At 47.3% G+C, this 130,789-nt stretch overlaps 5 protein-coding genes across 15 annotated transcripts; 1 reads left to right on the top strand and 4 right to left on the bottom strand.

Moving 5' to 3' along the window:
* Nucleotides 1-17,354: 17,354 nt before the first annotated feature.
* On the bottom strand, nt 17,355-27,983 carry LOC102560956 (acyl-coenzyme A thioesterase 1). Of its 3 annotated transcripts, XM_059722937.1 has the most exons (4): nt 27,428-27,983; nt 22,684-22,886; nt 21,675-21,816; nt 17,355-17,831 (listed from the first exon to the last, which is right to left on the bottom strand). In XM_059722937.1, exons 1-4 carry the CDS (start codon nt 27,960-27,962, stop codon nt 17,764-17,766), a joined length of 948 nt encoding a protein of 315 aa, XP_059578920.1. In that variant the 5' UTR covers nt 27,963-27,983; the 3' UTR covers nt 17,355-17,763. The 3 variants fall into 3 exon arrangements, with proteins under 3 accessions (XP_059578920.1, XP_059578921.1, XP_019352067.2); XM_059722938.1 differs by lacking the exon at nt 21,675-21,816; XM_019496522.2 differs by lacking the exon at nt 17,355-17,831 and having other exon boundaries at nt 17,862-21,816.
* A 2,781-nt stretch (nt 27,984-30,764) lies between these two features.
* Nucleotides 30,765-40,641, bottom strand: LOC132243306 (acyl-coenzyme A thioesterase 1-like). 2 transcript variants are annotated; one of them, XM_059722936.1, is made up of 3 exons: nt 40,578-40,641; nt 37,808-38,010; nt 30,765-34,511 (listed from the first exon to the last, which is right to left on the bottom strand). In XM_059722936.1, the coding sequence occupies exons 2-3, from the start codon at nt 37,868-37,870 to the stop codon at nt 33,909-33,911; spliced, it is 666 nt and encodes a 221-aa protein (XP_059578919.1). In that variant the 5' UTR covers nt 37,871-38,010; nt 40,578-40,641; the 3' UTR covers nt 30,765-33,908. The 2 variants fall into 2 exon arrangements, with proteins under 2 accessions (XP_059578919.1, XP_059578918.1); XM_059722935.1 differs by lacking the exon at nt 40,578-40,641 and adding an exon at nt 39,374-39,944.
* Nucleotides 40,642-58,722: 18,081 nt separating this feature from the next.
* LOC102561188 (acyl-coenzyme A thioesterase 1) lies at nt 58,723-66,483 on the bottom strand. Of its 4 annotated transcripts, XR_009460173.1 has the most exons (4): nt 65,992-66,483; nt 61,494-61,696; nt 59,866-60,087; nt 59,448-59,511 (listed from the first exon to the last, which is right to left on the bottom strand). XR_009460173.1 is itself a non-coding variant. In XM_006272568.4 (3 exons), the coding sequence occupies exons 1-3, from the start codon at nt 66,452-66,454 to the stop codon at nt 58,909-58,911; spliced, it is 1,269 nt and encodes a 422-aa protein (XP_006272630.2). In that variant the 5' UTR covers nt 66,455-66,483; the 3' UTR covers nt 58,723-58,908. The 4 variants fall into 4 exon arrangements, 3 of the variants coding, with proteins under 3 accessions (XP_006272630.2, XP_059578917.1, XP_059578916.1); XM_006272568.4 differs by lacking the exon at nt 59,866-60,087 and having other exon boundaries at nt 58,723-59,511; XM_059722934.1 differs by having other exon boundaries at nt 59,327-60,891.
* A 275-nt stretch (nt 66,484-66,758) lies between these two features.
* Nucleotides 66,759-124,569, top strand: HEATR4 (HEAT repeat containing 4). 5 transcript variants are annotated; one of them, XM_019496519.2, is made up of 17 exons: nt 66,759-66,936; nt 71,328-72,270; nt 75,969-76,156; nt 78,258-78,398; nt 79,655-79,855; nt 83,510-83,653; nt 85,045-85,233; nt 89,330-89,490; nt 90,881-90,985; nt 93,872-93,990; nt 100,323-100,503; nt 101,597-101,666; nt 103,505-103,694; nt 106,159-106,237; nt 109,885-110,056; nt 112,400-112,472; nt 119,978-124,569. In XM_019496519.2, exons 1-17 carry the CDS (start codon nt 66,930-66,932, stop codon nt 120,123-120,125), a joined length of 3,111 nt encoding a protein of 1,036 aa, XP_019352064.1. In that variant the 5' UTR covers nt 66,759-66,929; the 3' UTR covers nt 120,126-124,569. The 5 variants fall into 5 exon arrangements, with proteins under 5 accessions (XP_019352064.1, XP_059578914.1, XP_059578913.1 ...); XM_059722931.1 differs by lacking the exon at nt 66,759-66,936 and adding an exon at nt 68,161-70,206; XM_059722930.1 differs by lacking the exon at nt 66,759-66,936 and having other exon boundaries at nt 70,777-72,270; nt 112,403-112,472.
* RIOX1 (ribosomal oxygenase 1) lies at nt 112,489-114,273 on the bottom strand. The gene has a single exon (XM_006272563.3). It carries the CDS (start codon nt 114,235-114,237, stop codon nt 112,540-112,542), a length of 1,698 nt encoding a protein of 565 aa, XP_006272625.1. The 5' UTR covers nt 114,238-114,273; the 3' UTR covers nt 112,489-112,539.
* Nucleotides 124,570-130,789: the final 6,220 nt, after the last annotated feature.

Below are 130,789 nucleotides of genomic sequence, written 5' to 3'. Positions count from 1 at the left end.
GAAAGCTCTGGCTGGGGAGTGGGGATGCCAGGACAAATGATCCCCATGGTTCCCCCCACAGCCGACTGCCCAGAGGGGGGGGGGTGTTCCCTTGCGGCGGATTGCACCAGCTGGAAGTGCCAGCAGCACGATCAGCTGCGGGGGGACCCCCACCTCCTAGTTGCTGAATGGCCACTGGGGGGGTAAGTGCCCCCCCCCCAGACTCAGGAGACACCAGTTGCCCATGGCTACCATAATAAACAAAGATTTATTTTTTCATGTAACAGCTGCTGCTGGATTTTCAGCAGGGCTAAGGATCCTTGCAAAGGCAGAGTGGGAAAGTTGAGAAAGTTGTTTTGCAAGAGCATATATGCATGTTTGTGACTGGCTCCTGAGGCAGGAGAGGGGAGGGAACTCAGGGGGGGTATAACTCAGCCAGGCACAGAGAAGGGAAGGAGCCCCAGGCCCACAGAGCTCAGGAAGGAGCCATCCTGCAGCCTGTGTGTGAAGTACACCTGGCCTTAGTGAAGGGGAAAAGGCAACCTGGTATCTTTTTTCCCTCTGTGAGGCAGAGGGACCTGTGTGTGGTAAGATACCACAGACAGCTGGAGCAGAGGAAAGCTTCTCCTCCCCATACAGGCTCTAGCAGAGAGCAGGACTTTCTGAAGCAGCAGCACCAGCCATGGTTATTGTGTTGTGGGTGTGAAGGAGAGCTGATGTTTGTTAACCCTGTGTGCTCCTTCTGAAATTCATTGGAGTCTTAAGGTTTAAGCTGGGGAGTTGTACTGAGGATGTCTTTGATTCAATTTGTATAGAGTGTTTTAGTTCATTGATACCTGCCTTTGAAAGTTAGATTATTGGTGTCCTGTTCTGCTATTAACCTCATTCCTATGTTGACTGTTTTGTACTCCAATGTGTGGGGAAACCACAAGAAAGCACTCCACGGAGAGGTGGCTCCAGCTTTAGGGACTGGGAGGTTGACTGAGACTGTTTGACACCCCAGGACCCTGAATTTGGACGTGGCTGCTGTTGCAAGGAAAACTAAATTCAGTCATGTCAAGTTGACCAAACTCCCAGAAGCTTTTTTGAGATGATTCAGAATTGGTATTGATTGTGGCCTGAAGCTAACCCCAGTAAAATGCTGACTGCACATTTAGTACAGAACAATAGGACTATACAGTGGTGACCATTAGGACTAATTAAACGTAAGAACAGGAAACATAACAGGAAAATATACCAAGCGTGTAAGGATATGCTATTGTCTAACTTAGAATCTACCAGTTAAAATATTATAATCTCCTTAGCTAGCATTAATGACGATGATGTCACTAAAGGGTTAAATAGCCTAAGCAAGTGAAGTCAGTGTTCACTGTTCATTGTATGGATTTCTAAGGGAAGATCAAGTCTTTGGATGGGAGCAGCACAACCCAGGAAGCTTTCCCAGGGCGGCTGGCTGTAGGAAGTAACTCCTGCATAACAGCTCTAGACATACTGTGAAGCAGTGAAGAGTCACATTAATGTGCTCAGTCTTTGGTAACTGTCTGCTTATATTCTGGCAGTCCCAGGAAAGTTGACTCCTTGTATTCTGGCAACCCCAGCTGATTAATTGCTTTGTGCATAATAGATGTTTTGTAGTCAATAAAGCTTCTTACTGTTTGTCGGATGAGTGCCAGTGGTTAATCACAGAGTTCTCCTTGCCCACAAAGAAGTAGGGCTCAAATGAGTTTCAGCCCAACAGCCGCAGGTAGCACCACAGCTAGGGTTACGTTCAGATAAGCATAAAAATACTATGTGCTCTGTTCGCATACAACTGAATTCTTTCCTTAGGGTACTGGTTCTCAACCAGGGGTCTGTCACTGCTGCTGCTGCAGTCAGGTGAAAATGCATCTGCAGAGCCAGATTGGGAAGTGGCTGTGGCTGGGATGCCCACTGTTCCCTACACCCCCTTCTGGGTGGACCCCAAAAGCTCCCCCCAGAAACAGACATGAGATAGTTCCAGCTGCTCTGGATGCCTCCATTTATGGGAGATGTCATGTGAGATTGGACCAGGAAGGGCTGTGATGAGAACAGACGCTCCTGTGACAGTTGCTTCATGATCTGGCTCTGCAGGCACAGTTTGATTTGGCTGCAGCAATGGCAATGTTTGTGTTGTGGCACCCCTGAAAGGATCTCATGGCACCTCAGGATGCTGTAGCACCTGAGCTGAGAACCACTGCTGTGTGGTCTCAGTTGAGAACCGGGCTCAGGAGAGGAGTGTGCGCGCCTAGGGGCACTGAGTTCTATTATCCTAAACTTTACTTCATCTTTTCCAACCTTTTTCTATCCCACATCTGGCTTAAGCCTGACAATAGCTACTTCTCCCAGTCCCCTTATATGGCACTCCTCAAAGCAGAGCAGGTAATGCATGTGGCAGCACCTGCCCCTCACTTCCTCTTGGCCTCTCTGGCAGTGTGGGACCCAGCACAGCAGAGAGCATCACACCAATGATCCCACTGGGAATAGTGGGGGATGCTTCCTCCTGGGACTGTGCAGGGCAGCTCTTCTTGCTGGACTAAACCCTGGCTGGAGCTCCAGGGGTGAGCAGGGCATGGGTGGGGCGTGTGGCCAGTCTGGCTCATGGTGAGAGGACATTATCTCTCCAAGTCAGGCAGCAATACCCAGGCTTCAGCTGGAGAGCTCTTCCCTCAGCTCCAGTGGGAGTAGAGAGGGGACAAGCAGGGGACAGGATCCATGCAAGCTCCTCACTTTACCAGCACTGCCGTGAGGGGCAGGGTACTTCAGTAAGACTCACAGGGAAATGAGGAAGCCCTTGGTAAACCTGTCTGACTGCCTTGCTGAGTCAGCATAATGCTGAGCAGTCTTCCCTCGCCTGTCCCTGGACGGAGAGGCAGGCAAGGGTATCTTGCCCTTGCCTGGTCCCCCAGAAAGAGCAAAGGAGCTTCAGGTGAGCCCTCCTGGGAGTTTCTCCTAGTGTGAATGGAGAATCCCACAACCTCCAGGGGTGAACGTTCTGATGGGGTCTTTTGTAAATGCCCTTCTGAGTGAATCCACGTGCCAGGAGACCAGCAGTGTGCACTGCCCTGGTGGCATGGTAGGGAGCCAGGGCACCTCTTCTACTGGGCAGTGTTGCCCTCCCTCAGGCCAGACAGACCTGACCCTGGCCTGTGGTAGGGCAAGGGCCCTCCACTGTGCTGTTGTTCCTGAGAGGCCATCTGTAACATGTAGCCAGACCTGGCTGCTTTGGTGGGGTGAAGGTAAGAGGCAGGTGTGCTGGAGAGCCAGGCCCAAGCCAGGGTGCCTGAGCCAGGGCTGTGCGGTCCTACCAGCCCCTCAGTTTGCACTCCCAAGGAGATGGACCCTGCTGTGCTGACCAGCTCACACAACCCTGTGCCCCCAGCTCTGTGCCCTGCGCAGGCTCAGCAATGGAGAGGAGAACTGTCCTGCCACCAGGCGTGGGCCCTGAGGCCTGCCCTGCTCCTTGGCTGGCAGCTGCAGGTCCCATGACTGCCATGTGGCAGAATCTCCCCACCCCCCACCACAAGGCAACACTTGCCCAGTTCATGTCTCCCTGCAAGCTCGGCCCAGCTTATCCCAGTTTCCAGCTAACATGGAGCCTGCAGCTTCTGCCATCGCTGGCTCCTCCCAGGCTCAGCAGCTTGGCTGTCTCCTCCATGCTTTGCCATGGCAGCAAGCATTGCATATGGAGGCAGGTGGAAAAGAGCCATTTGGCACTATAGAGCTGTGAGAAGAGCCAGGCAAAGGGAGCCCTAGGGCCTCGGGCTGGCTCCCCAGTGGGGAGCAGGGGCAGCATCATAGCTTAGCTTCTTGCTGAGTGAACAGCGGAAATCAGTGCTTCCTTTCTGGCAGGATGCGCTCCAGGCCTAGTGGAATGAGGAGGCCATGGACTGCGAGTGGTGCCAGAAGGAAGAGGCGGCCATGTGGAAGAAGACCTGGCTGGAGCAGGCCACCCGGAAGTACAGCCTGACTGTGTGGAGCCAAGAGGATTATGTCAAGGTTGAGCAGAGCCTCAGGCAGTATGAGGTCTGCTCGGTGTCCCCCTCTGCAGAACTTCTTTTCACATTTTGAACCTTTGACCCCCATGTCACTCCTTTCTTGCTTTTGCTTTTGCTTTTGTTGTTTGGCCCTACAATGGGGCTATTAGTTAGCTATGTGGGCCTTAAGGCCCACGTTAATATGGAGAATATAGATAGGCAGGTAGCATGCGCTAGCAGTGCTGTGGGGGTCGTTCTACCTCCACTATCCATGCTTCAGCAGCTGTAGGGGATTGTGCTGCTCTTAGGCTGCTCTGCCCTGCAGTAGAGGTAGCACAGGGCAGGCCCATCGCACAGGCCACAGGGCCAAAGCTAGATGCTCACTCAGACCATGCTCAGGCCTTGGCTTCTGCTGGGACCCTGCCCCAAGAAGGACCCTTGCCAACCCATCTGGAGCATCAGGCTTGCCCTCTGCAGCTCTGGATGAACTTGAGGAGCATGAGCTGCTGTGAAGATGACTGGGCTTGATCAGATGTGTCTGCGGGAGAAGAGGCGTAGCAGCCCCTGGCAGGAAGGTTGTCGCCCTGCAAGCCTGCAGTCAGGGAGGACAGTCATTGCCTGTGCATGCGGCTGGGCTGGCACCTGTCAGCAGCCCTTGCATCTTCCTGAGAGTGCAGTAGGATCAGACTGAGGAGGAGCAGAAGCAGCCAGAGGAGAGGGTAGCCCAGCAGCTGAGGCACACAAATGAGGTGTAGCACCAGGCACACGAATGCCAGGTGCACGAGGTGCAGCACACATGCATAATCAAGTAACCATTTTCAAGAAGGGCAAGTGGTTGGAGGAGGAGGCTCACCAGCATAGTGAGTGCATCACCAAGCTCAAGAGGATGGAAGAGCTCAGGTGAGGGAGTGGGACCACATGGGTACTTGGAGTGTGCTGTCTCTCCCTTCCCTGCTCCTTCACCAGGTCCTGTGGCAGGCTGAGGCCCTGAGACTTGCAGAGTGGTGCTGGAGTAGGGCAGTGGGCTGGAGAGGGCAGAGCAACTGGAGCAGGGTTGTCTAGGCCAGTGATGGGAGCTGGTTAGAAGGGCTGGAGCTGTTCACTTTACTGTGTGCTGCCCTGAGCTTCCCTTCCTGCCCCTGCGCACTTCCCAGCTCACTGGGGGCTGGGTTTCCATGTGAGAGCAAAGCTGGAAGCCGAGTCCCTCCAGCTGGGCTCAGCCATTGCTTTCAGGCCATGCAAGCATCCCAGAGTGCAGGGTGTGTGTATGCAGATTTGCTGAGCAGGTGTGTGTGGGGGAACTCCTGCTGCCTGGAAGGGTTGTATGCACTTGTCCATGTCCCAGCCCCCAGGGGTCATGTCAAGGCCTAGGCCTGAGCATAGCTGCTGCCCCACAGTTCCCTGTGTCCCCCTGGCCAGGGCCTCTGGCTATAGCGCTGCAGCTCTGGCCAAGAGGAGATAGACCCTAGTGAGGGGCTGGGCACTGGCTGGATGGGCCCATGGACCAGACTTTCATGCTGCATGCAGCACGCAGTCCAGTCCAAGACCCACGGCAGTAGCGTGACAGGGCTCTGGGCCAAAGCCTCAACATCCCAGGCCTAGAGCTGTGCAGAGTCCCAGAGTTCTGGTGCCAGGCTGGAAACCCAGAGCCCTTGTGTTCCAGCCCACGCCAGGTTCAATGACTGAACCATTAGTGATACAGTTAATAAGCATGTAATTAAATTAGGACATATCCACTCTTGTTTTTGATTGGCAAAAATAACTCCTCCAAAACGACGCCAGTAAGGGTTGGGTGAACAGGCATGTAACAGGGCAAGGGCAGTCCTGTTCCTTTGATGGGACAAAGTTGCAAGGGCTGGGGAGAGTGGGGTCAGGGACAGGGCAAGAATAATTACTTAGTAGACACAGTTGGGAAGGGGAGGGCACCGGGTGAATGTTGATTGAGTAGGAGCCAGCAGCTAGTATTTAAGTCCATGGCAGGGGGGTTCTTTTGCCCCCTGGAGCACCCTTGAGGAGATTCAGTGGGGATGCCAGGAGCGGCAAACCCAGCGCTGGAACAGATTGCTGATAAGACCGGCTGACCGGGTAAAGGTAACCACGGCAACCAGCAAAGCAAGGAGGTGAGGGAGAGAGGAGAGACTTACTGGACAGGTCAGACCTTCTCCGGCCAAGAGAAGGTCCCGCTGGTACCTGTGAGATAGAGAAAAGAGAGCGAGACTGGAGTCGAGCTGACTGACTCAGGGGAGTGGGCTGCATGGTTTCGGAGGGCGAAAGGAAGAGAACAGCTGGGGTTCTCCACAACCTGCAGGGAATTCACTAATAAACCTTTCTTTTATCCCACTTCTGGGGTGATTTACTACACCCTCTCTCGCTGGGGAATTAATTTCTTATTCTTCCATCATTCCAAAGCGTGGCAGGCGAGCCCAAGGGAGAGGGATTGAATTATTCACCCCCACACGACCACAAAGCACAACAGTTGATCAAAGTGTTGTTTGTCAACTGTAACTGTCCACAGTTACACAACTGCTGACTTGTTAGTATCAGAACAGAACAAATCCCTCTGGGGAGGCTGTGGGGATGAACAGGTCCAAATCCTCAGGGCGATCTGGTAGGTGATGTGAACAGCTCGTTCCCCCCTGAACCCCCTCCCAAGACTGAAAGAGCAGAGTTCTCCCAAAGGGAGTCATGATACCGGTTGCTCTTTCCAGGACCCAGGGCTGCTTCTCTGTGAAGCAAAAGCAGGAGCTCCAGTGCTGGGCCCCAGGACAGCAGAGAGTTGCAAGAGCCCTTTCTGCTTCTCTGTGGCCTGCTGGGGAGTTGCTCATCGGGGGAGACTGCGCCCCAGACCAGCTTCTGCTAAACCAGGGGTGTCCAACCTTTTCGAATGTGGGGCTGGATCATGAACTTTTTATCACCCAGTGGGCCAGCAGGAGCGGGCACTCACGTGGCCTGTCCAGTCGCAGGGGTCAAGGGGTGCTGCCTGACCCTGCCGTGTCCTCCCTGCCACCTGGGTGGCCTCGAGGATGCTCCCACACCTGCACACCTGGGCTCAGTAGCCAGGGGGACATGTGGGGACTCTACAGGGGGGTGTGGGATGTGCAGGGACACCCCCCTGCTCCCTCTCCCCTGGGGCAGCCCGAGCCCAAGCAGCAGGGGTCCCTCCGTCCCTGGGGCCCGCAACTCACCACCCCCAGTATGATATCTGTGGGCGCAGGGGGATGTGGGGAGGTGGGGGTGGCGCTGGCTTCCCACCTCGACAGCCACAGCAGCAGCAGCATCTCCCGCAGGCCCGGCCGCAGCATGCCTCTGAGCCAGCATCCGCGTCCCCTGTGCCTGCCCCCCCGCTGCACTGCGACCTGCTCCAGCCCACGCAGCCAGCAGGGACCCGCACAGGGTGGGGCCAGCATGCAAATGAGGAAGGGAGGGGCGGGGCTAGGAACGGAAACCCTGCAATGTGGGAGAGGGGAGGAACTGGCATGCAAATGAGGAAGGGAGGGGTGGGGCAAGGAAGGGACACCATGAAATGAGGGGGGAGGGGAGGAGCCACACTGCGTCAGTATTGTCAAGCTGACACCATGCGCGTGGGAACCTTGTCCCTTCCCCAAACCTTCAGCAGCCTTTAGGAAGCTGCTGAGGGGATGGGGGAGGGACAAGGGGTGGGAACGAAAGTAAACAGCATTTACTTTCATTTCCTGTCGCAGCACCGCGGGCCACAGAAAATGCTGGGAGGGCCACATGGTGGCCCACGGGCCGTATGTTGGACAAGCCTGTGCTAAACATTAGGGCTGTGCGAAGCTTTGGTCCCTGATTCTATTTGGCAGAAATTCATCCTGATTCAGCGCCTGAATCTCTGAATCTGAGTCAAATCAGAGGACCCTTTAATCTCTCTGAATTGAACTGGAACTCTCCGAATCAATTCAGAGAGATTCGCAAAGATTCGGCAATTCAGACATAGACACAGCTTTAAATGTTTTTTCTACATACCTCTAGGTAGCAGGCAGCTCATGAATGCTGCAATGCTGGGGCTCATGGAGTGTCCCACAGGAGCGCAGGGGGCTCCCCAGCGCGCTCAGCAGCAGACCTGGAAGTGGACCGGAAGCACTTCCAGTCCATTTCCAGGTCTGCCAGGAAGTATGCGGGGGGGGTACCCCCTGTGCCCCCCCCCCGGCTCAGTGACTGGTGCCTCCTGGGTCTGGGGGGGCACCTGGGGTCCCCCTGTGGCCCATCACTGAGCCGGGGGGCTGCGGGGGGGGGGCAGTGCGCTCCCCGCAGGATCCGGAAGTGGACTGGAACAACTTCTGGTCCACTTTCGGGTTTGCCGCTGAGCACGTGGAGGGCCCCCCCCGCGCTTCTGTGGGACACTCCATGCACCCCAGCATCACAGCAATCACGAGCTGCACTGGTACCTTGAGGTTATGTAGAAAAAACATTTAAAGCAGTGTCTGTGTCCAAATCAGCATCAAATCTTCAGATTCAGATTCGGCTGAATCAAATCGGGGACAGCGATATGAATCAATTCATCGAATCACTGTCCCTGATTCAGGCTGAGTCCAAATCGAATAGGGCCCACTTTGCACACCCCTACTAAACACCTGCTGTCTTTTTGTACATCTCCCCCAGGTGGAGGCAAACAACAGCAGAGGAAACCTTCCTTGGAGTCTACCTCACAGCTGACCCGGGGTGACCCGGAGGGTGGGCAGGGTCTGGATCCTTCCACAACAGGGTTGGGCAAAATGTGGCCTGGGGGCTGGATGCGGCCCGCCAGGCCATTCTATCCGGCCTGCGGGGCCCCTAAAAAAATTAGAAAATTAATATTGATCTGCCCTGGGCTGCCTGTCATGTGGCCCTCGATGGCTTGCTGAAACTCAGTAAGCAGCCCTCTGCCCAAAATAATTGCCTGCCCCTGTTCCATGGGAAGGTGTGTGCAGAGGCCAGGAGCCCAGGGGCAGGAACCAGGTGAGTGGCTGTGAGATGGATCTATTGCCACAAAGTGTCTGATCTGGGATCAAGAGGCTGCTGGGAGGCTGTACTGTGTGTTTTCTAAATGGGGAAACTGAGGCAGGGGCTGTGGGAAGGATTTCCCCAGGGCCACTCAGGGAGTAAATGGCAGAGCCAGGGATAGAGCCTGGGAGCTTCCCCCTAGTTCTGTGCTTGGCCTTGTACCAGTAGGTACCCTCCTATGGGGTGGAGTGGAGTGGTTGTCCTGGGTGGGTGCTGCTGTGTGTGTGTGAAGCTGTTTGTTTGTCTTCTGTGTTTTGTACATGTGTAAGGTTGGGAGTGTGGCCTGCATTTGTGCCCTCAGTCTGAGCGTGAGTGCATGTATGTGCCTCGCGGTGTATATGCACTGGTGCAAATTGAGTACACATGCATGTGTTGGTGGTGAGTTGCCTGTGAGCCTGTGGTGGTGGCCAATGTGTGTGTGCACATGCATGTTCATTAAGGACAGGCCTGCATGTGTTTGCGTCAGGGGTGATATAGTACAGCTAATGCATCTCTGGGGCAGTGTCCCAGGGGGCTTCTGTCTGCTCTTTGCCCTTACACCTCCTTTACTCTCTCCTCCATCCCACAAAAGTTCCAGTTGGGCAGGGAGCTGGTCTTCATCCTGCAGGTACAGGGAGCTGCCCTTCCAAACTCAGAAATGGGCCAGGAGAGCTAGGGTGCTCGCGCAATCCCAGCCTGCCTGGCACCCGGACCATGATGCCAAGGTGCCTGGTGAAGAGGTGCTGGGGGGGAGGGACATGACATGGAGCATCATGAGCAGCACTGGGTGACTATGTGGGCAAGCAACCAAAGTTTCTCTAGGCCCCTGCGGAGAGCGGCTGGAGCTTCCTATTTTGTCAGGTGACTACTGTTGCTGGGAATGGAGGGGTGGATCCTGCGGCTTAACGCTGAGCTGTGAATCCACCACACTCTCCCTGCCTCAGGCAAACAGGCCAGGGGGACAGGTGTAGGGTTTGGGATAGCTCAACTCAGGCTGTTAGAAACGTTTGGGGTAGCTCAGCTTGGGCTGTTAGCAGGGTTTGGGGTGGCTGGCCAGTCCTAGGCAACAGCTCGTGAATGGCAGGTGCCCACAACAGCAGCTGCTCTGCACCCTGACACATTCCTGGGTCCAGGTTGTGACCTAGCAGGTCTGGTCTGGTCAGGCCCCTCAATTGCTGAGCCGGGCCAAGCTGGATGGGCTTCCCCTCTTCATGCTGTTGTCCCACAGCAGCTGACCTGAGACATACATGAAAAGCTGAAGGACAGAGGGAGAGGAGCCAGAGGAATATGGATTTTAGTGCAGCGCAGCATGTGGGTTCTGTTAATAGACCTTCTGGGTTTGGCTAAATCCACGTATCACCTTTTGCTGGGGAAGCTCGGGACCCTTTCTAGAATATCCCTGCCCTTCACACTCCCCATGGACACTGTCCTGCCAGGCCCCTGCTCTTCCTTTCTTAATCATTTGTTTTGCTCACTGTTCAGCGTTTGTTCGTAGTAACAGAGGAAGCTAAGGGGGAACCCCACATGGGAGCTACCTCCAGGATGGCATTGCAGTCTGCCACCAAGCATCACTGGGAAGAGGACTTGTGCTGTGCGAAGACCTACAGCAGGTTCAGGCTAAGACCTGTTCCCCACTTGATTTTTAAAAGAGCTGAAGTCCTGGGAGAATCTCTGGGCAAACTTCCCCAGCTGGATCTTGGTGAGGCCTGTACCCACTAGATCCTAGAAGACGGGAAATCCATCAGCCTGCCCAACATCTAAAAGAGCTGGATGGTATCAGCAACAGGGAGAAGAGCACCCATCCCCAGCTGTGACAAGGAGCAGTGCCAGGAGCAGCCCAAGTGGAGCAGAGCCCCTGAGCTGTAGTAAGGAATGGCAGTAGCAAGAGCTGAGCAGTGTCCTCTGTCAGACTTCCCAGTTACACTAAGCAGAGAGGAGAGGGGAAAGGTTGTAGCCAGCAGCCCCCTTGTCTCCACTAGCTACCAAGTGCTTCCTGCATGGATCTAGGAGAGAAATCTTGTCCTGTTGACTGTGATACCTGTGGCCACAAATACATGAAACACTGATGGTGCATTAGCTCATTACTACTGTGCAGCAGTGTCCCACGGCAGGAAGCGTGACATGATGCTGCTGTGCAGTATGAACGAGCTATCACACAGTCAGTGTCACAAAAACGCCATTTGGCGATGCTATTGAACAGTAACTCTGCTATTGCACAGTACTGACTGCACAGTCAATGTCTTGTATAGATGTGGCCTATGAATACTTAGTTTGAGCAGGCTACAGACCATTAAGGTCTTCCCCAAGATCGCTTCGGAGTTCCATCTTTACGAGACCCTCTTACAGTTTGCTATGGCTTGTGAGTGGGAAGCATGTTCACATGGGAACCCCCAGGCAGCATTTGTTTTCCCAGATGGGGGCTTGAGCCAAGATGAAGATGTGTGTCAAACATCTACATTCAAGCTTGGCCTGTGCTGCTGCCATACAGTGCCTGGTGGAAGGGTTACACTGTAAACCAAATTGTTCTCCCTACTTAGCTGTTTTCTGAAAGGGTACTCCATTTGCAGCAGCAAACAAGATGCCCTTTGGCTATATCACCAAGCCAGAAGGAAGCCATTTAAATGGGCCAGACATGCTATATATTTTTTTCCCAACCAGCTTGCAGGCCTGGTCTCGTAACAATCTTTTGATCAAGAGGGACTGAGCAGGAGGCCTCATCCAGCTGGCTGAGGGAAGAACAGCATCATTTCCTTCCTGTGAGGAGTTAGGCTTTTCTGCACTGGGCAAAAGGGCTGATCTGGCATCTCAAAGTAGCACTGCCCCACCACAAGCCATTCTCCAGCTGCCTCCTTGCAGATGGTCAGAGAGAGGGAAAATAAAGTGGTTTCTGATGGGAAGGGAAGAGGGACTGGGCAAGGGCATGTTCTGCCCCACAGTAGAATATGGGGCTCCCTGGAGAAGCTTTGTGTCTATCAGGAAGACTCTTTGGAACAAGCTGTGCCTAACAAAGTGACCCACACAACATGGCCATTGTCATCCTCCTCTGACCATCTTATCTCCCCACAGAATCCTTCAACTTGTTCTTGCTGAGTCACATTGACTAGTACAAAAGAAACTTCTCCAGGTGTTGGCCTTGCTGGAGCACTGGTCAATATATATTCTGCTCTCACAAAGTCTTTGCTGAAGCATTGACCAGAGTAGGCCTGACTATCAAACCTGACCGATGCATGAACTCCTTCCAGAGCCACTGGCTTCCCTGAGAAATTCTGTGTGCAGGTGGAGCCTTTGCAAAGCTAGCCCTGAGGCTCTGAAGGTCTCCACATATTGCCCAGGCTACCTCAGACTTCCAGGGAGTCACATATGGCCCACTACTCCCCCGGCCTAGATTGTCTATTTTGTTAGTTCAGAGTGTTTATGAAGATACCTATTTTTGAAGCTGGCTGTGCCCATCACTGTCACTCGTGCAAGCCAGCCTTTTTACTACAATAACAAACCACTACATACTCACACACACACCAGCTGCTTCTCAGTGACAAATAAGCTGCTAACTGGCTTCACCATCTTTTAAACTCCTTATGTTCTAAGTCAGGTTAGCTTAGAATGAATCTACACTTTCTGGAGCTGCTGTGTGGGTCCAGTGTACTTGTGTTGTTTCTTTTCCCAGCAGGTATTCAGAACAGGATGCAAATTTCTCTGGCTGAGAGAGCAATCACTAACATTTCTCCTCAACCTGCTTCAGTTCCTGGGACACTGGACAGATTAGTTACCCCTCTGCCATCAAAAGCCAGGGCTCACCCAGCTCTGCTCAGTCAGTGTTTGCAAAAGGACTGTCCAGGATGGTCAACCAGCCCCTGCCTTATTCACAGAGACTTTCTTCACAACACTCCCCTCTGGGCCCAGCTGCTGCACACTTTCAAAACAGGCTGCTAGCATAGAGTTTACCCCCTTGCTCCAACAGGGCCACCAACTACCACCATTCCCTTCCCCAGCATGCTCAAAAAGATCTTGCTGGCCCTCCCCAAGCTGAAGGCATTAAAAAAAACCCCATACAGTGCAAGGGGGTTACACTGCAAATTCAGGTCTTTCCATGCTGGAGTGATCCTAATAGGTTCCTGCATCTTGCACTCAGGACAAGCAGGTCCTTCCCAGCAGTTTAGTCCAATGGGAAAGCAGCTTATTCCCTGCAGGTGGATCCAACCTAGGAAATAATGTGCTCAGCAAAACCTGAACTTACTGCAGGGGAGAGAGGAGAGGGCACTTTGTATCTAGGATGGGGGAGCTGCTCCGCCAATAGGTCTGGGTGTGGAAAGGATCCTTTGCCCCTTCCTTGCCCTGCAGTCACCCAGTGCCTCTGCCTCAGGCAGATCATTGCTGGTGCCCTCTAGAAGGGAAAGCCCCCATCCTATTCCCCACCCTTTGAGCCAGCCAATCCTTATGCCCCCACCTTTTCCCAAGAAACAGTGAGGAGAAAAAAGCAAGAAAAACGATGTTTTGTATGGGAGAGCCCTTATAGCAAGGCCCTCCTGCCCTGAGATATGTGTTACTGGCAGGTGTTTATACCTCTTACAGGGACAGGTGACAGCACTTAATCATGTGCCAGTGGTATTGACTCTGGTGATATCATTAACAGTCTGCTGTATATTTCCTTTTAAATATTAAAGATTTTTATTCCATATAAATATACAATACAACAAAATCCTGCTGCCTTGTGGGTACTCCTTGGTTGGAGGTAGGCAAAGGAACGTCATCTGGAGAAAAATGTACCCTTGCTGAGGTGTTTGGCAGTCAGCAGCAGCTCTATCTGTTGCTCTCTGGCAGAAGCTACAACCATGGAGGCACTGAACATCTGGACTCAGTCTGGCCTTTGGACTCTGTCTCAATGGTCTGAAGTGGGGGTGGTAGGTCTAGGGCAGCCTCCACTTCTCCATCCTCTTGCCTAGATGTATGTGCCGATGGTCTTGTTGTGATGGTTGTATAGACCTCTTGTGTATAAACCACGATCAAGAGGATCAACGGTTGCCAGGACAGTACAATACCAGATATACAAACTGGTGCAGCCCTGCCTAACTGCCATTTTTGCCCTCACAGAGAGGCTTCCATGTTGTTTAACATTTACTTCTTATTCCTGCTTCAACAAGCGTTCTGTTAGTTTGAGAGGGCGTCTGTCTCAGCACTAGATGTGATGGAGGACTGTTTAACATTGCAAGGCTCAGAGCTACTTGAAGGTGAAGGAGATCATCAGAAGGGACCTGTTGTTTTCAGATGATGCAGTCCTTGTGGCTTACAGTGTTGATGCCCTGCAACATCTCATTACCAAGTTCTCTGACTCATGCAAATACTTTGACCTAGCAATAAGCATGAAGAAGACTGCTATCATGCACCATGGCTCTTCATAACCTGTTCCAGATGTCACCCTAGATGGTACTTGACTGGATGTTGTTGACCAATTTTTCTACCTTGGCTCGACTGTTCCCAGCAATGTAGATCTTGATGCTGAGCTTGCTAGTAGAATCGGCAAGCAGCCAAGAACTGCTTGGGCTTTTAGGGTTAGGGTTAGGGTTAGGATATTAATAAGAGCCAATAGCATCACTGCTAACAGGAGAGCTCAGGAGGTCTCATGGCCCGCCCCTAGTTCAGCACAGGGAGCACTCCCACCTCCACCACCCATGGCCTCAGGCCGCCTGTCCCCCAAGCGCTCAGCCGGGAGCACCTGACTCTCAGGGCCCTGCACTGCTCCCCCTGTCCTGTGCCCAGGGGCAGGACCCCACAGCACAGTCCTCCTCCACTCTGGTAGGAGAGGGGAGCAAAACCGCTGCCCCAGCAGTAGCACTTCAGGATGCTGCTGCTGCCCTTGGCCTGCTCCTGCTCTGTCCAGCACTGCAGGGTGGCCAGTTTCTGTTCAGGGCAGAAACAGGCCGTGTCAGCCTAGGGAGTCCAGCTGGGCTCAGAGACAGACAGACCCAGCTTTGCAGATGGACAGGCAAAGCTGGGGGGTAGGCTTCCCTCAAATGTCCAGCAGGGATTAGGGGTAGTGGGGTCAGCTGACTTTCAGGTGGGGCCAGTTCGGGTAGGTGGCCGTGTTTAACACTTGAGTGTTCACCAGCTTGATGGAGGTTGCTGTGCCGGCTCGGGTCCTTCTGCATGAACATTATGCTGTGCCGCAGGCCCAGGGTGCCCATGTAGCTCACCTGTTGGTGGCGGTAGGTCAGGAACTGCAGGGAAGAGCTGCTGCCCTCAGTGACAGTGGGAAGGGACACCCAGGGACTGGATGCAGCCCCCCTGGGGGACGTAGCCCTGGAGCAGACGAACTAGGCCTGTGGAGCACAGGCTGCTGGGAGATGCTGGGGGCTTGGCCCCTTAGCCAAGTACAGCACCTGCTGGCCTCTCACACTGATCTGCACGGGTGCTGCCAGGGCTGGCAGAGGGACAGACCACTGCCATACTGGGCAGGACAAATGAACCCAGGAAGCCTATGTGAGTCATGACAGGAGCCTGCTGGTGCCCCAGGTGCAAACCTCTGCCCTGCCCTGGTCAGGAGGTTCCCAGCCCCATGACCTCTGGCAGTGCTCAGCTGGTGCCCAGTGTGGTGGTAGGCCCTGCCCATAGCACACGGGAACAGCAGGTGTTCCAGGCCCTGCCCAGGTTGGATAGGCTCAGATCTGCATTTGGCTGGGACGGGGCTTAGAGCCATGTGCCAAAGCAGATCCCCTTCAGCCTGTCAGCCCAATCCAGCTTCACCGGTCAGTCAGACCTGCTTCCTCACTTTGAGGCTGGCAAGAGGCTTTCCACAAAGGACCTACCTGTCATGAGACACAGGAACAGGAACAGGAGCTGGACTTTGGTCACCTGGCCATGATCCCACAGCCTCTCTTGGGACAGCCGGGGTCTGAGCCAGAGCTGGGCAGGGCAAGTGGAGATGGCTCACCCCAGGAAAGGCAGCTCTCAAGTGCTGAGCTGGGCATTCCTCCCAGGCATCAGATGCCTGTGGGATGAGGGGGGTGGTGGTGAGAGAGTGGCCCCCAGCCATGAGCAAGGGCCAAGACTCTGCCCCCCCCCCCCCCCCCAGTAATTAGGCACTGGCTCAGCCTCAGTGTAGGGCCTCCCTCCCCTGCTCGCATTATGCCTACCTCGTGGCACTGGATGGGATGGGGTGGGAAGGAGGGCACAGAGAAGTTGGGGGCCAGGGCACCTCTGTATATTGATTTTCAGTGGCCACTGGTGGAGGCCACAATGCACCATCCTGCAGCCCAGGTGAGCCCCAATGCCAGGGTGAGGGGTCAGCCTGTCTTTCGTGCCCACAGGCCCCCACCTGCACCAGGGCTTAGCACCTTGCACTAAGCCTTGCGGGGTGGGAGCTGTAGCTGTGTGCCCCCTTGCCCTGGAAGCAGGGGCTGTAGCTGGCTTGGGGCTCCATGGGACTCTTCCTTGTTGCTGGTGCAGGGCCTGATGGGACACAGCACGGCTCTGGCTGGGATCTGTGGGGTGAGGCGGGACCAGGATGACAGCACTATGAGGGGCTCACCATTGCATTCACTGGTAAGGCCTGGAGGCGCTGGGTTGTGGGCAGGGTGCTGCTCTGGTCTCGTGGCTGCCCTCTCTCCTCACGAAGGCCCAGGGCGCTGTGCTTGTACATGAACAGCACAAAGCCAGCCTAACAGTGGCCACAGCCCAGTGTAGTTGCCTGCTGGCTAGTCCCCCTGACAATCACACAGTAAGACACGCTGGTGCTGCTGGAGCCCTGAGTGCATCCACTCACCCCACGCAGGAACCCAGGCCCCTGTGGCCAGGGGGGTGCAGGGCTTGGCCAGACCCAAGGCTGTGTGGGCTACAACACAAATTCTACTGATCTGAGCTTCATGGTCACTCCCTTGTCTGCCTGGATTTTCAGGCAGCTGAAGATGCTCTCCCAAGGAAAAGCCCCAGAGGGCAGAGCCCCAGCCCTATGCCATGATATTCAAAGCACTTGAGAACTGTTTTCTAACACAGGGATACAGTACCTAAATCTGCAAGTACAGAGGTATCCCCAGAAATATCAGCCATTGCCCACTGCAACATTGATGGAGAAAATGCAAAAACTAGGGAACTTCACTTGGATCACACCCTCATCCTCTGATATTGTAGAAAGCAATTAGATTTGTATAAGGAGGGAGGAGCTGGAGAGCAGGAGACAGTCCATAACTGAAAACTGCTGATGTAGTGTTACCTGAATCTGAAGATACAGGAGAACAAACTTGCTCTAAGAATCCCTGTTCATCTTACAAGTTTCAGGATACTAATTACTATTTCCTTGCTGACTAGTTTAGCAGTATGTTTGTTACAGGACTGTGGGCAGAGTATCTACAATTTCTTCCTCCCCCAAACTTTTGTTTTCAGTAAGAAATTCATATCACACTTAAGCAATGCTATTTTTTACTTCAAAATTTTATTTAAATCAATCTTTGAAAATATCACAGTCTAAGATTTAAAAAAATTGCAAATAATAAACAACATTGTTCACACAGATCAACTCAACCTCAACCCAAAACACAAACACAGCTTTTGCTACTAGTTTGCTCCCAGAAGGAGGTACATTCAATAATGTGGATTATTTATTATTGGCTGCATAGGATTGGCTGATAATGACATCTTGGGATCGATCCCGCTCCCTTTGAAGTCAACAGGAGCAGGTTAGGGTAGTCTTCTCAGCCCAGTGCAAAGGCTGCAGCATAACCATTCCATTAAAAGAGTGGCTTTTTGGAACAATGTTTGTGTTCTAGGATTAACTTTGCTGTCATTACATGCAAAATTAATGATTTAATTAATAATTAAATTATTATTTAGTGAGAGTTCTGCTTGAAATTCTGTGGGAGTTTGCTTGAGTAAGGACTGCAGAATCAGAGCCTAAAAATAAAAAAGGCATCAAATATGTCGTCAGTCAGACACTCTTTGTTGTAAGGCATATATTAAATGCATCAAAGTGGTATTCCCCATGTAGGGAATGGACATACAATTTGCAGAGGAAAAATACATTTTAGATTTTGAGTTTCGTTGTAAATTTATAAATTTCTAGCGCAAAAGCCAGGTCTACATGCTGCAGACAATTTTGCCTGTGTTCTTTGGCCACTGTTCGCCTTTTCTTTGTGAGGTGTATTTACATAATCAAATTAAGGTATTAAGTGCTTTTTAGTTTTCTTCTTCCCAAATCCCTTTGTCGAACCTGAATAATAATACTTTTTAAAACAAATGAACTATTTGGAAAGGAAAACTAAAGTAGAACGTTTCAGCCAGAAATTCTAATGCAGTAGTAATCATTTAATAAAATAAAGTGCTTTACTAAACATTTGCTGTATATTTTTCTGAAATACTTAAAATGCATTTAGAGAAATTAACCCTGTGAACAGTGAGGGTTCTTAAACCACCGGCTTTGTATTACAGTTGTTGACACTGGCTTCTTTAACATCCAGTGAACAAGAATAAATGCATAATAAACTTTACTTGAAAATAGGAAGATAAATAATTCCTCATTTAGGAAATGATTTGCTTGTTAACCCAGCTGTTTGGTTAGACATGTTCCTGCTTAATTGTCGCAGCATGTTTGGGAGTATACTGGGCTCTACAAGCCTGCGCTGGGAAGCTGCAGTCTTGGCTGATAATAGATTTGTAAGAGGACACAATGGAGATGCAGTATGCAAGTACTCGGACCACCAGGCTGGCAAGAAGCACTCCACAACCACTCTAGCAGACTGCAGGCAGGTACATACAAGACAGACAGTTGGGGAGCACAAGGAAATGGAACCTGGGGACAAACCCACCACTGATGTGCTCATCAGTGCTGGCTACAGGCCTGTGTTTCTGTCACAGAGCTCTGCCTGCTAGGCCCATTTGACCTCAACCAACAGGGAGAGAGCAACTGAGGATGGCTGTAAAAATGCTACAGGTGGTGTGAGCACGACTGAGTTTGTGCCAAGTCTATGGAGTGTTACGGAATGCAGAGTGAAGTTAATGAGCACCACACACAAAAAGCAGAAAGGAGGAAGGAGGGCCCCCACGATGCTAAACAGAAGTCAAGGTCACAAGCTGAAGCTCCATTTTCTCCTGGACAGCCTGAAAATAGGGACCCCGAAAGGGGAATTTTGTCTTGCAGTGGTGCTAAGGAATTAGATCTCTAGCACAGCCATCCTTGTACTCCCTCTCCTCCCCACCCCCCACCCCAAAAAGAGAAAGAATTTAAAGCAGAAACTGTAGTTCTTTTCCATCAAAATAATAGAAAGAAGAGGCCTCAGGCCAGCATACCTCTGAATGCAATGACAATAACCTGGCAGCTATAGGCCTAATTACTTTAATCCAGGGGATGACAATTATTTGGGCTGAAGGGCCACTTAAGGAGTTTTGATGAACTGTCATGGGCCAGGTCAGCACCTCTCCCGCTTCCAACAGCTCACAAAAATTCCCTAAGTGGCTATTCTCTGCCCTCAGCCAGGTGGCTGAGATGAGGCCATGGGTAGGAAGGGAGTGGAATCTGGGACCAGGATGGGCAGGCAGGCCTAGGTCCTGGATCTTGGGGCAGTGACAGCATGGGGCTGGGGGCCAGGGAAGAGCTGTGATCCACACCCTGTACACCCTTGCCTGTGGAACTGGTGCCTGTTGCTCTGCCCCAGGCCCTAGCTCCACACTATCACCACCCTGTAATCCTGCCTCATGATCCCGGCTCCACCTGCCCATCCTGGATGCCTCTCCTTGCCTGCCTGCAGCACCATCCCATCTGCCCAGCTGCACGGTCTGCCTGAATGGGTCCCACCCCCAGCACTGGGTGTAGGGCAGATGGAGCGGGGTGCCCAGGCAGCGGGGCTGGAAGGAGCTGCTGCCACTGGGGTTGCCAGGAAGTGAGTTTGGCTGCTGTGCTGCCCCAGCCCTACTGCATGCCCAGGGCTGGCAGGACTGGCCACACACACCACGGCTCTACAGGATTGAGAGACCCACCACAGGCCAGATGAAATCCCTTGGTGAGCCAGTTCTGGCCCGAGGGCCATATTTTGCCTATCCCTGCTCTATCTCTTCATAACTATGAAAATTAACCCAGGAATCTTTTATTTTTGGTTAGTTAAGTCTTCAACTTGGTTGATACTATTTGGTGACAGCCTTTTAAAAAGTTACAGCTCAACTGGCAGCTGTAGGCCAGGCCTCCCAACCTGTTCACCTGCTCCTCAGCTGCTTTCCCAGCACTGACTGTTAGCGCCAGCTATTAAGTGTCCAATGGCCACTGACTGTTATGATCCATCAGTGGTAAATTCTAAAAGAACAGGATTTCTCAGCTCCGTAATTGAACTACAGGTGTTTCTAGTGTAAGATAGGCAATTAGAAGATTGAAGAGGGAAAGAGAAATATTAATGCATATAATAAAAACACATTCAACTGGGCTATCTAGAGCTATCACATTCACTTGCCAAGTAAAATCTATTAGCCTGATATGCTAAGGCACCTTAGATCCAGACAAATCCCTCCTGAAAATACCAGACAGGGCTGCAAGTGCCCTCTACACCCCTTCTCCTTGTCCAGCACAGAAGGTATTGCTTTGTCTTTACAACTGGGAGTGTAAAGAGCTATTGGAAGTGCTTCTTGAAAGTCAATGTCCAACACTGAGGTATTGCACAAACATAACACCGGGGCTGCACCCCTAGTAAAACTGATAGAAGAAACCTTTCCAAAGTAGGCAGAGCAAAGAGTCACAATTATAAAAAGGAGTGCTCTATGGAGATGCATGTAGAGGAAGACATCTGGGAAGAGAGCTAGATTTCAATCTCAAGGTGGAAGGCAAAATAGCCAGTTTGCAAGTTCAAGTTGTTTTCTAGAGTTCTGATCCAAGCTCATTGTCCTGAGCTGCCATCATTCTTCTAGGTGCAGACTAATGTGCTTGACTGCCATCCTTTGCAGGTCCAACCAAGCTACTGGGCTCTGTGGCTCTTAAATGCTGCAAGGCAGACTTCTATTGCTCACTTTGGATAGTAATTCTAGTCTACGTTGAACTTGGTATCAGAAATATTTTACAAACCTACAGCCTAGTTTGCCAGTGTTTCAATTCTCCCTTGTATTCCTAGTTACGGCTCCTTTGACAGCTCCCTCCAACCACCAAAAGAGACGACTCTACTTATTAGCATTTATTCATGTCACTGAGTTATAATTTGGCTAAGCTGTCCATAGGGAATCTTTCAATCTTTCCTTCCAAGCTAGTCCCTCCTGTCCTCTAAGTCACTTCGGAGGCTCAATACTCAGCATCCTGTGATTTGGCAGCAGCTTCCAGGTTCTGAAGTACTTATCCCAAATGCAAGCGCAGGAACTTCTGAATCTTCCACCAGGAGTCTTCCTGAGCATAAGCGTGTGCTCTGCTCTCCCCACCACCAAGAACAGGCACCCTGAGAACACGATCTATGGCTACCAGGCAAAATGGGGTTGAGGGGGGATCGATTTGGTGGCCTGCTCCTGGATAACTCAAGAGTGTAAAGTTGTCTTTCCCATGATGGCGTAGGCGCTCAATTGCCAGTTCAGCATATAACGAGCTCTTCCAGTTACGGTCAGCCTCTCCGACCACCAAGAGGAAATGACCCTCTGCTTTTTCTATGGGGATGCAGCAATGGGAATTGGCTGGATCCCTTGGGTCATCCAGTGCTTCAAAGATGTCAAACACACCATTCTCAGAAACAATGACCTTGCTCATGTCAAAGCGCAGTGCGGGCAGTGTCTTCTCACCATAATGAAGGTCAGTGACTGTGTGGAAGCTACAGCCAGAGATACAGACAGCAGCTACCACCTCTGGCAGGTAGGTGATCATGGAGAATGCCAATTCTGCCCCTTTCCCTGTTCCAATCACTCCGATTCCTGGCCCTTTCACCTTTAGACAAGGAGTACAGAGATGAAAGGAAAAAGGGTATGTATTAATAAGACTTGCCTTAAATTTCTTGGGAGTGTTTTCTTTCAAACATACTAGACAAATTGCCAATATCTGTTGGAAAGCTAGTCTGGACCCACGACCATGGGTCATGATATCCCATTTGTTCTGTGTTTTATTTTTCAAGAGAGTAAAAAATGTACCACCTCCAATCAAAAAGGTGCCACAGGCTCTTGTATTCCAAGCATTTAAAGTCCAGCCACTCAGACCCAACCCATGTAGCTACTGCATATTTTAATGCAAACTGCCTCTTTCAGAATAAACAGAGGGAAATTTAAATATATTCCACTTGTTCAAGACCTACATAAGAAGGCTGCCCCAGCAGAAACACCTCTTTAAACTGATAGGGATTATTTAGTCCTGAACTCCCTTTTACTTGCAGGAACAGTCCTGGACACACACTGGAAGGGATCTCTTGATTTCACTCTGCTGCTACTGAGACAATTATGTCATATAATTCCTTTTATAAACTAATGCAGGTCCATCAAAAAAAAGGAGTTGGGTTTTTTGTCTACACTACCCCCCTTGAAGGCTTTTCCAGAACCTTACTACTTTAATGGTCAGAAACCTTTTGATGTCCAAATTAAGCTTATTCATTCTCAGAAGTCACTCAGTCCTATGCTTTCCTTCACTATTGGGACTCAAAGCATCACTAGTAGATGGCTAACAGAAGCAGCCATTTCCTGGACTGCCAAGGCAATTTGAGTATTGTCTCTTCTTCCACCTAAACTGCCTTTATATGGCAATCCTTTTTTCCACTGTTCACAGCCAAAAGAATTGATCTACATGCATTTTTCTTATTACACTCACCTTTGGGTGATGCTGCAGAAATCTAACTGCCTCCTCAAAGTATTGAAAGTTCAAATCTTTCATGACCCTGGGCAGATCTTCAAAGTCAAAATATGGCAGGGAAAGAGCAGCAAAGCCACGATTAGCTAGAAGACTAGCTCGGTACTCAGTCAACCCCCCTTCATCACCAAACATATCGATCACTCCTGGAAAGGGTCCATCCCCTACAAAAAAGATAACAAATGTTATCAAGCCAGAATCCTAGAGAAATGCAAACTATAGTGGACATAGTAAGTTTTCTATCATTGTTAATAATTATTCTTTTCAAGGTAGAATATTGCTAGTGACAGCAGTATATTTTCCCTCTATAGCTATATGGAGTACCTGCACAAACTAAGAACAGACCTCATCTACTGCTAAAACAAAGAAAACCTCAACCTACTTTTCAAATCCTTTGATCTGCCATTTTAAGGAAGCAGGTCATACTCTAAACCAACTCTCCTCAACCTTATGGCTTGCAGGAAATATGTAGCCACTGAGACATTCCAATATTGCTCTTAGCCACAGGAAATTCTGCTTTCCGTGGATGTTTCTTTGGGTTCACAGGGACAGCTGCGTATGATATTGCCAGAGTCTATTTTTTTGCTCAGTATGGTTGCCCATGGGACAGTCAAAGCAATGTCATTTCAGAGTGGCATATATTTATTTTCCAGTGATGTTGCCAACACAGTAGATAGATATCCGCCTAGAAGGCTTAAGGACACTTCCTTCCTTCCTGTTTTGTGTCCTGGTGACAAGGTATTTAGCAGATTTTGCAGATTTGTGAAGAACACTGAAACAACCATATCTGTGCTTCTCAGAGATTTAATCTTGCAAGTTTGCTGATGGGCCATCAGATGTCACTGTTGATCCGCTCAAACCCCCGATCATTCCAACTATCCAGAGGCAAGGATTTTTTTGGCAATATCTTTTATTGGACCAAATGTATAGTTGGCAGAGTCATCAGACAAGCTTTCAGACACAAAACTGCCTCTCTTCGGGTCTGGGAAAGAAGCAGACACAGCTTGAGCTAAATAACAGACAGAAAATAGCATGTGTATAATTCCACATTTAAATGAAAACCCTTTGCCTAAAGGAATGGAGAAGGGCTGTAAAGTAGTAGCAAATATAGTGCAAAACAAAATGGCAGTTAGTTAACCTAACTAGTGGAAGAGCAAAAGGCCATTCAAGAGGGAAAAGGGAATGGCCTCTCCAATATTTCTTGGACCATCAGGGCTATATCATCATTCCAGCCCAGCTCAACTATCCGAACATTTGGGGGAAAGAGCATTCCAGGCTTTTTGGGTAAAGGCATATTAACTTTAGCAAGAGTTTAATACTGATTCTGATGGAAGAAAAGGCCTCTTGGCTTGTGATTTTGGAAACAGAAGCTTTGAACAAGATGTTTCAGACTGTGGAACAGGGAAGCCCCATTGCTTGAGAATATTTTTAATTAAGCAGAGCACTGGAAATACACTGAAAGAGAGTGAACTAGCTGCGTTAATTGCTTTTCTTAATTTTTTATTTCTAGAATTCCAATAAATTGCAATGTTTCTCAGTTCTCAAGTTAAAGTTTGCAATTCCATTGGGGAATAGGAGGGGAGCAAAAACATTAAGCCTGAATACATTTTCTATTATAAAATATCATGATTAAGTTTCATACTTTACTTAAACAAAAAATACAAGGCTTAAAAAAAATACTCAGTTACTTATCACTGCTGAAACCAAAAACATTCAGGCAAGTGAAGGTGCTCAAATCATTGGCGTCTATAGAATTTAATATTTAGCTAAAAAAAAATAAAAAAAAAATTTAAAGTTCTTATGAAGATAACCTTCCAAATCTGCAGTCAAACCTGCCTCAATCTGTAGAGACAGGCACAGGCCAGCATCTCTCCTGTAATACACAGCATTGAATGAAATTGACTTGATGGTTTTACTGCTATTGTGAACTCAACAAGTGGGTGGGAAAGACAAGAATTACATAAGCTTCACCCTGCTATGGCTTGAGAAGTCCAATGGCTCCAGTATACATGCTCCAAACAAGAAACACCTCTTATAGTACATATTTGGAATCATACTTCAGTCATTCCATTTTTATTTTGAGCAGTTTGCATTTCAGATTCTTGGCTTGATGTACAGACTCTTCATTTTCTTGCTGAAACCAGGAAATCTACGATGGAAACGTTGAAATTGAACAGTCCCCTAAGAAAATTACCATTGCTTATCCACCCTCTGGACTTCCCAGTAGGCTTGTAGCAGACTGGTTTGCAGAGGCTTGCCCCAGGCTGCACACCTCAGGCTGTAGCCCTCTCCTGGCTGGCAGGGACTACAGCCCAGCTGCAGCAATACTAGACCAAGAATTCTCTCAGGGTCTGACAGAAGACCCAGGGCTGTAAGGATGGAGGCAACAATCCTGAGACCAGGACAGGAAATGAGAGAGAGAGAGGAAGAGAAGAGAAAAAAGGTTGCACTGTGGTGCTAAGGGAGCAGCGCAAAGCTGACAGCATCTTCTCAAGGTCTGGAAAGAGACCCCAGGACAGTGAGTCACCCCTTTATGAACTGTGAAAACCTGTTTGAGCTAAACAAAACTCCCTGAACCTGCTATAAGGCTCTCTGAAGGATCATTTTTACTCTACACTGCAGACCTACAGATGCCACCAAGCTGGGTAGAAAATCCAAGTATGTCTTTGAGGGTGGAATTTCACTTTGGGCAAAATAGCATGATTTCTAAGTTGAAGAAATGGTGCTGACTTAGACCTTGATGGACTTTGAATCTGGCCTTCTCTTAGTCTCTCCATCTACTTTGGACTTTGCATCAGTAGCTCAGTTAACAGAAGATATTGATTCAAGTCCCAGTTCAGCAAACTGGGACATGAATTTAACTCCTGCTGACATCAGTGGGAATAAAATAAGTTTAAGTGTTCTGCTGAATCAGGACCTTACATTATACATTAACATAAAATACAGAGAGCACCCACTCAAAACAAATCTCATTGCATGAGACTTGTAGAAGTTTACCTTGTAGCTTGAATGCGGAATTGGGTTTTAAGTAAAGTAACTTTGCAATAGAATAACTTGCCATACTGGTATCTCACAAGAGGCAAAGGCACAAGAACCCAAGGCTCCATTACTTCAAGTTTTGCACTTAAAAGGGGAAAAGCCTCCTACTCAAATTCTGGTTTTGTCAAGAATGGGGGTATACACGTACTTGCTAGTCTGCTTGCTTATGCATTCTGCTGGGGAGTGGGGATATCTTTTGAGACTGAAAATACTAGAATCAATGGATGATTTGTCACCAGCTTTCAAGGTAGAACTAAGAGTGTTTTCTTCATGCTGTAAGATATTGACAAGACTTCCTATAATTTAATCTGCACTTCTGCTTTTGGGAGCTCCAGCTGATTGTCCTCCAAGTTATGGGGAATTCTAGACACAGAGAGGGGTCAGCTGATCTATAATCATCACTTGTTCTGTTGTACATGATTAATCATCCTCTGCTTCCAGCTGTCTTATTACAAGCATCTAAGATGCACAGTATCATTACTTACGTTACATGCCGGTGATTGGTGGTTTTGTGTGTTATGTTTTTTTCTATGCATTTAATTACTGTTCTATTTGTGCCTACTTGCATTCTCTCCTCTGTGTATTTTCCTGTTTTCTGCATGCAGGAATCCCCCGTGGCTGTGTTCCTATTTATTAATTATACTCTGTATTGTTTATGTGCCTTCTATTTCTTAAAATTAGTGTTGCTCAATCCCCTGGCCCACAGGCTACATCTGGCTCACAGAGCCATGTCATCTTGCCTGCAGGTCTCCTCATGGGTTTGGAAACCTGATGGTAGGGAAGCAGTAGCAACCAAAAACTGCTGCGGCTCTCCAGCCATCAAATTTCCAAGCCCCATTTGTCCGGATCAGCTCCAGCTGGGCCACCCCTATGCAAAAAGATTGGCCCTGCTACTGTGCAGCTGGATCAAGCCAGGGCCCAATGAAGCCATGAGGGAATGGGTCTTGCAGCAGTGCAGGATCAGGCCCCAGCCAGGCCAACACCCTGTACCAGACTGGATCCAGTCTGCAGATGGACCTGGTAGAGTGCACCAGGCCCATAGCCAAAAAAGCCAGACACCAGTTTGCAATTGTTCTTTTTGATCAAGCATGACCACTTTGGAGCCGGTCCAGAGCTCCCTGCTTCGCAGTCGCAAGCTGTGACCTAGTGACTCCCCTCCCCTTTAAAAACACAGTCAGACAAACCCATGCTGGGGCTCACTGGTGACCAGCTAATCACTTACTGTGCACTCCCACAGCTCCCCTCGGACCAAAGCGGGGCACTCTCAACCTTTCACATAAGCCGGCCAGGCACTGACTGCCATGGCTTCCCTGGACCAAGGTAGGGCCTCGTGCCTTGTATTGTGTCAGGACTGACAGTCATTTTACAAAGAGGTTAGACTATGGATTTGCATAGGATGGGTTGGAGCAGGGTGGTCCTGCCTCAGGCAGAGGGGCTGTCAGGAGTCCCTTGCAGCCAGGAAACGGTGGCTCTGCGCTTTCACTTCTCTCCTGACTCCAGGAGACAAAACAAGGGAGTGACAGTCTCGGGGGGACTAGCAGGAGCAAGGAGGAGGATCCCTCGGTGAGGTCCCTGGTGTCTCCTCTGAGCTCACCCAGCTACGCCCCTCTCAGCACCCCGGGGTGGCTGTGCCCCCGCCCCCCACCTCCGCGCCCCCGGCCCTCACCGGCGGGCAGGAAGAGGCTGCCGCGGACGCGGCCCTCCTTGAGGCGGACCCTGCGCACGCCGGGCGCCGTGAAGCAGCGCTCGAGGCGGGCGCGGGCGAGCAGGGGCCCGGGCAGGGCGCCGGCCGGGCTGTGGCCGTCGTGCAGCAGCAGGTCGACGCAGAGCGGGCGCAGGCCGCGCGGCACGAGTCGCCGGTAGGGCGGCTCCAGCGCGGCCGGCGCTAGGCTCCAGAAGAGCCCCATGGGCTCCAGGCCGCGGAAATCGCCGCCCAGCGCCGCAGCCCGCGCCAGCTCCAGCCGCCCGCCCGCGTCCGCCTCGTAGTGGGCGCACGACGCGAAGAGGCTGCCGCCCAGCTCCGCCGTCGCCAGCGCCCGCAGCGTCACCGCCTGCCGCGGACTCAGCCCCAGCGCCCGCGTCTCCACCGCCTCGTCCGCCAGCCCCGCCGCAGGGTGCACCGCCAGCGTGGCTGCCCCGCGCCAGCCCCGCGACACGGCCCGCGCCGCCGCCGCCGCGCTGCACAGCCCGCCCGCCGCCATGGCCGCACCAGGCAGCCTCTGCCGAGCGCCCAGTGAGGTGGCGGCCCGGCCCCGCCCCGCCCCGCCCCGGCCAGGCAGCCTCAATCGAGCGCGGGCGGGCCGAGGGCAGCGTCGCCTGCCTGGTGTATCGTAATGGCTGTATCGGTGCCATCGCTTCAACCCTCTGCCACGCGCAAGCAAGAAATAATAGTAAAATTGCTCAAAAAGTACGATCATTTTTGAGGCAGCCAGTGTACGACCCGAGCCCCTCTCGGGGACTCTGAGCTGACTTTTGTGGGTGCTGCTCGCCTCAAAGAAAGCTTCAACTTCGGTGACCCGGTTCGCACTCGCTGCAGTGAGCAAAGCAACAGAAATAAGACGTGTTTGCATGTGTTTCAGCAAATATAATGCTGAGCTCCCAGTACGATTGCTTCATATTTAGGTCCTGGCAGGGCTGGCCGAGAGAGGGGGGAGGGTGCTGCGGTGCCGCTCCCAGCCCACCTCCCTCACTCCTGGCAGCGGCGAGGAGGGCGCACCGCAGTGCAACACAGTGGCCCCTTCACAACACGACACAACAGTCCTCCAGCAGCTGCAGGGGAGGGGAGTCGGAGCAGGGGGTAGCTGGTGTCTAGGAAAGACCAGTCCTCCCCCTGAGCCTGGTGCCCAGTGCGGATGCCAGGGGAGCAGATTTCAGGTGGGGATAGGGTCTCCCGTGAGGGTAGTGTCACCCTGGACTATGCACTGCCTAGGGGTAGGCTCAACCGGTTGCTCCCTGTCAGGTGAGGGGGTTAGATCCTTAGCACCCTCTGATGGCAGCAAGCCACTGTGTCCCCAGGCTTTGTGGCCCTTGCAAGTGAAAGTGCGACAAGGCCCTTTATTGGCCTGCTGAGAGCTTGCCCAGCACCCAGGCAAGGCCAGGATGGGAGACAAAAGCAGCAAAGGTGGAGCTGGATGTAGGCCAAGTGTGCTTTCCCCTCCCCTCCTGCCCACCAGCCTCAGCCCTGGCATCTAACTTGGGGGAAGACCCAGATGAAAGGTGTTTCAAAAGCAAATGCTGAAAGATGGGTAAGCAGGATCCAGGAGCGACACCCTGAGAGAATCTCAGACTGGGTACTCCTGGCCTTGGGGAGGTTGAACAGAGCATAAATTAATAAAGCCAACTGAAATCAATCCTGGGGTCCCTGATTTATTCATCATTCAGAACAAGAACCCAATCTCCAAAGCCCCCCAGGAATGATCTGTCCACTAGCTTGATATATAAGAGAGGCACAGCCTTCTCTTCCATTTTGAAAGTAGGGCACCTCCCACTGCATTGCATAGTGACGCTCATCCATTAAGTGTGCTCCAAGACCACCTACTGGATTGAGTCCCTGCAGAAACTAGGCAAAGGAACATAGTTTCTGACAAGGCTTAGGTGTGAGAGGCTCCAAGCTGCTCAGCCTCCTCAAGACTGAGATGCTTTGGTGAAGAAGCACAACTTAGACACCTGGGAAAGTTTAAAGGCCAAAACCAAAGGGGACCTATACAGCTGAGGTGCCCCCAGATTTAGGTGGTGGCTGGACATGAATTTTCAGCGTGCACATTTAGATTTGGCTCTTAAATTTCTCTCTTTTTCTTTTTCTTTTTTTTTGGATCTAGCTTTATAGACCCTGTGGTTAGAGCCCCAACTTCTAGCCTCACATGATGAAAATAAATCTCAGCAATTAAACAAAATGTTTTTAACCTTCACTTGTGCAGAGAACTCGAAAGCATGAACAGAAGGTACCCAACACCAGGGCATGTAGATGACCTGAAACTACTTCTACAGAAGGTATGAACTGTTTCCCTCATCTCCTCTTGAGATGTGCTGCCAGTTCAAGGAAGAATGGAGCTACAGCACAGGAACAGGACAGTGACATGGAAACTATTTGCAACGTATCTGGGACCCCTTACTGTTTTAATTCACCCCTTCCTCCTCACTGGCTCCCTGGACCTTCCTTTATATACTCAACATGTCACATGCTGTTACATGTAACATACTACAAGTTAAGCCCTCCAGATTTTCTGTTCCTCCCTGCAAGTCAATACTGTTGCCAAATAGAATGGAAAACGATATTCAAGACACTGGCGATCATCTGTCTTAAAAGATCAGTCTTATCTAATTCAGTGTGTCCCACTGTTCTTTCTTCAGCTTAAATGTTGCAGCTGACAGACCTTTGCCTGGTGATTAATGACAAGAATAGCAATGAGAACCTCAACAAACCAACTTATCCATGTGTAATCTTCACACGTTCCATGTAGTCCAGTCCCCAATTAACAAAGAAGTAAGAGCAAAGACCAGCTAGTCACCTCTGACAGTTTTTCCTGATTTTCATTTGGATCTTGAAGTGACAGTGTGCCTTTGTCCTTTAGTCTGCCTTTGTCCTTTTCTCCTCACTCCTCTACAATTGCCAAATCTGGCTGCTTCTTCCTTCACTTTTCCACTATCAGGGTGCCAGCAGTGGAGGCACTGAGGGACAGGACAGTCTCTCTCCTGTCAGTTTTGGCTTCTAACACCCCAGTAGTTCTCACTATCTAGGAGAAGCAAATGCAGGAAAAATCCTGCTCAGGCCCTGCAAGTCTCAGAGGGAACAAAGTTAACTGTAGTGCAACTAGGGGTAGGCTAGCAGGCCACCAATCCTAGGCACCAAATAAGAGCAGGTACAAGAATGGCAGCCCCGGGGCACAAATCCTTCCTAGGTAAGTCTCTGACAGCTAACTGTATGCATCCTGACAGGACATGTGCATGCTTGTTGCACATGGAATATCTGAAGACAAAAGCTGCCAGCCCAATAAACACACAAGTTGTGTTTTTAGAAGCTTATAATGTTTATTATTTAACTCACATACAGTAGTCTGAAGTTGGTGTGACATTACTTAGAAATGGATCGTATTCTACCAGGAAAGGAGGCAAAAAAAATCCCCGAGTCAAGTCCCTAGGGGTCCAGCAGTAACCCCACACCCAGGAACAGCTCTTTACTCTTCCCAGGGTGGAAGAATTGGCACTTCAAGCAACAGCTCACAGCCCTTTGGTAATGGTAATGCCTGATAGCCCAGAGCTGTTTGGTAGTGGTGAAAGATATGGGGAGGAAGAAAATATTCCTCAGTGGCTGCCTCACAGTAACAGACCAAAGCCTTCCATTGTTTATTCCCTTGGCCAAGTCCTACAATCATCTGTGCTCACACAGGACTGCGAAATACTGAGAATCACAGGAATTTTTTCATCCAATTTTATCTTGCAAGACCAAGACGCCTCTTGTAGTGGATTTCTCTCCTTGGTCACTCAGGAAACTGAAACATATTGTATAGCCTAGATCAGATAACTAACTCAAGTACATTATTTATAGTCAAGCAGAAGGTAAGACAGGATACCACTCTAGGCTGCCTATACACATGCTTGGGGGTGGAAGGTGGGGCATTTTAATTTGAGCAGTTTCCAGAGAGTCGCTCTAATTAAAATTCCACAGCATCACATGTATTAATCCCTTGTATATTTAAAAATGAATGCAGGATGCTTTAACTAAAGTGCACTCAATAAGCTTTAGTTAAAGCACCGCAACAGCCATTTTTAAACCTATGGGAGCTTATATGTGATGCTAGAGCGTTCTAATTAGAATACAGAGCAGACCCGATTAATCGTAATGCAATTAATTCAAATGCATGTGTTGGAGCACATGCATAGGCACCCTTAGAGACTAACTGGTTCAGACAGGCATGATCTTCATAGGCAACAATCTACTTCATCAGATGCTAGCCAAATCATAGCACCTGACTAAGATGCCTTTGAAAGCTCATGCCTCTCTGAACCAGTTAGTCTCTAAGATGCCACCCTGCTCTACCTTCTGCCTGACTTGTGACTAACATGGCTAACCACCTCACTGCTCATTATTAATAAAATAAGTACATTCAACCTACACTTTGCTCTATGAGAAAAAAAGAAGCCTATTTTTTTTAAGAAATCTAAACAACTATGAGGAATGGAGTTTAAATGAATACTGCAAAGGTCATTAAGTTCAGGAACAGAAATATTGTCAAAACTGGCATCTCTGCTATCAGCATTTTTGAAAACTCTCTCATTGATGGAAATGTAGAGAGTTATTATTTGTGGGCATGTTTTCCACAATATCATGCTATTTGCCAACATGACTAGTATGTACATAGCAGGGCTAATCTGTTCTAATGCATCTTCTGCAAAGATGCCATAAGCAAATTTATCTGTAAATGCCTTCAAGTGAAATCCTTTACTTTTAAGCAACAAATATACTCTGAAAAGTAATTATATAAGAAAGGCAGAATTTTCCTGTGCCATTCTAATTAAAAATATGCTGTTTTCTACTTGTCAGCCCAGCCAACCTAATCTTAGTTCTGCAAGTCAATATGAGTATTTTCTGGTTCCTACCAGCAATATAGACCCAGCAATGAAAATGTCTGGGGTTGTTGTTTTTTTTTTTAACAACTGTTCATAAGGAGAAAAAAAAATGTAATCCAGAGCTGTGGCGATGATGATCTTAACTATGGCAAACACAGCAAAAACATAGTACTCAGTTTTCAGAGGGGCTGCAAACCTACAACCTTAATTAAAATTAATTGGAACTGTAGTTGCTCTGCACACCTTAAAAAAAAACAAACCAGACAAATCTTTTGTCAGTAAAGTCTGCAGATAAGATTGTGAGAATACACAGAGAAAAAGATCAGAATAAAACGTTGCCATGGTTGCATGTCTTAAACAATTTCCATGAGTTCTCTGGTTTCAGTTCTTCCCTTCCAATTTAATCCTCTAAGTCCTCCTTAGATAAGTCAGGGTAGAGTAATTGTACAGGAAGTGATGAGGGGCTGTCCACTTTATCATTCATTTTGAAACAGCTGTAGTGTTACAACATAACCATTCCACTACTTTTCCTATTTTTGTCACTCCTCTAGTGACCAAGGTTAGATCTACCTTAGCTTAGAAGTGAAATGAGTTACTACATGTATCCTAAGGGCCCAATTCTCCCTTCAAAACCATCTGATTTGGAAAATAATAGCCTCTGAACAACAGAGGCTGAGTCAATAGAAGGAAGTTTTGTGGATCTGCATTGTGCCACCTGGCATAGCTTAGGTGGGCAAACTTGCACAGCTAAAACAGGCTCAGTGCTGCTGGTTCCTTATTTTTATAAGTTAATGATCATGGAGAAAACATGTAATTCGTGCTCTTCATACCAACTGTTTATTCAGGCTGTTTACCTATGCATCAGGTGTGACTAATCCAACAGAACTTGATTGTTTTTCTAGAGATAGAAAGATTAATTGTCTGATCAGGAGTCAACCAGTCAACAACACTGCTAACTTTGGGAGAAAAAAACACTGTTGTTAGATATAAAAATGCTGACAATGTTTAAAGCAGAGAAATTGCACTGATATGCAGGAATATCAAATAGTCAGGCAAAAAATGAGAAAGGGAAGCAGACTGTATAATTGCAGATAGAAGAAAATAATAGGAGAAAAATCTTGGCTGAGAAGTTACAGAGAAGGCCTACTTCTAGAAAAGCTGATAAATGGAAGCAGAAATGGAAGGAGAAATGATGATGCTAAGTCACCTTACACTTACTGAGGAAATAAATCTGAATAATTTTCAACTTGGTTGGACCACTTTCCTCATTTAAAATTATTCTTAAATGGAGGCCTATCTTGCATCCATCATCATCCAGTACCTAGCCTACTTTACACAGAGCGGAAGTGCAGGCCAGAAAGCTAAGGCAGCAGAAAAATTGGAAGAAAAATATTAATTATTAAGAATAATTAAGAATTAGACCCCAGGTATCTGGCCCACCCACCCACTGCCATTGTAAATGAAGTTAGGATATCTTATTCTCTCAATTTCTCTTTCATTCTCATTCAGAGATACACTCACTAAAACAAATTTGAAATTCCAGAAACCTTTTACATGGAACAACTTCACAGCTAAGTGTATCACAACTTGCTGGGTTCACTCTGGTTGCTACTGAGGTATTTGTGGAAGAAGGCTTGGATCTTCTGCCAAGCATCCACCTGGGCTTCAGAGTGAGCCTTGGGCTCACCTCCCCAGATCACTGTGCTGCCCACCAGCAGATGCATGGAGGCTTCACACATTGGGAAGTATGGGGGCTCAATGTAATGCCCCGCTCCTTCGTAACAGATTATCTCAGGCTTCTCCTTCCCATGAGCCAACAAGCGCTTGGCACCCTCAATGGCAAAGAATTCACTCCTCCAATTACGATCATCTTTGCCAACAATGAACAGAAAGCAGCTATCAGCCTTCTCCAGTGGGATCAAGCTTTGCTGGTTAGGCCCCTCTAGTGGATTGTTCAACGTGTCCACAATATCTACAAGCCCAGACTTGTCGATTTTAAGCCGCTTTCGGTCGAACCCAAGAGGTGGAATGGTGATGTCCTTGTAGCGAAGCACTGCACCCACATTGGCCACAGCTCCATTGATGACAACAGTCGCAGTAATACCTTTTAAGAAGGAGGCCATAGATACACATAGCTCACCCCCTTTGGAGATTCCAAGCAAGCCAACTCCTGGACCTTTAACCTGAAAGGAAAAGAAACTGTAAGGACTATACTGAAACAGTAGTAATCTTACACTGTGGTAGCACCTTCATTTACATGGATCCCCAAGAGCTCATCATTTGAAAACTGCATTTACTTTCCAGAAATCCCTTCATCTTTTAACTGCTGCCACACTTGGAGGAGGACAGGGCAAACATTTTAACAATGCAGTCACAGTATTAAAACTAACTAACTGATAATAGCTTCTAGGACAAAAATACTTTGGCAATTCAGTCAGAAACAAAGTTTTCTGTGGTAGCCTCTGGTTTTCCCCTCTATTATTCTATCATCTAAATATTGGCTCAGCCCAGCTCTACCCAGCTTCAGGGCAGCCCCTGCTTTCCATGTGGTTCCCATTCTCTTCTGGCTGCTACCTTCCCAAGGGCCAGACCAGGCTGGCCCGCCTGTGGTGCCTCCCCGCCACACCTACTTCTTCCTGTACTGCCCTGGCCCTGGCGTTTCGCGCCCCAGTGCCAACCTCGTCCAGATGGAATGGGGCATCTGTCTGCCCAAGCCCCAGGGTCCACCCACCCACTGGGAGCCTCCAACACTGTGGCCCCCTGCAGCACGTGCCCGGGCCCTGGCCTCACCTACCTGCAGCTCCCTGCCAGGGGCTGGAGCCCAGGCCTGGACAGGCACTGCAGAGTGCTGCTGCGCTGGACACTCCCAGCCAGCTCGGTCCCGAGAGCTGCCCACGGAGGCTGTTCCCAGGACTTGGGGGGGGCTTTTGCAGACAGGCACTGCAGCTGGGCCCTTGCTCTGCCCCGCTTGCACTGTTTCCAGCACGCAGGGAGGCCGAGCCTGGAGCCAGGAGCTCCCTGAGCCCAGTGTCCTACCCTGGCCAGGTGGTATCCCCTCATGGGCAGGGCAGCTGTGGTCCATCCCTGCAAAGTTGCGCAGACTGGGTCAGGCCTCACCTTGGGAGGGAGCCACTGGGTCCCTGCCTGCCCACTAGAGCCCAAGTTTGTGGAGCCCCAGGGCAGTCCCCACTTTCCGCCCAGCCTCCACTCTCCTCTGGCTGCAGCCTTCCCAAGGGCCAGGGCGGGCCAGCCTATCCACAACACCTCACCCTGAGCCTCCCAGATGCTGCTCCCACCCATGTGGGATGGGGTGTCCGTCTTTCTGAGCCCTCCCTCCCAGCCTTGGGCTGGGTTCCCTCTGCTCCAGGATAGTTGGGGAACCCCAAGCACTCTGGCCCTGGAGGCTACTGCTGGAGTGTCACTGCCTCCATCCACTGGACACTGCCCCGGGCCATCAGGCCCAAGTCGCAGCCGGTAGCAGTGGGAGATGCGGGCAGTCAGATACCCCGTCCTATCTCTACAGGGCTGGCACCGGGGTGCGAAACGCCAGGGCAGCTCTTGGGGCCAAGCCAGGAGCCCCACAAACCCGATGTCCTGCCCCAGCCAGGCAGTGCCCCCTCGAAGGCAGGGTAGCCGTGGCCCATCCCTTTCTTTTTTTCCTCCTCTCACTTCTCTCTTCTTTGCTCCTTTTCCCTCTCTTCTTTCCGTCCCCTTTTTTCTATTTTTCTCTCTTGTCTTTACCTCATTCTCTATTTCTTTTTGCTCTCTCTTCTCTTTCCCCTCTTTTTTCTCTCTCTCATCACAACATGCTTAACAAAAAAAAAAAGAATACACAAGAACAATGGCAGTATATGAAGTTTTATTTATTGTCACCAGGTTTAGAATGTTTAGAAAACCTGGTATTTACTGTAAAAAAAACAACAACCCATTTATGATTATTAACTATATTAATATGCAGCGCGTCCCACCATGTAACCCCCGCCCCAGTTTTGTTTTTCTGGCATGCCGGTACTCCACTACCTTACAAGGTAGACACTGCAGTTTTTTTGGCACTCCAGTCAAAAATGTTGCCTACCCCGTTCTAAGCGGTTTTCAGCTATGAGTTGGTGAAAGGGGAAGACCTATATTTTAAATAACAACTCTCAGTAAAATTATCTTAAGCAGGTGTTAAGTTTGACTGCATGTCAGAAATTTAAGAGGACAACAGATTACAGATGCTGTTGTAAACCACAGGTCTCTGTATGTTACATCTTTCCTGCTCTAGCTTCAGCATTAAAGATGCAACTTTTATCTCACTAACAGTCCCCAGCTATGGAACCAGCTTTTGCTCCAGTGACAGATAAGAGTTGCGCTTCTACCTCTGGAGATCTTCAAGCCAATACATCAGATAAGATGGATTCTGGTAAAGTAACAATCCCCAAAACAGGCATTACAAATTCAGGAAATGCACTATTGGGGGTATGGTTATAATGAAATCTTTAGTCTTGACAGACATCTGTATGGGTCAGACTCATGGAGGAGCAACAAATTTACCCAACAGAAGTTTAACCAGTCTTCAGTGTGGATGTCTGTGCCATTCAAAAGCACAACTGTCACAGAGAATAAAGAATGGTGAGATCTTGGAGTAAGTGCAACTCCCCACAACTGCCTGAATAGCATAGCCCAAATGGCTGAGTCACCTTTGCCAGGTCATAGTAATTCTGGACAACAGGCTCTCTAGAGAAGCCCTGTTCTGATGATTCCAAGTCCAAAGAAAGACAGGTAGATGATGGTAGCAGCAGCTTTACAGATCAATGATGAAAAAATGAAAGCAACTGGCCAAGGATATTATTGGTTGGTATTGACCACTCTCTCCCCCACTTATATGATAGTGCAAAAAAGTGGGCACATTCAAGAGAAATACACATGTGGAAAACTACTAACAAGACAGACTTTAAAACAGATCATTGTTGAGAACCTAAAGCACTAAGTGATTACCAAAAGCCACAACCAGCTACTAGGGACTGCAATACCAGACTGGAGAGTTTAAATTTATAGTAGTGATCATGATAGCTTTTTCCAGCCCCCCAATAAGTGTGGGGACTCCTTTGAACCACAGATCAAAGCAGCTTATCATGCATAACAAGGTCACAGATTAGTTACCTAATCACAGCCATCTAGAAAAAGATTAAAAACCCTCTGGACATCTGAGAAAAACCAATGCCACCGGTTCCTGCTCACCCCTCAGAAGAAACAGATAAAGTGTAGTGGAATTTGCTAGTGGTAGACAAAGCACTCTGCTCTCCAACAGGAAATGGTCAACTTACCTGTCACAGAGGATTACTGACACATGAGGTAAAGAAAGATACAAACCAAGTAGATAATAACAGAATTCAACAGAACCTGTACTTTAGCACAGCAGCTGTGTCCAATGCAGCTTCCCAACAACCTTGGGATATGAACCCTGTGTGTTGGGGAAAGAGAAATCCAATGAACTAACCTGAGGGTGTTCCAGCATGTAGTTTACAGCCTCCTCAAAGTATTCCAGGTGGAATTCTGTCATTTCTTTAGGGAGGTCTTCATAGTTATAGTAAGCCAGGGCTAAGGTGGCAAAGCCATGATTGGCCAGCAGGCATGCCCTGTATTCTGGCAGCCCTCCACCAGTTCCATACAGGTCAATAATTCCAGGAAAAGGGCCATCTCCTGTAGTAAATGAGATAAGCAGCTTCCCTTTGATATTGCTCTCTTATAAAATAAATAACTAGAGAACACTAGATTCCTATATTTTCTATCAATTCTCAGTAAACTGCTAAATACTTTAGAGATTAATCTAAGTTGCACAGGACAGCAGATCTGCTACACTGCCTGCAGGTATAAATAATACAGAAACTCCCAAATTAACAACAATGGATGCAGCACTAGAAGGGACCCTTGGCTTGCCAAGTCTAGTCCTCTGCTATCAAAGGCAAGCATGTCATACAATCCAATTCAAATTTATCACAATCCATTTTAAAAACTACCTAGACTGACTGTTTGCTCCCATTACGGTACACCCATTGGAAGGCTGCTGTAAAACCAGGCTCCTTTGAAGACTGGAATTGTTCTCCTGGTTTCTAGCCTCAGGTTACTCTGGGATCATTTTTAATACCCATTTATTCTTGAGCTACCACTGTCCTTTACCTTAAGAAGCAATTCTCCCTGTATATACAGGGTCTTCATAAAGTCCTTGTGCACTTTTAAACTTTAATAAGTTGTACACAAGGACTTTATGAAGACCCTGTATGTACAGGGAGAATTGCTTCTTAAGGTACAGTGGTAACTCAAGAATAAATGGGTATTAAAAATGTTATCTATGTCTATATCTATCAACCACATCTCTCATGCTTCTGTTGCTGGGCTAAATTAGGCCAAGCTTTTTCATTCCATTGCATTAAATAGGCTGCCAGCTCATCTGATCTTCCCTGGAACCCTTTTCTGTGCCTATCCCAGTTCAAAACCATCTTTTGCATAGTTATCTGGAATATCAGCACGTCTTGCAGAGGTGGCTTTGCCAGTGCCTGCTGCCAGGCTATTAACAAACCCCTTTCTGTCATGAAAACACCTGACTTGGGGAGTGGGAGCGATCCTGTGACTAACACACCCAGGCCTTTCTCCTCTGCTCCCCTTCCCAGGCAGGTGTCACCTCAGGTATTACAGCAGGGCTTCTTCCTTGCTGGTCCCACAAGCACATAGGGTTGCACTCTGCCCTTCTGCGTGTCCTCACCTGGCTCTTCAGGGCTGCAGGTCGGTGGCTTGTGTTGAGCACATGTGAGAGCCGGCGTGTCCCCTTCACCTGCACTGTGGCTCTAGTAACACCCCCAGCCAACCCCATGTGATTCAACCTCCCCCGGGGCAGCGCCCTCCTTCAGCCACCTGCTAACCACAGAGACACAGTCAAGGTCGCCTAGTCCGACCCCGCAGGGCGGGTGCTGTTTTGGTGTTACGAGCGGCCTCCACCCAAGCAAGCTGAGGGGCCCGCGATGCCGGCGGCCCGGCCCTGTGCCCCCCGCGGGGCGGGGACACTCACCGGGCGGCAGGAAGAGCGTGGCCCGCAGGCGGCCGTGGCGCAGCGGCAGGCGGGCGACGCCGGGCCCCAGGAAGCAGCGCTCGTGCTCGGCCCGCGCCAGCAGGCGGCCCGGCAGGGGCCCGTGGCCCTCCAGCACGTCCAGCCGCAGGCGGAAGGGGCTGCGCACGTCGCGCTTGAGCAGGCGCCTGAAGGGCCGGCGCGGCCGCAGCGCCCACAGCAGCCCCATGGGCTCCAGCCCCGAGAAGCTGCCCCCGGGCAGCGCCGGCGCGCGGCTCAACTCCAGCTCCCCGCGCTCGTCCGCGCGGTAGCGGCCGCACGCCTCGAAGTCCTCGCCCGCCTCGTCCTGCAGCGCCGCCCGCAGCGTCACCTCCTGCCGCGGGCCCAGCCCCTCCACCGCCAGGCCCAGCGGCTCGTCCCACAGGCTGCGCCCGCCCGGCACCAGCCGCACGCGCGGGGCGCCCATGGCCGAGCTCCGGCGGCACGGGGCGCGGGCGCCAGCTCTGCGGAGGAGGCGCAGCGCGGGCCACATGGCGCCGCCGCCTGAACAGCTCGGCCCCGCGCCCGCTCCCCCTCTGGCTGCGGCTGGTTGCGGCAGCGGCTCCGCCCCGCCCGGCCCGGCCCGGCCCCTAGCACCCGCCTCGAGCTGTCCTGACTGCCCTCCGGGCCAAGGCCTGCCGCACCTTCCTGCCAACCGCAGCTCCCCGCTTCCCTGGCTCGTTCCCGGGCATGTTCTGCTCTGCTCACCCTGCCCCTTGTTCTCTGCTTCAGCAACTGCTATGTTTTTATTCCTCAACTGTTGTTTCTTACTTTGCATTTTCACTCCTTGTATTTTAAGCAGGTCATCCAGCCCTCAGTGACACCTGTTACGCTCCCAAGGTCCTTTGCTTGGTCTCAGCTTGACTATAGCTTAGCATAACCATGGCCTAGTGTAACCACAACTCCTGCACGTAGTGGCCACGACAGCTCCAGCCACCCGTGGCACTGGGTCCGTGGCAGGCCGGCACTGGGAGCAGTGCAGACAGTCTTTGCAGAGCTGTTTTGACAGTGTTGCCAAGTCTCACAAGAAAAAAATGCAGTGCTGCATTTAAAAACAAGGCTGACTGTAACAGGGCCCTGCCCTGTTACTAGGGGTTTGGGGGAGTCTGAACAGCCCCACACCCCAGAAGCACCTCTGCACACCCATCCCAGACCTGGGAAAACTCACCGGAGGCTGGGGAACTACATCCTGGGAGGTAGTGAGTCCCACCGCAAGGGAGCTGACACAGGTGTGAGGAGTGAGAGAGGATTAGCCACTGTGAGCTCCAAGTGGGAAGGATAAAAGACACTGAAAGCAGCCTCAAGGGGCTGCACCTGGCCCAGGAAACAGGCTGCCTGGAGTTGCCAGGGGGTTAAACAGCCACGAGGAGAGCCCAGAGCAGGGCTCTTCTCTGTTTGTTTGCTTGCTTGATCATTTACCTTTGGGTATTATCCACTAGCCCGGCTGTAGCAGAGGCAAGGGCCCTGAACTGTGGGTTCTTGGCCAAAGACAGGAGCAAAAGTAAAACTGGTCAGCTCAACTAGCTTGACTAAACATACCGTGCTGTGATCTGCCCAGGCTCTGCCCATAGCAGCCTACACCAACCCATTTTAAAGAGAGGGGAGTAGGGAAGACCTCCATATACAAACTCCATATCTTTTTAGCAGCTCTAGTTTTGCTGCATATAATATTTAAATAAATGCATATGTACTTACATTATTAAAAAAAGGCCATCCACAGTCTCTGTTGCCATCAGATATATGTTGAACTGTTGGAGCATATCCCAGCTTGGGACAAAATCCTTGTAGCAAATCCCCAGTCTTCATAACTGGGATGTGCAGGATGCAGATATTGGCCCTGCCCCAGCTCCTTGCAGCGCTGACAGCCACCTGCACGCCCCTGCCTGGAGCATGTGAGCTGCAGACTGTGGCTCTGCCCCAGTTCCGGACCACGCGGTTGCTTCCACAATCTCAGCCTGACCCCAGAGGAGCTCCCTGCCCTGCCGTGCTCCCTGCCAGCGCTGCTGCAGCCAGTCTCCACAAAAACCCTGGCCCTGCACTATCAATGTGGCTGTTGCTGGGGTTTCCATGGAAACTGGACCCAGCCACATGCAAAATAAGCAAACTCCAAATAAAACAAGCCCAAAAAACTGCAATACGTGACTCTCAAAAAATATAAGCGACTTTTAAAAAAACACAAGCCCAATTCTGCTTATTATAAAGAGGCTTGGCAACAGTGCGTCTGGGCCTTCTAGCACCCCAGGGGCCAGCCCCATGACTCCCTCATGGCACAGGAGGCTGCTCAGGGCAGGGATGTTCTCCATCCTCCAGGCCATGGGTGGCACCTCCCCAGGGTGCTCTCCAGTGACAAGACAGTCAGTGCCATGGTTCTATCAGGGCTCCTCTTGCTATTTTAGAGCCAAATCCTTGTCAAAAACTGACCCCTCAAGAGTTAAATGTGGCTCTCTATCCTGACTGCTTTGTGCATGAAGGAGAGGGCTAAGCCTCTGCCATAATTCCACCCTCCCCACCCCTTTCCCAGCTTCAAGCTGTGAATCTGCCTGGTCCTACATACAATTCATGGTTGAAGAAACAGAAGATCATGCAATGACCCAGACAAAACACTAGCTTTCTTAACAGGTGTGGAAGAAATTAAACTTTGCGTTGTGGTTGTATTAGAATTGGCAGAGCCATTTAGGTTTATTTAAAACTATACAAGTGATCACAGGGAGAGCTCTTAAAGGAACTCTGACTTCTACAAGTTTACAAGCATATTTATACTTTAGACAGCAAAAAAAAATGCAGGGTTCAGACAAAGCAACTTTGAGAGAAACAGAAAGATGTTGATCATTTGTTTGTCACACGTAAGCAGTTTACTTATTTAAAAAAAACCACTATGTTTTGGGAACAGTTGTTAGCTTCTAGTTTGGTGGAAAGGAGAAGGTTAACATCTGCACACAAACAAAACAAGGCATGAAGGTTTTTCTTTATCTTACAACATTTTGAAACACATAGCATCAGCATCTTCTCTTCTCTTTCTTTCTCTTTGTCTTTCCTCTTAGTCAAGTAAGAGGCCTGGTTAAACTTACTTCCACACAGGAAAGTTGCTATGAAATGCATGTCATGAAAATCCTCCCCTTGCTGTATGCCTGCTTGTTTCCTAAATGTCACTTTATTTAAGATTCTCCCTTCAACTACAGATGAAGGCACTGAAGATTTTTCAGTAGTAAATGAGAATGATGGTATAATCCATCCAATGGTTTATGGCATTATTTATTTCAGTGATTCTCAACCAGTCTGCCTTGCACTCTTTTTATGGGTGCTCCTGGGTACCTCACAATGTTGGCATGGTTAGGCATGCAAACATGATTCACAAACCCAGAGATTTCAAACAGGGAGTCATGATGTTAAAAACATTCTGACCTGTTGTGGTCTTTCTGAACTCTTTGCAACAGAAACATTGCCCTATTATTTTTCTATAGTCAAAAAAATGAGTGAAAAGTGGGAGCTGGCAGTTTTGGAGGAGTGCCTTGAATCTATGAATGGGTGCCTTAAGCCTAACAAGGTGTGCCTTGAGTCTAAAAACACTGAGAACCACTGACATAGTTCATGTATGGCCTGGAGCACACACTATCACATGTATAAACAAGAAAGAACATGGGTTAAGAAACAATAGGGTTACCATATGTCCAGGTTTTCCCAGACATGTCCTCCTTTTGGATCCTTCAATCTCCATCTAGGCAAGGTTTTTTTTTAAAATATGATCAAATGTCCATGATTTTGGTCGGCTCAGCTTTGAAGTTTTTCCTGCCTTGCCCTAGCAAGGAGCTGCTTGGGGCTGGAGGGAGCGGGGTGGGGGAGGGCAATTGGAGGCAGGGTGCACATGCATGTGGCCGGTATGCAGCCAGGCAGGGTGGTGGGAGCAGTCCGGGTGCCAGGGCTGTGGCAGGGCAGGGGAGGCAGGGGGAGGGAGGGGATGTGCCTCCCCTTTCAGCAGGGGAAGGTGGGGGGGCCCTTTGGGGGCAGCAGGGAGCTACATGGCCAGGTCAGCAGCATTGGGGCTGGTGCCTGTGCTTGCAGGGATGGGGGGAACAGGGGGCTGCAGGTTGGAAGTGAGGTGCACCAGCAGGGCTGGAGTGCTGTGGCTTGAAAGTGAGGGGCACAAGGGGGTAGGGGACTATAGGTTGGGAGTGTGGGGCACTGGCAGCACCAGGAGGCTGTGGGTTGGGAGTGAGTGGCACAAGCATGGCCTGGGGAGCAGGGTACTGCAGGTTGGGAATGAGGGCACTGGCAGGGCCAGCGGTCTGAGGGTCAGGAGTGAGGGGGCAGCAGCAGGGCTGTGTGGGCTGTGGCTTGGGAGTGAGGGGCAACGCAATGGGCAGGGACAGGGCACTGACATATCACTGCCCCCCACAATCATATGCCACCCCTTACCCTGTGCAACAGGTGTCCTCTTTTTTGGAACTGGAAATATGGTAACCCTAAGAAACAAGCTTTCCAAAATGAAAAGATTCAAAGTAACTGGCACTTACAAATTCTTAAAGATTAAATTAAATTCTTACAAATTCTTAAAGATAGGCACAGAATACTGCAATAGTATTTTACCACCTAGTGGTATAGTGCAATAGTATTCTACCACCTAGTCTTGAACTCCCACATCCAGGCAAACACATTTTAACTTGAGTATCTTCTAGTCCAACAGAATCATGGGTATCTCCTGCTGGCCACAAGTTGGGACGTTCTGTTCCTTGGCTAGTGTTTGCATATGCACAGTGAGGATGGAAGTGGCACTCTGGGAGGGTGTGTCAGAAGGGCAGAAGGTTCCAGCGATGGTAAACTTTTGAACTGTCGTGGGGGTGCCTGAGACTCCAGGGATAATTTGTAGCACACCTGACAAAAAGAATGACCCCCAGTTCTCTAGAAGACAAAAAGCCTTCTAGTGGCCTCTACTTAATCTGCAGCATGGGCAGGGGATGTCTGGCCATAGGGGAGCTTTGAGGGCAGAGGTGCTCCAAGTTCAGCTGGCAGTGTCTGCTTCCAAAGCTTCCCTCTTAACCCTCCTCTCTGTCCTCATCTGTGCTGTCAAATGCTGTTCCTGCCAGAGGTTTGCTGGAAGAACTTGAAGATCCTCCAGACTTGAAGGTCCCTTGGGAAAGCAGCACTCTCCCCTCTGTTCCTGGGATCACAGGATTAGGCAACCACAGGGTATGTCAGCCAGTTTTCCAGTTACCAAACAAGCCAACGTCATGTGGCTCAGATTGCACATCGGTTCCCACATTGGGGCAAATACTGATTTTGGTAGAAAATACTTTACTTACCAAACCACTTAACAAACACAACATCTCTGTAGGCTGAGTGCACAGCTGCCTTGACCTGAGGAGGTGCCATGGCATCTGGAGAAGGTGGTGCTGGGTCTGAGGGGTTGCCGCCAGCCCCTTGTGCAGTGAACACAGCCTCAGGTCATTCCTGAGGAGCAGTGGTGCAGCAGCTCCAGCCTGGAAGGTTGCTGTTGTAGCCCTAACACTCCCCCTGGGATCCCTGCAGCATGCCCTGCTGTGAGGAACTGGACTTCTAACATATTCATGTAGAAGTCAGTTGGAGCCAGTGCTTGGACTGTGCAAAGGTACTGAATACATACGCCATGCTACTCAATGCTGCATGAAGCTGAGCTCTTTCAGACTACTTGGTTCACAATGATTTCAGAATACATCTCCTCTTAGATCCACCATGTATGGCCTTTCCCATCAGGTCACCTCATGCTTGTCTCATTGTGTGACCTTCTCATGTCAGTTGTCTCCTGGAGTCTCCCCTTTACTCTCTCCTTAGGGCTAGGGACAGACATTCAAAAAGCCTGAGCCAGAACTGATTCACTCTATGCAGGTTAGTCTGAGCTGTGCAGCTTAAATTGATTAATACCTGTACAGGCATGCTCTGCTAAATCAGGAAATGCAGGCACATGCCTGCAGTGCCTCAAGCCAGAAGCCGGGGGTCACTAGAGCATAGGCGATGTGCAAGGGTGTCATGGGTGGGGCATGTGCCCCCCCCTGAGATTGGTCCTTGCTGGCTGGGGAGTGGGGGCACTGGGAGAAGTGCTGGCCAGTGCCCCCCCCGAGATTGGCGCTGCAGAGTGGGGGGTGCTGAGAGAAGCACCAGTGGCACTTCCGGTTTTGCCGCTGGCACTTCTGAGGTTGGTGATTGGCCACTGGGGGACTCCCCCCAGTTGGTAATCTGCCTGCTGAGGGACCTCCTCCCGGTCAACAATTCACCTGCTGAGGGGCTTCCCCCCAGTTGGCAATAGGCTGCTGGTGTCCCCCCAGACTCAGGAGGCACCAGTAGCCTATGCCTACCAGCCACTGCCAAAGTGGAGGGAAAAGAGATGCCCTGCAAGGCTCTCAACCCTCCCTGCTGGAGTGGAGGGAGCGTGGCCAGGCACCAGCCCAGGCTCCCAAGCAGGGGATGGGGAAAAGTCCTTTCTCTGAAGCAAGGTATTGAACAGAGCAATTTGCAAAGCATACAGAGAACTACCAAAAGTCTTTGCCTAAGCTAAGATACAGCCCAGTAAAACACAGCATCCACAGCTTAATCTATATTAAAAATGTAAACCAGGAAGACAAGAATTAGTTTTACTAATCCTGAAGGCAGAGTGGTCTCCTTGCAGCCAGACAAGGTTCCTTGAGTGAATCTGATATCTTTTATTAGACCAACCCAAATAGTTGGAGAATAGTTATTAAGCAAGCTTTCAGGTTCAAAAACCCTTCGTCAGGCTAAGGAAGTTTCAGCAGTTGGTGTGTGCTCTTCCTGGATGGAATGAAAAGTGAAGAAGCCAGTGGCTGGGCTGGTATGCATACAAGACAGGTAGTCAGTGAAAATGTGGATTGAGGAGTCAATGGGTGAGAGACAGGCAAGGAGGGGGGGGCGGGGAGAGAGAGAAGGGGGATGAAAGTGGAGAGATACCTGGGGAGTCAGATGTCAAGCAAGTTGTAATGTGTCATAAATCCAATGTCTATATTTAGTCCATGATTTTTAGTATCCAGGAGGTTGATGAAGTGGAGTTCATAGGCTCGTCTCTGGGAAGTGTTTTGTAAGTTTCCTTTGAGGATCAGGACCGAGAGATTGGAGAGACAGTGGTTTTCTTGTGAGAAATGTGCCCCCACAGGTAATTGGGTATTTCTGTCTTTGATAGATTTCCGGTGTGCATTCATTCTGGTGCGCAGTTGTTGTTTGGTCTCTCCTACGTATTTTCCATCAGGGCATTTGGTGCATTGGATGAGATATATTACATTTCTGGAGGTGCAGCTGTAAGATCCAGGAATGCTGATGGCTCTGTTGTGAGGTGTAGTAATAGTGGGGGTGGTGGAGATGTGTTGGCAGGTTTTGCATTTCTTGTCATGGCACGGTCTGGATCCTTTTGGTGTGTTCTGGGCTTGAGGAAGTTTGCTTCTGGTGATGAGGTTAGCGAGGTTCAGTGCCTGTTTGAAGGCTAGGATAGGTGACTCTGGGACGATCTTTTTAAGAATAGGGTCTCTTTCTAGTATGGGTTGCAATTTTTTGAGGATTTTCCGTACAGGTTCAAGGGAGGGGTGATACGTCATAACCAGCGGTGTGCAATTTGTGGGGGTTTTTCTTCTGTACTGCAGCAGTTCTTCATGTGGTATCCAGGTGGCTCTTTCAAACGTGCGATCTACCTCTCTGGAGGAGTGTACTTGTTGGGTGAAAGCCTTTTTAAGATTGGTGAGGTGGCAATCCCGGGTGTTCTCTTCAGTACAAATGCAGTGGTATCTGAGGGCTTGGATGTATATCACAGCTTTTTTGGTGTGTTTAGGGTGATTGCTGGTTTTGTGCAGATATGTATGTTGGTCTGTGGGTTTCTTGTATAATATGGTCTGTATTTTATCATTCTGGATACTGATCATCGTGTCTAAAAAGGAGATGCTGGTGAGCCACCTGGAAGAAGACTTTCTCAAGAACTGCACCATCAAACCCTTGCTACACTTAAGATATACCGATGACATCTTCATCATTTGGACTGAAAACCTACAATCCCTGATTGAGTTCCATCAGAAATTCAACAATCACCATCTCTCCATCCAACTTTCTCTAGAATACTCCAGCACCAGCATCTCCTTTTTAGACATGATGATCAGTATCCAGAATGATAATTTACAGACCACGTTATACAAGAAACCCACAGACCAACATTCATATCTGCACAGAACCAGCAATCACCCTAAACACACCAAAAAAGCTGTGATATACATCCAAGCCCTCAGTTGTCACAGGTGACTTCAATTACCCTCACATAGATTGGGAGGAACACTTGGCTAGGTCAGATAGTTCACGCAGTTTCATGCAGTAACCTAGGCAACAGCAACCATGAAATTATCAGGTTCACTGTCCACTGCAAGGTCAACAAATCAACCATCAAGACTGAAGTACTGGATTTAAAAAATGCTGACTTTGACAGGCTCAGAGCATTAGTAGGGGAGGCGATGCAGGACCAGGAAGGCAAGACAAATGGGGTCCACGAAGAGTGGTCATTGCTCAAGGATATGATCCTCAAAGCACAAAAGAAAACCATTCCTGCAAAGAGGAAAGGCAGCAAAAGAGCTGGTAAGCCCTCCAGGCTTTATAGGGACATTGCAGTCCTCTTAAAAAAGAAAAAAGAGATGTATGCACAGTGGAAGCTAGGGATGGTCCTCAAGGAGGACTATACAACAGTGGCTGGAACTTGTAGGGAAATGATCAGGAAAGCCAAGGCGGTGACAGAGTTTAGGTTAGCTATGGGAGTCAAGGATAATAAGAAGTCCTTCTTTAGGTATGTAGGCAGTAGAAGGAAAACAAATGGAAGTGTGGGACCGCTGCTTAAGACCTCAGGACAGCTGGTAACTGACATTCAGGGAAAAACTGAACTCCTGAATGCCTACTTTGCTTCGGTATTTCACCGAACCAAGGGGAAAGTCAACCAAGATAAGGCTCATAGGGGACATGCCAGAACTGACAGCCTCCCCACTGTGGATGCTGAGTGGGTGCAATACCAACTAGAAAAGCTAGACATTTATAAGTCAGCAGGACCAGATGGACTTCATCCGAGAGTGCTGAAGGAGCTGGCTGAGGTCATCCTGGAACCCCTGGCAAAGCTCTTTCAGAATTTGTGGCGCACAGGGGAAATCCCTGAGGACTGGAAGAGGGCCAACATTGTGCCCATCTTCAGGAAGGGGAAGAGGGAGAACTGGGGTAACTATAGGCCAATCAGCCTAACCTTTATCCCAGGGAAAATCCTGGAAAAGCTCATTAAAGAATCTATATGAGATATGCTTGCAGAAGGTAAGATCCTGAATGACAGCCAGCATGGCTTCGTCACAAGTAGGTCTTGTCTTACCAATCTCATCTCCTTCTATGATCAGGTCTCTCACCACCTGGACACGGGAGACATGGTAGACATTATATACCTAGACTTCCTAAAGGCTTTTGATCTAGTATCCCACAATATCTTCATGAGAAAACTGGAAGATTGTGGACTTAGCTGCTCAACTGTTCAGTGGGTAGAAAACTGGCTACAGGGTAGGACCCAAAGAGTTCTCAAGAAAAGTAAAGGGGTAAAAAGAAGGTACTGGGTGATGTGGGGCCTCTGCAGGACAGGCTAGGAAATCTGGTTGTCACACCAGACGACAAAGCTAACTTATTTAACAATTTCTTTGCCTCCATTTTTCTGAGCAGGGACCGGGTAACCCCCCCACTGGGACCCCGTAGACCCCAGGGGAGGCGCACCCAGGCCTAGGGTCAGTGAAGACCAGGTCAGGGAACTTCTGGAGGGACTGGATGTATTTAAATCAGCAGGTCCTGATGATCTCCACCCCAGAGTGCTGAGGGAATTATCAGAGGTCATTGTGGGACCCCTGGCACAGCTTTAGGAGCACTCATGGTGTTCTGGCATGGTGCCAGAGGACTGGAAAAGGGCCAATGTGGTTCCCATTTTCAAAAAAGAGAGGAAGGAGGACCCAGGAATCTATAGGTCAGTTAGTCTTACCTCGATCCTGGGTAAGTTTTTTCAAAGAGTTATCCTGGTGCAAGTCCGCAAGGGGCCAGCCAGGGAGATTATGCTTAGGGGCAACCAACATGGGTTCATTAGAGGCAGGTCCTGTCAGACCAACCTGGTGGCCTTCTATGACCAGGTCACAAAATCCTTAGATGCAGGGGTAGCAGTGGACATAGTCTTTCTGGACTTTAGGAAGGCGTTCGACACTGTCTCTCACCCCATTCTCATTAAAAAACTAGAGGGCTGTAGCATCAACACCTACACAGTCAAATGGGTCACATAACTGGCTGGAGGGCTGCACCCAGAGAGTGGTGGTGGACGGGTCTTATTTGACCTCAAGAGATGTGGGCAGTGGGGTCCCCCAGGGCTCGGTCCTCGGGCCCAAACTGTTCAACATCTTCATCAGCAACTTGGCTGAGGGGGTAAAAAGCACCCTGTTCAAATTTGCAGACGACACTAAGATGTGGAGAGAAGTAGGCATGCCAGAAGGGAGACATAGGCTGCAATCGGACCTAGACAGGTTACAGGGGTGGGCCGATGAGAACAGGACGGGTTTCAACACTGACAAATGCAAGGTACTGCACCTGGGGAGGAAGAACCAGCAGCATACCTACAGGCTGGGGAGCTCCCTTCTTGTCAGTGCAGAGGTAGAAAAGGATCTTGGAGTCTTTATTGATGCCAAAATGAACATGGGCCGACAGTGTGGGGAAGCGGTCAGGAAGGCCAACCGCACCTTGTCATGCATCCACAGATGCATCTCAAGCAGGTCCAAGGGGGTGATCCTCCCCCTCTATGCGACACTGGTCAAGCCACAGTTGGAGTACTGCATCCAGTTCTGGGCACCACACTTCAGGAGGGATGTGGACAACATAGAGAGGGTCCAGAGGAGAGCCACTCGCATGATCAGGGGTCAGCTGGGCAGGCCTTATGAGGAGAGGCTAAGGGACCTGAACCTGTTCAGCCTTCACAAGAGAAGGCTGAGGGGGGATCTAGTGGCCGTTTACAAACTGGTCAGAGGGGACCAGCAGGCATTGGGGGAGTCCCTGTTCCCACGAGCACTACCAGGAGTGACTAGAAATAACGGTCACAAGCTGGCAGAGGGTAGATTCAGGCTAGACATCAGGAGGCACTACTTCACTGTCAGGGCGGCTAGGATCTGGAACCAACTTCCAAGAGAAGTGGTGCTGACTCCTACCCTGGGGGTCTGTAAGAGGAGGCTGGATGAACACCTTGCCGGAGTCGTTTGACCCCAGTACTCTTTCCTACCATGGCAGGGGTCGGACTTGATGATCTGCTCAGGTCCCTTCTGACCCTACCAACTATGAAACAATGAAACTATGAACGGATCTGTGTCGTCCTGGCGTAAAGTGGCCAGTGGTGTCTCTCAGGGGTCTGTGCTTGGACCGGTGCTTTTCAATATCTTTATCAATGATTTGGATGGGGGAGTGAAAAGCTTGCTGGCCAAGTTCACGGACAACACCAAGTTATAGGGCAGTGTGGTCACATCAGAAGATACAGGCGGACCTGAACCGGCTTGAGAGTTGGGCAGACCGGAACCAGATGAAGTTTAACACTTCCAAGTGTAAAGTGCTCTATCTGGGGGTAAACAAACCTCAACATACATACAGGCTTGGTGGTGACAGCTTGACTTGCACCATGGCTGAACGGGACCTAGGGGTAATGATTGACCATCACATGAATACGAGCCGTCAGTGCGAGGTGGCGGTCATCAGGGCAAACAACACCCTGGCGAGCATCAACGAGATGCATCTCATGTAAAACTAAGGAAGTGATACTCTCGCTGTACTCAGCACTGGTGAGACTGCAGTTGGAGTACTGCGCCCAGTTCTGGGCACCACACTTCAATAAGGAAGTGGAAAAACTTGAGGGGGTCCAGAAAAGAGTCACCCGTATGATCAGGGACTTGCAAGGCAAGCCATACAAGGAAAGGCTGAGGGACCTGGGCCTCTTTAGTCTAAAGAAGAGAAGGTTGAGAGGGGACTTGATATCGGCTTACTGCTATATCAGAGGTGTGCATCAGGACCTCGGTGAACAACTGTTCACTAGGGCACCCCCAGGGAAGACCAGGACCAGTAGATACAAACTTTCAGGCTTAATACCAGGAAAAACTCCTTCCAGTCAGGGTGTCCAGACTGTGGAATAAACTCCCACCAGAGGTGGTACAATCACCTACCCTGGAGGTTTTCAAGAGGAGACTGGACAGCCACCTCTCTGGGGTCACCTAACCCCAGTTGTCTTCCTGCCTAGAGCAGGGGGGCTGGACCCGATGATCTGCAAGGTCCCTTCCAGCCCCTTACAATCTATAAATCTATGCTGGGGACTCTGGTTTATCTTAAACCAGCAAGGGGTCTGGAACAGACATTGCATAAACCGCTTTGACCCAAATCAGTTGAGTCTGATACTTCATTCAACCAGGTTTATCTCAAGCCGGTTTCAGACATTTTCAAACTGGTTTATGTGTACTGAACATCTGTTCTGTTACAGATTTAAACCAGTTTCTGATCACTTAAACCAGTTTATGTGTAATGTCTGTCCCTAGCCTAGGTGAGGATTATCCTCTTTGCCTTATCTTCCCAATGGCATTTCCCATTCTCTGTCCTTGCCTCTTATACGTGTTCCCCACCTCTGTTCCTGTATGTCCTTCTTCCCTGTTTTACCAACTGACTTTGCCTCCTGCCCCATGTCTGTTACCCTGAATACTCTCCCCTAGACTCAGCTCCTCCACTTAGGTCTTCTACTTCTACCCATCTCCCTAAAAGCCCAAGCTTCTCTCACCTCTCCCCTTGCTAGTCTCCCTCTTTGAGTCACTATTCCTACTGATTAGGTTCTCTGTCCTCTCTGCTCCTCAAAACAGCACTCGCCCCATACCAGCTACAGCCTCAGGCTGCTCATAGTTTTTCTGTGCCCCAGAGAGCCTGCCCCTAGTTTGCATTCCATAATCCCTTGGCCATAACAGGCACCCATCCAATAGCTGCAGGCAGTCATATATGTTTCTGGAAGTGACTGCATATCCCTGCAAACATCTGCCAGCTTCACTGTCCTAATTCAGTCCTTTCTTACAACCTTCTTTTAATGTGAAGCCTTTACAAATCAACAGTGGTTAAGCTGTTCTCATGGGGACACCACCACCTCATGCAGACTAATATTGTCTCATTGTTTTCTACAGCTCCCCTATCTGTATCCAATGGTTGTTTCGGCTTTTATACATCTATGGTAAAGCTCTTGGTGACAAGCGTTGCCACCTTGTTATGTGTGTAAAAAATCTTTCCCCAAGCATAGGTATTTTCTGGTTTGGGCCCTGGGCTTGTTCTCAATGGGACTTGGACACAATCCCACAGGAAAGGAGGACATACAGGAACAGAGGGAGGGAAAAAACAGGTATAAGAGGCAAGGACAGAGAATGGGAAATGTCATTGGGAAAATAAGGCAAAGAGGAGAATCCTCATCTAGGCTAGGGACAGACATTTGTTTGGGAAGCACCACCAAAGAGGATTACTCAGCACTCGCCCACACCCGTAGGGAGCAGTCCAGAAAAACCAAGGCACAGACCGAACTCAGGGCAGCTTTGGGGATCAAGGTCAACAAAAAGTCCTTCTTCAGATATGTGGGAAGTTGAAAATGGAACAAAGATAGCATTGGGCCCCTGCGGGATCAAATGGGGCAGATGACGTCTGACGCCCAAGAAAAGGCCAGTCTCCTAAATTACTTTTTCGCATTGGTTTTTCACCCTCCCAAGGGGATCACACTGTCAGAAAGGACACAAACTAGCCTGGGAGTGGGTGGCAGACCCAAAATTGATGTGGATCAGGTGAAGGAACACTTTGAGAATCTGGACATTCACAAGTATGCGGGCTCAGACGGATTGCACCCGAGAGTCTTGAAGGAGCTGGCAGACAACATTGCATCCCCCTTGGCAAAGATATTTGAAAATTCATGGCACTCAGGTTAGGTCCCAGAAGACTGGAAAAGGGCCAACGTGATCCCTATCTTTAAGAAAGGGAGGAGGGATGACCCAGGGAATTATAGACCAATCAGTTTGACGTCCATCCCTGGAAAAATTCTAGAGAAAATTGTCAAGGGATCCATCAACACCAGACTAACAGAAGGCAAGCATCTGAATGCCAGCCAACATGGCTTTGTGGCTGGCAGGTCTTGCCTGACCAACCTCATCTCCTTCTATGACCAGGTAACATATACCCCGGACAAGGGAGATGACATGGATGTGGAGTGGGACGGGGCATGGGACAGACCCATGGCTCGTCCAAGGGGAGCGGGGGGGGGCAGTTTCTGCCACTGCACGCACCCTGGGAGGGCACGGGAGGCATATGCCCCTGGATCTGCATGGGGTGGGGTGGGATGGGGTGGGCTGCCACTGTGGGCTGGGGCCAGGGCTGTGCTGGGCTCTTCCTGGCAGGGGCTGGGCCAGGCTGTGCTTGGGGCAGGTGGCGACAGTGCTGGGAGGGGCTATGGCAAATTTTGGGGTGGCTGCAGCCCCCCATAGCCACCCTGCTAGCACTACTGCTGCCCACCCTGAGTGCAGCCTGGCCCAACCCCCACTGGGAAGAGCCGGTGCAGCCCCAGTCACAGCCTGCAGCAGCAGTCCACCCTGTCCTGCACAGATCTGGGGGAACATGTCCCCCATGTCCTCCCAGGGTATGCACAGCAGCGGGAGCCACCCCCTCCTCCCCTTGCCCCTCAAGATGAGCCATGACTCCATCCCACACCCCACCCCACCCCACATCTGCTGGGCAGCCCCAGCCCCACTCTCTCCCTCAGCACAGGGGCCTCTATCATCCCCCTGCCCCTTCCCTTCCCCCACAACAGACTTACCAGCCAGACACTGCTCTTCAAGCTGCTGGGCTGCATATCGGAAATCAGATCGGTATCAGCCAATATGCTTCCTTAAAAATCGGCCCAAAACATCTCTGTCAGTGTACCCCTAGTAATTATAGCATATTCCAACAAAATGGCATATAGGAAGATTTGAAACTTGAAAAACCAGTACCTGTATCTGGTCAAGAGATTCAGACTGATGTGTCAGAGCTTGTTAGGGGTTGGGCATTGTTTAGCACCCAGGTATTTGTGGAAGAAGGCCAAGATCTGTTGCACGCATTTACCTGTGCCTCAGAATGAGCCTCAACTCACCTGCTCAGATCACTGGGCCACCCACAAATGTACGAAATACAGATACATGCATTGAAAAGAAGGTGAGGGGAGGTTCAATGTAATGCCCCACTCCAAGATAACAGATTATCTCAAGCTGCCTTTCCTGTGAGTCTGAAAGTGGTTGGAGCCCTCAGTGACAAAGAATTCACTCTTCCAGGTTTGATTGCTCTTGCCAGAATTGAACAAGAAGTGGCACTCATCCTTCTCCAGTGGGATCTGACTTTGGCAGTCAGACCCCTCTAGTTGATTATTTAGGACACTTGTAATATCTGCAGCCCCAGATGCATCAATCTTCACGCGCTTGAGATTGAAAACAGCAATTTGAATGGTAATACCCTTGTAGCTGCCAATCCAAAAACATTTTTTTTTAAACCAACAGTCTGCAAACTATTTACAGATAACCAAACTTTTTTTAATGACAGATTTTTTACACTGTAACAGAGCTGGGCCCTGTTACCAGGGATATGGGGGTGTTTGAACAGTTCCACACCCTGGGAGCACCTCCCCACACCCACCACAGACCTGGAAGGCTCATCAAAGACTGATGATCCAGGTCCTGGGACACAATGAGTCTTAAAGCAAGGGAGTTAACATAGGTGTGGTGAATGTAGATGAGCTAGCCACCTGGACCAGCAGGTGGGGAAAATAAAAGATGCTGAAAGGAGCCTTAGAGGTAGCTGTACTGGTAGTGAGGCTGTCTGGAGTCAAGTAGCTACTGGGAGGGGCTGAGCATAGTGGTTCTGTCTGTCTGTCTAAGCCTGCAGGCTCTGCAAAGCCTCTGAAAGATAAGAGGTGACCCGAAGGTGAAGTCTGGGAATAGCTCTTGCCTGTATTCCTGCAGGCTAAGTAAGTGATAGCTTATTTGTTTAACTTTGCTTGTTTTGCATTTCTAACAAGTCCTGCCTGGGTGGCCTCTGGGTGTTATCCACCAGCTCTGCTGCTCCAGAAATAAGGGCCCTGAACAGTGAGTCCTTAACCAAGGCCAGCAGTAAAAGTGTGATCTGCCCAAATGCTGCCCATAGCAGCTTACAAACATTTCTGACAAGTCCTGGACAGTAGTAACAAGGGCTGGATTCAAACTTGGGGCTTTAGCACCAATCAAAGTCCTACTTGACTACAGCAGTAGTTTTACATTGTGCTGCTTCCACCTCAGTGGCCCTCTACTCCTTCCCCTCCCACCACCTTGATTTCCCTCTGACTGCACCATGCACTCTGCTGTCCCCACCCCACAACCTTACCCCTGTTGGTTCTAACTCCCATCCCAGGCTGGACGGCCCCCCCCCCCCAACCTTGCCATACTCAGCTTGAGTACCACCTCCCTTCTCCTGGCCCCATAGCTTTTTCCTAGCTGTACTGCCTCCCTCCCTGTCTCACTTGGTATCTCAGATTGCCTAGGGCTGCATAGTCCTGTCTACCTTTTGAGGCAAGTAGCCCTTCCTGGAAGGTGACAGCTGGGATACAGTGATAGCATGTGGCTGGTGGGGAGGGGGCTACAGAGATTCCCATGGATAACAAAGCCCTGGTGATGACAGCTTGCTGCAGGGTGCTGAGCTGCACTCCTGTTCAGACACCAGATAGAGAAAAGTAGTGCTATCTGTCCCTCAGCACTTGCATCCAGCCTCTCTTCAATGATGAGTCTTCAACCAAGGTCACTTTCTCTTAAGTTTGTAAATTAAAAAATGAGATGTCTGTAATAATAATAAAAAAAAAATTCAGACAGGTGTTTTTAGCCTTATTATATGGACTCTGCAAATTTATGGACATTTGGCAACCCTGGTAGTAAAGCACTGCAACCCCATTTGCAAGCCAGACAGCTATTGATGGTGACTGTGGCAGTAAGGACCTTTAAGAGGGAAGTCCTAGACATACAGGGCTCATCGAGATGAGCATGCATGTATCGTATGTGGTGTCGCAAACTGCATGTACAATGTGCAGGGGTGTAGGTTGTAGCTGTGTTGGTCTAAGGACATAGGCAGACAAGGTTCCTTGGGTGAATTTGATATCTCGAAAGCTTGCTTAATAACTATTCTCCAACTATTTGGGTTGGTCTAATAAAAGATATCAAATTCACCTCAAGAACCTTGTCTGCCTATGTACAATGTACAGGCATTCACTGTGCTGCCAGTTTGCAAGATAGCAGGGGTTTTTTACACCAGGAGATCCTGGTGTCAAAAAACCCAGCACCTGAAAAAAGCAGAGTGGCACATGTGCTGTCTGAAACTGGAGTCCGATTGGTTGGAGCCAGGCCAGGCTCCATGCATCAGATTGCCCCCACTGGAGCCCCAGAAGGCCCCCAGGACTCCAGGTAAGGCTCCTGGGGCCAACCCAGGTGCTGGCCTCAGCCTCCCCTACCGAACCCAGGGGAACTTGCCATGTGCCAGAGCGTGTATGCATGAGCATTCCCTGGGTATGTGCTGTTGCTCTTTGTCCCTGGAGAAATGCATGTGTATGGTTGTCTGGATGCACCCATTCGGTCACCCTTTTTAGACATTCCAAGAGACTTAGTTCCTGGTTCTTGAAACTTTCTTTCCTGGGTGTGAGAGGGCAGGGGATGTTGCTCTCAAAGTCATCTAGGGGGGACTTGCCAGCCATGACTTATGATGGGAGAAAAATAGAATTAATACCTCCCTGATGAACTACCCAATAAAATGCAGTTAGATTTTAGTCAGTTACAAAGGCTCCCTTTATTAAATAAATTTCCTAGGATACAGAATAAATTTCCAAGGATGTACAGAAATAGGTACCTGCCTCTAAGTGGCACACCACTTCTGCATCCCAGAGCTGGCTTCTGAACCCTGCTCTTGGATCCTCCATGACTCTTGCTCCCATTCCCCTGTTGGCATCCCAGCAAACACGCTTTCTCCCCAAGTAAGTGAGGGTGTCTTTCTCACTTTCCTTGGTGCCAAGAAGGAGCTGGGGAAGGGGGGGAGGAAATCTGGCAGCATCCTGCTTACCCATCAGTGTTTCACTTGCCTGACTAGACTTCTCCTGAGTGGTTGTGGCTCATTGTGCTGCCTGCTGCTCCACACCGCCTCTCTTCTCTCCTTGCCCCTGGGGGGCAACTACTAGTTCTGAGAGGTTTCCTTTTATCCTCTCCGCTCTGCCCGGCCCCCGCAACAGGTTTGTCCGTGAAAGTTGGGCATTTGCCCATGAAAACCAACGTAATTAATTGCTGGTGTCGGCTGTTCCTCAGCTGCACCACCGGCATATTCCACGCTTGCCCCATTCTTGACCCTGTGGGGTTACTCTAGGTCATTCCAGTAACAGGGTTGCAGTGTTAACACTGGGGTTGCCCATGTTTTCCTTGTAATTCTGCCATGAGTGTAATGTCTCAAGCTAGCTCTGTATAGAGCTAGTCTCAAGCTAGCTCAAGCAAGGCAAGTTACCCCAAAGATGTTGCCCCAGGATTCCTTTTACCAGAGGCCCCCAAGGATTGACATGGCCCCTTGTCCAATTTAGCATCAAGTGAACTTTATTAGTAACCCCTAGGCTTATTACAAGTATACTTCTGCCTGATAGGACCTGGCAAGTGGTTCCTTAGATGTTACAGCAGTGACCTTCGTGGTACCGGCCTCAGATCCTCAGCTGGATGTGTGAGATGTTAGTTTCTGGATTCCCTGTTACTCAAAGCAAGAATTCCAAGGCTACTCCTGTCTCCCCATGCTGGCAACACAAACACACACTCTCTTTGTTTGTCCACTACTTTTGTAACGTTCTCATTTCAAACTGTTCAATCCTCAAGTTTCTTACCTCATCTTTTTAGATAAGATACTCCAATCGTATTCTATTTTTGGTTTTCTTTCCTTCTAGGGAAACTACTGTACCTGGTTAGCCCACCATACCAATCACCACTCATTTTTCCCAGTGTCTTTAAGGCACTCTGTACAATTTAATTGCTTAGTTCCGGGAAGGTCTATGGTTATGCTAAGAGCCTGAGCAAAGCTCAGTTTGCCAATTACAAAGGGGCCCACAAAGAGTAAGAAAGATTGAAGCAGCATCTCTACCTGTCCATGGGTAATTTGAATAAATAAAGGGAAGTAACCAGAGTACAATTGCTTGGTATTCACAAAATTCTGCTGAAGAAATAAGACAGTGTCTCGGACAAGAGATGTTCCTTCTGATTTCTTTAATAGAAATACATCCAACAAATCTGGCATGAGAGGTGTACACCTAAAATTCTTGCCACAAATGCAGAAAGGCACTACAGTAACTTATACTGGTGGTAAATAATGGTTGTATAATCCAAGTCATGCTAAGACTTGAAACTCCAGGAGCCCCATCCTATTAGCCCAGTACATCACAGCTTGCTGGGTATCGGGTATTCTTTGCCATTGAGGTGTTTGCTGAAGAAGGCTTGGATACATTGCCAAGCATCCACCTGTGCCTCAGAATGAGCCTTGGGTTCACCTCCCCAGAACACCAGCCTGTTCACAAATGAATGCATTGTGGCCTCACACACTGGGAAGAAGGGGGGTTCAATGTAATGGCCTGCTCCAGAGTAGCAGATTATCTCAGGCTTCTTCCCATGCGCCTGCAGGAGTTTGGTGGCTTCAATGGCAAAGAATTCACTGTTCCAGATCTTATCATCCTTGCTAGCAATGAATAGAAAATGGCTCTTAGCCTTCTCCAGTGGGATCAAGCTTTGGCGGTCAGGCTCATTTAGTGGGTTGTTTAAAACATTTTTAACATCTGCAACCCTAGATTTGTAAATCTTCATGCGCTTGAAGTTGAAACCAACAGGTGGAATGCTGATATCCTTGTAGTGTAGCCAGGAAGCTGTATTTCCCAAACAGGCATTGATGGTGACAACTGCTGCAATGCCCTTTAAGAAGGAGGCCATAGACATGCACAAGTCACCTCCCTTGGACATTCCAAGCAACCCAATTCCTGGACCTTTCACCTGTATGGAAAAGAAACGGAGATCAGAACTGCAGGATGATGAAAGGATGACCTTCCATAGCACCCTTCATTCCTAGGGACCCCCAAAGACTCATAGTTTTATAACTGCATCAGCTTCATAGGACTTCCATCACCCATGGACTACTGACACACCTGGAGGGGTTGGGCATAGGTTTTAATACTGCAAAGTCACAATATTACATCTACAGATTAATGCTAGCAATGCAGGGAAAACACACTACCCTTTAAAATCAACAACCTTTTATGTTGTAGCTCTTTCCCCCCCATTATTTCCCACATCTCAGCATTGGCTCAGGCCAGCTCAGCATGGTCTAGAGGATAGAAATTATCATACCTTGCACCTAATTTAAACCGACTGAGGAGCCCCTTGCAGTTTATAATGTTCTTCACTAAATTCACAAGAAAGTAAACGGCTATATCCAGATTTAAAATAACTGGATCCCCATTGTTTTTCCTTTTAGTGAGTTAGCAGAAAGGAAGGGTATAAATACTGAATATTAATCCCGATAGAAACTTAACCAGCAATTGAAACTGAGGTGGCAGTAATCCAGTAATTCTAGGGGAAAAAAACAAGAGAGATGCTGTTGATACCCCCATTCATCAGCATATGTTACAGCTTCCTCTATCCAAGGAGCAAGGCATTCAAGGTACTGGCAGCTCTCAGGTACAGAAGCTGATATGTTGTTTGGAGCTCTGGAGCTGCTTAATCAAACACTTATGTGAAATAAAATGTTCTTTTTGTTACACCAAGTATCACCAAAGCAACCTTTGTTAAACGCAGGAGACTCCGGTATAGCGTTCCGCTTACAGTGAGTTTTTCAGTAGCAAGATACCAAGCACATGCCTGTACAGGTCCACATCATATAAGAGAAAACCATCTATCCAGCAGAAATTAAAACAGCTTTCAGAGTGGATGCCTGTTCTTCTAAACATTCAATTAGTCAGACAAAATAAGGAACGTAGAAGTTTGAAATGGACATGACAAACCACAGCTGCATGAATACCCCAAGGAAAATGTAGAACCATCTTTGCCACGTTCTGGGAACATCAGCCAACAGCCTCCCCAGACAAATCCTGCCCACAGCAGCTTTGACCTCAGCCTATGTGGATACTCTGCAATAACCACAACAGTAAGATTAGTAGATTAGTGCACTAGAGTGCTTGTAGCCCAAGGCCAGATTACATTGATTTTAAATCTGCTTAAACTTCTTCCTACTCCATCCTGTCATTGGAAGGGGCCAGCTTCTTCCCTAAGAACAAGTTGGCCTAATTTGCATGGAGGAAAAAGAAAGCGGCAGCCACTTTGAAAAAATGCACTTCTTCACCGAATTCCCTGTTGAACGCCTTTATCATTCAGCCTCTGCAGAAGGAGAAATATTATCATGATGAATGCCAAAACATGAACATTGATCCCCAAAACATTTGTTAAGCTATAGCCACTGCACTTGATTTTGGTGAGTCTCATCCCCCTAGTAGGTCAGAAGGGTCTACACAATTCTGCTGCTTGGGTAATTTGGCACAAGGGAAAATGGGGGGAAGCCATTGTCGTGGACTTCCTTAAAACAATGGATCACAGAACCATCTCATGCTTAGGAAGTCTGCTGGTTAATTAATTATTTGCAACCAGTCTACAATAAGTAAGGCTAAAATCTCTTTTGGAAGATGGGACACACTCTCAACAACAGTTTCCATTCCACCTTCCTAGAAAGACATGGGAATTTAGTTAGGTTTATTCAGACGAGTGCAGGGGTCTGAAATTCACCCTCCAGAATTTGCTGTCACCCGAAAAGAAATGCTGAACCCAGCAGTCACAGAACAGTACCAGTGCATGGGACTGCATCATATAAAACAGGTTTTGACAGAACTTATTTTGAGAATAGCAGCTGTGTGTCACACACAGCTTTCCAACAGTCTCAAGATGAGAGCTCCTTGTGGTGGAGGAACACAAATGAATGAACTGACCTGAGGGTGTTGTAGCATGTAGTTTACAGCTTCCTCAAAATACTCCAGATGGAATTCTTTTGCATCTTTCTGGAGATCTTCATAGCCATAGTAAGCCAGAGCCAGGGCAGCAAATCCATGATTGGCTAGCAGGCACGCTCTGTGTTCTAGGAGCCCCCCTCCAAATCCATAAATTTCAATTATGCCAGGAAAGGGGCCACTGCCTTAAGAAAACAAGATAAAGGGTTTTGGTAGTTCAGAATTCTTCCTTTCTATTCCAATATTACAGACCTCTTGAAATCTGCAGGACTCAAGATTCTTAGGCTCTTTGTTACCTCTCAGCAAGCAACAATGATGATGTTTAAGCCAAGACAGAATACTAATCCTACCTCATCATCTGAATATGCAGATGACACAGACTTGAAGTGAAGAAAAATGGGCCTGGTACTGGAAAGAATCTCCTGGGTTGTCAAGTCTAGAGCCCAGGAAAGCCTGTCATACTTTCCCATTCAAACCAATCAAGCTCCATTTTTAAACTATCCACATTGCTTCTTTCTCTGCATTGTTCCTGTTAGAAGGCTGTTCTAGAAACTTGTACTTCTGGTGATCAGAATTTTTCTAGATTGTAGCCTCAGTTTGGACTCATAACATTTGTTCTTGTGGTATTGTTGTCCTTTTCCTTAAATAACAATTCTAATTTCCCTGTGTTTATCCCCCTAAATATATTTATAAAGGCCAATCATATCCCCCAATTACAATCACTTTACACAGGCCAACCTTTTCCAGCCACCTCTTGTATGTCTATCCACCCCTCCAGTATAACAGGTTGTGACCTTAAGTGCAGCTCCCCAGTTTTCCTCCTAGTTCTTCTCTATACCTGCATCGGTTTGTAAAAGTTTGTTTTGAACATGGCTGACCAGATTTGGACAGTTTTCAGATGAGGTCCTACCAGCCCCTTAAAATATGGGACATTCCCCTCTTCCTACCATAAATATCTTACCTGATATATCACTGAATCACATTTACCTTCTTCAAAGCCACTTCACACTGGCTTCTGCACACATGGATTTTTCTCCAATGTATAGCAAAAATTCTTTCTATTCTGTCCCACAGCGTGTGACCCGGCATTTTTTATTACTAAATTTCATTGCATTAATATTACTCCAGTCTTCAAGTTCATCCAGTTTCCTTGTAGACTAGTTCTGTTAGCATCCACTGATAAGGATTGCTGTATGTTAATTATAAATAGAAAGCTGCTTTTTAAACATGACCGGTCCCATGACCAATCCTTGGGGAATTCCAGCTACTGAAAAAACTGGGAATTTTTGCACACCACCCATTATTTAGTGTTATTTCCCCAATAAGCATCTACCCACCAATGTTTTTTGAATAAGTTATAAAATGCAGAAAATAACCAAACTCCATCCCAGACACAGATCTCTGTGTCCTTTACTCCTCCAGTGCCTGCATTTCTACTGGAGTCCATCTATCCCTGTAACAGAACCAGGGCTCCAGGGGCAGCCATGATGTCTCCTGGTAACTATGTGGCTCCTGTCCTACTCCAACTCCAACACCCTCCCTGGTCATCTGCCTGCCATGCCATGCCTTGGTTAATTTTTGAAAGGTAGGCTGGCCAAGGATCCTAGAGCAAGCTCTATTCCATCTTGCTGCCAGTAGATTCCTCCTGAACCCAACTAGTCCCAATCTGGCCCTCATGCTATATGGAGTCTCCTGACCTGTACATGCCCCCAGGAAACCTACTGCCTTATGAGCTATTCATGGCCTCTGACGTCCTCTGTAGCCATGCCTATGCTTTGCACATGTTACCAATTAATACTTAAGTGGGACACCTTGCCTTCAAGTCAATGTCATTTCAGGTCTCTATACCCTTGTCAGGGCCATACCCTGCCCAGCCTCTGCTCCTTTTCTCTAGCTGGGCCCCTTAGCCCAGGCCCACCCTATTGGACCTGGCCTTTGGACCTCAGCCCCTGTTTCCCACTATCAGGCTCTGGTTCTGCCCCTTCTGGGCTTTGGGCCCCTGGCCCTGGTATTTGCTCTCTCTGGCTTCTCACTCCCTTGGAATATGGGCCTTTGGTCCCAGGCAGACTCCAGCCCTCTCGTGCTCTCTGACACTGATCTCCTCCCCTCCTAGTCACAATTCAGTCCACCAGTTTAAATTAAAACCAACAGATAAGCCCACTGGCCACAATTAAAACCATTCCCAGACTAGGTTGGAACAAACTCTAGCTCACTGGCTGTACAACAAAATTCCCACCCCCCCTCTCCCCACTGGGTCATTGTTCCCTGCCTGCTATAAGCTCCTTACTTGCAGTTCCCCAGGGCAGCTCAGGTAGCAGCCAGTCACCCTCCTGCAGCCATTCTGCTCATGCTTATTTGCTACTTCAGAAGTACAGGGGTGAAAGGCCCACCACGTGAAACTAGAAGCTCCCCTCAGAAAGGAAGGCTACTGGGAAAGTGGCAACTAATTACTTGGTACAAATGATAATCAACAGGGACAGGAGTAGAGGTAAGAGGTTAGTAACTAGTGTAAGAAGGGGAGACACCAAGCAGAGGCTGCAGTCCACCCCCAGTAGTCCCCCTCCCAGTGCCAACCCCACCTGCCCCAAGCACAGCCTGGCCCAGCCCCTGCCAGGAAGAGCCTGGCACCACCCCAGCCCCAGTCACAACGGCAGTCCCCGATCCCACTCAGATCTGGGGGCACATGCCCCTGGCCCCGTGCCCTCCTGGGGTGTGTGCAACAGTGGGAGCCAGCCCTCCCCTCCCCACACCCCCTGGACAAGCTGCGGCTCAGTCCCGCATCCCACCCTGCCCTGGCTGGGCAGTGACTGTCCCAAGCCCTGCTCCCTCCCTCACGGCAGTGGCCTTGATCTGCCCCTTCACACCCCTTCCCTTCCCCTCTCCATCCATCACAACAGACTTACCAGCCACATGCAGTTCTCCACGCTGTATTGGAAATCGGACTGGTATCGGCCAATAGCCAATTTTTAAGGACGCATATTGGTATTGGCCTCAAAAATCTCTATTGGTGCACCCCTAAAATTTATAGTGGCATTTTTCATTTTAATTGTGGAAAGATGCGGATTTTGGGTTTTAAAAAAAAAAAAAAAAAATCAGAGAATTTACGATTTTTAAACATCCAAAATCAGGATCCCTGGTACCATGAACAACACGTGCTCCTGGCGGCTGGGGGGGGGCGCACAGCAGTGGTGGGAACGCGGCAGTGGTAAGCAGGGGAGCTCCCACAGATGCCGCCAGTGCTGTTGGTGGCAGGGGGAGGGGGTGGCGAGTGCTGACCAAGGGTTGGCGACCACCTGCAGCCGCTAGCGGCAGCATCAGCAGTGACCAGCGGGTGCCACCAGTGATGTCAGCAGTGGGGCAGCGAGTGGTGACCGCCTGCAGGCACTGCTGGCAGTGCCTTTTTGTAGGGGGTGCGCTGCCATGCTCAGGTAGTGCATATACACCCACGTGCACCCCTTACGTGTCACCCCTGCCTGGTACTAATGCAGCCCAGTATGCCCTTAGCCTTCTTGGCAACAAGGGCACACTGCTGGCTTGTATTCAGCTTATTGTCCATTGTAACCCCCAGGTCCTTTTCCATAGAGCTGCTGCCCAGACAGTCAGCCTCCAGCCTGTACCGGTGCATGGGATTGTTCTGTCCTAAATGCAGGGCTTTGCACTCGTCCTTGTGGAACCTCATGAGATTTCTTTTGGCCCAATCCTCCAATTTGTGTATATCTCTCTACAGTGGTGATGCATAGGGGGTGCATGTGCACCCCCTGAGAGTGCTGGTGTACCCCCTGACCGGCCGCACTCCCTGCTTAGGTGATGGGAGCGCCAGCGTCCCCCCTGCGAGTGCCGGCCAGGGAGTGGGAGTGCCAGATGTAGCGCCGTGGCCGCTTCTGGGAGTGCTGAGGCCACTTCCTGCTTGGTGAGTTTTGCTGCAGGGGGATGTGCCCCCCTGACTGAGATGGCACCAGTCTCCCATGTCTCTCTGAACCCTAACCTTACTACTATCTTACTACTACCTAACCCTACCCTTCAGCCTATCTACTAGTCCTCCCAGCTTGGTGTCATCTGCAAGCTTGCTGAGGGCGCACTTCATCCCGTCTCCCAAGTCGCAGATGAAGACACTGAACAAAACGGGCCCCAGGAACAAGGAGCAGTGAATAAGGGACCAACTTCAGCCTCGTTTGTCTGCACCCATTTGTAAGCAGCAGCCTCCATTTCTGTGTGCAAAAGACCAGCAACGCACAGAGAAGGACGCCTGAAGTTAAATCTGGGCGGACCCCGTGTGGACAGCCCGGCCTCGCACCAAGCCAGGCGCCTGCTGCTGCCAGGCAGCCCCGCAGAGCCTGGCTATGTAGAGCCCGCAGCTCACGGCCGAGCCCGTGAAGGGCGCTTGAAGCAGGTGCCCGACTCCGGCCCGGCTCGGGGAGAGCGGGCGCAGAGGGACGGGACGGGACAGGACGGGACGGGAGGAGGGGGCGGGGACACTCACCGGGCGGCAGGAAGAGCGTGGCCCGCAGGCGGCCGTGGCGCAGCGGCAGGCGGGCGACGCCGGGCCCCAGGAAGCAGCGCTCGTGCTCGGCCCGCGCCAGCAGGCGGCCCGGCAGGGGCCCGTGGCCCTCCAGCACGTCCAGCCGCAGGCGGAAGGGGCTGCGCACGTCGCGCTTGAGCAGGCGCCTGAAGGGCCGGCGCGGCCGCAGCGCCCACAGCAGCCCCATGGGCTCCAGCCCCGAGAAGCTGCCCCCGGGCAGCGCCGGCGCGCGGCTCAACTCCAGCTCCCCGCGCTCGTCCGCGCGGTAGCGGCCGCACGCCTCGAAGTCCTCGCCCGCCTCGTCCTGCAGCGCCGCCCGCAGCGTCACCTCCTGCCGCGGGCCCAGCCCCTCCACCGCCAGGCCCAGCGGCTCGTCCCACAGGCTGCGCCCGCCCGGCACCAGCCGCACGCGCGGGGCGCCCATGGCCGAGCCGGGGCGGGCGGGAGGCAGCGCGCTGCCGGGGGAGGGCCGTCAAGCGCCGGGACAGGCTGCCCTTCGCCCGTCCGCCCTTCGAGGTTTTTAAGCCCGGGCAGAGCTCCCGCCGCCCCTCCCAGCCCCGTTGCCGGACTCCGCCGGCGGGCACACGATGAGCGGCGGGCGGGCAAGGAAGGCCTGCGGCGGGGCGGCGCGGACACCTGGGCGGGCGGCCCGCAGCTTTTGCGGCTGCTGCGAGAGCGACGTGACGAGGCTGCTGTCGCCGCCGGGGCTGGTGCTCGCTGCTTCCCCGGCCCCGGCCCCTGCCCCGAGCTGGGCGGCTGGCCCCTGCTGCACAAACCCGACCTGGCGTAGTATGAGGCGAGCCACTAGCAGGGCCTGGGCCCAAAGCCCCTTGTGAAGCACAGGTGGATGCTTGGCAAGGGATCCAAGCCTCCTTCTGCAACCGCCTCAATGGCAAAGAATGCACAGTAAGCTGTGAGGCGGGGGGCTAAGAGGATCTCGTGCAGATGGGGTCCCTGGGCTTTCAAGTATTGGCATACTCCACGTTGTTGGATTATGTGCTAATGATAATTTACCCCCCTTCAATTTACTTCAGTGCCTTTTTGCCTTTGTGGCAAGAATTTTATGTAAACTATGTCAGTAGAGGGAAGGGAGCAGAAAGCAGAGCAGACAGGAGAAGAGGATGGGATCAGCACTCGGGGAAGGTGTGGGGCTAATTCTGCTGTGGAGCAGGGGTGCTCAAACCACAGCCGGTGGGCCAGGCCCTGTCATTTGGCCCAGAGGTCCATGGCCTTGCATGCTCAACTGGGTAAACAAGGCAGCCTGAGACCCAGTCCTGGCACTCAGGGCTGTGGGATGTTGCAGAGCCCCAGAACCCAATCCCTGCATGAAGGACCAGGTATAGGTGGTGTGGGTCCCTGGAGCCTGAACACAGTGGGTAGAGATGGTGCAGGGCTCCTGGGGCCTGATCCTGGTGTGCAGGGTCTGACCTAACTTGTAGATGGCCCCACACCCCAGGGCTAAAAGGTTAAGCACCACTGCTCTAGACCAGTGTTTCTCAACCTGTGGATGAGGACCAGGGCTGTCCCTGGAGGAGGGGAATTGGGGTGACTGCCCCAGGCCCTGCACTTTGGGGGGGCCCCAAGGAGCTGGGGGAGCGGCCACAGTGACTCTGCACTGCCATTGGCTTTATGTCCGGGCAAGAGCCGCCCCCACGGTCCAGTGCATGGAATCTGGCGCAGGATGGAGCACTGCGCTGCCATGGCCTAGGGTTGCCAACCTGCCAGAATTGCCCTAGAGTCTCCAGGAATTAGATATAGATCTCCAGGAGACTGCTGAGCGTCACCTGGGAGATAAGTGATAGGGCATTCATTAAAATCAATATTAAATCTGATTTATACAGTAGTCCAGTGGGTTTTTAAAAATGTAGTAGTAATGTGCATTTGCCTTCCTGATGTGAAGTCTACATGGTAATCTGTAACTGATATACACAAGCATGTTGGCACATTTCCGCTGTGTGTTGCAGGCATGCTGGAGTTCTGGAAACCTCCTGGAATAGATTCAAAGTTGAATCTGGAGTTGGCAACCCTACCATGGCTGACAAGGTGAGGCATAGGCCGCAGAACAGAGTGGGCCACCCAGGCCATGACTTGACCAACTTTTAGCGTGTGAATTTATATAACCCACAAATGTGCAATTGTCCTTCCAGTTAAAGCTGTATGGCTGTTTTTTTAACTGCATAGCTAGCTAAATGTGCTAAACGTTGGTCGGGCCATGGCCTGCGTGGCCTACCCCGTTCGGCAGCCTATAAGGTGAGGCACAGCAGTGGCAGTGGTGCAGAGTTGTCTCTGCTGCTCCTGGGCAGGCAGGGGGCACTTCACCATGGCAGCCATGGCAGCGTAGTGCTCCCTCCTGCACCAGGTCCCACCCTCTGGGCTGCAGAGGTGGCTTCTGCCTGGAGCTGGTCCAGTCCGATTGTAGCCCTGTGCCCCACTGTGGGGGGCAGAAATCTCATGGGGTAGATGTCCCTCCACCCCGCTGCCATGTTGCCTGTGCCCCGTCCTGCCTCCGCATGCATCACCTGTAACCACATCCCCCTTCCTCACACACCCCCACCCCATTTCCCACATATTGGGGGCAGGGGGCACGTGTCCACCATCTTAGCCCCCCCCCCCGGCAAAAATAAGTCAGTGCCTATGTCAGTACCTGAGTCTCTACAGAATGTGGGCTGTCCTGAAGGGTGGCACCCTCAAGAGCATCATGCAGAGATATAACAAGCAGGATTGGCATCCTGGCAAACTCTGTGGGAGAGCAGGTGGAAAGTGGGGAGAGTGTAGGAGATGCACAGGTTCCAAGAGCTGGGAAGGGGTGTGGGGGGGCAATTCTGGAGCCCCTAACTCGGTGCCAAGGCTGGTGCCCTGTTTGCCCACCCCTAGTTTTGCTACTGAGCTCCCCAGCTGCCAAGCAAGCCAGTCCCCATGCCAGATTCCATGCTGAGGCATGAACTGATTTAATAATTTGGAGAGAGGTCATTCCTCACCAGGCTATTTAAGAGGTACAAAATATTGATAGACCAGGCTTTAAACTAGCACAAGAGACTTGCAGTTACAGAACTAGACTTATTCCTTTGCAGAGAGCATAAATCTCAAACAGATTTCAGCTTTATTTTTTTTCATTCACTATTTTTCCATTCTCTCTCTATATGCCCTTTCCCCTTTGCTTAATATTACTGTCCACCTCCCCTTCTGTTCTCTCCCTTGCACCGATTCTGCCCTTTCTCTCTAACCTAGTTCCAGCCTTCATTTTTAAGTCTCTTCCCTCCTATTAGGAACTGCGCTTTTGAGATGTTGTTGCAGAATTGTGCATGTGTACATATATAGTTTATGATTCTTTACAGTGAAAAGTGCTTCTATATTTTTATTTGTCAGACATCTTCCAATATTATCTCCTAGTTAAGATGTCAGTGTCATCTGGGTCTTAGTTTTAGATTGCAAAGTGTACATTGTTTAAACTGAGTAATAATGAATATAGGCTAGGAAAGTCAGTTTTTCAAGATAGAGCAGGTTCTCTTTGAGGTTGATGGCAAGAAGAATTAAAATCCAGTTATCCTTATTTTATTTTCTCTTTATTGCACTTTAAAATCTGACAAACTAATCTGATCATTCATTTTTATTATATAAAGATTATAATGTGGTAAGCACTGACAATGAAGTCCCCTTTCCAAAGAACTTACAAACTAGTTTAGAATAAAAATTTAATGAAAATTGTATCCGGTGATAGTGGGAAATGAAAAGATACTGCTCCATGTCTAATAATGCGCGCATCAGGTTTCTGCTAAGAACAAATGTTTATATCCTATTTAAAAATCAGGTTTGCATAGCAAATTCTAACTGGACTTCAGTACAGTTCTATGAAAGTCTTACCAGTAGATAATAAGAGAAGATGTTAAAAATACTCCTTGCAAAATAAGGTATCTCTCAATAGGTATCTCTCCTTACAAAATAAGGTATCTCTTCAGCTAAATGAAGGCAATTGAGCTACTAAAAACACAAACAACCCAGTTGGAATATAGACCAATGACACTTGATGGAATTTAATTGTCACTAGTTGCTAGGCAACACCTGTACACAACTTGGAGGAAGGCCTCTGAACAGCAAAGCAGCTAAGATTTATCATGGAATTAGTTGCAGATTGTGCCTGTTAATACAAGACCAACATTGGAGAAACCTTTCAGAAAGGTAAATACAGAGTATTTATTGACTTCATAGCTGACCCATTTTTTCTTAGCTTCAGTAAAGTTATCTTGCTGTTTTAGTGGGATTTGACAACATATATGCAAACCAGCAAGTGCTGACAGATAGGAAAAATAGGACATCATGGTTCAGGGGATTGTTAATATAGTATTGGGTCTTTGTCTCCAGGTTTCTGATTCAGATCAAGGTAAGGACAGTAGTGAACACAAGTTGCTATCCTTTGTTGAATGAACTGGCCTTTATGAATTAAATTTGGAGGCCTAGATGTCTCCCATAAATTTTTCACTGTGTTGTCAGAGAGATGGCCTACAGCACAAATCTAGAGCAGGGCCTAAACTCATACCTTTGAAGATATAGCAAGATGCCTCAGGTACTGCATCACCATGCCCCACCCTCAGAAACAGGAAGAGAAGCTACTGATAGCAGGAAAAAAGGGAGGGATAATATAGGACAGAAACACAATAATATAGGTGGAACTGCAGAATCTCTGTATCAAAGAGTAAAGAAAGTAAATTATTGGGGGGGGGGGGAGAGGATTGGGGAGGGGGGAAGAGAGAGAGAGAGAGACTAAGAAACACAGACTAAGAGCCTGCTTATTTTCTTTTTCTGTTTCTCACTATCTATCCCATTCTTCTTTTCTTTTCTCTTTGTCCCTCCTTTATCATTTTTAGAAATGTAGATTCCAGTTAAGCGAATCACTTAAGCATGTGTTTAAGTGTCATTTCAGTGGATCTCAAGTAAGGGCTTAAAATTTAGTATGTATTTAATTGCTTAACTGAACAGAGATGTGCTTAAGCATATGCTTAAGAGGTGTGCTGATTCTAGACCATCAGGTGATTGTCCCAGCATTATCAGACCATAGGAAATCCATTCTCTTATGCCAAACTAGTGACTACTCAGCATGGCTTCCATGAATGCAGACCAAGATACTGAAAGTGATAGCAATGGAAGGTGTTACCGTGGAGCTCTGATGAACTGGATAAATGGAGTGTCCCATTGGTTTTCCTTGTAATATGCATTATTTCAGTGGGCTCCAACAATGTCTAAGGAAACCATGCTGTCCTGGGTTGTTAATATAGCTCTTCAAACTGATTTCTATATTTCAGTGTGTTTCCCAGTAGCAGAAGCAAGATATTTCACCAGTGCTAGAAGGATGAATATATCAACCCTTTGCAGCAGTAATAATCCATTTGCTATTGATGATAAACTGAGGGTCACCCTTTCTGAGAGCCATGAGCCATCTGGGCACTTCCAGTCCTGCAGCAACTCACCTGTAGACTTGCAAACTACAAAGACCACCAGGCCTTTGCAAGATACCTGCCTTTCCCAGCCCTGTTATTCACAATGCTATGTAAAGTACCTCAAGAAGATAGCTACAGACCTGAGATTCTCCAAGGAAGTTGTGAAGCACAGAGGGCTGCCCACCCTCCCCTATAAGGAATGTGACTTCAAGTACCTCTATGATGCTTCTGGAATCATTCAAAAGCCACAAAACAAAGAATCTATTGCTAAGAAAGTAGGGCAGCCACTGAAACTCCACCCTCTAAAGCAACCACCTTGCCTTTTAAAATCAGATATTTCACCTCCTACAGGGACCAGGGAAGAGTCTCTGTGGAGAACCAAAAGGCAGAGCTCACCTTCTCCACTTCTTCATGAAACTCCTTTTTCAAAGACATTCCTGACAGAGTCTCATGAAATGTCATCAACAGCAGTGACCAGAAGAGGACATGAAAAGAAGGTATCTCCAGGGGATGCCTCAGTATCAAGGATAAGGTGTCAGGGATGGGAGGAAATGCTTTTGAAGAAGCTGAACAGGACCACAGCTCAATGGATTGTGAATCAACAGGCTACTTGGGGTGGGTGGATTCAGGATAAGCCTCATAGTTTCACAAAACAAAAGTTTGACTGGAACAGAATCAGGGATGAACTTTCTTCTGAAAGTGATTTGAAATTATTGGATGAAATTCAAGCTGGAGAAGATGCCATGGAAGTCAGTTCCCAGAGCCAAGCACAGCAGAAACCTGAGACGCTCCTCCCAGTCTACTATAGGTAAGAGGGCTCATTTGATAGCATCTAGTATACTATTGTTTCTGTCTTTATTATGTTTTCCAAGGTGAACTAATATTAATTTCTTTTATTGTGAGGCTAGCTTTACCCCTTCCCTTTATCACCATCCACTGACCTTCCCATCTCCTCATTTGATCAGAGGCATAGCAGGGCAGGCCCACGCTTGGGCCAGCTGCTGATACATGTGGTAGTACCAGCTCCCACCATGCTAATTGCAACAGCACGGTCAGTTGTCACTGTGGCGGCAGCTGTTTTTGTGCCATCCATGAAGGCAATGTGCCCCTAGCCTTCATTCAGATGCCTGCAGCCTGACTGACAATTCCATGCAGAGGTCTGCTACATCACAGGGTGGTTTCATTATCCCTTCACATCCACATGAGGATAAACTGCAGTGATGGCGAAAAATACGTGGAGTGTTTAAGATGGCCCTCAGATTACTGCTTATGGAAGAAGAATGGTTAAAAAGTGATGCTTTTAGTCTTTGAGTTAAGATAGCCTTTCTTCTTGATGGAATGATATCATGTGGGCCCAAGAGGCCACATGGACCAGTGATAAATTTATATAGTGATACATTTTTATAGTTAAATGCATTGACACCATGGTAAGGATTTAATTACAAGCTGTCTTAAAAGAAGTTACTTTTTTTCTTTTCTACTCAGTGGGTGCATCTACACATGCCATTAATTTGAAGCAATGAACTCCAGAGGAGGTTGAGCCAGAGTAAACTACTCCTGGGCACAGCATGTACATGCGCTCCCAGGCCAGCAGCAATTTGAGCTAGGGCAGAGCAGTTTAGGCCAGGGCTGGGGGCACAGGGGGCCAGCCCCAAGCTGTGGGTGGTTGTATTGGGCAACGGAGGAGCTGGCTGGGACACAAGGGTGCTGAAAGCGTGAAGCCGTGTGGCTAGACAGCAGGCAGTCTAGTCCTCTACTAGCTGGGCTGCCTGGGTGCAATTTACACATCTAAACGTGCATTTAATTTCAGTTAATTACCCCTCTGTACTATCTTACAGCAACATTAATTAGTTTACTGTAGCCTGATAGCATTGCACATGTAGATGGTGATGCTTTACTCTGCCACTAATTAGTCTACTCCACAGTTAAGCACATGTGTAGACACAGACAGTATCACGATCATGGCTTTTATATTTATCTGATGCAAGTATTTGGTCATCTCTCAAACCTATAGATCAATGGTTTTCAACCCTTTTTCATTTGTGGACCCCTAAAATGTTTTGAATTGAGGTGTGGACCCCTTTGGAGGTTTTGAATGGTGGTGTGGACTCCTTTGAATTGTAGGTGTGGGTATTTGCATTATTTTGATTGATCATAGTAATCTTTTACAGACCCCTTAGACATAATCTGTGGACCCCCAGGGGTCTGCATACCACAGGTTGAAAACCATTGCTCTAAGCCATATGCAGAAGATAAATGTATCATCTTTCTCTTCTTTCAGATTTTCTAGAACTTCCATGTATGTGTGTATGGGGAGTATTAATATCACAGCAACATAGGATGAAATTTTATAATTTATTCTATCACCCTACTGTTAGACCCCCGACTCCATGCAGCGCCCAACGACTAGAGAGAAGACAGTCCAATTGCCCATGGATCTTGTCACTCATTAGCCAGAGCAAGCAGGGAGCAAACACCAGCACACATTGCTTGCAACAGCTTTATTCAGAATGGAGACAGCTTCGGGCAAAGGTCCCAAAAAACAACAAACCGGGGACCTGCCCTGAACATTAGTTCTTTCCACATTTTATACGCCATGGTTCATACATATTAACATTTATTCCACCTATGTCCCTTCTTTGGCTCCACCCATTTCTCCTCCCATCTCAAGCTGCACCTCTGTTTACTGTTTGCTTCCTTTGCATGGTATTGCGTATGCATTTCCTTCATTTACATGCCTCTCTGCTAAGAGCACACGTGTAAGACTTTGATCACCATCTTCTTCCGGCCACTTGTGATTTCTCACTGGTTCTTTCTATTTTTTTTGCTGACTTCAGCACCATCTCTAAGGCTATATTTTTGCTTTGTCTCCTCACACTAGTGGGCTACATTCTATTTTTACCCAACACATCATACACTTTGTACCCTATCCGTTTGTTAAGAATCCACTTACTTAAGCATTAGCAAAGTTAGTTGCTTTTAATATATCGGCCAGCCTTGTGACCAGCAGCTTTTGCTAAGACACAGGAAAAAGCCTTCATTCAGCTGCACACTCAGTACTCCCCAAAATTCATATCGTTACCCTAACACCTCCACTAAGGCAGGATCAAGTACATCTTGGCCTGTTCTTTAAAACTTCCAAAGGAAGAGTTTCCCCATAATTCCTTCGTAACGTCTCCAATACTTTACAACTCCAACAGAAAATATTCCTCATATCCAACCTAAAATGTCTTTGATACAAATTAAGCTGATTAATTCTTGTGAATTAGCATGGACTTTAAGTGATTTTTTGTTCATTTACTCTCCAAAGAAGGTGGAGAACAATTGATCACTAGCTCCTTTCTGACAGTCTTTTACATATGGAAGTAGTAGTTTAATGTTTGCCATTACTCTTCTCTTTTCTAGATTAAACAAAACCCATTCTCTCAGTCTTTCTTCTTAGGCCATGTTTTCTAAACCTCTTATTCTTCTAACTCTCCTCTGAACTATTCCTAGTTTGTCTACATCTTTGTTAAAGTATGGTGTCCAAAAATGAACACAGCATTCCATCTGAGGTGTCACCAGCATTGAGTAAACCAGAGTACTTTTTCCCATGTCTTAACTATGATGCTCCCAGAATGATGCTTGCCTTTTCTGAAACAGCATCATATTCAGTTTGATATTGTGTAAAAGCTAGGTTCAAGTAGGGAGTACAATGAATGAAGTCAGTGACCACCTACTGGGTGCATTTACACAAGACATTTACTGTGGATCTGCCTAAATAACTCCACAGTAAAGTCTGAGTGTCTACACATCAGCCACAGTAAACTAATTAACTTCACCATGGTTAGCACTTGTAAACATAAATACTGTCCTATGGCTGTGTTTAGTGCACAGCAACACGTGTAAACATTGATGGGGCTGGCTGGGACACGAGGCTGCTTCAGTGTGGGTGGGGCTGCCTGCTGGCTAGTCCTGCACTGGAACACCCTTGTGGCCCAGTCAGCCCCTCTGCAGCACATTGATCCAGGTTGGAGCACCCCAGGCTAACAGGTTGACCTCCTGGGCCTCCTGCCAGAAAGGGCTGCTCTGACCTGGCTCAGCATCCTGCACTCCCAGGCGTATATGTAAATGCAGCACCCATGAGCAATAATCTCTGGCATGTTATGTGCTGGAATTTACTGTGTTGCACTAATTTAATGTATAGACATGCCTACCGAGAAGAAATAATATTGAAATACTGCATTTACTGCACACTATAGAACCTCTGCACTGAATAAAGTGACTATTGGCAAAACATGTGATCAAGTACCAGGGCAGCATATAAAGCAGAGTTAATATCACCCATAGTACTACAGGTAGTCCTGGAATGTTGAGTTTACCATGCTACCTGAGATTGTGAAAATTAAAAAAAAGTCCATTCACATACTGAATCTAGTATGTCACTGCCCTTTTCATCTAGTTCAATAACTAGATGAAAAGGGCAGTGTCCTTTCCCCCATAAACATTCCCACTTTATGCCTGCAGGTTGCCTGCTTATTGCACAAGAGTTCTGCCAGCAGATGACCCTGTTGGTTACAACAATACAGCTGATGAAACAAAAAGGAAGTGTCTTAGACCAGCATCCCCTATGAAGAAGTGGGAACGTCCAACCTCCTGTCTGAGGAAATACACATACGCTGCCAAGAATGCCTTTGAACATGAGCTTTACTTTGGTAATGCAAACAGACCCTGCTACAAATTCCTGTTCATACTTTAATGCAGTAGGCAAGGAATCCAATACACCTATTGAGGGGTTAGCATTTACTCATAGGATTAGCCACTTTGAGTCAAGTACTACCTACTAAAAATACAGGTAATTACTGTAATAGTTGTAGGAGTTACCCAATATTAACATAGTTGTTATCTAGGATGAAAAATGTTACTATCTCAAAGTTAGACTATTGAAATGTCTATATGGAGCACCAACTCCTGCCCATTTGGTGCAGAATGTGTTTCAGCCTGCTTGGTAATTACCTGCCCACCTCCCTGCCCATATGCATGGTTCAGTGGCTGTGGGGGGTACCTGTCTACATGCATGGTGCAGCAATGGAGAGGGAGCTGCCCATCCATATGGTGCTGGGGGAGCTTGTTCCTGGGGAGGTGAGAGGGGCCTGTGGCCCCTGTGATGTGCAGCCCCTGAGCTTGTTGCTCATTTCACCAGTGTTTTGTAGTCTGCACTGGCCTTCACTTAGCTTCAATAATTGGTTTTTATCCTTAAGACACCTACATTATTTGGATCTGACAGAGAGACAGTTCCTGTGTGATACTGCTGTAGAGGTTATGGAGCTAACGCCCAACTGGTTTAACATGGCTAATGAACGGTTTGCGCCATGTGGGGTCTCTGACTAGAACTCATTCCCTTCATTGGCTCTCCAGAGTCCAGGTTTGGTGATAGTTTTAGCATATACTTTCATCTGTCTTCCAAAATTTTTGAGGATGAGAAAAAGTAGAAAATACTAAGTATTGAGCATTTTGAGGACTTTATATTATTAGATATCATTTGGGAATTATGGCTGATTTTAATGAACAACTAGTTGCTTGGACATTTATTTTAAATCAGGGCTGTCCAACTGGCAGCCCACGAGGGCTAAATCTGCAGCCCCTGGGATCCCCCAGTCACCACTCCTATTACTGCTTTGGCTGCTATGGCCCTTGCTCCAGGCTCCTCCTTGTTTCTCTGGCTTTCACTTCCTACCCCTGACTCAAGAGAAGGGACAGGGTAGAGCGATGTGGCCATCAGTGCTCGGGGAGCTCATGGTACACTGCAGCAGGGTAACCCACAGCCAAGGAGGTGGAAGGAGGGGATCCACCTGACCAGCCACCTGTCTGATGTAGTGATGGGGAGCACCTGCCCACCACCCTGCCCATATGCATGGTGCCGTGGCTGTGGGGGGTGCCTATCTACATGCATGGTGCAGCAATGGGGAGGGAGCTGCCCACCCATATGGTGCTGGGGGAGCTTGCTCCTGGGGAGGTGAGAGGGGCCTCTGGCCCCTGTGATGTGCAACCCCTGATGATGCAGCTTCTATAGTGTGTGGCTCTCAGCTGCTAAGATGTTGGGCAGGTCTGTTTTAAATAATTGACATTTGTCTATGGATTGAGGTAGGATTTTCTTAAGGGGGCACCATCAATCTAATCAGACTGATGTCTAAAGTGTTTGTGTTTTATGATCACAATAATACTTACAATCACAAGAATGGAAAGGAAGTAGAGAAGATTTTTCTCTAATTTTCCATTTTGTTCACTGAATGTATTTTTCAGCACTTTGTGAACAGCAAGAATTACTCTTTCTCCTGTGGAACAAATTAGCTTTTCCTATTCCTTGCATGGGTCTTTCCCACAGCAATAGGAGCAAGAAAAACCATGTTTTAAAGAAACACAAGAATGTGATTGTAAATCAAAAAGGTGGCAGGAGGGTGGAGTACCTGAAACTATTTTTAAACTTTTTTGCTGACCAGCATTCCAATTTTTGTGAAATAAGACTCAAGAAATTAGTTAGTTGGTTCCAAAACTGACTTTATTGCTGAGATGGACTACTAGACACAATTGTAATATCCATTGCTGAAATGGAGCCAACAGCTCCAAAGTCGCACCTACATTTTAATTTATGTAATTACCGGTAAAAACAACCGTCCCGCCCAAAGACTGCGTTGTGATGTCTTTTCAGCAATAGCTGTCCAAATATATTCTCCCATACCTACCAGGGAAATACATCCCTCTTTGATATATGTTTGTGCAGTTCTCATGTGATTATTTGTTGCTGTGTATATTTAGGGACAGTCAAGATTGTCCATCAGATGGACAAGAGAGGAAAGGATTGCTTCATCCTAGAGAATCATGATGAGTATTACAAACACCTCCAGCAGCACTTTCCAAGACCTCCAGTGCATTGGAGTTTCCAGCCACAAAAAGGAGGTAGGAGATCCATGGACCAGTTTGTGGAATCCTGAATGGTTTAGAACATTACTTCTCAATATTTAGATCATTGTTCTTCAAAGGAGATTGCTAAGAGGTAGTCACTCCTATTCCCTATCTCCGACTTTCTGTTAATGCAAACTGGCTTGGCCACTTGCAGTTCAGTCCTTGTTGACAGCAAGAGTATCCCTTGCACAGTTGCTGCCTAGCTTGGACATATGATGGGATCCTTAGGATGCTTCAGTCTTCAGAGATGTTAAAAAATGCTAAATTCACATCTTAGTAAAATGCCAAGCCAAAGTATTTTGAGAATATGCTGTCTGAGATGTAACTTAATTATACTCAGAGGACAATTTACAAGTCTACTTCTAGCCTAACATTGCCACTGTTTTGTCTATAGCAGCAGCTGCCAACCTTTGCAAGCCATGGGCCAAAACAATCTGGCTCCAATCCAGTGTGGACCAGATGGCCTTGAGTGGGGTTTGCCTGCACCTATCCTGGGGCCAGGCAGCTGGAAACTGTGCCTTTGCTGCTTTTCTTAGCCCCCTGCTCCCCATCTGTGATGTGAGTACAGTTTCCAGCCAAAGGAGGGGTGCACCATGGTCAGGCACCTGGGAACTATGCCCATACTGTTGCTGCTACTTCTCCCCACTCCACAACTGCAGTGCAGGGGCAGGTCCCAGCTGGTGGGGAGCTGTGCTGGGGCCAGGTAGCTGGAAGCTACATCCGTAGTGCTGCCACTTCTCCCCATAACTTCCTCACTACAGCACAGGTGCAAGTAGAAGCTGCCTGACCCCAGGTCAGTTCCTCACCAGCTGGAAGTTGCACCCCCAGTGCAGCTAGGGAACTGGGTGGGGCTGTGCTGCCCACCCCCAGCACAGCTCCTGACAGCCAGTCCCAGCATGGGTACAGGCAGAGGTGAAACTTTCTGGCTTCATGAGCCAGATCCAGCATGCAGGCCTGATGTTGCTGACCTCTGATCTATAGGATCCATCCAGGCTTCTAGATTATTTTTCCACCACCCTAATGTTTTCTAGAAAGAACATAAGACAGTCTGTCTCCTCCACCCTATCAAAATGAAACTAAATCTACAAACCATTCAATGTCAGTGGGGTTAACAAGAGAGGCTGAATGTAGATTGCTCTTTATTTTAGGAAATGCCAAGGTTTGTGGTTTTTCTAACCTGACCATTCTGCAGGAGGGACCTTTTGCAGTAGGTTTCTGCTAATCTCTTTCTAATAACATTGCCTGAGCAGCTCAGAAGCCTGAGAAGGGAGCTTTCCGCTGGACTGCTCTGCCTACCCAAGCTGATGATTTTGTACAAAGGGGCCAGGAGCCACCTCAGGCAAAGACCAGTAAAGGGAGAAAAGAGCCCAAGGAATCTAAGGCAGGCCTGCCTGAAGATATGCACATCCTCAGAACTATGTTGGAGCAGTGGAAAAATGCTTGGAAGCTGAGTGAGTAGACAGCCTAAACAAGCCTGCTAGTCAATAGTAGTTAAAAGTTAATTAATGGTCCCAGGGGTTTAGGTTGTAGCTGTGTTTGTCTAAGGATATAGGCAGACAAGGTTTCTTGGGTGAATTTGATATCTTTTATTAGACCAACCCAAATGGTTGGAGAATAGTTATTAAGCAAGCTTTCGGGTTCAAAAACCCTTCGTCAGGCTAAGGACGCTGCAGCAGTTGCTGCGTGCTCTTCCTGGATGGAATGAAAAGTAAACAAGCCAGGGGCTGGGCTGGGCTGGGGAGTCAGTTGCCAGGCAGATTGTAATGTATCAAAAATCCAATGTCTATGTTTAGTCCCTGATCTCTAGTATCCAGCAGGTTGATGAAATGGAGCTCATAGGCTCGTCTCTGGGATGTGTTGTGTAAATTTCCCTTGAGGATCAGGACTGAGAGATTGGAGAGAGAGTGGCCCTCCTGTGAGAAATGTGCCCCCACCGGTAATTGCGTGTTTCTGTCTTTGATGGATTTCTGGTGTGCGTTCATTCTAGTGCGCAGTTGTTGTCTGGTCTCTCCTACATATCTTCCATCAGGGCATTTGGTGCTTTGGATGAGGTATACTACATTCCTGGAGGTGCAGCTGTAAGATCCTGGGATGCTGATAGCTCTGTTGTGGGGTGTAGTAATAGTGGAGGTAGTGGAGATGTGGGGGCAGGTTTTGCATTTCTTGTCATGGCATGGTCTGGATCCTTTTGGTGTGTTCTGGGCTTGAGGAAGTTTGCTTCTGGTGATGAGGTTGGCGAGGTTTGGTGCTTGTCTGAAGGCTAGGATGGGTGGCTCTGGGAAGATTTTTTTAAGAATAGGGTCTTTTTCTAATATGGGTTGCAATTTTTTGAGGATTTTCCGTACAGGTTCAAGGGATGGGTGATATGTCATAACCAGCGGTGTGCGATTTGTGGGTGTTTTTCTTCTGTACTGCAGCAGTTCTTCACGTGGTATCCAGGTGGCTCTTTCAAACGTGCGATCTACCTCTCTGGAGGAGTGTCCTTGCTGGGTGAAAGCCTTTTTAAGATTGGTGAGGTGGCAATCCCGGGTGTTCTCTTCAGTACAGATGCGGTGGTATCTGAGGGCTTGGATGTATATCACAGCTTTTTTGGTGTGTTTCGGGTGATTGCTGGTTCTGTGCAGATATGTGTGTTGTTCTGTGGGTTTCTTGTATACTGTGGTCTGTATTTTACCCTTCTGGATACTGATCATTGTGTCTAAAAAGGGGATGTTGGTACTGGAGTATTCTAAAGAAAGTCGGATGGAGGGATGGTGACTGTTGAATTTCTGGTGGAACTCAATTAGAGATTCCCGGTTCTCACTCCAAATGATGAAGATGTCATCGATATATCATAAGTACAGCAAGGGTTTGATGGTGCAGTTCTTGAGGAAGTCTTCTTCCAGGTGGCTCATAAAAAGGTTGGCATACTGTGGGGCCATTTTAGTGCCCATAGCTGTTCCCATCATCTGGAGGAAGTGTTGATTATTAAAAGTGAAATTGTTGTGTGTGAGGATGAAGTGTATAAGCTCAGTGATGTCTTTGGGTCTGTATTCTGGGTTGTAATCTTGTTCCTGTAGATATGTAAGGCAGGCATGGATGCCATCCTGGTGTGGGATGTTGGTGTATAGGCTGGTAACGTCCATGGTGGCTAGGAGTGTGTTGCTGGGAAGGTGGTCTATGTTTTTAAGTTTCTGTAGCAAGTCTGTGGTGTCTTGGACAAAACTTGCTCTGTGGGTGACAAGCGGTTTTAGGATGGATTCAACAAAACCTGATATTTCTTCAGTTAGGGTCCCATGGTTGGATATGATAGGTCTGCCAGGGTTCCCTTGTTTGTGGATTTTAGGGAGAATGTAAAAAGTCCCTGGGTTAGGTAGTGGGGGGATCAAGGTCTGTAGTTTTCCTTGTAGTCGTGATGGAAATGATTTGATGGTATTGTTGAGTTTTTTGGTGAAAAGGGGAGTAGGATCTTCTTGTAGGTCTTTGTAGTAGGTGGTGTCAGAGAGCTGTCTGTTGGCTTCCTTTATGTAATCCTCACGGTTTAGGATGACTATGGCTCCTCCTTTATCTGCTGGTTTTATTACTATTTGGTGGTTAGATCTTAGAGATTCTATGGCCTTTTTCTCTGGTAGAGAGAGGTTGTTGTGGTGGCGCGTGTTGCTGATTATTTCATTGTTCATTCTTTCCCTGAAGTAGTCAATGTAGCGGTCAAGGTTAGGGTTTTGTCCATTGTGAGGTGTCCAATCTGATGTTTTTTGGGGTTTTTTGGCATTGATCTTTTCTTGAATGTTGTCAGAGGATGAGTTGTTGTTGGGAGTGGGTTCAGTTTGGTTGTGGAAATATTCTTTGAGGCGCAGGCGTCGGAAGAATTCTTCTAGTTCTCCACATCGAAGTATTTTATTAGGGTATTTTTCTGGACAGAAATTTAGGCCTTTAGATAGGACAGATTTTTCAGTTTTGGTAAGCGTGTGTGTGGAGAGATTGATAATATTTGTGGGTTGGTTGCTGCTTGCAGTTTCATCAAGTCTGAGGTTGGAAGGTCGTAAGGTGTTGGTGTTGTTCCTCTGATGGTTGTTTTGTGGCTGGGGAGCTTGTTCTTGGAGTAATTTGTCCCATTTCTTCTTTTTATGTAGGATGAATGCTGTAGAAAGTTTTTCGTAGTCTCTTTGTATCTGCTGTATATTGTCAGGGAACATGCATGGATTTCTATCTTTTAAGTTGTTGTAGTGTATGACGATTTCCTTCCTGAGTTGGTCTCTTTTGGAGTAGAGTAGGTGAAGTAGATGATTTCTAATTTTCTCTGAAGTTCTTCTGCATAGCTGTGCAGCATATTTGGAGTTGTGTGTAGTAGTTAGGGGATTGTAGATGTTTAGTCCTCGGGGAATGAAGTTGTGTTTCTTGCAAAGGCTTAGAAAATATATGTCGCTGTTGAGTCTGGCTTCTTTCTTTTTCATGTTGTACAGTTTCCATTTCAGATGGCTGAATTCGATATCTTCCATGTTGCAGGGGTTCAGGTTGTAGCCGTGTTGGTCTAAGGATATAGGCAGACAAGGTTTCTTGGGTGAATTTGATATCTTTTATTAGACCAACCCAAATAGTTGGAGAATAGTTATTAAGCAAGCTTTTGGGTTCAAAAACCCTTCGTCAGGCTAAGGACGCTGCAGCAGTTGCTGCGTGCTCTTCCTGGATGGAATGAAAAGTAAACAAGCCAGGGGCTGGGCTGGGCTGGGGAGTCAGAAAGGATCTGGCAGTTTCAGACTTCTCCTCAAACACATTTTCCTATTCATAGGTTTTTAACAGTAAATAATATCTGTGATTCTCAGAGGCCATGTGACCCCCTCCTAGATACTCTCCAACACTGTCCAGTGTGAATGAAGCCAAAGGTGGGGTTTCTATCAGTTCCTTTCAGGGAGATGTCCACAGCTACTGGATTGGTTAGAGCAGAGGTTCTCAAACTTTTTCTTATTGTGTACCCCCTTCCAGATTTACCAGCTTCCCATGTACCCCTACCAGTATACATTTTAGGTTTTTTAAATGTAAGTTTGGGAACCCCTGGGTTAGAGACTGTATTTCTTTATTATCTTAAACACACTTTCTTCTGTGCCTGTTTCCTTATCATTTCTCAGCTCCCCAGTGGCAGAATGCAACTATAGAAGGCTTAACAAGGGCTCTCACGGATATACACGATGTTGTTTGTGTCTCAGCTATAATAACTTGTGCATCTGCAGTGGTGGAACAACCTAGATCAGACACTAGCAATCAGGAGTCAGGTAATAGAAGTCTCATGGCAATTTACACTTTTCACGTGAGGAATTGTAGCACTCTTACAAGACACTGATTCTGAATAAAAACAAAGGGAGTCACTTGATCTTTCATAGAATCATAGGAAAGTAGTGGTGGAAGGGACTTCACAAGGTCATCTAGTCCACTCTCCTGCTCAAAGCAGCATCGTCCCTGACTAAACCATTCCAGCCAAGTATCTGTCCAACCTGTTCTTGAAAACTTCTAAGGATGGAGATTCTACAATTTCTCTATGTAGCCTGTTCCAATGCTTGACCACCCTCATAGTCAGAAAGTTCCTCCTGATCTCAACTTAAACTTCTCCTCCTGCAGTTTGAGGCCATTGCTCCTAGTCCTGTCCCATGTGGTCAAGGAGAAAATCCTGTCTGCATCCTCTCTGTAATCACGCTTCAGGTATTTGAAGATTGTTATGAAATGCCCTTCAGTCTTCTCTTCTCCAGAATAAATAACCCTAGTTATTTCAGTCTTTCCTCATAAGTCTTACCTCCCAGGTCCCTAGTCACTTTTGTTGCTCTGTGCTTGACTCTTTCCAAATTGCCCACATCTTTTTTTGAAGTGTGGGCCCCAAAACTGGACATAGAGTACTGCAGGTAAGGCCTCATTAGCACTGAATAGAGTGGAAGAATTAATTCCTTTTATTTGCAAGTGACATTCCTATAAGTACAACCTAGTATGCTTTTGGATTTTTTTCTTTTTTAAATTTGTGAACATTATTCATATCTGTGTAGTATGACATCACTGGCTGCCAATAATAATATCATCCCATTTATTCCCAGAATTCTACAATCATCTCATCATTACTTAAGTGTTCAATTTCAAGTGTTTTGAAAATAAAATGAATTGAAAATATTTAATTTCTGACCACATATCCCTCTCCTCCAAGTTTTACCCCCTACATCCTCAGAACTGATAGCCTGCATATATTGAGATGAAGCCATGTGTTTTAACCACAGAGAAGTGACCCAGCAGTTAAAACACATGGTTAGGAATGAGGAGTCCTGATTGTTGTCCTAGGTTTGCACAGACTTCTTCTGGATCCTTGGACAAGTTACTTAACCTCCCTTTGCCTGTTTTTTTGCACAAATTAGGGGTTTACTATACACCCATTCTTTACTATCTTGCCTGGGGCTATAAGTCTTAATTCAATGTTACTTGTGAAACAATGAAAGCTTCTATTACCTTCAGGTGGAAGGTACTAGAGAAGGGCAAAGTACTATGGTTGAAGATACTTTTGTAAAATGAATATTTTATCAAATACTCCATATTGGAACTGAATGGAAAATAGACTTATGTGTTTCCACTGTTAACAGAGGGTGGGACAATAAAACTACTGTCTTATTCAGAGCTCCATTTTCTTCAGTTGTAGAAATAGATGGCACTGGAAAGGTTCCAGAAATCCAGGATGTGCCTGAAGAACTGCAGCCTTTACTGAAAAAGACCCTGAGGCATGAGAGTGCCCATGTGAGAATGGCAGCAGCCGTGTGTCATTATGCCACAGGGATGAGGAATGAGGAGGCTCGAGCAGTCATGCAGGATGCTCTGGTACATGGTAAGGGCTTTACTGTTACTTACTTGTCTTGTTAACTTTTCTCCTTCACTGTCATTAACCTCAAAAACCCTGTTTGCAACCATCCTGTTCCTTCTGGGAAGGCTAGATACAGCTGCCTCCAACCCAATTGATGCAATTCAGTTTCTAAACAGAGGAGGATCACTGGAAAGTGAGAATCTTTCACTGTTCTGAGTGCAGTGCCTCTGAAAGTTCCCAGTCCTGAGTTTTGGAATTGGCATCCTTTGCTAAATTGTCAACACTTCCATGCACAAATGTCATGTTCTGGTTCAAGATAGTTAGTAAAGAACGAGTGCAGGGTTCCGTAGAAGGCCTAAGGAACTGATTTGGTTTCATCCTTGAAAGATATTAAGTCTTTCCCATAGGCACATTCTGCTTTACAACACAGAAACAATATGGATATTGCATTCTTTAATCTCAAGAGTTTCAAAGTACTCAGTGAGTTAAATGTGCAGCTGCTTCTAGACTGGAGCATGGCAGTTGTTTAACTGTGCACATCAACCTTGTATTTTTATAGAGAAAGTGAACAGTATTGTACCCAGGTGACATCATACCATGATGCTCTGAAAATAAGTTTGTGGCCTACACAACTGCATTGAAACCTTTGTTGATTACTCTTTTGAAAAGAGGAAGAAATCTGGCATTTGTGATTTTTTTTTTTTTTTGCTTTGGGAAAAGAGGAATCAGTTTAAAGCAACTGTTACTGGAATTCTGAGCTTATCATCCACTTCCCGTGGTTATGCTTTTTCGTATTTAATGGCCTGGCTGAAGCAGTGGCATTTGCTAAGTGCTCTTTAATGAACTAAGGTTTGATTAATAATTTTTTTTTTGTTACCTACTATCTACGTCTTTCAAACCTCTCAGAGACCGTTATTAATCCCACTGTATTTAAGGATGATCTGAGATAGAGATTAGCTAGTTCTCTTGTACAAGGGCACAGAACAAGTCACTGGATAACAAAATAATAGAAGCCTGGACTTTTAGTTATCAGTTCCTCCTTTCTGGTGTTGACCAGAATAGTTGACTGTCTTCTACAGGTGAACATCAATGCTGTTTACATGTCCATCTTAGATGGTAACCTTAATTTATGAACCTAAAATGTAAACTGGCCTCCTAGTTTTCTATATGCTTGTAATTAATGTTAGTCAACAGTCACCTTCTTTTTCCTTATCCACTTGGGTCTGACCACTGCCTGAGGTAAAAGAATCTTAAAGATCATCTACTCTGGCTGTTCACACATATACCACAGCCACACAGCACATTGTGACAGGAGAATCACAGTATACCCTGTAATTTGCCACAGGTAAAAAAACAGGGGAGACATGTGTATTGCCAGTGCCCTACCACTGCAGCGTTACAGAAAATATAAACAAAACAAAAGACAAAAGTCTAATGGATGTTCTACTTGGGCTTTGGCCCTTCCCAAGTTTAGGGACCGCTTGTCTCTTGTCTTTTAGTTTCAATGCTAATACTTTCCCTCCTGTGGGAAATTGGTAGAGAGAAGCAGAGTTCCAGCTCAAGGATGCTCATAATGATGTTTTCTAACACCCCTTGCTCCCCCAGGTTTTTCTTAGTCTGAGCTGAGAAGTTGCTTCCCATCTGCTCCCATCATTTCCAGCACTCTTCCCTTCTGCCTGAGCTGCAGTCTTTAAGCTAGTTGTTGCTACCTGACACCTATGGGTGCATCTTCATTGCTTCTGCTGTGTTCTTGGGGTCAGGGAATAATGCTCTTGTATGTGGAACACCCAGCTGCTCCCACATGCCAAACTTTGTGAGACCACTCCAGGAACATCTGTACATGGTCCCTCTGGAGACCACTATCTCCTCTGTGCATGAGAATAGCAGCAAGGCATTTCATAGATTTCATAGACATTAGGGCTGGAAGGAACCTCGGAAGATCATCGAGTCCAGCCCCCTGCCCAAAGGGCAGGAAGTCAGCTGGGGTCATAGGATTCCAGCAAGATAAGCATCCAGTTTGTTCTTGAAGGTGTTCAGTGTAGGCGCTTGAACCACCTCCGGTGGCAGGCTGTTCCAGACCTTGGGGGCTCGGACAGTAAAGAAATTCTTCCTTATGTCCAGCCTGAAATGGTCTTGTAGTAGTTTATGACCATTCGACCTAGTCGTCATCCCTTGGAGCGCTCTGGTGAACAAATGTTCCCCCAGATACTGGTGGTCACCCCTGATAAACTTATAGGTGGCCATCAGATCACCCCTGAGCCTGCGCTTTTCCAAGCTAAAGAGCCCCAGGGCTCTCAGCCTGTCATCGTAGGGTCTGCTTCCCTGACCTCTGATCATGCGCGTGGCTCTTCTCTGGACTCTCTCGAGCTTCTCCACATCCTTTTTGAATTGTGGAGCCCAAAACTGGATGCAGTACTCCAGCTGCGGCCTCACTAAGGCCGAGTACAAAGGGAGAATGACGTCTCGGGATTTACTTGAGAAGCATCTATGGATGCAAGCCAGCGTTTTGGTCGCTTTACTAGCTGCAGCATCGCACTGCAGGCTCATGTTCATCTTGTGGTCAATGATGACCCCCAAGTCTCTTTCTTCCATAGTGCTAGCCAACATAGCACTGCCGAGCCTATAAGGATGCTGCGGGTTTTTCTTCCCAAGGTGGAGAACCTTGCATTTATCGGCGTTGAACACCATCAGATTCTCGTCTGCCCACTTGCTGAGCCTGTCCAGGTCAGCCTGGATCACCTGCCTGTCTTCTGGTGTGGATGCTTTGCCCCAAAGTTTGGTGTCATCGGCGAACTTGGCCAGTCCGCTTCTGACTCCAGTGTCCACATCATTAATGAAGATGTTGAACAGTATGGGTCCAAGGACAGAGCCTTGGGGGACCCCACTGGTCACAGGACACTATGATGAGTGACTTCCATCAATTACTACCCTCTGGGTCCAACCACGGAGCCAATTTTCCAGCCAGTGGATCGTGGAGGACCCAAGGCGACAATTGGCCAGTTTCTCCAAGAAGTGATCATGGGAAACCAGATCGAAGGCTTTTTTGAAGTCAAGATATATGACATCAATCTCTTCTCCCTTGTCCAGGTGATAGGTCACCTGGTCATAGAAGGAAATGAGATTTGCTGCTGCCTTTCTGACATTGCTGCGTGCAAGTGGAAGTAGGTGGGGCAGGATGCACTTGAGAGCATTCTTTTCCAACAGTGCCACAGATATGATATAGGCATAGCCTTAGTTACAGTTGAAGAAGCAACTGGTCCATCTGTTAAATCTATCTGGTCCACTCTGTATACCCTGTCACAGTCAGCAATATGGATGAATTCAAGACTGATCCTTACTTCACCCAGAAGTTATGATGTGACTCTACTAGAGTGCAAGATTTATGGCACATGAACATAGTTCCTTTGTTGCCTCACTCCAAGATTGAGTTTTCACAGCAGAAGCATTATTGGAATAGATCCATCCCATCCATTTCTACCCATTACCACAAATTCTTGCAACCTCAGGACCACTTCCAGCCACACAACAAGAAGCCCCATTTTACTGCACCTCCAGGGTCCAGATCCTTTGACTTGCTTAGTCAAACTGGTGGGGTCGTTGCTGACTTACATTAACTATTTCAGCCTTCATCATAGGATGCGAGTATCCCAGTTCTGTGACACTCAGGGTGTGCCTACACATGATGCTACATGGCTGTAGCAACACACTACTGCAACGTAGGATCAGTGGGCACAAACCATGATGCGGTAGCTACATCACTGTAGCAACATGTTCCCTCATAGTGTGTTGCTACAGCGACGTAGCAGCTAAAAATAATTGTGCTGCTGACATGGCACAGTACGGGCTGTTACTACGCCATCATTTAGTTCTTTCAAAAGGAAGTATTAAATGACAGCACAGTAACAATGGTACCATAAGGGCATATATTGACACATTCAGAGAGTAAAAGCCTGGATCTCAGACTAAGCTGGATCCTGTGCATGGCAATGTGAGCATTAAAGGTAGGTGGCTGGACTCCCACCACTTTGAACTGCACAAATTAAAACTTCTGTGGCAGAAGCATGGATGTTGTGTGTTGCTGTATGGTAACCTCTTTTCCTCCTTTTCCCACTGTTGACAGGCAATTCTGCAGATAGCTGGGCAGCAGCACAGTGCCTGGCACTGGACGGCATCATCACATTACCTGTAGTGACCAAAATCCTTTCCCAGCTGTTTGACAAGAATGATGAAAACACTGAGAAGCAGGCGTGTCTTCTATTAACCCAGCTCAGTGAACGCACAGTAGGTACCGTACCACTCTGGGGGAGGAGAGAAGCAGAACAAAAAGAGAAAAAAGAGTTGAGTGGCTGGGAGCAGCACTGTCTCCCAGCTCTAGCTTCTGGTGGTTGAAGTTCACCCCATGTTGGTATCAAGCACAAGATCTGTTCACTGCCTAAATCCTTACCCTGATCCTGTGCACAGTGCTGCATTGTCAATTCTGAGATATGAGCTGATTCAGGGCAGCATTTGTTTTGCTGTGGCTTCTGTTTTTTTATTCAAAGCTATCTCGTGGGACTTCTCAGTCATATGACAGCAGAAGTAACTTGTCTTTTGGATCCACATTTAATTTAATTTATTATTGGATTGGCAAGGGTTGTTAAAAAAAATTAAAACAACTAATTTTTCTATGTAGATGTCTTTCCCCACAGAAGGGTTTCTTCTGCCCTTGTTCCTCAGATAATACGGGCATGTCTAGACGAGCACAGTCATAAGATATGTGGTACCACAAACACATTTGCAGCACCACATACCACGCAGTCTGGTGTTCTCCACACTGCAAGACCATGCTGCCTGAGTGTGGTCTGTGCCAGGTTTTTTTCCACAGGTTTTTTTGACCCCTGGATATCCAGGAGTCCAAAAAAAAACCACGGAAAAAAAACAAAACAGTGCAGCGCACATTCAGGCAGTATGCACTGCTGAACAGCAGAGCCAGGCTGCCCGGAACTGTGCTGTGGCTGCCAGCTAGTATCTGTCTGGAAGGATTGTTGTGTCTGCAGCCCTGGGAGGCCCCCAGGACCTCAGATAAGGTTGCTGTGGCCAGCACAGTGCTGGCCTCAGCCTCCCCTACTGTCCCTGGGGTAACTTGTTGTGTGCCAAAGCGTGCGTGGCATGGACGTTCCCTGAGGACAAGTAGCTGCAGTGCAAGGTGCGCTGCTGTTAGTTGTCCCCAGGGAACCAAACATCCATGTCTGCGCATACCCTATGAGGGCATTCATCATGTAAAATTTCTAGTCATCTTCATCATTCATTCTCCCTGCTGACCATGAACCATGGCCATGATCCTTTCTCCTGCCACAAAGGAGATTCCTGCAATGTGCAAGTTCTGTCCTGCTGTGCTGCTTAGTTCTGTCCTTAGAAAGCAAAACTCATCTCACTTGCTACTGTGGCTTTATTTTTTGCTTTGGTATTTCTCTATGGACTGTAACATAAAAGCTGTCCCTTTATGTTCTGATCAGGGGTTAGTCAATAGTCTTGGGAAATATTTCTGTAAATACTGTCAAAGCCATCAGCCCTGTGGATAAGATTTTACCCTCTCCAGGGGCTCTTTTCGTGTACTTTCCTAGATGTTCGACAGTTCCTCCTATGCTTGCTTTACCATGTACTGTATGTGAACAATTTACCTTCCTTCCAGAGCTTGGTGTACTCCCTGCTGGCAGCAAAATTGAACAGTTGCCAGTGGAAAGATCGGATTTTGGCCTGCAAGGCTCTCTCCCGCATCCGTGGGTATGTCAGCCAGGTAAGACTCACTACAAGCTTGCTAGACATAAGTCAGTGTCATAGTGTAAGTATTAGCTTGTTGCACCTGTTCAGTAGTTCCCCCAAACATATTCACAGATACAAAGCAGACTGCATACAGCAGGTGTGTCAAAGATACAGCCCAAGGACTGGATCCAGCCCATGGAGCCATACAATCCACCCTGTGGGTCTTGGGATGACTCCGTGTACCACATGTGGCATGCCCCAGCCCTGGGCTTGGAGCCAATCTGGTGTGCACTGCATGCGATGCACAGGGCTGGACCCATGCTTGATGGGTGCTACACACAGCACAGGAGGCCGGTTTGGGGCCTGTGCTGTATGTAGTACCTATGCCAGACTGGCCCTGTGTGGTGGCTTTGGGGCCAGTTCAGATTGAGCCCACAGGCTATCCCTGCATGCCGAAGCCAGCACATAGAGCCAGTCTGGTGCAGGTGCCACGTGCAGCACATGTCCCATGCCAGCTATGTGCATGAGCCTCTCTGCCCTGGGCTGATGCTCTGTGTAGCTTCAGTGTGGAGGGCAGGTCTATGGACCCAATCTGGCCTGCATACTGGCCCTGCACTGCTCATCTGGCCCTGTATTTGCAATCCTGATATATAGGGACAACTCCTCTACTGTCAGACAACATAATGTGTCCCCTGCTGGCCACCTGCCTAGGTCCTTCCCATGTTGTGCCTGGGCACATAGCAGTCAGCCTTTCTAGCTTCCCTATATCTGTGCAACATTGTCAGTTCCTTCATGTCTTGAGGCCTAAGACATTAGTACTATCACATCTGTTGCTGTGGAGATTGATTCCTCACAGTTAAAAAGTAGGGGGCTCATTGGTGCCCTTAGATCTATGTATATAGGTACCATATCTGGTCTATATTTTGACTAGTCAGAGATCAGACTATCTGCTGATTTATAGATGTTTTCTTTTCTTTATATTATATGCAAAACTAGAATGTAGATTACCTCTCTAGATAATCTCCTTTGTACTTTCTAACCTGATTAGAAACCTGATTAGAAAGTTCTTCCTAATATTCGACCTACATTTCTCTGGTTGAAATATAATTTTCTGCTTAGATACTATTGTTAGCATATAAAAAAATCATGGGCGGCTTCTTACCCTAGGAAGACCCCCATCATTGTTTAGTTTATTTGCTATTAAACAAGCAGGGTTTTTAATTATTTTCTTCAACACAATTTACAATAAATTTTATTGGTACTTCTCCTTCAACTCAGAGTCAGCATGGCTTTCTAGAATTAGGGACTAATCCTATAAGTAAGGCTTTGTAATTCCACACTGAGTTACAGCATTAATACAAAGGAATAGAAATCTGTGTTTGCCCGGTGCCTAGTACAATGATATCCTGGTCAGGACTAGGTTCCTTAAGTGCTGTGATAATTAAAAAAAAAAACAGTAATACAGTTTCCATTCTTAGGGAGTACACTTACATGTATTTTTAAACCTATGGTTTTATGGAAACCATTTAATAGTTGAACTCAGGTTTAATTTTGTAAGAGTATTGCTAACACAATTTATGGTTGCTTTTTAAATATTTATAAAATCTTCCATCACAAAACTTCTGACCAGCTATAATGAGTGTTGACTGTAGTATATGTAGTCTGCATATTTTAGGGATACTTATAGGTAGGCTTATTCAGCAGGTTGCTGTGTCTGTAACTCAGAAGCGTAACAGCCCCAAGGCACCCAGGGAAGCTGCAACACACATGGACAGTAGCAACTTTAGTTGCAGTCGAGTTGCCAATGCAATTGTGTGGCTGTGACAACAGTAGCTTTTTTCCACTCTTCTCCCTCCCCAAGTTGTCACCTGGGACAGCTGCCCTGGTCACCCCACCCTAATTATGCTGCTGGTATAACTGCTCTAACTCCTGGGGACTTCTTGGATAGGTACAGGTTAAATATTACAAGTAACTAAGAGCCTACCTATCACCATAACTGAGAAGGTGGCTACTTAACTGCAAAGGATTTCTTGATGGAAGTTAACCAGCAGTTTCTATTCATTAATCAAGGCAGATGCAAGTACACAAAGTGATAGAGTTACGAGCTTTTATTTTAATATAGCCGTTTTAATGTAAATTTTCAGACGTCATTCTGCAAGGTACTGAGTGGTCTCAATTCCCATTGACTCCAGTAGGAATTGTAAGGGTAATGGCATACTGCAGGATCAAATCCCAAGTATAGCCCTTCGGTTTTTAGGAAATTCCCATGGTGAGTATAGGAGGACACTGCCTTTCCTTACGTGGTTGCACAACTTTCTGTTAAGGGTGAGACCGTAAAACCCACAGTCCTGGCCCTGGTTTGCTCCCAGTGAAGTAAATGATAAATCACTGATTGACTTGAACAGATAATTTTAATCTCGACTACAAAAACAGCAGAATTTGGGCATGGACAGAGGAAATGTTTATACCAGCATGATTTGCATTATGCCAATGTAAAAATGGCAGTGAACAGATTATGCAAACCCCTAAGATAGGGTAACTTCACACAACCAGGTGGAGAATTATTCCAAAAAAAAACCCAACAGAAGTAAAACTGGAATGGTATCACTTCATACAGGGGGAAGTCATTTGCTAAAGGGCAAGCAGACGGTTATCAGTTTTGCTAGTCACAAGCAGCAAAGCACAACAATAGCTGCCAGTAGTGCAAGCTGTGCTGGGATAACTGTACATCTATGCATTCCTGATCTTGGTGCAATTTACAGAATGATATCAGTTACCCTAGGGCAAGTGCTTGTATGTCTGTACCATTAAGCCAATATTTAAGCCTTTAACAAAAATCCAATTTTAAAGTGGTGTTTTGGCAATCAGAGCCAGTGGTTAATTAATGCTGCAGTGTGTAACTTCATTATCTTGTGTATAGGACCTAAAGAACAAGCTTGTTCAGCTGATGTGGAAAGACTGGAAATTAGATGTGCGCCAGGCAGCTGCCCTGGCACTGGGGCACATGAAGTTTGGAAAGGAAGTTCATGACCAACTCAGGTGATAGTCAGCTATCTTGGTAGCTTTGCTATTGTTAGAAAAAGATCAGCGCTATTATCACCTAAGTCCTTTGTTACTTTATCAGCCTGCTGCTGCACTAGTATTTCCTTTTTAAATATTAGAGTCTATTTAAACTTTATACTCAGATCCTCAAAATTATTTTGGAGTCTACTCCCCTCAATGAGGGTTAGGTGCTTAAATACTTTCAAAAATCTACGCCTAAATTGCCAGTGAATTATGCCAGGTTTGTGACAGCGCAAACAATGTGGAATTAGGAGGTATTCTGTAAATCTAGGCTATGACAGTCCTCAATCCTTCAAGGGGGGTCAGGTGGTGTGGACACTAAGGCACACTGTTGACAGTCTAGAGTTCACAAGTTTGAGGCCATAACAGAAGCACTCATGGAGTGGCCCTGTCAGATTCCAACAAATCTATGAATTCTGCTAAATACCTTGTCACACAAGGACATGAAAAAGGAAATGATCAGGCCTTCAAATATATTCTGTATTTAGGAACCTTTTAAATTAAAATTATAGCCATAATAATTGCAAGAGCATTCTTTCACAAGCCCAGAAATTGTTACATAGACTACTTAGAAACTTTCATGGGAAAATAGTTACTTAATACACTTGTGTAAAACAAGATAGATTGTTGTTGCTTTCAAGGACCTGTTAAGTCCTACTGTAGGGTACAATACAATACAATTCAAATACAATTCAAATAAGAATGAAGCAGCTATTCAGTGAGTGTAAACTGAGGGTAGCTTTTAATCATACTGTCAGCCAAGTGATCAGACTAGACAACAACAGGGATAGGGCAGGATTAAATACATATCCAAAGTGCACTTCTATTCTACCTTTTTATATGCTTTAGAAGCACTTAAATCGAGCCTGCATCACTGCCCACAACATGTTCAATATCAATAACATTTGACTGCAAACACTTCACAATTTGTGGATTAATTAACTTATTTAATCATAAGATTCCTACATACCTTCTCAGGTATGTACCAGGGTTTTTTTGTACTATCCTAAACACTTTTCTTATCCCCTATGTCAGTACATACTGATTCCGCCCATCTCAGGATGTCCTTGATCAAATTACAAATGTTCTGATACACTATGACAGACAAGGTTCTTTGGGTGAATCTGATATCTTTTATTAGACCAACCCAAATAGTTGGAGAATAGTTATTAAGCAAGCTTTCGGGTTCAAAAACCCTTCGTCAGGCTAAGGAAGTTTCAGCAGTTGGTGTGTGCTCTTCCTGGATGGAATGAAAAGTAGATACACTGTGACAGGGGTTTGGGTTGTAGCCGTGTTGGTCTAAGGACATAGGCAGACAAGGTTCCTTGTGTGAATTTGATATCTTTTATTAGACCAACCCAAATGGTTGGAGAATATTTATTAAGCAAACTTTTGGGTTCAAAAACCCTTCATCGGGCTAAGGAAGCTTCAGCAGTTGGTGTGTGCTCTTCCTGGATACACTGTGATACACTCTGGCATCCACAGAACTTCAGACTCACACCCTTTTAACTCTTACTGTTCTGAATTGCCCTATGGTCTACAATGAATCATAAAACCATGAAAAATTAGGGTTGGAAGGAACCTCGGGAGGTCATCTAGTTCCAGCCCCCTGCTCAAAGCAGGACCATCCCCAAGTAGATCATCCTAGTTAAGACTTTGTCTAGCTAGGTCTTGAAAACCTCTGAAGATGGAGACTACACCACCTCCCTGGGTAGCATGTTCCAGTGTTTTGCTACCCTCCTAGTGAGAACATTCTTTCTAATATCTAACCTAAACTTCCCTTGCTGAAACTTGAGACCATTCCTCCTTGTTCTGCCTTCTGCCACCACTGAAAACAGTCTAGCTCCATCTTCTTTTGAACCCCCGCCTCCAGGTAGATGAAGGTTGCTGTTAAAACCCTCTCAGTCCCCTCTTCTCTAGACTAAATAAGCCCAGTTCTCTCATGTTTTCCTCGTAAGTCATATGCCCCAGGTCCTTCACCATTTTTGTTGCCAATTTGTCCACATCCTTTCTGTAGTGGAGTGCCCAAAACACAACACAGTACTCCAGATGTGGCCTCACTGGTGCTGAATAGAGGGAAATTATCACTTCTCTTGACCTACTGGCAACACACCTACCAGGGCAGCCCAGTATGCTGTTAGTCTTCTTGGCAACTAGGCACATTGCTGGCTTATATTCAGCTTATTGTCCACTGTGATTCTCAGGTCCTTTTCTGCAGAGCTGCTGCCCATCCAGTCAGCCCCCAACCAGTACTGGTGCATGGGATTGTTCTGTCCTAAATTCAGGGCTTTGTACTTGTCCTTGTTGAACCTCATGAGATTAATTTTGGCCCAATCTTCCAATTTGTCTAGGTCACTCTGACTCCTAGCCCTACCCTCCAGTGTATCTACTGCTCCCCCCAGCTTGGTGTCATATGCAGACTTGCTGAGGGTGCACTCTGTGCCATCTTCCAGGTCATTGATAATGACATTGAACAAAACTGGCCCCAGCACCGACCCCTGGGGCACTCCACTTGATACCAGTTGCCAACTAGACACTGAGCCATTGATTACTACCCTCTGAGCCTGATGCTCCAGCCAGTTTTCTATCCACCTTATAGTCCATTCATCCAGCCCGTACTTCCTTAGCTTGCCTGTGAGAATGTTGTGGGAGATCGTATCAAAAGCCTTGCTAAAATCAAGTTACACCACATCCACCAGTCTCCCCACATCCACGGAGCCAGTCATCTCATCATAGAAGGCAACCAGGTTGGTCAGGGATGTCTTGCCCCTGGTGAATCCATGCTGACTCTTCCTAATCACCTTCTTCTCCTCCAAGTGCTTAGAAATGATCCCTGAGGATCTGTTCCATGATTTTTCCAGGGACTGAGGTGAAGCTGTCTGGTCTATAGTTCCCTGGATCCTTTTTCCCTTTCTTAAATATGGGCAGTATGTTTGCCCTTTTCCCATCACCCAGGACCTCTCCTGATTGCCATGAGTTTTCAAAGATGATGGCCAGTGACTCTGCAATCACATCACCCAACTCCCTCAGCACCCTCGGGTGCATCCCATTCAGCCCCATGGACTTGTATGCATCCAGTTTTTCTAAAAAGTTCTTAACCAGCTCTTTTACCACTGAAGGCTGCTCACCTCCTCCTCAAACTATGTTGCCTGGTGCAGTAGTCTGGGAGCTGACCTTGCCTGTGAATACTGAGGCAAAGAAGGCATTGAGCACTTCAGCCTTTTCTACAACTTCTGTCACAAGGTTGCCTCCTCATTCAGTAGGGGTCCCACACTTTCCCTGATCCTTCTCTTGCTACTGACCATACTTGTAGAAACTCATCCTGTTACCCTTCACATCCCTTGCTAGCTGCAACTCCAATTGCACTTTGGCCTTCCTGACTTCATCCCTGCATGCCCAAGCAATGATCTTATATTTTTCCCTAGTTATTTGTCCAAGTTTCCACTACTTATAAGCTTCCTTTTTGTGATTTAGTTTACTGAAGAGTTCCCCGCTAAGCCAAGCTGGTCTTCTGCCATACTTGTTAGTCTTCCTGTACATCGGGATGGTTTGTTTCTGCACTCTCAGTAAGGTTTCTTTAAAGTACAGCCCGCTCTCCTGGACTCCTCTCCTCATCAGATTGGTTCCCAAGGGATCCTGCCCTTGAGTTGCCTAAGTGAGTCGAAGTCTGCTTTTCTGAAGTCCCGGGTCCTTATTCTGCTGCTCTGCATCCTTTCTTTCCTCAGGCTCCTGAATTCAATCATCTCATGGTCACTGCTGCCCAAGTTGCCATCTGCTACTGCATTCCTCACCAATTCTTCCCTGTTTGTGAGCAGCAGGTCAAGAAGAGCATGGCCCCTAGTTGGCTGCTCTAGCATTTGCACCAGGAAGTTGTCCCCAATACTCTTCAGAAACTTCCAGGATTGCCTGCTCACTGCTGTATTGCCCTCCCAGCAGATGTCAGGGTGATTGAAGTCCCTCATGAGAACCAGGGTTTGTGATTGGGAAACTGTTGCTAGCTGTTTGAAGAAGGTTTCATCCACCACTTCCTTCTTGTCTGGTAGTCTATAGCAGACCCCTACCACAACAACCCTTGTTGTTCTCCCCTCTGACCCTAATCCAGAGACTCTCAACAGGCCTATCTCCAGTTTCATACTGGAACTCTGAGAAATCATATGGCTGTTTTACAAAAAGTGCAACTCCTCCTCCTCTTCTCCCCTGCCTGTCTTTCCTGTTTGTACCCATCCATGACCATGCTCCAGTCATGTGAGCTCCCGCCAAGTCTCTGTTATTTGAATCACGTCATAGTTCCACAATTGTGCAGGGACTTCCAGTCCTTCCTGCTTGTTCCCCAGGATCCGTGCATTTGTATACAGGCACCTGAGGTAACTAGTTGATTGCCCTGATTTCTCAGGAAGTGTGAAAGCACCTCCCCTGTTGCCCCCTCCTGCTTGCTCTTCCTCCAGGTCTCCTGCTTCCTCATTTACCTCAGGGCTTTGGTCTCCATCCCCCAGCAAACGTAGTTAAAAGCCCTCCTTCTCAGGTTAGCAAGCCTGTCTGCGAAGACACTTTTCCCAATGTTAACATTTCATCTCATTAACACAGGCTCAACTTAATTTTTAGATCAACAAAATGAAACTATTTCCTGTCCCAACTAGTAAATGTGGGGAAAGGTGCTAAGTTAGGAACCTCTCTTCTAAGTTGGGAAAACTTTGCAATCCAAAGAAATAAGGAAATCAGAGGGTGTGGACAGGCATTATGTTTGTGTTGGGAAAAACACTTTTTCCTCAGCAGAAATAGAGAATGTATGGGTGTTCAAGCAGCTTTCAGTAGAAAAACCCCCTAGTAATTCTATCACAAACTGTTAGCTCTTGAAACAGAAACTTTGCTGTTTTCTAGTGGTGTGTGTGATACCTGATCAGTTACACATAGCATGTAGGGCTGTGCGAAGCTTCAGTCCCTGATTCGATTCAGCAGAGATTCAGCCCGATTCAGTGGCCGAATCTCTGAATCCAAATAAAGTCAGAGGACCCTTTAATCTGTTTGAATCGAATTGGAACCCTCCAATTTGGAGAGATTCGGAAAGATTCAGCAATTCAGACATAGACACAACTCTAATTCTTTTTTCTACACATCTCAAGGTTGCAGGCGGCTCATGAATGCTGAGATGCTGGGGTGTATGGAGTGGCCCATAGAAGCACAGGGGGTTTCCCAGCACATTTGGCAGCAGACCCGGAAGTGGACCAGAAGCATTTCTGGTCCACTTCCAGGTCTGCCAGGGAGCATGCTGCCCCCCTATCCTCCCCCCCAGCTCAGCAACTGGTGCCTCCTGGGTCTGGGGGGAAACCCAGGCTCCCCACAGCTGATCACTGGGGGGGGGAGGGGGGCATGCACGCTCCCTGGCAGACCCAGGGTTTGCTGCCAAGCATGTGGAGGGTCCCCCTGCACTCCTGTGGGATGCTCCATGTGCCCCAGCATCACAGGATTCACAAGCCGTGGTGGTACCTCAAGGTATGTAGAAAAAACATTTAAAGCTATGTCTATGTCCAAATAGCTGATTCACCGAATCAGCATCAAATCTTCAGATTCAGATTCTGCTGAATCAAATCAGGGACAGTGATCCTAATCAACGAATTGAATCACTGTCCCCGATTCAGGCCGAATCCGAATCCAAATTGAATAGGGCCCGCTTCACATACCCCTAATAGCATGATGGGGTTCCCTAGGAGTCTCAGTATCCCACAGTCTTCCACTCTCCCTCCCCTCTCCCAAAGAGGAGGGAGGAAGGGAGAGAGAGTGACTCACTCCCTGGGAACCCACCAGGGAGCCTTGTGAAGACCTTGCTACCATGACTCCTTGAGTACCGATTCCCACTGTTTTATGTTGAGCAGCTCTTGGCACTCTGGGGCTGCTCAAATGATGGCACTAATTTCTGATGTCCCTGAGGCTCCCCAGGACTGTTCAAGAGATGCTGGGAATGCCTGGGGGTGCTAGGATAATGAGAGCAGTTCTCGCTTCAGATATTTTTACAGTGCTAAGAATGTCCTGGAAACTCTAAGCACAGCAACTGGACAGCTGTACATACCCAGAGAATTTATGGATCAGCAGCTGAAGAAAAATAAGGGTTTGGGTGAATTTTGTGGAGCTGTTTATGTGCATCCCTCATTGTTAGTTTCCAGTTCATAAAAAGGATGTGGCCTATAAAGAATATGTAGCCATATATGTAAAGGGAGTTGGTGGAAAATCAGGAGTCATTTTTGTGTGCATCTTTCTGAGGCATGCACACCAGCTCTAACAGTCACTCATTAAGTGTGTATCTGTGCTCTCAGGGTGAAGCTGAAAAGGGGAGATTGCCGGACAAAGGTCGAAGCTCTCTCTTTGATTGGTTGGCTACGGTTCATGACAGCTAAGCTACTCCCTGGCTTTCTCCAGTGCTTCTCCAATGACTTTGTTGCAGTGCGGCGGGAAGCTTGCCTTACAGCTGGAGCCCTTAGGATCAAAGATGAGACTGTGAGTGGCAAAAACCCTTTATACTGTTCCTGAGTGCAAAGTGAAAGCAGCTTATGCTTCTTTTATTTTATTTTTGCTCGTTAGAAGGAGGAATGTCTTGAGGATGCTGGTGATACAGAGCTGAGTAATTGTAGCTTGTGGATATTTCTTTCCATACAGAATTAAAAATAATGATGTCTCAAATGGCAGGGCATGTTGAGATACTGCAAACAGGTATACAAATATGGGTAAAGGGGACAGTGGAACAAACTGACTCAGTCAAGAACTGTCTTTGCTCACTGCATATATACATCCTTAGACTTTCACCTGGAGACCAAACAACTATGAAATGTTGAGGTAGCTTACAGAAAGTTTAGTTGACATTTGGAATAATTGCTCCTAAGTTTGCAGTCATCTCATCTCTTCCTAGTTGGAACCAGAACAGAACCCTGAAGAAAAAAGAACTTTTGCAGACTATATGTCTGCATTGTCAAGTCAAAGATTCTGTGAATTTCTGTGGCAAGCAAAATAAATAAATAAATAAAGTGGTCATCAAGGCCAGTAGTTCTGGCACTACCCAGGCAGGTTCTGAATTGAGAAGGAATCAGTCCCTGTCCTGAAAGGGCATGTGTTCTTTGCCAGGAGTCAAGGACTTCCTGTAGAGGTTATACCAATAGCATATTGCTCCTCTCAACCCTTCTGATCACAAATCTGATGATTCTCTACAAAACAAATCCTCTTGTCTCCAATTACCATCTCCTGCTTTCTTAACTTCCCCTTCTAGCTACTCCCATATCACCTTACACACACCAGGACAATATTCCAACTAATGGGCTGCAAAGCAAGCTTCCTCGCTCCAATTCCTGGTCAAAAACCTTCAGAAACCCATCTTTTTCCTGAAGCATTCCAAGTATAATGTCCATGCTCTACCCTGTGTGAATTCTGTCCTCTATTGTTTTCACATGTTCTGTTAGCCTTTAAACTCTTTAGGGGAGGAATCTGTTCAGTGTGTGTTGCAGGTTGCATCCTATACAGCATCATATGTATGTATGATCCTATATGTATAATAAATCATGATAAGAATACCATTAACAGTGGTACTCTTCTGTCTCAGGTCCTTAAATGCCTTTTGAAGACAATGCAGACTGACCCTCACTGGAAAATCAAGGCCTTTGCCATCAAAGGTACTGCAGAATTTGTTGCTAAAAAGCCATTTCCTTAAAAGACTGTTCTTCATGAGGATTTTAATCATTTACTAGGTTTTTAAAAGAAAATACATTTTGAATTCCAAAAATAAGTTTTAAAAATAAATTTTAATGCTAGACATGACACCCATGAACAGAGTAAATCTAATAGTAACATTATACCAGTGTCCTTCAAACAGAGTAAGAAATCTAACAAGGGACATGTATTCTGAAACTTTGCTATTCTGTGTGTCCTACAAGGACTGACTGTTAACATTTTAAATAAGACCATTTGTCTAAATTCCACACCAGGAAAAAAAACCTTTTCTGATGGAGTTTTTGTTGGAAATAGGACAGCATGGTACCCAAAGCCACTGCAGTCCAGCAAGAGAAACAATCCCTACCATGCTATAAATTCTTCAGTTATCAGTTTTAAATGCCAGAATCCAGTGTAGCAAGTATGGGCAACCTATACAAGTGTCTAAAATCCAAGATAGTAAATTAATTAATTCATCATTTGGATTTTGTAATCCATGTATAATTTGAAGGGTGCAGCATAAATCTTGTAAAAGCTTATGCTAATTTTCAGTCTTGTCCCCTGCCAACTCCATGGCTTTTCATAGAATATTTGATCAGATACAGAACCTTTGGTATATCTTAAAGGCCTGCTTGGGAGCTGTCCAAGGTATCTAATTGAATCTACCTCAGCTATGCTTCTCAGGAATTACAAAACAATCATCTGTAAGGATTTATGAGTGACTGGAACAAGACTTGAGAGGGTACTGCTGGAGGAGAGTAAAATAATCAGTAATCTCATGGCCTTCAGATGAAGTGTAAAGCATGTCTTGAATTCAGCTTTTCCACAAATCTAACTGAAACAGTAAGAGAGAGAATGTTGAGTAGGTGGGGGGAGAAGAAATGAAGGAATAAAATAGAACAGTAGACAGAGAATGGGAAGGAAATTAAAAAAAAAACTTATTACCTTGGCAATGCCTGGCAGCAGGGGCCCCCCTGGTGGCAGCAGCAGTGAAGAGGCAGTGGCAGCCCCTCCACTGTTAGCACTTTTGCATCGCCTATGCTCCTAGTCCATCCTTCCTGTCTAAAGGATGCATAACACAGCTATACTGTTATAGGTGCATTAGATGTAGTGTGAATGCTTAGCCTTTCAATCTATTCTCTGTATCAAACTGAAATGTTTACAAGTCACCATAACAGGATTCTTCAATTTTATATATATTTTTTGTTTTCCTGTATTGCTGCAGCCTTAGTATTTTCCACACCGTGATTATTAAAAAGTGCATCTCTTAAAGCTTGCTACCCAACATAGTCACTCAGTGAAATCAAGAAGTGCTGCATTTCAAATATTTTTTTTTAAATGTCACTTTCAGAATCATAATTGTCCTGTGAATTTTTTTCCTCCACAATGTAAACAAATCAAGTGATGGATTGCTGAAAAGGATGGGGTAAGGTTATGACCAGTAAATAATTATAGCTGTGCAGGCTAAGAAGGATGTAATCAAATTTCATGCCTCAGAATATAAACCATTACCATCTGCTACTGAGGTCCCCTCTTCCTCTCCTAGGCAGCACTTCACAATTGGCCCAGAGCACATTACTTGTTTACCATTTTTTGCAATAGTAACACAACTATCTGCTGAAGACCTCTTCTGACCCTGCAGGTAAACACTGTATTTTCTAAGATTCTACAAACATTAAGTCCTTTAGAAACCTAATACACAGAAATAAGCACCTGAGTTAATGCTCCCACCCAGCTCCTAGCAAGGAAAATCATCAGATGGAAAATCATCAACATCATTTATTTTTTCTATCTTTGGCAGCATTGGGCCAAATAGGCCATGTTAGCCCGCAGCTGAAACGTCTTCTTCTTTGGGCTGTTCACTATGAGGAGAAGCCAGGAGTACGAAAGGAGGCCTGTCGTGCCATTGTCACCCTCCACTTACAGGATGAAAGTGTTCAGGCCACCTTATTGGAGAGGGTGATTCTGGAGCCAAATGAGATGGTCAGAGAGTGAGTCAATGTACATGCTCTGGCTAAAGAAAGCTTCTCTCTCTTCCTGTTCCTTTTAGCAGACACCGCATTTGAAAACCAAGCAGCACACTGCACAGTCTCATGAATGCTGCATACTTACAATATAGCAGAGATTGTGCAATAAGTGACTTGGAGGATGCTCCCCAAGTCAATTTTTATCCTACACACACCTCAATTAAACCTCCCCCACAGACTCCAAAGCCTACCTTTCCAAGTTCCTAAAGTTCATCACTTGGGATTGCAGAGGTAGATGGAAGGAAGTGTAGATGTTCTTCTGCCACATCATTATTCAACCCCCTGCACCCACTTTACAAAATTCTCATCTCTGCCAAGACCTCTACAGTCAGGAGGTGCTTCTGTGGGCCCCATCGCTGTCTCTTGTCTCACTTAGGTTGTCTAGACTGCTCTAGACCTGAAGTTGGATGTCTTAACTTACATAGGGAGGATCAGTCAGACGTCTCCGTTTTACCATAATTTCACAAGTGAAATGAAATATAAATGCTCTAATTCTATGAGTGTTAAACTGTGGTTCATAGTACGGTTGCTAATAGACAATGGAAAGGAAAAAAACTGGCTGGCAAAATGGTGCTCATTGCGAGCATTAAAGAAAGCTAAAGATACCTGTAATGGGGGCCTGCTCGAGGCTGATCTAACCGTGGCCCACCCACCTGTTCCTGGGCTAACCGCCCGCCTTTTCTCCTGCCATGCCTTTTTGTTAATTAGTTAATTAGATGTTAATAAGCGGCAGGATGCCCATTTCATGCCCCAATGCCAGGGGGGCGCTATCTGCAGCTCCATTCCTCCCCTACACTGCAACCCAAACCTCACAGGTGGCATCTATAGTTCTCCTCATCACCGGCCCCCACACTGGGCCCCAGAATCCGACTGTTGAACCCCACCTGGATTCCTCCCCTCAGGTGGTCTCTTCCACCATCATACCGGGCACCATAGCTCCCTGAACTAATCCCCCTTTGGGTGTGATCCCCCCCACTGGGACCTTCGGCTCTCTAGCGCTGGCCCACCTCCAGGCCAGTTGGGACCCCAGGCATGCAGCTCTTGGGCATTCCTTGTGGTGGGCCCCCAGCCCTTTGACCCTTCCAGTCCTGGCCCCAGCTTGGACCAGTCGGGGGAAGCTCAGACAAGCCTGAGTCTATGGCCCTTATTCGTTCTCTCCGAGGGTCCACCCTCCGGGCCCTCCCAACAAGGGGTAACCCACCTGGTTGTGGGGGCTAGGGGTTAAGGCGCCCCAACCCACCTTTCACCAAGGTGGTAACTGGCCTGGCATTTCCTGGGGGCTCCCGCGCCACTGGGAGCCCCACCAGGCCACCCACTCCCGGCAGGGTGCAGTTTTCGGTTATGCCCAGGACCAGGAGCCTCCTGACCATCCCCGACAGCTCCTCCCTCACCTCCAGGTGATACCAGCAGTCCTCTGGCCAGGCAGTGTTGTTGCCTGGCCTCCAGCAGCAGAACTCCCCTGTTTATATGGACAGCCCCAGATCCAAAAAGGTGACCCTCATCAGGCACCTGGCAGCTGCCAGCTCCAGGCCCTTAAAGTGGCAGGCACACACTGTGCCCTGCCACAATACCCAAGTACCTTTCCAATATTGATTTTTTTTCCTTGTAAGCAATTATCATAGATGCCACAGACATATCATGGATTCTCAAATGTGAAGCAAGAGATCCAGGAAACACTACTAAATTCTGATCTATATTATGGATAAACATTGAGAACTCATGCCTTAATTAAAATTTTAGTCGTTACACCTTTCTCTTGATAAAAAGTAATATGAGATCTTTCAAGACTAAGGTCCCAATTCTGATTGTGTGTGTGTGCATGTAGATAAGATCAAACTAGCAGCTCCACTGACTTCAATAGTTAAGCTTGATCTTAACCCACAAGAGGCCAAGAAGTGATAACCCTGTAACAGATAACATCTGTACCTAAGACCAGGGCCTTAGGACCAGTCAACCTATCAGTTTTGCTTCTCAGTGGAAAGCCTGCATTCCAGCAACGTAGTGTGTTGTGACACTTCTTCAGAAATAACTTCAGGGGAAGAACATTGTCCTTAAATGTGTGTACTGAATGAAATATGGGTAATATGCCAGCACCTAAAAAGTTTAATGTGATAATCATACTTCCCTGATACCCTCCTAGAACCCCACCACATCTGCTACTCCTCTATAATTCTGTACTCTCAAGGCAAAATCTGGTGATGGACTCATCCATGCCAGTATGGAAAGAACATTCTGTCTTTCAGCCCCTTACACTACTCATAACCTCTTACCTCGATTTCACACACAAGAGGCTAATGAGAAAATTCAGCACAGATTGGAAGAAACTTGGCTTGTGTCCTGATAGAACAGTAACTTAATTTCTCCTCATAGTTATTTTTTGATATTCTGCCATGTATATGTAATAAATCTTCTTATCACTTCTATTTAGGGAAATGAATCGAGCTATGAAGGCTCTCAACTTTCAACATAAGGAGGATCAGAAAACAGTTGAGAAAATCAAGAATGAGGTGATGAGATACAGGGCTCTGCTCACAGATGAAATTTGGTCTGAACTCTTGATTAAAGGACAGGAATAAAATTCCCACTTATTGATAAGGGGTTAGGAGGCAAGTGATCTCCTTCTGAGCATCTCTGCTACTTCCCTCTCTACATCCCTATGCGACACACTGCTATTAGAATTGTCCCAGCTAGTGGATACATATCAGAAGACAGGAAGATAGGGTTATTCAGAGAGAACATGGAATGGAGATAGCCTCAAGTGTATATCGGTCAGAGTCTCAACATAGCATCATGTATCCAGGTTGTAGCCATGTTGGTCTAGAGGCAAAAGGAATCAGAACTCGTGGTAGAGGTGATCTCTTTTATAAGACCAACTAGATTTTTGCAAAAAAAAATCTTTAATTGCAAGCCTTTGGGCACAAACACCCTTCATAGATTCATAGATGTTAGGGTTGGAAGGGAGCTCAATAGATCATCGAGTCCGACCCCCTGCATAGGCAGGAAAGAGTGCTGGGTTTAGATGACCCCAGCTAGATGCCTATCTAACCTCCTCTTGAAGACCCCTAGGGTAGGGGAGAGCACCACCTCCCTTGGGAGCCCATTCCAGACCTTGGCTACTCTAACTGTGAAGAAGTTCTTCCTAATGTCCTGTCTAAATCTGCTCTCTGCTAGCTTATGGCCATTATTTCTTAACCCCCAGGACGCCTTGGTGAGTAAAGCCTCACCAATTCCCTTCTGTGCCCCCATGATGAACTTATAGGCAGCCACAAGGTCGCCTCTCAACCTTCTCTTGTGGGGGCTGAAGAGGTCCAGGTACCCTAGTCTCTCCTCATAGGGCTTAGCCTGCAAGCCCTTAACCATACGTGTGGCCCTTCTCTGGACCCTCTCCAGGTTATCCACATCCTTCTTGAAGTGCGGCGCCCAAAATTGCACACAGTATTCCAACTGCGGTCTGATCAGCGCCCAATAGAGGGGAAGTATCATCTCCTTGGTTCTGTTCGTCATGCGTCTGCTGATGCACGATAAAGTGCCATTAGCTTTTCTGATGACTTCGTCACACTGACGATTCATGTTCATCTTGGAGTCCACTAGGACTCCAAGACCCCTTTCCACCTCCGTGCCACCCAGCAGGTCATTTCCTAGGCAGTAGGTATGCTGGACATTTTTTCTCCCTAGGTGCAGCACTTTGCATTTCTCCCTGTTGAATTGCATTCTGTTGTTTTCTGCCCATATGTCCAACCTGTCCAGGTCTGCTTGTAGTTGTTCCCTGCCCTCTGGCATGTCCGCTTCCCCCCACAGTTTTGTGTCATCTGCAAACTTGGACAGAGTATGCTTCACTCCCTCGTCCAAGTCGCTGATGAAGACATTGAAGAGTATCGGTCCAAGGACTGAGCCCTGCAGGACCCCACTGCCAACACCCTTCCAGTTCGATACCAACCCATCCACTACGACTCTCTAGGTATGACCCTCTAGCCAATTCGCCACCCACCAGACTGTGTAGTCATCCAAGTCACAGCCTCTTAACTTGTTCACCAGTATGGAGTGGGATACCGTATCAAAGGCCTTCCTGAAGTCTAAGTAAACAACATCAACCCCTACTCCTGCATCCAGGTGTTTTGTAACCTGGTCATAAAAAGAGACTAGATTAGTCAGGCATGATCTACCTGCTACGAACCCGTGCTGGTTTCCCCTCAGCATAATTTTTCCTGCCGGGCTTTTTCATCAGGCATAGGAGAAAAGATTGTAAAAGTTCTACATAGGAAAACTTTTACAATCTTTTCTCCTATGCCTGATGAAGGGTGTTTGTACCTGAAAGCTTGCAATAATTTTTTTTTTTTTTTTTTTTTTTGCAAAAATCTAGTTGGTCTAATAAAAGTTATCACCTCTACCCTGAGTTCTGATTCCTTCAATGTAGCATCACTGCATTTGTCCTTTTCTGTTGTGTATCTTACTGCAGACCTGCATGGAGCTTAATGGTGCTGCCTGAAGCCTGAACATTTAAAAAAAAAAAAAAAAGGGAAAGAAAGACATTCAGTGAGAAGGCAGCACTACAGAGGAATTTCAACTGCCTGTACATCCCACATGCCCTGTACACACACTGTGCACATTATGATCCATGCTCTCCCATTTTAGCCAGTTTCAGTAGAAAGGACCAAGTACAAAAAAGTTTAATTTTTCTCTTTTTAAAAGTGGAAAATACTTAACGTCTCTCTCTCCCAGTTGTATGTAAACCAGGCTGTATTAAGAGCCATGTATATTACATAGTGGTACAGCATTATTTTATTTTTTCCAGTAGATTCTGCTAGAATCTGGACCTTTGTTTTTCTATTTTCCACCTTCATCGTTGCAAATAAAACCTTTCAAACATCATCCCAGGGTACCCTATTCACCTTACAGCATGAGTAGGATTACTTGGGAAATAAAGTTTCTACTCAGTGGGTGCAGCTACACGTGTGCTTTAATGTACAGTAGCCTATTTTACTGAGCATTAAAGCATCACATAAAAAACTCTGCTAATACGCTACTGCACAGTAAGATAGGCTACTGCATATTAAGCATCACTAAAAAAAAGCGTGCTTTCGCTGCTGCGCATTAGGGCAGCCAAACGTGCATTTATTTAGTACCTCACATTGGAGGTACTAAATGTGCATTAGGAAAAGTGCATTAATGCATGTGTAGATGCACCCAATATGGATAGTATTACAGCCTGACTGGATGTTACTGCACAAGTTCCAGTATCTTATCTGCAATCTCTAACCATCTCTACAGTTCCATTAATGTTAAAAACTTGGGTTGTCCCACATCCAGGAACAAAAGCACGTAGTTCCCCTTCCAGTTTCTAAAAGGCAGCTGTGTTTTATCAGTGCAGTTAGCACACATTGAAAGTTTAAGGATCAAGTTAAAAACAGAAATTAATACTAAACTAACAAATAATGATAACTGAACAGAGTTATTGGTCATTTTATTGACTTGAGACGTGCAGATATTTTCATCTGCTGCAACAAAGGGAGAAGGCCTTTCTGCAGAATTTTCATCTAGTTTTATGAAGGATACACAGAGCTTTAGATAAGGCTCTTGCGAATACACAAGAGCTTTTTTTTTCCCCAATGGAGAAGAAAGTAAATTGTATCTTCTTTTGCATTTGCCTTGTAGAGGTTATTTTAACTACCTCCACCCCACAACATTTAATTAATTTCTAAGAATTTACTTATGCATGATGAAAAGGTGGTGACAGTCCCACCAAAATCCTGATGCAATAGATCAGATGTTTTCACAGTTTTGACCCCATTGGTTAGGTGAATAGCAGAGGGCTCTCTGTGGACCAGATCAGGCCCTCTGTTGTCCTAGCATACCAGAATAAGGCCCTACACGCCTAATCTATCACACAGGGCTAGATGACAGTGCCAGGGGCTTATGGGCAGGGTGGGTTGATCTATTCACTGTATTGCTTCACAAGGAGCTGGCAGCAGGGTTTAATTACTAGGTTTAACAGCCCAACTGCAACATGTGCTTACTTGCCTTTCTGCTATAACAATTGAAGGTAAAAAAAAAATTACTGATATTTGTCTGCCTAGAGTTCCATGAAGTAGAATTTTCCAATTAGAAATGTAATGATTTTTTACATCTGTCCCGCATGTGTATGTTTTTGATCCAGATTTCCAGCCTCAGCCAAAAGGCATTGGTGACCCAGAAACTGCTGAAACTTGAAGAGATTATAGACCATCTGTGGCAGAAAGCCGATCGAATCTATCATGCAGAGGAGCATAGCTCTGACTACAAGGATATACTGGAAAACCTGAGGGCTGCCCTTGAATCCACTTCCATTGGTAATCCCTGCATATGGGCTTAGATAGGATTTGTTTTTGGGACCATCCCCATAGGCCTTCGTTATTAGTGAAACGAAGCTGTGTCATTCAACATGCACCACACCAACACTGCAAGTTATCCAAGGAATGGACAGGGTGTGTATATAAAGCTTTACTTTACTAGCTAAGATTCCCAAGGACCAAATTCTCTAGTCTGCCAAGGCCAAGCAGTACAAAAAATCCTCAAGCCATCTGGAAATAGCTGGCAGGGAATCTACCCTATCTTCAACACTAACTGCCTTTCCCACCTTACTTCAGTTAAGGAATGACTGTTGCGTATCTTTGACATGGATGGAAAGGCATGATGGAGCAGAGTGCCACTAGGTCCAATTCTCTACTGGCACAAAGTCTACTATGGAGCTTGTACCAGTGGCAGAATTTGGCATGCTTTTCTACTCTAACTTCCTGTAAAGCAGTGCACTAGCAGATCACACACAGAAGTGGCCATCACTTGTACATCACATAACTAAGGACCCACATGTTTGCCAAACAGAGTTAATAAGTTGCCCAGAAGTGGTGCTTTGAATTACCATGGGAAAAACTGGGCTGGGGTCCTGAGTCCTATGGCTGATAGGAAATAGTTTTATATGAATTATGGAAAAAGGAATTGGCATGCCTATAAAAGAGCTTGAGATACTAAGTACTCCTGCTTAGAATCATGAGCCGTTTCTCATGGAAAGGCAGATTGAAACTACAAAAACAAAAATCTAACAGCATCGTTTTACTTCTTACATAGCAATATCTGGAAATACCCATTTCTCTGTAAGGTTATAAGCTTGTATCTACTAAGTAGCATAGATCTTTTGCAACATAGGTAAAAACTGTTCCTGTGTCACCTAGTGTGTTTTAAATTAGGTTAGTGCAACTTACACCTAGAGGAGAAAGATGTAGGTTTTCTTCTCCTAACAAGAAGGGATCTGTGAAATAGTTCCCCACCCACAGAGCTTCTTGATATGTTAGTTAATACCTCCTTTGAACTCCCTGGGTACATCTACATGAGACATTTACTATGGAACAGACTAATTAGCTCTGCAGTAAATGTCTCTGCATCTACATATGCAGCCCTATTAGAACACAAGAAACTAACTAACTCTGCAGTGGGATAGTACTTCTAAATACAAGTACTATGCTATTGCAGAGTTTTTTTTACTCTGCAGCAATGCATGTGTAGATGCTGATGTAACTGGCAGAGGCACGAAGGGGTTTCAGTACAGGGGCTGCCTACTGGCTAGCCCCACACTGAAGCACCCTTGTGCCCCAGCCAGCCCCTCTGCAGCATGTTGAGCCAGGTCAGAGCAGCCCCAAGCTGGTAGGCCGACTCCCTGGATCTCCTGCCAGCTGGGGTTGCTCTGACACAGCTCAGTGTGCTGCAGTCCCAGGCGCACATGGAAAATGCAGCGTCTGGGAGCAATAAACTCTGGCACGATATGCACTGGAGTTAACGGCATCACATTAATACGCAAACGTAGATGTGCCCCGTGATACATTCTCTCCCCCTTTCCCATCATGAACTTGCTCTACAGGTTTTTAGTGCTAAATCATTCATAACTGTGTAACATGGTAAAGCAATCTGCATCCATAATTTAATTTTCATATATTTTACAAACTACTGAAGAGCTTCGTTTGAATGCTGCCTGAACAGAGCTATCTTTAATGTAACTACATTCAAAACTATGTAGCTTAAAATCAGTTTAGTGTGCCTTGAAGCTATTCCACCAATGTAAAAGCTGCACAAGGCATTCTTTGGGAATCTCACGACATCCAACTATGCCAATAAATATATATTTACTTTCAAACCAGGAAACAAACACAAAGCTTTAATACAAATTACTCATTTGTGTAAATCGAGGGCCATGTTTATGACAGTATTTAACTTTTTAATGACTCAAAAGCCATTGACACCTCACATAATTAAGTCCTTTATGAATCTGTGATTTATTGATCTGAGTGAACAATTGTTTAGATATATGCTCTACTGCACATCGTTATCAAATGCCCATATAGATGGCCCAAATAGCCAGAGCTGCAGTACAGCATTCAAATTGATTATTAATGCCTCTTCATACAGCAAAAAATGCCTCTGGTAGTCTTAATGCAGATTACTCCAAACCATGTCAAAGTATGAACTGGTAGACCTTATTCTGTCTCACGTATGTCAAAGGAATGTGCAAACTAGCTTGCAGAGAGTATTAGGGAATAATTACAGCAGCTGTGATAACATTTAAGTCCATGCCACAGTGGACATGCTAGATACCTGCTTCTTGTGTACTTATTCTTTAGAAAATGTTTTCTCTTTCTACCCAGGAGAAAGCTATTCTTCTACCACAATGACTTCTAAGATCTGGACCCCCAATTCAGGTTTACCAGTATGTGCAAGGTAGGAACAAAACAGGTTTATTTCTTTCCAAATCAATCTGCGTTTATTTTGCTCATAATACAAACAGCTACACAGATACTAGAGGTTTCTTGGTAATCAACAAGCCTTTCTCAAACAAAAATGTGGCCAAGGAAACCTTTTCATCCACAGAGTTACATGGAAGGGTGTTCACAGTGACATACTTTGGATAGGAAGTAAGCAGAAATTCGATGCCATCTGTGAACTCAGGATCTATCTGCAAGTACTTGAGCTCCTCCTCATGGTACACTCTTGAGTTTTCTGTTGTGTAATACAGCACCACGCTGTTTTCATCATTACACAATCTAAGGACACCATGATGGAGCAGCCGTACCTGAGTCTCTTTTTTTATTGGTATATCAACATCAAGGGCACCTCCATCTTCCCATCTGGCTGGAAGCCCATGTACACTCAGCATCCTTTCACTTTCTGTTAGCACTGGAGGAAGACAATCATGAAGAAACGACTTAGCTTTCTGATCCACTGCGGCATCGATTGGTGCATAATCCACCAGCTTCTTCATCAAACTTTGCACCTTTTCCATAAAGGCATGTCGGCGAGAATCAACCATGTCTGAGTTCTGGACCCCTGTGTATTCCAGGTAGTCTAAAGGGAGCCCTTGCCTGTACTCCACATCTTCCTCTATGGCCATCTGCAAGGCAGCTGGGAGGAGTTTCTCAAGTAGGTCTCCCCAGGAGTTCCTTTGGTAGGAGGATACTGTTATGTGGAGTGAGTGTGCATCAGGCAGGCAGTCCCCTTGATGGATAAACCCACGTGGAAAGTACAGCAGGTCGCCAGCTTCAAGGACGGTCTCCAGAACAGGTTCCCCAATTTCCGACTGAGCAAAGTTGGGGCTCGAGAACTGGGGCAAAACCTCAGCCTCACTGCGCGGGGCGTAGACACGCCAGTGCTTCTTCCCTTCCAACTGGAGCACAAAGGCTTCGATGTCGTCATAGTGGGGTGCGAAGCCCTGCGTGCCAGGGGGCGTCAGGTACACATTGGCACCCACCATGCTCCCGAACTGCTCCTGGAGGATGGAGAGGAAGTGCCAGACAGTGGCAGAGAAGGCCTGCGGGTTTAGCAGCCGCAGGGAGCAGCCGCGGCAATAGAAGTCCCACACAGCGGCTGGCAGTGCCCGGCCCACAGGGTTGTGGGTCTCCCGGACTCCGGCCACATAGCTGGTCACGTCCAGGTGGAGCCCGAAGCGCACGCGGCCGCCTCGCAAGATGTCATCCAGCTCTGCTGTGGAGAAGAGCCCCTGGTAGTAGCTGGGCTGGTGCCGCTGGATCAGGAGGGGCTGCTTCTCCCAGCTCTGCTCCAAGAAGTGCTGCGGGGACACCGGGGCCAGCATCCATTGGAACAGCCGGGCTCCACGCTGCCTGCTGTGCGCCACCTCGCCCAGCTCCCGCAGCACGGCCTGCAACTCGGGGCTCCTCCCTCCTGCTGCTGCAGCGCGGGGCGCCGGAACTGGGCGGGTCTCCTTCACCTCGGACCCCTGGCCTTGCAACGCGGGCACGGACCTCCTCCCCAGCTTCCCCCCGGCGGCCTCCGGGCTGGGGCCGGGCGCTCCGGGCTGCGGCGGCGGGGCAGGACAGCTCCCGGCCCCCGCTCTCCTGCTCTGCTTCAGCCGCTTCCTCACCCGGCGGCTCCGCGGGGACAGCGGCAGCCCGCGCCGCTCCAGCCCCGGCCCCGCTCCGGCCACGGAGCGATAGACAGACAGCGCCGACACACGTGCGCCCACCTCCATGCTTCCGGCCGCCCTCCCGGCCCAGCGCGCATGCGCAGCGGTAGCGTCACGGCCGGGGTGCGCAGCTGAGGCCCCGCCCCCAGAGCTGTCCCCGCCCACCCCAGTGGTGTTGTGTCTGCTGGTCTACGCTAGGTTATTTTGTTTCGAGCCAAATATGACTCTTGGCAGGGAGAAGCTAGCTGGTCTTTGCAACAGCAAAACATTCCTGACCCCCAGAATCCCCTGCAACAATACTGCAAATATTATCTTGTGAAATGGTGCAGCGTATTTTGGGATTGCTTGTGGGTTCATTCATTCCTAGCTGGAAAGATTTCTCCACGTGATTAACCACTGTGGCAATTAGGCCCCCTCTACGCATTACAGGTATCACACAATTAACTGGTGAAACCCCTGGCCCACACGGGGCTCTCAGCCCCAGCTGCACCTCACACAACTAGAACCAGGAGTCCTGTCAGTTGCTGGGACTCTTGGTCCTGGCTCCATGTGGCCCTTGTGGTCTCTTTCAGCAAAGGCCCAGGATCAAGCTTCCCCTACACCAGCAATAATGTGTGGTTAGATCTAATATGTGATCCCAGAGACAAACAGCCCAAAGCACTAACTGTGAATCTTTTTTGTGTAAAACTCGCATAAAAGTGGTCATGAATAGGGACTGGGAGCAGGGGCCAGAGGCAGAGACTCCTTCTCTCAGGCTGCTGAGAATTAGTAGAAATGAGACCAGTGCAGGTGCTTTATATTGGGGCTAGGCATAACCAGTAAATACATATCCATCTATTGGCTGTGCCTCTGTACATCCTTGCCCCTACTCAAAAATACTTTCACAGGACTAAGGCTGAAGATTGCACAGAGCTTGAGAATGGAATGGAAACAATATCGTGGTTTAGGTCAGGGATGGGCAACCTTTAAGTATAAGGCAGCTGGGTCTGAAGATGGCTGCTTATCCCACCATTGTCACTGTTACTGCCACCACTGAGTCACCTGCCACCATCCCAGCCCTCCCTGCTTTGTACTCAGGGCTGCTGAGCTTCCCTTCTGCCACCGCTGCTGCCATCCCTTACCTCTCACCACAGATTCCCATCATCACCTGTTATTGCCAGCAACAAATTCAGCAGCAAGTGAAGCAATATTTAGAGTAAGGGGGTGCTCAGGAAAGAGGGCAGGTAGAGCTGGGGTTGCAAGTGGTGTTTCAGAAAAACTGTTCAGGAGCATAGGAATGCAACTGCACTGCTCCTCCAGCCACAGAACTACTGCTGCTGTCTTAGCTCCATAGTCAAAATCATGGTCAGAGTGTTAGCAGAATTTGCAGGTCTTACCAAGTATTACCTGACAGGGGTCACAATGTGAATGCTTCTATGTCCCCCACAGCTCAACAGAAAACTCAGCAGAAAACACAAGTATGTGCCTTTCATCTGAAAAACTATGGGCACTTTTACACATGTTCCAGGGGTGAGGGGTGTAGCGGGCAAACTGAGTTATGCTAAGGCTCTTGACTGTAGTGTAGGCCCTCCCAGAACTAAGCAATTAAATTGTACAGAGTGCCTTATAAGGCAGTGGGAAAAGTGAGTGGTGTGATTAGTATAGTAGGCTAACCAGATACAGTAGTTTCCCTAAAGGAAAGGAAACCAAAAACGGTATAGGATTGGAATACCTTATCTGTATCAGAAAGCCCCCTTTTCCTCTTGCCTGCAGTTGCTTTCCCCTCCTTGGATATGTTTCTCCTCCTCTACCTTTTCTTCCTTCCTCTTTCTTTCACTATAAGATAAGGAATTGTGTTTTAAAGTTAGTATGTGTGCATTTTGTATCTCCCCTTGTATTTTGGTATTTTTATCTATTTGTGTGCCATGGCATTACTCTTGTAGCTTAAATTTTATACTCCTCACCTTTTAACTAAATGTGTTTAGTTTCAGAAGTAAGTTATAAAAACTGCCACTTCCCTGTATCAGGCGGGCCCCTGAAAGAGCAAGTGAATCAGTGATTGAATGCGTAACACAGTAGCAGGCAACAATTAACAGCTAGGGAAACCACAGATTAACCAAGGGAAGAAATCAATAGGAGACAATGTAGCAACTGGGAATTCTCTAAACTTCACTGTTCAAGGGCTAGAAGCCCTGGTCTGAGTTAATCAATGCCGGGGACCAACTTTTGGGCTGAATATCTCCAGATCAACCACTCCCAGAGCCCTATTCAAAATTCATCAACGGACTCCCAGACCTGCATGTACATGCAGATGACCCCTGGGGCTGACAGATGCCATCCAGTAGCCACTGAGGGGGAAGTCCCACGAGGGTCAACGACCCCTGGATTGGGCAAACTTGAAAACTGGGGAGTCACCAAAGTCTGCCAAGGACAGATAAAAAGCAGTGAAAAGTGACCCTCAGCGGTGCCCTCTTGATCTCCAACTTGACCAGCACCCGACCTGTCCAGCCGGAAGGACCAGCCAGCGACCCCCTTCTGGAGGATAACACCACACTGGAAAAAGCCTCGACTGGCCATCGACAGCAGACTCCAGTGCCTGTGCGATAGGTATACCCGACTCTTGTAGCTCACTATTGTGTGTGTGTGTGTGGGGGGGGGGACCAGCCCCAAGGTTTATGATTTGACTTCATTACAGTGTTTCAATCTGCCTAATAAACCAGAATTTTAAGGATCCTGAGCTGGACATTTGTAGCCAACATATCTAAAAGGATGAGATAAGAAACTTGAGGACTGGACAATTTGAGGTGAGAAAATTACAAAAGTAGTGGACAAAAAAAGGAAAATCTGTGTGTTTTGCATTGCCACCCTGGAGAGACAGGAGCAACCTTGGGATTCTTGTTCAAACAACAGGGATTCCAGAAACTAACATCCCACTGTTTCCCCCAAGGACATGGCTTCCATGTCGGGGTCCAGAGGTACCAGACCCCAGCATCGGGCAGGTAGTGCTGAGGCCTCGGTAGCTACCTAGCTCACCAATGGCGTGGAGCTGCTGCTCTGCAACCCCTTGGCCTAATGGGCAAGCCACAGTCAGATGTAGCAGGATCTGGCCATGGTTGCCCAGGAACACCTGTCCTGTCCACTGACCAGTGTTCTGTGCAAGAGGGTGTTCAGCATTGCTGGGGATGTTGTGACACCCCACCACACCTCCTTGGATCCTGGCTTGGTGGAGCAGCTGGTGTTCCTGAAGGTGAACCTCCCACTGCTGGGGTTCCCTAAGCTCCACGTGCAGACTGAGTTAGTGCCACCCTCCTCACTCTGCCCACACCTATTTCCTTTTTAAACTTTTTTTAAAAACCATATAATGCCCCACTCTCAGAGCTGGAGGTGACACTCACTCTATCACCAGCCAGCAGGGGAAGAACATGTCCCTGCTGAGCTCCCATACCAGGATGAACTTGGAGGTATGGACAGGGGCTATAGGAAAGGAGGAGGCCCCAGGTCCTGGGCATGACCTAAAACTGCACCCTGCCAGGGTCAGGAGGCTTGGTGGGACTGCCAGTGGTGTGGCAGCCCCCAGGAAATGCCAAGACTGCAGACCTCCCTGGTGAAAGACAGGTAGGAGGCATGTGAAAACCTGCAGCCACCACATGCATGCACAGTCATAGTTTCATAGTAGGTAGGGTCGGAAGGGACCTGAGCAGATCATCAAGTCCAACCCCCTGCCATGGGCAGGAAAGAATGCTAGGGTCAAATGACCCTGGCTAGGTGATTATCTAGCCTCCTTTTGAAGACCCCCAGGGTAGGAGTGAGCACCACTTCCCTTGGAAGTTGGTTCCAAATCCTAGCTGCCCTGACTGTGAAGTAGTGCTTCCTGATGTCTAGCCTGAACCTGCTCTCACTCAACTTGTGGCCGTTATTCCTAATTACTCCTGGTAGTGCTCGGGAGAACAGGGACTCTTGTTCCTAGCAGGTCCCCCCTGGTAAGTTTATAAACAGCAACCAGATCCCCTTTCAGCCTTCTCTTGTGGAGGCTGAACAGGTTCAGGGAAAGCCCAGATCTGTAAGATCTTTGAGAGGCCTGAGGCTTGCTGGTTACAGTGGAGTTGTGAGGCTCCAGGTGAGCTTAGCTGCCTGGGATGCCATCTGCAAGGCATGGGCTGCAGTGTAGGGAAGGTACGGAGCTGCAGAATGGATGTCGCCCCTAGACATCAGGGGCCTAAATGCTTACCCTTAAAGCTTAGCAAGCTTTCAGGTTTAAAATCATTCATCAGGCTGAGGAAGCATCTGCAGGTGGTACATGCAGTCTTCCTGGATGGAAGGAATAGTAAAAAAGCCAGAGGCTGGCATGCAATGCAGGCAAGAAAGCCAGTCAGTGAAAATGTAAATTGAGGTGTCAGGGTGAGGGACAGGCTGGAGTGGGGGGAAAGGGGGATGTAGCAGGTAAAAGTGGAGAGGTACCTGGGGAGTCAGATGTTGGGGAGGTCATAGTTAGTGGTGTGCAAAACAGGCCCTATTCGATTCGGATTCAGATTTGACCTGAATCAGGGACAGTGATTCGATCTGTTCATTTGGATCAGTATTCCTGATTCTATTTGGCTGAATCCGAATCTAACGATTCTATGCTGATTCAGTGAATCAGCCATATCGGACACAGGCACAGCTTTAAAAGTTTTTTCTACATATCTTGAGATAGCAGCACAGCTTGTAAGTGCTGTGATGCTGGGGCAGATGGAGTGTCCCACAGCAGTGTGGGGGGCTCCCCAGCGTGCTTGGCAGCAAACCCGGAAGTGGATCTGAAGTACTTCCAGTCCATTTCCAGGTCTTCTGGGGAGCGCGCTGGGTGCCCCTCACACCTCTGCTGGCCCAGCAGTTGGCCAGGTGCCCCCCCAGACCCAGGAGGCACCAGTCACTGAGCTAGGGGGACATGGGCGGGGGGGGGAGGGGGGCCCAGCACACTCCCTGGTGGACTCGGAAGTGCTTCTGGTCCACTTCTGGGTCTGCTGCTGAACGTGCTAGGGAACCCCCTGTGCTTCTGAGGGATGCTGCATCTGCCCCAGCACTGTAGCGTTCAGAGCCTCTGCTACCTAGAGGTATGAAGAAAAAACATTTAAAGCTTTATCTATGTCCGAATTGCCAAATCTGTCCAAATCTCTCCAAATCAATTCAGAGAGATTAAAGGGTCCTCTGATTTGGATTCGGAGATTCAGCCACAAAATTGGGCTGAATCTCCACTGAATCGAATCAGGGACCGAAGCTTCACACAGCTCTAGTTATAGTGTGTCATATATCCAATGTCTATATTGAGTCCATGAGTTTCTGTATCTAGGAGGTTGATGAAGTGAAGTTCATAGGCTCGTCTGTAAAATGTGTTTATCTAGGGACACAGGGGATTCTCTATCACTTTAAGTCCTAAATAAAGACTGGATGGATATCTTTCTAAAAGATGTGCTGTCTCAAAAAGAAATGATGGGCTAAGTACTAAAATTACTTGGTTCAGTTTTCTAACCTGGGCAATCCTATATGTTATACTAGTTGAGCATAGTAGTTTCTTCTAGCCTTAATTCCTATGAAAGTTTAATTTTTTTAATGTTTGGAAAGTGTTTTGCAATTTTCAGATAGAAAGTGCTACATGGAGGCAAAGTGTTGTTCATTATTTTTCATTACAAGAGCAATCACAGTTAGGTCAACTCCAACTTTGTTGCATACAGAAAATCAGTAGCATACCAGGAAATTATTCTGGGTATTTGGTCCAAAATCCTTCTGCAGCCCTTGTGTAGGGTTTCACCTGTATCTTTTTTCGAATTTTGCTTCATTTTTTTCATTTCAGTACTATGTGGAAACTCCATCAAGTCCCTGGACATGAAAAGCCATCTTACTATCACTTGACTCTCACCACAATGAAGAGGCAATCCTGTAGCAGTAAGGAGTCAATCCCAGCAGAAAGGGGACAACCCTCATCGTCACTTTGTAGGTAGAAGAAACCATCTGACTTCTTTGACCAATATCAAGTGACTAGAGAGTTCCCTTGAATGACTCTCGCTGTCTTCTGCAGGACAGAAAGTACAGGAATTCTGACCAATCCCCAAACTCATGAAAACATACTGCTAGACTTTGGCAGCTGTGAATGACCTTTGACTGGAAGTGTGAAATATCACTTGATAACTGGATTGTTTTGTGAGTTGTTTCTCCATAAAGTTGCCTTGCTCTCAGCAGACATTTTATATGCAGATCTTTTTTACTAATAATGTTAGTATGTCTCTCTCACTGGAGAAGGATAATAATGGGATATTGTTTATTGGACAAACAAGTCTGATAGTTTATATACATTACATACAAGCTTAGGGGCTTAAAAATTTATTTCCTCAAACCTGTTTAGGATAGTTCAGTATAAAGGAATCACATACCTTACTAAGAGCACTTCTTGAGAACAAATGAAAATTAACATTTTCCACATACTATTTAATAAAAATGGGTAGGTGAGATTAAGGACCAACAGGTACACATCTAAAGCACAAGAACGTAATGTTAGGCCAGACGCAAGATTCCTGGGAAGTGTAAAATCTTAGTACGCAGATAGAACGACTGCATTCTATTTAGTGGATGTTTTTGTTCAGATAGGTTTCAGAAGGAGATTCTAAATGCAGTTGGCATAATACCTTCTGGAAGTACTAAAAGGAAGTACTATGCCTTGGAAGTACCAAAAGGAAGTACTAAAAGATAATGCAGTAACTACCCGTATTGCGCCATGCGCACTGAGCACAGTTATTTTTAGCTCCTACATCACTGTAACAGCATGCTACATCAGGAACACGTTGCTACAGCGACATAGGGGCTGGTCACATGTAGATGCCCATGGACACTACATCGCCATAGTGCTTTGCTACAGCAACATGGCATTATGTGTAGACGTGCCCATTGAATCACAGTTATTTGTCCTACCTGAGATGTGGCAGTTGAGACTGGGGCAGAGGTGGGCAAAATGTGGCCTGTGGGCTGGATGTGGCCCACCAAGCCATTCTATCCAGCCTGCAGGGCCCCTAAAAATTTAGAAAATGAATATTTATCTGCCCCTGGCTGCCTGTCATGCAGCCCTTGGTGGCTTGCCAAAACTCAGTAAGTGGCCCTCTGCCTGAAATAATTGCCCACCCCTGGTCTGGGGCCATTCAGGGACTGAGGCACTGATCAGGGTCAGGATGGGTGAGCAGAATTTAAAAACAAACTGGGTCAGGAAGCAAGGTCAATCTGAGAGTGGAGTCTAGGAATGAGTTGGGTCAAGGAGCTGGGAAGTCAAGCAGAGTGGAGTCTAGAAACAAGCCAGGGTTTCCAGCAGCATTGCCATCAGTAGCTGGAACCAAAGTGAACTTCCTGGGCTTTCCAGCTGACCAGCAGGTGATGGAGAGATGAACCAGAGGAACCCTAGAATAAAGGTATAATGCTGGAAATGGATTTCTCTGATGCATAGAGTCTCGAGGTGACCATGGATGTTCACCTCCAGAGTGGTGATCCCCCACTCCCATGGAGCTGGACACTAGAGGTGAGTCATCTGTAGTCTCAGTGGTCTCTGGCTTGAACCGCTGTTGTAATGGGATTTATAGGGCCTGGGCTACAGACTCTTTGATGACATTGCACACTACCCCAGAGTCCAGTAAGACAGTCAACAGGAGGATTTGACCTGGGACTTGGAGGTGGATGAATAGCTGTAACTGAGGGTTCTGTGGGTCAGGTTTGTTGCAGGATTCTATTACTGAGTGAGGGGAGTTTGTGGAGACTGCAGCTGCCCCACCTTATCGCATCTGGGGTGGCTTATTTGCATGGTCCCCTCTATTGAGGCAGAGGACACCCTTTGGAAATGCAGGTTGTGTTGGCACTTCCTTTCATCTGGGATAAGGCAACACTACCCCTTCCCCGAGTTAATTTGCATGAGTTTGGAAATAACCACTATGGGGCAAGGACCTGGAAGGGGTAGGGAATGCCTTTTTCCTCCCTCCATTCCTGGAGGGAATGGTGAAGATGTGCTGCCAGGTCCATGAAGGCACTGAACCCCAAAGGCATCTCTACTCATGCCAGTTCATTTTTTACCTCATCCTGCAGAGCCCACCAGAAGTGATAAAGCTAGGACACCCCATTTCAGTGGTGTTTGCTATGTAGCAATGGAAAAGAGATGCATAGGTGGTGGTAGTCCCCTGCCTCAGTGAAGGTTCCCTAATGCTGTCCATGCTCAGTGAGAGTCAAACATCATGGAGATTTCTTGAAGGAATGCTTCCCAGTCCTAGGGAACAGGGCTGTCATGCTCTACCATAGACTTATGACAAGGCTTATTTTTGCCTGATCCTTGGAGTAGGTTGAGCAAAGAACAAAAGGTGGCGTTGGATAAGAAACCCCTTGAAGCAGCACCAGTCCCCACATAGCAGGAGAGGGGGACAGGACAGGACCTGCAGGACAGGCCTGAAGCACAGTTATTTATTCCCACAGCTGCTGTGCCTCTTCCAGCACTGGCTATTCTCCTGGTGGTACACAATCTAGGACTGGAGGGATTGGTGATTGGCCAACAGTTGCTGTGTCCAGGCTTTTAGGACTTTTCAGAGACAAACCAGTTCAGATGATCCTACCTAGCTTGCAGGTCTTCCCAAGGCTGCAGCATTCAAAGCAGTGAGTCTGAGGGCACCAGCACAGGATTATGTTCCATGCTGAGCCTTCTTCATTGGGGTAGTTCAGGCAAACTGTCACATTGGGGCATGGATGATCATGTTTGGAGCCTCTCCACAGATCAAGGTGCTAACCAGGGTCAGGATAGGTGAACAGAATCTGAGAACAATCCAAGAGCAGGGTCTAGGAGCCAACTGAGTAAAAAAGCCAGGAAATCAAGCAGAGATTAGAGTTGAGGAGCAAGCCACAGGGACCAGCAATGCAGTGTTGGATCAGGTTAAGTCCCATTGCCAGTACCATATCCAGGAAGTTTGGCATCTGGGGCAAGCCTGCAGCAGCAGCCTGCTCTTGCCCCACACACAGATCCGGGGGGCACATGTCTGTCCCCCCTCCCCCCCCATACTTGCCTGGGAGTGCACACAGCAGCAGAAGCCGCCCTTCCTTCATCCCGGCGCCCCCCCAAAAGAGCTGCTCGCATCTCTGTTGCACACCCTGCCCTGGCTGGCCAATGCCTGTTGGTGTCGCTTCCCTTTTACACCCAGGGCGTTCACCTCGCTCACCCCCCACCTCCCTTTTCTATGGTACTGCCTGTTGCCCAAACACTTTATGGCCCTACTCAAGGGTTTATATGGGGGAAGTCAAGAGTCAACTGACCTTGGCTGTCCACTTTGATGACAGGGAGTGGGCAAAGGGTTAGGTCCTGTGGCTTTAGGCCAACTTGGATCAGCTCTAGGGTGGCAGACTGGGTTGAATGGGTGTGTTGGTTGGGTTGAGGCCATGGCCTTATGTTATTGTGGCAATGTCCATGCTCTATCTGGGAACTGTCTTCCTATTAATGTGCTATAATGAGTTCTATAACGATTTTATAAAATATCATCAGTTGTTATTTTGAGCTGAGCTGGGTTGCTTTGTATTCAGACAGTCAAATATAGACAGACTTATTTTCTAAGGTTTTATTACCCAAGGAAGAGAATGCAGGCTAGGTTGGATCCAAGTTTGCTTTCATACTTCTACTTAAAATAGAAAAGGGAGATGCCAGGTAACAAGCTGTATCTTCTTAAAGAATTCCAAAAGCTAAAGGCTGTAGGTATATTTAAAGCCAAATCTACCCAAATGTCCTCATTCTCACTCATCCATATCTGTTCTCTTCCCATCTCTCTCCCACAGAGAGCTTCCTGGAATCATAATGTAAATGGCTTTGTATTTATTTTTTATGCAAGTTATAGGAATTTTACCCATTACGCACGATTGCCATCTTTGACAAAAGGCACTTACCTACCTTCCAGTTCCATTTCAGCCAGAAAGACGCTGTTCAGGTGGAAAATGTGAAGAAGTTTAATGGGTTTTAATGTATTGTTGTAGTGAATTATTAAAACATCTATGGTCAATAACAAGGTTCAATATGCCAGAGGAGAGTTTGCATATTTTTTATTATGAGAACAGACTTTTATGAAGGTAAAGGATCCAGTGGACAAGTGCACTTGTTATTCTCGAGGATCAAGCCTTCTGTTATGTTTGTGTTGTCTCTGGCCTTGTTAATTTTCTGGTTATTTCAGACCCTACCACTAGGTGTCAGGCATAGAACAATGTTTCACCCATACATACATTTTACTGCTTCTGTATGTGCAAACATTATGGGAATAATGAATGGAAAGGACAATATATGTATATGAGCTTGTGTATGTATATACATATATTTATTTTTTTTGAGCATGGAAGTCTAAGTATCATAAAGATGAGGCCAGTATGTTTGTATATGTGTATGCTGTAATGATTCATCCTATTTTTTTAAAGTATACTTGTTTTAGAGGGTTCATATCACCCAGCACAATCCCATCAACTGAGATATTTTACTTGAAATGGTCCCACAACAGAACTGAGATGAAAACACTCCCAAACATGGTAGGAAGAGCTGAATTCTGTGAATTAGTTCCATCTCCCATATTCAATGCATGAGTGTGCTTAGATTGTATGGTCTCACTGTGTGGTAACAAATTGAAGGTACATGAAGGTTCAAATGCCCTGTTATTATCTATGTTTAAAAATCTGACCTTCTGGGATATAGGCTGTTTAGTGGGAATTACTCCTGAAATTGGTCTACAGCAGGGGTGCCCACACTTGGAGTACATAAAACATCTCTGGGAGGTATGCGGGAGAAATAGTGTAATGGTGGTTTTAATTTTCATTATAATCAGCATTTAAGGGGTTAAAGTATAAAATGTATGGTGGTAGAGTACGTGGGCAGCTAGTGAATCTGGAAGGAGGTACGCAATAAGAAAAAGTTTGGGAACCTCTGGTCTAGAGTATCTGATTCTTCCTCAGAATAAGAAGTTTAAGAATCAATCCAGATTCTAATCTCACTTACACCAGCACAAATCTAGGATAATTTTAAGAAGTTACTCTGCATGTTCCCTACTGTAACTGAGTTCAGACTCTAGCTCTGAAGCTTTAACTTTAGCATGTATGTGACTGTTTATTACCTTACCTCTGTATTATCCTGGGTGCAAAATTATTAACACTGCCCTTTTTAATACAGGACAAAGACAAATAATGGAGGTAGAAGCTGGAAGTGCTGCAGAGATTTTTTTTTCTTTAATGGTGCAGTGTTTCTATAGTGCGTTTGACTTTTCTGGTGTCAGTTATTTGCAGGAATGAAGAGTTAGCTAACTATTTTTCTGTGCTATGTGACTTTTAGTAGATGCTCAGTGTTACAAACTGCACCTTCAAGATGGTTAAATGCTTTGCAGTTTTAATATTAGGTAGGATGTACATGTACAGTGGACTCAAACTCCTCTCTTGTTCAATTCCATTGACATCACTGGGGTTACAGTGGAGTGAGTTTGACCCTGTATTTCTAGTAAACTTTATAAGCAATTGTACCAGGTTGCCTAACTGTAAGTTCAGTTGCATCACAAAATGCCCCTAGCTTTGTGTTCATTATTTATGCACTCCTATTTACAAAGGATCTTAGGGTGCTCCAGATCCAGTTTCATAATCTTCATAACAAGCAGACAGCAGGAATATATCAAGGTCCAGCACAGAGGCTCATTAGTAAGGACTACATTTTCCCATCTTGTGTGGCTATGTAAAGTTCCAGTTGCAGTGGGTTCAACAGCTGTTCAGAATGATAGAGTTTATGGAGATCACACAGGGATCTGCATTTACTGCATGGTGTGGAGTTTGGTAAGGATTAGAAATGGGATTAAATCCAACACTACAGAATTTCACCAGCCCTTGTCCCCCTGAAAGGGCAGTTTGACAATTATTCTGCAACCTGGGTTAAAACACTATATCAAGAGTAGCTCAACTTGGAGTTCTTGCAAAAGAACCAAATGCTGAGAATCCTTAGCCTTCATGGAAGCACTGTGCACTATGAATGACTCTGGTGAATTACTTTGGTACTTGAGGCTCCTATTCCCTGTCTTAAACCAATCACAAAAGCTGTAAATACTCATATCAGTGTAGGCACCACTGGGTGCAAATCAGAAGTTAAGTGCTATCCTGGTTGTTTTCCTCCATGTGCTGATATTTTAAGGAAAGTTTTCAAAGGAAAAGAGTAATCCAACTTAAAGTAGTTGAAATAAATAAAGGGAAAGGAGCACAACATTCCTGTGAATTAATAGGTGGTCGTCAGCAGCTGCTTGCTCATACATACTAGCAACTGGGGGCTCAATTAAACATTCTAATTAGAATTCAGCACAATATAACTCTGGTTTTATGAGCATATAAAACACGTTGCCAAGAGCCACACACATTTTATTTAAGAGGACATAAAAATGTGGGGTAACAGCTTACTAAAAAGCCACAAGTGCCTTCTGAACAGAAAAAGAAATGCCACTTTGAAGAGAGTTAGGGGTATATTTGTTTTGTGACTCCATTCAACTCGCCTCCCCAAGAATTGTAGTCTTGTAATGCAACCCTTAAACCATGCAAGGACTGATCATGCTTGGGTTTGAGTGACCTTCACAAATGGGAGCAGAAGGTGCATGGTATCTGGTGGGATTGGGCTTGTGGTTAGTCTAATTTTTCACTCTCCATGTGATTGTTCAGCATAATGCAAATTGCTTGGCACATCCTCTTTATTTCTGGCAAAGCATTAATGTAAATCAGTCACTTTTAGAAAGTCAAATTAAGTTTAATTCTTTTTCTCATTATTACTTTGTTGGCAACCTGAGCTCTGCACTGTCAATTTTGCTTTAGTGCCAAAAGCAACACTCATTATGGAAAAAGAGCATTTTAAGCCTGCAGTGATAGGTTTTCGTATACCAAAACCCTGACAATCCTGATCTCCATTCAGCCCAATTACATCCACTATGTCAGCATTGTAAGGACATTGGGCAGGATTGTGAAACCTTCTCTTTTAGCTGTAAAGTCCACAGCCAGATAACAGGACTGAGAGCTAACTCAAAAGACTGTTTCTCAAGAGCTGTTTTCCAGCCCCTCTCATCAGGGTGAATACACTCACTCACTGAAGCATCTTTCAACAGAAATCTTGGCCTACCTCCAACTGCCTCTCTCTTTTCAGTGATTTCCTCCTCCTCTCTCTGTTTGTGGTCTTCAGTCCTAGTTATCTTGTACACAGAGCCTTACTGAGAAAATGAACTCTCCCAAAATCTGAACAATCCAATTGATATTAATTTATAAAAATAATCATTAACAGGCCCAGGGACCCTGTGAAACAACTAGATTGGACACAAGAAAAGCACAAACAACTCGGCTTCTCCCTCCTCCTCCAAATTAAAGTAAAATACATAGAAGGTTGTAAATTGTTTTTATTTGATGTTTCAGTTTTTCTTAAATTGGAAGTCAGTTTTAGCAAGCCTGCAGTGATACGAGGTTGAAAGTTAAAACTGGAGATAGATGATTCTACTCACATGTTTTGTACTATTATTTCTCATTCCCAGTGGGATGCTGCAGCTTATTTGGGGGGCATTTTTAGGGGTATTTTTTATATTTGTGATACACACGATCTAAGATTTGGTAATATTAAGCAGATACCATCTGCAGTATCTCTGTAGCCAGTGACTAAACACAAAGCTGCAGACTCTGAGAGTCCCAACCTTCATGCTTTTCACTGGAGGGAGAAGGAATAAGTGTGCATGAGAGGGAAATCCATATAATAAAATGAAAGAGAAGAGAAGCTGGATGAAGTAATTGCACTATAGGATTACCTTGTGCATGCACAATTGAGACAAAGGGTACAATCAAGCTGCCCTCCCCCATCCATCCTATGTGTAGTACCAGCACAATCTTTTCATGGGCACAAACCATGCTCTTGACAATCTATTTGGGCAAGGCTTTTTCTCCTAATAACTATTCTAAAAGATTCAGACTATCTTCCTCCCATCCCTTCTGTATTAACCATGACCAATGATGCATTACATTGCTTTGTTCATAAAATGGATTTTGGACCCCTTTCAAAATGCAAAATCTACTGCATACCAATTTGTCGTTTACTCCTTCAATAAGTTCCTAACAGAAGAAAATGTCCTATGATTTCACTGATTCCTGTATGACATGACTATATAATTTTATTTATACTGAGGATTTTCTGACATCCTTCCATGCTCTGTCTAGCAGTACAGTATTAGCAAGGTGGAAAATTCAGTGCAAACAGGATGCATGTGTTTTAACAAGCACATCATTGAGTTCTGTTCAGAGCAATATAGGAAAAAACATCATTAACTTTCTGTCCTGTCTTTCACCTTTGCTAATACAGGTGGGGCTGTGCTGATGCTACAGAAACATTGAGAAATGTTAGGAAATTCTTGGGGCCTGTTTGAACATACAAAGCATGTTGCTTTATACCTGTGTAGTCAAAGTAGTACAATTCTTTCTGGACGTACTTATACTGTTAAAAGTATAGCATACTGTGTATGCTAGTATAGCTTATCCCTATAAAGAATGAAAGAATGATAGAGCATCCTGGCCCTCATTACGTCATACACAATGAGATTACATAAGTTAGATTTATTTTGTAACGCAGAGGGCCAGTCAGAGAAAACTAAGGTGAGCCATATCAATATCTGGTTCACTGCAGTGAAAACGTGGGGCTTGTAAAATAATAGTAAATTCCTAAATTATAGAATCCTTAGGAGAAATGGTACAGATTTTATTTCTTCCTTTGTAGCTATGGAAAGGTCTAGAGTTAAACTGAATCAATTCACTTCTGCTGGGTAGAAGTAAGCAGGACTCAAGGAACTGAGTCTACAACCCTCCAGAACCCGTGAAGCTCCACTCTATTGTGATTGTTCCTAGGTTGATGCTTTTGGGACAGGGCAGGAATAAAAATTGGGTGGAGTTTTTGGATTTGCTATGTAGACCCTGCTAGCCATTCATAACCCCTAGAATTCATAGGTTATCGTGGGGCTGTCCAACCGACAGATCCCAAGGGGTTAAACTACAGTCCCTGGACTCCTGATCCAAGTGATAACTCCTCCCTTTGTTCTCTTGCTGCTGTTGCCAGAGTCCCAAGCCTCTCCCTTCCTCCTCCAGCTTCCACTGCCTGCCCCCACCCCTGGAGCAGTGAGGCCAGTGGGGCTGAGGGACCCCATAGCTAGAGGGCTCAGGGGACTTGGGGACCTCACACATGTTGGAGTTGGTGGGATGCAGTGGGAGTGGCCCACTGTGCAGCAGTAGGGGACTATCACATCCGTGCATGTAGGGGGTCTGCATAGCAAGGCATGCCTATGTGGTGGGGCTATGGTACACTGGGGGCACATGCACTGTGGGGAGCTTTCCCAGTGCATTGTGGGCCCATGCAGTGCAGCAGGGGGGCTTGCATGGTGCAGTGTGCAGCCCATGCGGCATGCACTGGAGGTATGTGACCTACACAGTGTGTGACTGGGGTCCGGTGACTCCTGCCCATTCAGAAATTGGACAGTCCTAGGTTACTGTATCATCAGGTCTTGCGCCTGACATTAGGCCTTGGAGATGGATTTGTTGTCCTGCATCCTTGGAAACCCTCTCCAGGAAGCTCATCTATAGGCTGTAGGAATTGGCCCCCTGACCATCATAATGAGTGAGAGTGTGGTTTAATTCAAGACTTCTTTTATGGCTAGCTTTCCTTCATCCTCCCTCATGTCCTCTTTTCCCCATCTCAGTCATTAGTGGCTACCTAGGGCAAGTCAGCAGGCAGCAGCATTAACAGAACCAAGAGAATAGCTACAAGCAGGTACATTAAAAAAATGCAGATATGCTTGGAGATAGGCATATATTTGGACTTTATCGATTAAAACTGTAATGTATTTCTTTGACAGTAGTGTCCTTGGTTTGTCCTTACCAGTTCATGGCTACATCACATGTGAAAGTTGAGGTCACTTGTAACATGACAATCTTTCTCTTGGAATGAAGGTTTAAAGCTCAATACTTTATCTCAAGTTCTATGTCAGCAACAGAGAGTCCAGAGTCTAGCTTTGGTAAATATGAGGAAGAGCTAAATTAAAGCCACCTGGAACATAACATATCTAAGGAGCTATTCAGGTCACAAACAATGTTAGGCTTGTTAGGCTTCAAAAAACCTTAAGATCAATGCAAACATTCCCTTAATTTTTAAACATTTTTAGTTCAAGCAGTTTAAATATATTTTAACACATACTGAAGTTATACACTGGTGAGTGTGTGAAAACAGCAGTGCGGAAGTAACTAGAGATGAGTGTAAAAAGAAGTAGAACTAACCAGTTTATTTTCACTCACCAAGCTGAGTCATATGTAAAAAGAGGGGAAAAAATAGATTTCTGCTTTCAGTGTTGATAGTCTAACAAAAGGTGATTTTGTGGTTGAGTCACTTGCTGAGGCTCAGAAAATCAGAGTTTACTTCTCACTTCTGCCACTGACTTCGTATGTAATGATGAACAAGTAATTTAGCCTAAGTTTTAAATATGGATATTGGTTTTAGTTTGCCTCATTTGTGGATGCCCACACCGAAACACCTGAGCTCTGATTTCCCATTCCTCCATTCCTTTATTTGATTCAGAAAAAGGGGAAAGAAGAG

This window comes from Alligator mississippiensis, chromosome 2, assembly GCF_030867095.1.
Source record: "Alligator mississippiensis isolate rAllMis1 chromosome 2, rAllMis1, whole genome shotgun sequence".
NCBI lineage: Eukaryota > Metazoa > Chordata > Crocodylia > Alligatoridae > Alligator > Alligator mississippiensis.
Note: the sequence above shows the minus strand (reverse complement) of the source record. Positions and strands in the feature narration are given on the sequence as shown.

What these genes read in the sequence shown, in the direction of transcription:
- LOC132243306 (XM_059722935.1), bottom strand. Translation starts at nt 39,902, where the DNA reads ATGTGGCCCGCGCTGCGCCTCCTCCGCAGAGCTGGCGCCCGCGCCCCG. An exon ending in CACGCTCTTCCTGCCGCCCG is followed by an intron (nt 38,011 to 39,373) that starts GTGAGTGTCCCC and finishes CATTTACTACAG; the next exon opens with GAGATGGCCCTTTTCCTGGA. An exon ending in ACATGCTGGAACACCCTCAG is followed by an intron (nt 34,512 to 37,807) that starts GTTAGTTCATTG and finishes TTTTCCTTTCAG; the next exon opens with GTTAAAGGTCCAGGAGTTGG.
- LOC102560956 (XM_019496522.2), bottom strand. Translation starts at nt 27,962, where the DNA reads ATGGCGGCGGGCGGGCTGTGCAGCGCGGCGGCGGCGGCGCGGGCCGTG. An exon ending in CAGCCTCTTCCTGCCCGCCG is followed by an intron (nt 22,887 to 27,427) that starts GTGAGGGCCGGG and finishes TCTTTTTTGTAG; the next exon opens with GGGATGGACCCTTTCCAGGA. An exon ending in TTCTGCAGCATCACCCAAAG is followed by an intron (nt 21,817 to 22,683) that starts GTGAGTGTAATA and finishes CCTTGTCTAAAG; the next exon opens with GTGAAAGGGCCAGGAATCGG.
- HEATR4 (XM_059722929.1), top strand. Translation starts at nt 71,261, where the DNA reads ATGTCTAAGGAAACCATGCTGTCCTGGGTTGTTAATATAGCTCTTCAA. An exon ending in CTCCTCCCAGTCTACTATAG is followed by an intron (nt 72,271 to 75,968) that starts GTAAGAGGGCTC and finishes TTATGCCTGCAG; the next exon opens with GTTGCCTGCTTATTGCACAA. An exon ending in TTGAGAAAATCAAGAATGAG is followed by an intron (nt 106,238 to 109,884) that starts GTGATGAGATAC and finishes TTTTTGATCCAG; the next exon opens with ATTTCCAGCCTCAGCCAAAA.
- LOC102561188 (XM_006272568.4), bottom strand. Translation starts at nt 66,454, where the DNA reads ATGGGCGCCCCGCGCGTGCGGCTGGTGCCGGGCGGGCGCAGCCTGTGG. An exon ending in CACGCTCTTCCTGCCGCCCG is followed by an intron (nt 61,697 to 65,991) that starts GTGAGTGTCCCC and finishes TGTTTTCTTAAG; the next exon opens with GCAGTGGCCCCTTTCCTGGC. An exon ending in ACATGCTACAACACCCTCAG is followed by an intron (nt 59,512 to 61,493) that starts GTCAGTTCATTC and finishes TTTTCCATACAG; the next exon opens with GTGAAAGGTCCAGGAATTGG.
- RIOX1 (XM_006272563.3), bottom strand. Translation starts at nt 114,237, where the DNA reads ATGGAGGTGGGCGCACGTGTGTCGGCGCTGTCTGTCTATCGCTCCGTG.